The sequence below is a fragment of the Borostomias antarcticus genome, assembly GCF_949987555.1.
Source record: "Borostomias antarcticus genome assembly, chromosome: 17".
NCBI classification, from domain to species: Eukaryota; Metazoa; Chordata; class Actinopteri; order Stomiiformes; family Stomiidae; genus Borostomias; species Borostomias antarcticus.
In genome coordinates, this window is record NC_140250.1 from 16112097 (window position 1) to 16256275 (window position 144179).

The 144179-nt window shown below is 44.4% G+C and overlaps 2 protein-coding genes across 2 annotated transcripts; both read right to left on the bottom strand.

Annotated features, from left to right (window-relative positions):
* Positions 1–1658: 1658 nt before the first annotated feature.
* Positions 1659–118738, bottom strand: LOC311320293 (inactive dipeptidyl peptidase 10-like; the record flags this gene model as incomplete). The annotated part of the gene is made up of 28 exons (XM_084452025.1): positions 1659–1793; positions 2357–2430; positions 3841–3913; positions 4789–4847; positions 5408–5507; positions 5595–5649; positions 5829–6023; positions 6336–6405; positions 7644–7812; positions 7862–7950; positions 8264–8362; positions 9160–9207; positions 10010–10131; positions 11940–11987; positions 12506–12597; positions 12817–12924; positions 13123–13161; positions 13272–13395; positions 13576–13673; positions 15064–15218; positions 16081–16201; positions 20232–20313; positions 20813–20865; positions 42895–42969; positions 45153–45247; positions 61112–61207; positions 62718–62829; positions 118679–118738. The coding sequence occupies 28 exons, from the start codon at positions 118736–118738 to the stop codon at positions 1659–1661; spliced, it is 2646 nt and encodes an 881-aa protein (XP_084308151.1).
* Positions 73462–75255, bottom strand: LOC311319892 (desmin-like; the record flags this gene model as incomplete). Its single annotated transcript, XM_084451522.1, has 1 exon — positions 73462–75255. The coding sequence occupies one exon, from the start codon at positions 75253–75255 to the stop codon at positions 73462–73464; it is 1794 nt and encodes a 597-aa protein (XP_084307648.1).
* Positions 118739–144179: the final 25441 nt, after the last annotated feature.

The following is a 144179-nucleotide window of genomic DNA, read 5'->3' on the forward strand; positions in this document are numbered from 1 at the left end:
TTCTGAGGAGCTGTACGGCCAAGCGCAGCCAACGCTGGAGACACATGGCGGCCATCTTTTGTATTCATACGCATAGTTAAAAGCAGGAACTGTAGACCGGGGGCTTAAGTGGATGTGGAAAAAGGGAAGCTGATGGCTGTTTTACTAAAACAAGATCAATAAAAAAGATCGATATTAACATCTTCTTGAGCCCCCCCACCCCAAACACACACACACACACCTTGATACTTTGTTCCACTTTTGTAAAAATAATTATGCTGCTAAACCATAATACCTATGTAGTTACACAGTAGTTAACTGAACTCTCCACTAATGTTGACACACTTGACCAAGTTCATTCTTGATATACAACTGGGGATGTGTTATTAAACAGAGTAGTATCTCCACAGCAAACAAATGGAGGCAGCCAGATGAGCTTGTAATCAGACGGAATGTTTATTTTCATGTACAAAGTTTTGCCAAGGATACAAATGCAGTTCTTAATGTGGAACTGCATGGTGAACATATCTTTTAATCTATTTCTAAGATGCGAATAATGGTATTGATTTATATAATTTGAGAAAGTATTTGCTTATCATATATTGAAGTGTTTTGGCCACTACATTTTAGATTTCCCTTTTAGACGTCCATCCTAATGGAGATCTACAGTAGATATGCACAACGAAACTTAAACCCTTTAAAAATAATTTATTGCTGTAGTAATCTTAACGCAACCCCTGACTTACACATTTTGTGAGAGCCTGTTTGGTTGCAGTATTAAAGCATAACAACCATCACAATGCAAATTTCACGTATTGCTTTCCAGTTTTGATAACTACCCTGATCTGCCCAGATGAAACCTGTCATTGTTTCTGCATGCACATCTAGTTGAACATACACTGCATTTGCTGTTCTTTTTGGAGATTAACTTGTGAAGAATAGTAAAAAGAAAGATAATCTCAATTATGTTACAAAATAAATTCAAATTGGAAGAAGCACAATTGTATCTTAGTGATAACCAACCATCAAAGGATTCTTGTACTTGTGTCCTTGTGATGCCTTACAATTCTCACGCAGTTATTACTTAATGTTTCTTAAGCACTTTATTACTACATTATACAAACCCATCTCCATCCCTTGATATGATAGATATATACATGTAGTGTCTGTCATTTGAAAACATGAGAGGAGGTAAAGGCACCTGTAGAGATTAAGCCATGAAAGTAAACAGCAGTGTAAACACAATGAGATTGAACTGAATAGATATAAATATTCAAATATGCACATAAAGTTACAGAAATAACTATACTCTAAGTAAATACATAAATATTTTGCACCCTGACTGCATTTCTCTAAACATTTACACCGAAGGTGTTCACTGTATCCAGATGTGACTGGTCTTAACATGGCACTCCTATTCAACCATGTGACTGGTCTAACATGGCACTCCTATTCAACCATGTGACTAATTTGAAACACACTGATTGGTCTCCACCTCCCAAAATATCCTCAGAAGCAATTTGTTTATAGAATCCAAGAAAACTAAACATGAATGAAAAGAAAATTATCTTCAATCTCATGTCGTCTCATTCCTGTCACTAGCTGCCACACTGAGCAACCTCTCTCGTCAGAGCTGTGAGCTGTTCTTCTTTGAGCAACACCTACAGCCCAAATTCAAGCTATTCATCCTCCTTCAACATTGGAGCGACAGGGACTTCCTCCTGAAAGCATTGCCTGAAAAAGCTGATGACTGAATTCAGCAAGTAGTGTCTACTCCTGGTGGATGCAAGGTGATGTCCTTCATCTGGGAAGATCTGGGCAGAAAAGATACACAATATTTTTATTTGGAATTGTCACTGTTTTTTCCACATTAGGTCAAACATAATATTTCATACTGTAGTCCTAAAGTTGGGCCAGTGTCAGTTTTCTTCTAAATGTGACACAAAAACTTAGAAGCGCTCACCTGCAGGGTGTAGTTGGGGGGGTGGGGGGGGGGTGGGGGGTAGAAGCGCTCACCTGCAGGGTGTAGTTGGGGGGGGTAGAAGCGCTCACCTGCAGGGTGTAGTTGGGGGGGGGGGGTAGAAGCGCTCACCTGCAGGGTGTAGTTGGGGGGGGGTAGAAGCGCTCACCTGCAGGGTGTAGTTGGGGGGGGGGGTAGAAGCGCTCACCTGCAGGGTGTAGTTGGGGGGGGGGGTAGAAGCGCTCACCTGCAGGGTGCAGTTGGGGGGGGGGGGGTAGAAGCGCTCACCTGCAGGGTGTAGTTGGGGGGGGGGTGGGTAGAAGCGCTCACCTGCAGGGTGTAGTTGGGGGGGGGGGGGGGGTAGAAGCGCTCACCTGCAGGGTGTAGTTGGGGGGGGGGGGGGGTAGAAGCGCTCACCTGCAGGGTGTACTTGATGTTAGATTCTGACAGCAGCTTCACCAGCTCTGCAGAATGCTGGAAATGAACAGTGGCTGAAACAGACGATCAATCGATTTCATCCCCAATTACAACAACATTTTACAAAATCTTGGACGAACAACAATAATTTGAGTGACTTTGCCTTATTGTCTTGATTTGACTTATTGTTGATGTGGAACATAAAATAAACAATGCCCACTACATTGGTAGTGTGGGATTATCCAAGCCTCGTCCCATAGCTGTAGGCCTACAGTTCCAGACCGAATCACAACATTCACCATATACAGTGTACCATAGTATGTCCCAGGGACTTACCCCCAATCCAACCCTTGATGCTGAGCGCCAAGCAGGGAGGCATCGGGTACCTTTTTTATAGTCTTTGGTATGACTCGGCCGGGGATCGAACTCATGACCTCCCAGTCTCAGGGCAGACACTCTAACCACAAGCCCTCTGAGCTGGTCATACTAGTGTCATGTCCAGGGGGTGTACATCAAGCTGCCTCACGCTACAGAAACAGGAGATAGGCTCCTGCCCTATGGGCCACTAGGTCCGAGAAACATTGGTTCTCAAAGGCTACTTACTTAGTTTACAGTGTACCGTACACATCCCTGGAGACCCTGGTCTATGATATCTCCAGCACAAAAGCTACAGATTGTGTCTGATCATACGTACAGGCTCTTTTAGTTCAGCACCTTGGATAGATAGTGCCAGTCTTACAAAATGAAGGCGCACAATAACAGTGACAAGTCGAATATAGTAGACTCATATAGACTCTGCTCTTTCTTTTCTGCATTACCCTTCTTGGTTTCTGTATATATTTATATATATATATATATATATATATATATACAGTTATATATAGTTTTATATATATATATATACATATAGTTATATATAGTTTTATATATATATATATATAACTATATATATATATATATATATATATATATATATATATATACATATAGTTATATATAGTTTTATATATATATATATAACTATATATATATATATATATAGGGGCGGCTGTAGCTCAGTTGGTAGAGCGGGTCGTTCAGTGATTGAAGGGTCAGTGGTTCGAATCCCAGCTCTGACTGTCCACATGTCGAAGTGTCCTTGAGCAAGACACCTAACCCCAAATTGCTCCCAATGAGCAGGTTAGCACCTTGCATGGCAGCTACCACCATTGGTGTGTGAGTGTGTGTGTGAATGGGTGAATGAGAGGCTATTGTAAAGCGCTTTGAGTGCCGCTAAGGTGGAAAAGCGCTATATAAGTGCAGTCCATTTACCATTTATATAACTGTGCACATGTTCAGACACAATCTACCCAACTGCACATGCTCAAATATTTCCAACTTCCCTCAATATGGAAACCGCTTATATTATAAATGATTTGCACATTCATACTGTATGTATTATAATGTCACAAACCAAATAAGACCAGTAAGTGGTCTTTACTCACCATCTGCTGTCCCATGAATGATCATAAACTTCATGTGTCTCTTGTCAGTAATGTTAGGAAGCAGACTGGAGATCTGTTGGAGACACATTGACAATTCTGGATCAGAGGGGGAACACAGACAAGTGTGAAATAGTCCACAAAGAGTTCCATATCTTACTATAGCTAACATTCCTAATCTTACATTTAACAACATTTAACAACATTCAACTTCACTAAAGTCCTGTGTAGACTACGGCTTTTTGTAGCTCACATTTGTTTAGACGGCCAATGTCAAGATTAAAGACCTTTTTCAAAGAGATGCTTCTCTGACCTAGCCTGGCATCGCCATCCTGATCACGTGAGCTCACATTCTGTTTACCTCCACGGATCCGTCTGGTAACCCACCCGTTCAAACCGATTTCCACCCGACCAGATGTTGGTCGGGCCAATCACAACCTTTTATCTAATATGGGGTGGGTTTGTTACAATGATTGTACAGAGGGGCTACGTCACGTTCCTTTGCTCTGATTGGTTATACTGCAGGTCTATCCAATTGCATTGATCTACGCCTGTTGATAATGCGCCTTGGAAATCGAAAATGAACTGAGGGTGGAATATCGAAAGACCTTAAGGGATGAGAGTCTGCACTCAAAACTACTTTAATATGCTCTTTATTTCACACACGTGACAGACTTCAACAGACGCCTTTCTGGTCGGCCTTCAGTGTTTTGAGTGCGGACTTTGAGTATGTGTGGAGTCCGGACTTTGAGAGTCAAACACTGGAGAAGGCCGAGCCAAAAGACGTCTGTTGAGGTCTGTCATGTGTGTATGAAATAAAGAGCATACTAAAGTAGTTCTGAGTGCGGACCCTCATCCGTTATTCTGATCAGATTTTGGTTGTGCACCGGCTCGGAGTGCAGTGACTCCCTCATATACTGAATATTGAAAGATCTTGGAAGTCGGTCATACTTGATATTTGCGTTCCTCCTTTGCTGGGAATCCAAAGTAGCGCTCAGTGAAGGCGGAACCTTCAGAAGAGAACGCAGAACAAAACAAGGAAATGGGACCAATCTCACATCAAAAGCGCCAGGGGCAACATCACATCCATCAGTCAAAAACTGTACCACTGCCAGACTCAAAAGTAGACATGGAGACATAAATGATCCAGAAAATGTAACAACGCTCAGGTATAATATTTTTGTTTTTATCCTATCACTCATTATCTCAAGAGGATCCATGCCACTGTATTTATTTGAGATAATATTCAAAGACAAAGTTGAAGCTCTGAATGTGACATGTTGTTGCATATTAAACACAGTTGAGTACTATTATAGACAGGACACAGTAACCGTTAGATAGATATCGGTGTAAATATGCAGCATTCATCAACGTTATTGGACAGGAGGGCAGCATCAGCATGACAGGGCCATCTACATACATAGCTCCTCATCCATACTAAGCACCAGCATAGACTACAGATAGAGCCCCTCCACCCCTACCGCCAGCCCTGGCCGTACTGGACAGGACCGGATGTGGAAGGTTGAAAGGTCGCTGACAGGATTAACCGCCATTTTGGACCTTGTCTTACTGTAGAGCCTCCAGTCGGTCACAGGAGAGACTGCGACGCCACATCTGAACACGGAGCCAGAGGAGAGGAGCAGCAGAGAGCTCAGGAAGCCTCCGTAGGCCTGGGGGAATAAGACGAGGGAGGTCAAAACAATGACCATATCGGCTGAAATCTATCAAAGATCCGGCAGGAGAAATATTGCTCTTACCTGTCCGTAAACTCCAACTTTGTCCCCATCAACATAGGGAAGCCTGGCGAGGTATCTAATGATGTAAGAATATTGATTGTCATTTCTGTACATGTTGATACCGCAGCAATTCTGAATATTTCTGCAGACATGCAGATTATCGATTTCAAAATCAAATGGAGGAGAGTTGGAGAACAAAAGTGTGTTTTCATCTATTGTCTACGGGTCAACGCTCATCATTCTCTGGTTACGTACTCAAGAGCTGCAGCCTGGTCCTGAAGGTCCACTGTTCCCAAGCCCTGGTGGACCTCGTGTAGAACCCTCTGGCCCCGGAACCCACTGCCCCGCCCGTCCAGACGAGCTACGATGACGTCATCAGAGCTGACCAAAACCGAGTCCCAATCCAAAACGAACTGGTCACTCACCATCTGACCACCAGGGGCACTGTCGCTGTGGAACATGTTCAGAGTTAATACAAGGAAAAGAAAGAAAAAAAAAGACACACATTCCACTATACCTGCTAGGCTGGGTGCCGGATCAAAATATTAGATGGAGAGTAAAAGTCCACACACCAGGAAGCACCCTTAAAAGGATTGACTATTTGCAGCGACGTTTCGAGCTATCCAGATGAATTCAGGTACTGTACAATTACAAAACAACACATCACTGCTCTCATAGCCTTAACCCATGTATAAAGGAGGGGTTCAGGGAACAGACTTGGGCAGACTAGAAGATAAGGAGGGGTTTGTGAATGATACTTACAGGATAAGCAAGAGTGGGTGCCCAGTGGCCTCGTCAAAATCAACAGGCAGAGTTAATTCCAAACGGAGGGCTGTAAAACAGAGTGCATGTTATTATGTTGTACATAAGTATTTCCACTAACTGAACAAGAGTATGAATCATACACTTGAACATGTTTTGTTGTTGACAAGTCCTAATCGCAATATGCATATTTTCTACACATACCGGTACATAATTTGTACTGTATATGTGGTGTATGTGTTCATTAAATGTGCATTATCATCTTACACATTTATACTATATATACTACAGTCTATTATAGTATACTATATTATAGTACATTAAAACCTTGAGGTAACTAAATGTGTAAGATGATAATGCACATCATAGCTGTACAGTGGCCTGTAAATAAAGAATAAAAAGAGTTCAAACATTGTAAAGAACTGACAAACAGGATACATTGAATTTGAGGTGCAGTCTCTTTTCTAAGGTCTTAATGAAATGTAGCACATTGTGTCTAATTGCATACACAGATCAGAGCAAAGAGACCATATGGTGAACTTTTCCTCCTCATTGAATCAGTGGGTTGGAGTGATTCTCATTCCAGAGCTGATTCACAATCACCTTGCAAAGCTGCGCACCTGTTCTTTTAATGGCGCTTACGTCTGAATCTGTCTATTACATTCTGAATCTGTTTATTATGTTCACACCATCCCTGCAATTTCCATCTTAGTACACGGCTAAAACCCTGCTTTGGAGCGATTCCCAAATGCATGTTGCCCATGCTATTTAATCACAAGTAATGCAATAAATTCTGCATTCCAATATTGCTCTTCATACAGTAAGAATAGACATTCATGTGACTGCCTACAGTAGCATGGTTTAGTTACAGTACCTGTCCATTGTGTGTAATCAAAAAAGTGATAATGAGTGGTGATGATAATGATTGTGAAACCTGCATTAACGACAGACTGTTGCGGGTGCAGCCACTCCGCCTCGACCACGCCCCCTCTAGACCTCGACCACACCCCCTATCTACCTCTACCACGCCCCCTCTCTACCTCGACCACGCCCCCTCTCCACCTCGACACGCCCCCTCTCCGCCTTGACCACGCCCCTCTCTACCTCGACCACGCCCCCTCTCTACTTCGGCCACGCCTCCTCTGGACCTCGGCCACACCCCCTCTCTACCTCTACTACGCCCCCTCTCTACCTCTACCACACCCCCTCTCTGCCTCGACCACGCCCCCTCTCTACCTCAACCATGTCCCCTCTCTACCTTGACCACGCCTCCTCTCTACCTCAGCTACGCCCCCTCTCCACCTCGACCACGCCCCCTCTCTACCTCCGCCAGGTACCCTGCGCCCCCCTCTGTGCGTCCCAGACGTGCGCTGAGGCGCTCTGACCCCCCGGATTGCCCCTCGCTCAGCTTCCGTCCTGTGGCCGGGGTGCGTTCATGCTCCCCCTCTCTCGTGGTGCACGGCCCCCTCCGGGGATTCTGGGTATTCAGACTCTGGACGCGCTCACGGCTCAGCTCCGCGCCACACCTGTTTCCCAGCCCTCTTCACCACACCTGCTGCCCCGCTTCCAATCACCACCGACCCTACGAGAACCTGGTCAGCGCTCAACACGTCGCCTGATCACGCCATGAGCTCACGTGACCCTGGACCTCTGGGGTCGCGCAGAGCCGTGCTCGCCTGCTGCACCCCTCCAACACCCCATCTTCACCTTTAATACTTTTGTCCACTAACCAGCCCGCTGGGGACTAACCCTTTCCCCCTGCCCCCCGAAACCTGCCCCCCAAAACAAACACGGACATGATGCAGATAGCGATGGTGGTGGTGCTGATGATGATGATGATGAAGATGATAATGATAGCAACAAGAAGAGGGAGATGGAGGGGGTGATGACAGTTAGATAATCATTTAGAAGACTTTGGATTGCCGTACCCAGATTGTTGATCTGTAGAATTCTGCTCTCTTTCATGGGAACATTCCGGAACATCAGAGCATCTCTTAATGGTTTGTTCAACTCCAAAGTGCCACATTCTGTTGGGGGAAAAATATCAAAAAGCATCATGTATAATCAGGGTAAAGAAAAAGAAAGCATACGGCTTCTGTATATTTTCACAGATAATGCTGTGTAGATGTATTTGTCTGGTTTTAAGCACACATACACAATTGAAACACCTCACTGAAGAAGCATCATCATGGAATCTTTGTGTAGAGATATTTAATAGGCATGTTTATTAAGCACATTAACATGATTCTTCATTGTGTCCAAGCACTCCCACTCTATCGACACAAACACAAACTATGTATCCTGCTAAATCACGGTCAATTTAGATGGAAACTGATTCAGCGATATACATTTGTTGTAGACCCATAGAGGGTATAATGATCCAACTTTAATGAGTGAATTCATCAACATCACTCATACTGTTCAGCACTCTGCTAGCAGACGAGGTATTGTAATAGCTGATCATTTATCTACTGCTGTATCCCTAGACTCTGCTCCTCCAGGCCGTGGTGTACACTGTAGTTCATTTCAATTACATTACACTACCTTAATTGGTTCATTTGTGTACTTACCTTCTGTTGTACGGTGTATGTGGTTACCGCTGTGCATGTGAAATGTTTAACTGGTGTACTAAAGAAATGTGCATCTTGATCAAGGAGGTTTAAAGTTTATAGTGTACATTTTCATTGCTTTACCATATTTCTTCTTCCATTCTTTGTAATCATGGATTGGAACAAGTACTACTATTAGTATAGGGTAGTATAGGGTTCTAGCTACATGTTCAAGATGATTGTCAGTCATATTTTGGACTTACTACAGTACTTACCTGACATGTCATTCAATTTGTGAAGAGTGGTTTGGGGAATTCCAGGGCCTGAACAGAGTATAATAAGTATCTTGAACAACGTACAGTTGGTATGAGTACATTAGATTATTTTTCATCATAGTGAAGATCAGAAAAGTTCAAGTTAGTTAGTGATACAGGTAGCTTGGATAGATTATTAGCATTACAGAAGAATTTCTCAATTACGTTGCACAGTAAATTACTAAGTCATTATTAATGTAAAAAATGTTGAATACAGAACATGAGTGCTATTCAAATTGTCAATCAATCAATCAATCAAAGCTTTATTTGTATAGCGCATTTGTATAGCCTTATCAGCATGTGGATTGGACACAACTGGTAGAAAGCCTTCCTCCAGGATCTACCCCACTACACCTCTGTGAGCGAGACATGCCCATCACCAGGCTCGGGTCTCAGGGCTTGTTAACTTTGGATGTATGCCCTGCAGCTACGGCTCTGTTCTAGGGTGAACAGCGTTTGCTGTCCGTGTTCCATTCGCTTGGAATGGCCTTCAGGGCAACCTGAAACTGCAGTCCTGGGTTCCCGTGGGCCACTTCCAGAGAACGGTGTTCCAAACACCTACTGTATCTGAAGACTGTAGCAGTTTTAGCTCCCTTGTGATGTGCTTGTTTGTTTTCTATTATTTTCTCTGTGTTTTAGGTTGTGTTTATTTTTATTTTGTTTATTTTGTTTCAGAGCAGTATATGTGTTGTATGTTTCTATTGCTGCATTTGTATTCTTTTGCTTCTGTTCATTGGGCGTTTTCTAAAAAGATAGGTCACTGCCCTGTATAAATAAAGGATGAAAAAATAACGTTGAACTAATACTCTACCTCTGCAGTTCAACAGGATGTGCTGATGGTCTGGGCTGAACACTACACTGTAGTAGGAGCACTGCGGTTTCAACAGGGAGCAGGTGAGACAGTCACGCTGAAAAGGATCCACAGTCGACACTCTGGATAGATGAGGGACAGAAAATGGCAACAGGTATAAGAGATAATAATAATAATAATAATAACTTTATTTTATATAGCGCCTTACATGGGACCCAAGGTCGCTTTACAAACATATCAGGAAATCATCAACAATTGACAAAGAAAGCACAGACAACAAATCAGACAGAGCAGTAAGAAGGGACAATAACAATCACAATAATAACAATAAACTAATGGAGAAATGTCTATAGATCATGACCAACTTGCATTTGACATGGCTTACTGTACAGGGCATATTGTATGTACTCTGACGATGCTAGAGGCAGCCAGGTAGTGATGGACACCTGAGCATGTGCAGATCAGATACCTGTATATAAACCGTCTAGCTATACCAGGGGTCGGGAATCTGTGGCTTCGGAGCCACGTTGACTAAGCCTACTAATCTTTGGCTCCCATGCAAATTTAGAATTGGTTACAATAGGAACCCTTATACAAAATGACTGATAATATGGCATTGAATATAGTTATACTGTAGGCTACTGAAACCAACCACCCGGTAATATCGTTATTCTGTCAGTAGCCAAGCCGCAGCAGAGATTTTCTCCACATGACGCTGTTCTCATTTCAGTCCCAGCCACAGCTAGAAGCGAACAGGTTTTGACAGCAAGTTAGAAAAAATAAGTGGTACGAATCAGTAATTAAATGGCCACAAGGAAAATAAATCTGCAGACATTTCAGAGGATCGACCGTCTGTCACACATGGTCAGAGCCCAACTAGATTGCTATGTTTGAACTGCAGTGGGAAATTCTCCAACAATAAGAAAAGCAATATTGAGTGAATCTAGGTTTGAAACTGTTTTTCATCCTTCAAACTCTTTTTTCCTTTTCATTCATTCATCCCAGGGTTAGGGTTAGGTACCCTACATGATCTTTCTCTCAAATGTGAAAAAATGGCTCTTGTGGTCATAAATGTTCCCAACCCCTGAATCCTACTATACATTCAAACCCAGCTACAGTACCTGTACAGATGTCTTTGTGTGGAGAACCCAGATACAGTAGAACCCAGATACAGTACCTGTATAGTTGTCTTTGTGTAGAGAACCCAGATACAGTAGAACCCAAATACAGTACCTGTATAGTTGTATTTGTGTACAAAACCCAGATAGAGTAGAACCCAGATACAGTACCTGTATAGTTGTCTTTGTGTAGAGAACCCAGATACAGTAGAACCCAGATATAGTACAACCCATATACAGTACCTGTACAGATGTCTTTGTGTAGAGAACCCAGATACAGTAGAACCCAGATACAGTAGAACCTAGATACAGTAGAACCTAGATACAGTAGAACCCAGATACAGTACCTGTATAGTTGTCTTTGTGTAGAGAACCCAGATACAGTAGAACCCAGATAGAGTAGATATAGTACCTGTATAGTTGTCTTTGTGTAGAGAACCCAGATACAGTAGAACCCAGATACAGTAGAACCCAGATATAGTACCTGTATAGTTGTCTTTGTGTAGAGAACCCAGATACAGTAGAACCCAGATACAGTACCTGTATAGTTGTCTTTGTGTAGAGAACCCAGATACAGTAGAACCCAGATACAGTAGAACCCAGATATAGTACCTGTATAGTTGTATTTGTGTAGAGAACCCAGATACAGTAGAACCCATATATAGTACCTGTATAGTTGTCTTTGTGTAGAGAACCCAGATACAGTAGAACCCAGATACAGTAGAACCCAGATATAGTAAATGTATAGTTGTCTTTGTGTAGAGAACCCAGATACAGTAGAACCCAGATACAGTAGAACCCAGATATAGTACCTGTATAGTTGTCTTTGTGTAGAGCCATCTTCTGTGCTGAGGAAGTAACTGGACAGGACAGGAGAAGCCGTTGTGTAAAGGTCATAAAACGGGTTCAAAACAATACTTTCCACTGCTCCGTTATTTTCCATAATTTAATTCAAAAAGTGAAACTTTCATATATTATAGATTCATTCCACATGCAGTGAAATATTTCAAGGCTGATTGCTTCCATGCCACGCTCCACGTTTATGCAGTAATTTGTGCAAATGGAGCCCCGACCAAGTATTGAGTGTATAAATGAACATACTGAACATACTGTACAATCATAAAGATTCAAACAATAAAGGCTTGAAATATTTCAATTAGTGTAATGGATCTAGAATACATGAACGTTTCACTGTTTGATTAATTGATAAATTGATAAATTATGGAAAACAATGGACTTTATAACAATATTCACATTTTTGGGGGATGCACCTGCACTTTATAAGACAGCATATAGGGAGACAAAATGGAATATTTCTGCTCTCAATCCTGATTATAATACATGCATATTGTGGTAAGACTGATTATTTCTTACTCACACTGTGTTGGTGGTCTCCTCATATGCTAAGATCTGAGACACCTCCCAGCTCCCAGAGGTCAGGTGTCGCGTGTTGACCTCCTCACCTCTGACCTGGGAGAGCAACAGACAAAACAAATAACTAAGAGACATAACATAATAATCAAACAAACAACCGGGAGCTTCACAGGAAGCCTCCATAGACATGACCTCTTGTAACCCATTCCAGACAAAACACAACTTTAAAGAACATAACAAAACAAAAAACATTTCCATGATCAATTAATTATTTGGCTTTGGAGTTGCCGATTTTAAGTCCCTCACATGACATACCTGGTCAGACATCATGGCGATATGGTTGAAACCCCCACGGCCGCCATGTTTTATTGGCATAGTCAGGAGGAATGTTGTCCCATCTTTGGAGAAAACTGGCTCTTCATTCTAAAGGACAAGAAAATGGAACCAGCCAAGTGTGAAACCCAACCAGGTATGAAACATCCCTCATAGTCATATCCAGAGTTTGTTTAATGTAATCAGTGTAGTCTACTTAGTTAAATATTCAAATTAAGTTTCACTAAAAGTTCTCTGAAAATGACAATGACTGTGTAAAAAGACAATAACCATATCATGTGTGCTTACCTGACGGTCTAGCCACTTCTCAGATGTCATCAGATGTTTCTTAGAGCAAAAGAGAGGGCTGTGCTTATTATTGCATAAATGTACACACTACACACGAATAACCAGCTCTCCGTATTCACTTTTCCCAGGGAATCTGTCCAGCTGCTCACCTTGACGCACTCCCCCATGGTGACGTAGCACAGGGACAGGATGGAGATGTTCTGGGCTCGGTTCACCCAGCGCACCGCCATCTTCTCCTCCGTCACCCATTTCACCATCGTGATGTAGTATTCACTACGGCAGGGTGGAAGCACAATTTAGCCAATGGACGTGGTGTTTGTCTAAAGGCCAATTTGTCAACATTTTGTCTCTTATGAGAGAAGGAAATAAGGACCCCCTCAAAAACGTGATTGAACATGATTCATCTCAAGGGGTTTATCCTTTAATAAAATGTCGATATAAACAGACTGATACCTTTTCTCAAAACTGTTGGGAGGCCGCAGCTCAGTGGTCTGGGACCCTCCATCCATAGTCACAATGAAGAGCTTTACTGTGGGGTTGACCTGTCCCATCTAAAACATGAAGTATTACAGCGTTTTTATACACATTACATGTATGCTACTGGCATTCCAGTTGAAGATTACTGTCATCTCAGACAAAGCAGTGAAATATCACGATACATACTACAGCATCAAGTCCGCAAGGCATGTGTGCCATCGTGTAAAGCTGGAAAGGACTGTAATTTACAATAAATGACGTTTCAGTCTCATCATATTTTGTATGTACTCATCCATAGTGCCTCAGCAAAGAATATAATGACCATAAAATAAACTGATCGAGCTGAGCAGCCCCTGAGGTTCGTCTTAACTAGGCATGTTTTCTCCCAGTTGAGCTCAAACCTCCCTTAAAACACAGCTCGTTAGTGCACTAGGCCAGAGAGCTCCCATATCATATCCCGCTCTTACAGTAGTCAAGCTTGCGTCTTTCCCTTCGTTGATTACTCCTTCTCTTTTCCTATCTATTATACAGTAGTACTTCCTTAGCTATTCTCTCTATTATCGCGGGCATAACCGTGTCTCTGAACGGCAATGTTCTAATTATGGAGGGCTGCTTCATATAAGATCCTGGAAGGGATGCTGTAACTACGGTTGACTGGATGTGGTAGAATACCACAGAAGAAGAAGAAGTGCACAGTGAACTTGTCCTAAACCCCACCTATGATGCATGTCGTCAGCATACACAGCTGTTGAATAAGTGGAGTGGGCTTTCACACCACCACTACAGCGTTCTTCAAAGGGAGCCAGTCAGCGTCAATATGAATAAAACAGTAAAACGAATCTCGTACAAAAACACCTAGAGCCTGCACTGTGTGCATAATTCACAACACCTGTGATATGGTACAATATTTTCTGATGCCCCCTGCCAGCCTTTCGAATTTGTTTGGTCATACCAGAAGGCTTCCCAGATAGCAAACGGATCTGGGCCATATACAGGCCAGATCTGGCCCTTGTGGCTTAGTTCCGGCCCATATATGGCCCAGAATTATTACACATCCACTTGCTCTCTGGGTTCGGGAACAGTGCAACTCTAGTCTACAGGATGTCTAATAGAATAGCCTTTGAATGTTACTGTAAGTCCAGGCTGTTTGTACATCCCATCTCTACGAACTGCCTAGATATGGACAGATACCAGATCAATTTGCTACCTCTGGAACTGGCATTAATGGTGTCACAAGATATTACACAAGATATACAGCATGTCCCCTTAACGTAGTCCCCTTGATTTAGTAAGCTGCTACCATGGGCTATGAGCTACTGAGTTCTTGTTAAACTCTCACCCAGCTGTAAAGAAATTGCTGGAATATTCAACCTTAGGATAAGGGCACCGCTGAAGTTAACTGTAGGGCATCGTTAGTTGGAGTAGCCTAACTGTAGGGCATTGTTAGTCGTGGTAACCTTTTACCTTGGGGTAAGGGTACTGTTGGCCCCTGGGGTAGAGGGAGCCGGTAAAGCGAGGAAGGAGCATGTTGGGAACCAGTGTGTCGTTGATGCTGAGGTAGGCCATCCTGGATCCGTCCGGGGACCACCAGTGGGCGACCTGGGAGTGGAGCACTTCCTCTGTGAAGCCAAGAGCGGGGAAATCAATTACCCCACCACCTAGCTTATTCTTTGTGATCCCTTCAAAGCTTTCTTGTTGTATGACACAAGATTTTATGTGATCCACACTCCATACACAACTCAGCACCTGTATTACTACATGTTGGTTGCTTTTATTGGGTACTGTTGAATATATATCGAATAGGCTGTAGTTGGAGGTGTCAAGCAGACTAAAACCACAAGGGAGATGACAAAATTATCAGTTATCAAATTATCAAAGAAAAAAAAACTGTTTTTCACTCGATTGTCACACAAAATAGTGTGCAAAATTAGCTAATTATAGTTCCACATGAGGATTTTTTTTTCTAAATATGAGAGCGACAACCAACCATAGGACCATCAACAGGAACCTCATAGTCCTAGCCAACGCTATTGAAGTCTAATTGTGTGTCATGTCAGTGATGGATACTCATTACAGTAATCCTACAAAGCATTCTTCAAGAAAGCATTCAGGGAGAGGAACACGGAGAATGCATTCCTTTCAAAGAAAGGGAACAATTGATTAAATGGATAGCACACCCACGTCAATACTCATTCCTTAATAAATACTTTCAGTGTAGCACAGACATATTCCGGCGTTGCACCGTCCTCAGCATTCAGGATGAAATAAGGAAATATCAGCTGTGATTATAAGGTGTGTGTAATTCCCCTCCAGCCTACTCTGTACGTGACTGTACTGTTGCTGCATAGTGACCAGTAACACTGTAGTAACACTGTAATAACACTGTAAGCAGGAGTAATTCAGCTAGACTTGTATTTGTACTGTCCATGGTTTGGCTACTGCAGTCATGATTAGTAATAATATCACTGTGGTTTGTCTTACCCTCATATAACCAGTCAGTGATGCCATTGAAGATAACCCCTTCTTGGCCTGAGGACGTGAGTCTCCAAGAGCTGCTTTTGACGTCCGTCTGGTAGTAGATGTTGTTTTCAAAGACATACACCTGAGGAAAGATACACATGTTCACTGCTGGATAGACAACTGCTGGTCTCAGCTCCATATAGGAGTCTATAATAGATCCGGCCATTTCATTTAATGTATATCCATTTCAAACAGATGATGGCACATTTTCTGCTCTGTATCTGATTATGTTGACTTTCCTGTATAAATTAAGGTTAATACATGCCATTTTCAGCTATTGTTTTGATCCACTAGGCCTCTCCATAAATGATGTCATAGAGGAGGCCATGGAATGTAGAGCCTGGGGTCAATTATGACACAATAACATGTAGTGTTCTTTTTTTACAACTGAACCATCTCAAGTTAAGTTGACAAGCAGCATAAATCATCAGAACATACAGACTGCAGGCGCCATGCGAGCCCTGGTAACTATGTCGGGAGAGACCAATGAGGTGAGTGGCAAATAATAGTCTCTTATATGCTTCCCAAGTGGCAGTCTATTTCAAAAGATGAGCTGTCACAAGCAATTTATTTTTGTGTTCTTATACTGCAATGCATTTCTCTGTGCAGTAGCATAAATTTCAGAACTGTAGCAGGCAATTTGGCTGGTGTCTGGCATACATTTCTAACCCTAAACCCTGCCTACGTTACTACAATGACTGAAAGAGAACAGCACAATTTAAATGAAAGTTAAATGCTCATGACAGCTGTGGAAACCACTGGAACTTCCTGTAAATAGTCTGAAAGTCTGAACCACCCAAAAACATTTTCACTCTAGAAACTAACCGAACCATGGTTCAATTTGATCCAATACTACCTCTTTGTGTTGGACCAAATTTTGTCTTTTTGGTCCAGACCATGGTCAAGGGGAGGTTTCACAGTTTGACACTCTAAGGCTAAACTGAGAGAAAGAGCTGAGGTGTGTGTGTGTGTGTGTGTGTGTGTGTGTGTGTGTGTGTGTGTTTACAGTAGACTAGTGGAAAGTAGGAATGGTGGTAGCAGGGATATTGTTTGCCTGTAGTCTGGATATGTCTGGATTCTATCTGCCCTGTTTGGTCCACTGAGCAAGATAAAATATGGATGGAGTAGAAAATGCCACTCTGCCATAAAAAACTCACAGCTGCCTCACACTCAAATAATGCATTCTTCACATAACGTAACAGTGAGTTATCTTGCAAAGTCAACTTTAAAAGAAAATAGTAAATTGACTGCCGTGGGGAGGCTATGGAAAATAAACAAGTGGTCATTTTTAAACATCTCAGTTTAACAAATAGAGAAAATGTATTTACAGTATAGTAGCCTACACTGAGGAAGTGTTCATTTGATGAGTGAACAGAAATGAATATGTTACGGGTGCTCATGAATAATGAGCTCATCTGAAGTGATAACATAGACAAATATGCAAAGGAAGCTCATGAATAATGAAGACCACTCTGTCATTACCGGAGCCTAGCATACTACTGCAGGGCTTTTTGAATAACATATTACACTGGGGGTGCAGGTATAAAACTGCAGAGAGTAGATAAATATGCCATCAAACGGTTAATTACTTTCCTTGTCTACTCTTTGAAAAATTGAACTGATTATTCCATGCTTAAAACTCTTTGGGTGGCACATTAGTCATGAAGAAATATGTTTCCAAACAACGTCTTCGAGCAACAATGTGATTAGTAGTACTGTTTTCCGTTTTTCTTCACAATAATTGGTTCCTATTGGGGGGGTATTAGGCCTTTCTTCCATGTCAAAAACAAACGTTGATCAACGTTCCCCTTTGAGCAGAGGGGATAATGTATATGCAGTACATATTATAACATTATGTAAGAGATGTAATTAGGGCCCGAGCACTGGCGGTGCGAGGCCCTATTGAAATTCGAAGGATTATTAGGGTCCGAGCACTGCCGGTGCGAGGCCCTTTTGAATTTCGAAGGATTATTAGGGCCCGAGCACTGGCGGTGCGAGGCCCTATTGAAACTCGAAGGATTATTAGGGCCCGAGCACTGGCGGTGCGAGGCCCTATTGAAACTTCAAGGATTGTTATTATTCTCCTACCTTCTTCTCCCCAAACAAATGCCTTTTTGGCGGCCTAAACATCGATGAAAGCGGATGAAACTTTGCTGATACGTCAGTCCCGGTGAAAAATTTGATAATTCATGGGTGACGGAAATGGGCGTGGCAAAACGGCTCAAGAGCGCCCCCTGGAAAATTTTAAATGGCGAGCCCCACCTTTCAGTTTGATGTAGGCGAACGAAATTCGGTGGGCAACAGGAAGTCCGCCATTTTGCTCTTAATGTGCCATTTTGTCCTTGTTTTTACCATTTCCATGCCTCGTACTTTAACGAACTCCTCCTACAGATTTCATCCGATCAACTTCCTATTCGGTCAGCTTCATCTTAAGACCTTTGTGATCAAAAGTTATCAAAAAATTAAGTTTTCACCAAACACCCTTGCCGTGGCGCCCCGCCAAAGTTTGACATTTCGCCATAAAACACGAAGTCCTCATAACTCCTCCATACATTATCCAATTTGTCCGATATATCTCACGCTTCATGACGGTTCAGTCCTGAACACATCTATGTGTCAGTATTGCGTCATACTTATAGCGCCACCTATTGGTGAAACAGGAAGTCCTCATAACTCCTGCATACATCATCCGATTTGCACCAAATTGCTGACGCTTCATGAAGGTCACCTTCTGAACACATCTATGCGTCGGTATTGAGTCACACTTACAGCGCCACCTACTGGTGAAACAAAGTACTCATAACTCCTACATATGTAATCCGATTTACTCCAAATTGCTCATGCTTGATGAAGGTCGCATCTTGAACACTTCTGTAAGTCAGTATTGCGTCATACCTACAGCGCCACCTACTGGTGAAACAGGAAGTCCTCATAACTCCTCCATACGTTATCCGATTTACTCAACATTTCTCACGCTTCATCAAGGTACCGTCCTGAACACATCTATGCTTCGGTATTGAGTCACGCTTAGAGCGCCACCTACTGGTGACAGGAAGTTTCTCTCAGTACTGCACACCGAAATAGCACACCCATTAACGGCGCCACACCCCGACACGCGTGGGGTGCGAGGGCCCGCTCACTGCTGCTCGCAGCCCTAGTTAAACATTGATTTTCAGGCACACAAATCTCTCCATTGATGAATAGTTGAAAATTATAAGTCAGGGAAGGGGTTTGTGCAACACAGTACTGGTATACAGTACAGTATATGCCTTGCGATTTGTAATTTGTGATGGTTTTCATTTTATGCTATAAACTTAAAATAGTTCATTTTAATCTTTAGCAACCTCCAGGAAAATGGCAATGTTTAATCTAATTTTCTGCACTGAACACTACACAGCATGTGTTTATCCTTTGTATTTATATATTTGTCATTAGCTTAAGGAGAGTCATTCAAAGGAATTCATCTCATACTTACGGTGGCCCTGAAGTGCAAAACAACAAAATTTCACAAAACAAAATTAAATTTCAGAAAACACGACATTTTGCACAACACAACATTTCAGAAAACACACATTTTGCAAAATATGACATTTCACATAAAAACTTGATGACATTTCACAGAACACGACATATTACGGAAAGGGTAGGAACAACACTTCTTGTTTGTGATTGAACAGAACCCAAGTCAGTTCAATCTCCTGTTTCTATAGCAATAGCAGTAATATAGCAATATCTCAGGACAGGAGTGTTGTTGTGTTTAGCGAAATGTGTTTTGTGAATGTTGGGTTTTACGAAATGTTGTGTTTTGCGAAATGTTGTCGTATTTCGCAAAATGTGTTTTCTGAAATGTCTTTTGCAAAATTCGTTGCAAAATGTCATTGTGTTTTGCGATACTGTATGTTGTTTTCTGAAATGTTGTTGTCTTTGCACTGTCGAACAGTATTCAGGTGAAAGAAATGTGTTTTCAATCATGGCTATAACATTCAAATAAAATGAGGCTGGAAGTGCAATTCTGTTTTGGAATTAAGTGACTTGGAACAGCTTTGGCTTACAGGGTCTATAAAAGCAGAATATTATTAAAAATGTTAATATTTTTGGAAAATGCCACTCACCAGCTGTTGACCTTGAATGCCCCAGGAAGCAAACTGCAGGACTGAGTCCGATACCTCTGGTGGGTTCAGCTCCCGCACCTCCCTTGTTCAAAGCCAAACATCGTCAGGTTAACGCAAGCAAACAAACAAACAAACAAACAAACAAACAAACATGGTTTATTGGTCATACGATATATCAACACACACAATACAATGGGCAGCTACACCTTGAAGACACACATGCAGTAGGGTCGCTGATGAAATGTCCCTCTGCTCTTAATCCATCTGTCGTCCTACTCCCAAGGGCAGCCAGGAGCAGACAGTAGGGGCATGCATGAGCCACGCCCGGGGACCAATCCAAGGGCTCTTCGTCAGGGACAGACAGCTTTAGCGATCTGTTCTTCTGCATGTTTTTCGTATTGGGTTCTTTATGGCGGAAACCCTTGCGAATGCAGGAGAATATGCAAACTCCACACAGAAAGGCCCGGGAGATACCCCACCTGGGTACCTGACAACTCGCCCCCCAGTGCTAACAGAGTCCCAAATAAGAATCCAACCCTCTAGTCTGATATGATTGTATTGTGATGCATTACATGCTGTACCTTGTATGCAGGTTGTAGATCAAGTATGATGCCAGGAAAGAGTGTCGGTACACCTATAAAATAAATCAACAAAAGATATTATGAAGGTGCATTACTTTTGAAATTACATTATTTAAACATTGCGTACCATACAGTAAAATATAAATACATTTAATTTAACCTTTATTGAACCAGATTTGTCTCATCAAGATCTTTTTCAAGATAAACCTGGTCAAATAATGTTATAATATTAATAAAAACTATATATATATTTATATATATATGGTAACACTTTATAATAATGATCAGTTATAAGGCATTTATAAAACATTTGTTAATAATGAACTAATCATTAACAGAATTTATAAACATGTGTAAATGATTCATAAATGATTTGTTAATATACTAGTTAAACATTCACAAATGATCTGTAGATGATTTATAAAACATTTAATTATAATGAACTAATAATTAACAGATCATTTATAAACATGTGTAAATGATTCATAAATGATTTATAAATATACTAGTTAAAGATTCACAAATGATCTGTAGATGATTTATTACACATTATCAACATTATGTAAGGGGGCTGGTTGGCTAGCTGACCCAAACGCAGGACCACGGACACAGACGGACAGTTCCAAGCCCAGAGGGCGGTTTAATACAATAGCGGCGGTACAGAGGGCAAGGCAAAGGGTAGTCAAGTTCAGGCAGGGGTCAATCGATCAACAAACAATGTCCAGAAAACGTTATCCAAGCCGTGGTCGAGGTCCGGGAAGAATGGGTCGGGGAAGCCGTGTGTCAGTCCAGGGAAAGAGCAGCAAACAAACCGGAATCACAAGGAATCTTAGGGAAGAACTGGCGACGAACGTTGGGAAGACCGGGTTCTTATAGGGGAGGTGATTGGATGAGTAGTGGCAGCATGTGAGCCGCGCCCTCGGAGCTCGTTAGCGGAACCGTGTTCAGGTGTGCGGGGGTGATTACGTCGGAGGGCGCGCAGAGCGCACGCTGAAGTGGAAGGCCGTGGCGTGCGCGCTGCGGGAACGGTGGTGGGAGCTGGAGAGCGCCCAGGCGGAGGCGGAGCCGTAACACATTACTTGTAAATGATGTGTTCAACATTAATTAATGTTAGTTAATATGTAGTAAAACATTTGTAAATGATTTTAAGAATGCCTTATTTATTTGTTTTTCATATCAAATTATTTGTTAAACATTTACTAAAAGTCTACAAATCATTTTCAAGACATTATTGCAGCCCCAAAGACCATTATAAACTACTAGTTTATAATGAACTAATCATTAACAAATAATTTATACATGTTTATAAATGAGTCATATATTATTTATAAATACACTAGTTTAACATTCAAAAATGATCTGTAGATGATTTATAACACACCATCAAGAGTACTTGTAAATGATTTGTTCAACATTAAATAACATTAGTTCATGTGTAGTAACTCATTTTTAATTGCTTTTAAGAATAACATTTTACAGAATTACTAGACGTCTTTGTTTTTCATGTTTAACAAATGATTTGTAAAGGTTTTTGCATGCGCTAATCTAAAGTGTAAACTATTAATGTCTATAAAACATCTATAAATCATTTGTAGAGGTTTTTGCATGCGCTTATCTAAAGTTGAAACTATTAATGTCTATAAAACATCTATAAATCATTTGTAGAGGTTTTTGCATGCGTCAATCTAAAGTTGAAACTATTTATAACTTACAAATGTCTTATGGACTTTTTATTCGCCTGTTATAAATGATGTGTAAATGTTGTAGACAGCTTTGTTCCTTTGTGACATCAAAAAATAACTACAGAATGATGAAAATATAATTTTTACAAATGTCCATAAGACATTTGTAAATGATGAATAGTTTCAACTTTAGATTGACGCATGCAAAAACCTTATATATACAGCATGGTCCTGTACAGTACTGTATATATACAGTACTTCTACTCAAGTGTGTCTATAGAGAAGCGCACCCAGTTCTAATTTCTCTTAACCTACTGCGTGGGCTGGGTGTGCATTTTCCATTCATATTTATGTACATGTAGTAAGAAATCAATGTGCAGATGTAATTTGTATGGCTCCTAATACCAGATGAAATAAAACTATAGGGTACTTTTAAAAAAATATCTCGCCTACCTTACAAAATAAGCATTTTCAAGAAGTAACTGAAATAAATAATAATAATAATAATAATAATAGTAATAATATGTATTATTATTATTATTATTATGAATAATACACATTTAAGGTTATAACATAGCCTACCTATTGGAAATATATAAGAATATAACATCCAGAGGAGGACTGCTCTGAAACCAACTACCATCTTGTTCTTGCTGTAATGTTCTAAGCTTAATTCTTGTTAATTTTGTGTTATTAATTAGATCATTGTTCTTTTTTTTATTATTGTATTGCAGTAGGCCTTATTTTTTGCTCCCATGTTGCACTAATACTCATCCCATGTGTAATTTCAGATTTCTGCTGTTCCAGTGTTCATTTTGACAGCAAATTTTTATTTAGTTATAGTCAGTCTTTTCACAAAAATGCTATTAAGTTTTAGTCATATTTTAGTCATCTGAATAGTTTTAGTTTTAGTCAAGTTTTAGTTGACTTAATAGTATTACAATTTTAGTCGACTAAATCTACAATAGATTTAGTTGACTTAAAATCAAATGGGTTTAGCTAAAGTGTAATGCATTATTTTACCATTTCTCTAGAATTTCCAAACTCATACTCCTGGAGGAAACAATTATTAGACTGAAGGACAAAGCTACTGAATTACATTTCTATGCACTCTCCCTGCCTGTGTTCAACTTTTTTCAGTGTGAGCCACGACTTTCACGGAAATCTCAGCATTCTGATTGGATCACTTCCCAAATTCTCCCTCCCTAACATTTTTGTCTAGTTTTTATTTCTTAACAAAAATGTCAATAGATTTCATCATAGTTTTTGTCATCATGAATTTGTTTTATTTAGCTGTCTCATGATGATAACTAAATAACGGTCGTTGACGAATAATTGCCGAATAATTTTCAGCAGTTTTCATTGACGAAATTAACACATCATTTAAATGTATCTGTAATCTGAAAAGCCTGATTGTTAATTGCTTGTGTCAATTATGTTTTTATCACCAATCAGTTATGATTTGAAATGATTTGAAATGTAAGTATTTGATTTTCACTAGTTTTGCTCTGCAGTCCTTGCAAGAGGAAGTAGGCCTATAGGCCTAACGGTACTACAGCATTACAAGAGTGCCACCCAGTCATGGAACTACACAGCCTCATCCACAGACACATTAATTGCATAGGCTAATTTTGCCCACCATTTCATAGTTTTACTTGTACTATGAACAAGAATGTAAAATTAAATAACATTAAAAATAACCCACCTTTGGGACAGTTCTAGCGTTATAGAAAAGGACAAGTGAAACTATGAAATTGTGCAGAAATAGGCTACGTAGTTAGTGTGTGCGTGGATGAGGCTGTGAGATCCAGACAGTCCCGGGGTATAGCCCTGTAAATCATATAACTGTCCCACTGGCCAAAAAAACACTTGTCACTTCTTTTGAAGAAAGCTTGTTGAAAAAACGTAAATAACTTGTCATTTTTGTCATTTGATGTCTTTCCTCTTGATGGAAAATGCATATTTTGATAGGCTATAGATAGGCTATAGAGAATTTTGAATGTAGTAAAATGCATGCTCAGCCCACGCAATAGTTCTGATTTAGAGTTCATTAAAGCAGCCCAACGTAGGATGTGGTATTTTTGTGATTTGGTGCCCCCTACAGGTTCACTTTTGCACAACCGTCGTAAAATTGTTCAGTACCGCTGCACGCCTGCATTTGTGAAACCAGTCCCCAAAAACCCACATGAGACAACAGAAAACAGTTGATAGCTGGAATAAAACGGCCTAGTTAGTATATATTCCTAGATATAATGTATGTGATAGTCACAACTAATGTCGGTCTATTGACAGCCTTGTTGGCCCAACTTGCAACAGTACACACACACGTGCATGCACCAACTCCAAATGCGATAACTACAAATCATACAATGCTGCACTTCATGGTTCCTGACAATCCATGTGGCCTGCCAACTAGTCATAAAATGCTGCACAATGTTTCTGACAATCCTATTGTGTAGCTAGCCAACTAGTGCTGCATTACGTTACCTAACAAAACTAACTCAATTCCACATACATACCACACACTTTGTCAGATCGCCAACTCTAACTCAACTGTTACACTAGCAAGCAAACATCAGCAATGCTGATGCATCAGCAACAACACTCGCAATGTTGTCAGCATGCATCCTCAGACATTCACGGCTAACACAGTCAAACGTCAAGCAATTCTAACAACATAAGAGTCAGACTCATAGCCAGACTCATAGCCTTTCATTACACTTCGTCAGCACGCTTACTCGCTAGCAAACAGTCTAAAAAGTTACTACACTACCAGATTGAAGTTTAGCTAGGGAACATGGTGCCCCAAGCTAGCTAGATTATATGCATCCTCATACATTCACAGCTACTGTAGCACAGCCAAACATCAAGCGATTTCAACATAAGACATAGCAAGCTAGCTAGCCTATATTAGGCTAGCTAACAATAGTACAGTACTTACAGTACAAGTTCAACAGCAAAGAGGCCAGCTCTGTGTCAGTCTTGCAGCCTTTCACTGTGAAGCTCCCGCCAGCAAGTAAAAGTTAGCTAGTTTGGCTTCTGGCTTGGTCTCTTTCTCTTTTTTGGGTCTGTCTCTTTCTGTGATGTTCCTCTTTGGTCTTTTCGCCTCCACCATGATGTGTATAATACTGTGATTTGAGAATTTCTACTATTATTTTAGCAATAGCCAGCGGAGGTTGGTGTGTGAAGTAATGCCGTAAAGCGTTACAGATTTTCCGTGAAAATAGCGGCCCACTACACCAAACGTATTATTTCAAGAAGAAGCATTTTAGGGGAGGAGTGGGAACAAAAGAGGCAACTTTCTACCTATTACCAGACAGTGTACCATCAAAATGACTTTGAAGCTGTTATTTTAAGGTTAAAAAACTACATTGAGCCGCTTCAATGAAATGAACGCCTCACTGCAATACACACTCGCAGCAATACACACTCGCAGCAGTACACACTCGCTGCAATACACACACGCTGCAGTCGGCACAGTGGTGGGGAGCCTCAAAGTATTTGGTGCAGATGACCCCCTTCTTATCTGCCAGTGATATAAAAATGGAATGATTTCAGAATATTTGCTGTTACAGTACACCCACTTCTTCAGCCACCGCTACACCACTGGTCAAAGCACAACACACTAGCAAATATCAACATAGTTCCACAATAGCATGAATGGGGAAGTGGGCGGACCACCTTGCACTGCCTACATTGCCAACTGTGGCACATGCTAAAAGGAAATTATCATAAAATTCCCATTCACCATGATTTGATTTTATCATTTGCAGAGTTAATAATAGTTGAATAGCTGAGTGTCAGCACGGTAATCAGCGACATCATTTGCATAACAATGTTCCAGTAAGCTGCTCACCCTGGAGCTCTGTGATAGACGGTGGAGGCGCACTCCACTAGCTTCAACCAAAGCTCAATTGCCCATGGAAATGGAGTCTGCTTGGATGATATACAAGCCTTCGAGACTTCACTCTTAATTTGTGCCTCCAATTCTCCCATTTGAGTCGCCAAACGAGTACACAAAAAGGGACGGGTCACCTGTCAACGAACTGTCTAGATTATTTGACTGACACTCTGAGAAGTGTCATTTTAGAGATGATTTATTGATTGCTGTCAACACAGCGACACGAGCGCGATACTTATTGTGGAACTATATACTGTACACAGTCTCTGAACAGCTTTGGTGTGTTTTATGAGTGAAGGGAACGAGGACAGAGGAGGGTTGGGATATTGCACGGTGTATATTTAAACAAAGGTATCTGGTGGGTAAGATGGATGGGGGCGATTGCAGGGCTGTGAGAAGCTGAATATGAACTTTAGGCTTGAAGAATTACAGTCAGATGTGTTTCTAACCTGAAAAATACATCCCCAAGAAACATTTGACGTGATGATTTTTCATGTTCTAAATGTTAGTTTTCACAGATGGAGGGACTGTGTAATGACATTTTCTTGGAATGAATGTGTGTTAATGAAAATTTGGCTCTATTCATCTTAGGCTGAAAGAGCTAGCCAATGGATAGCCATATTTTATTGCTATTGCACTGTCACCTCAGATTTCACTTAAATTATACTCATGCAAAATTATTTTTCCCAAAGTCTGTACAAAAGGTTAGATATATAAGTTCACCATGGGCATGAAAAGTACAAGGTATGCCTCATGTCCACTATATGGAGACATGAAGGCCAGGTTTACAGCCCTAGACTACAATTCAACACACAGCTCTCCAGTAGCTATGTACCTGTAGTAACTGCAAAATTCCGACGAGACATCCTTACAAAGATAATGCAAAGAACCACTGTCCTAATACCTCCGACAATTCAATACTGATTAAACAGGAGCAATTACCAGCCAAGGCTACATGTGCCTATGCACTGCGACTGTATTATACTGCATAGCGACAGCACTATTATGATGAATTCATAATGCGAGGGCAGGCGATGGTTGAAGGACAGGCCATTAGTCACCATAGACTGGGCCTGTCGTTGTCATGATGAACACATCAGCTCAGACCATCTCTGAGGAGATCAGCCCCGGAACCTTTCAAGCTTTGCTGTCTCCATCCCCTGATCCCCCCCCCCCCCAATCCCCGCCCCGCCCCCAAGCCCTGCTGGGGCACTGCTATGATAATGACAGTCATCAGAACTGTCAACCATTCAGTCATGGAAACATTATAGGAAATCTTTCAAATAAGTTCATCTTGTGTCTTGTAAAAATGTGTGCCTTCATTAGACCGCATTTGTTCTAGTCTCAGTGGACCCCTCTTTTTCCTTTCCAAGACAGTCGATCGATCACATGTATCTTCTTAAAAGATAACTTTCTGTGGTACGACAACACCACAGTTTCTGTGGTACAATTCATGCTAAGTATGAAGTCAGAGATGTGGCTGTTTTCTTCTATGAGTTTTCTCATAGGACAGCGGTGGATGCCACTAGAATATGAATATTTAATATCAGTGCAGCAAACTTGAGTGTTGGGGGAGTTCTTGCAGTGCCATCAGTAGCGTGTAATGAGGTATGCATGGTGACTTCAAAGAGAGAGTCCTGCCTAGTGACGTCCTTTCTTCTGTGTGACAATGACATCTGAGGCTCAGAGGGTAGCATCCAGACATGGTAGCATTTAGTTAACTTTACATTACTGTAGTTGTGTAGACCTACAGTAACAGGGATTTTGAATGACAGCACTGCGAGTTCAGTTCAGTAAGGGTTGAGGAGTGAAAATAAACATGAAAGACGAAACTGTCTTAGATATTTCAATTAAAATCATTCAACTTTTGAAATGCACCTGGAACAAGATCGCAAGGCTGCAGTAGAAGACACTCACTTGAAGGTTAGAAGTGTATACAATGTTCTCAAGCTTGTCACACAAAGATACATCCATGCCACACTTTTACTCTCTCCCCCAAACAGAAAATCTACTTCTCGTGGTTTGTCTAATAAAGTATGAAGTAAAAGAGGGAGGGGAGAGGAAGATGTGAAAAAGAGAGATGTAATTTCAGATGAAGATAAGAAGGGGAAAATAATTATTCCTCTCATCATAATCTTCCCTCACAAACAGTACAAGCAGAGCCTCTCTGCAATGAGTTTTTCAGGTTTCTTCTAGCAGATATCTACTGACTATGTGGTGATGTCAGCAAATATATCAATATGACATCATTCCACCACCTTAAAAACATTGCAAAACTCCGTCCCAATGCCATCTTGTCAGATACCGAGAAGCTTGTCCATGCCTTTGTCTCCTCAAGGCTGGACTACTGCAATGCACTGTTCATTGGGATCCCTGGCAAGTGCACTTTGAGATTGTTTCCACAGTGAAAAGTGCTTTATTAATTAAACAATGTATTATTATTATTATTATTATTATTATTATTATTATGTCAACTTTATGCTTAATCTTTCTGTCTGTTGGGTAAGGTTGTTGTCCTTTTCAGACAGCATATATAACAAATATCCTTCTCTATGCTGCAATGATAATGAGTTTTCCATGAGTGTGCGCACAGCCCGATTCTATCTTTAGATCCACACCTGAGACACCCTTATCTCAGCAGCACGGAAGAATCACGCATCTCCGTGATTACAACACCACCTACCACAAGAGAAAACCACAGAGAGGCTTGATGTACGCGTTAAGGGCACTACTCTGACTCTTTGTGTTGCCATGCAATAGAGAAGGGTTGATGCAATATGACAAAGCCCGTCCAACCTACAAAATGAGTTTCATGATAGAGGGGACAGGCTTTCAGGGTCATTCGAAATTATGTGGATATGATGGAGCGTCCATGACAGACTGCTTTACAAAATGTATCATTGTAGCAAACTCATAATATCAAGTGATTTGATTGGTCCAAATAGATAAGACACATAGCCTGACCAATAGAAAGGAAGACTGACCCACTGGCTGACACAGATTACAATGATGTGTTCTAAAATGACATTTTAGAAAAAATAAATCACTAGTAAAAAATTAACATGCTGAATAATAAACAGTGTCAGTGTCAAGCTGTTTCGAGGTGGTAGAGGCAGTGTGCATAAACAACAACAACAACAAAAAACAGCAATCTTTATTCATCACACTACACACTCTAACACACGTGTAGTGGGCAACACAATGGAACACACACACACATACATTTTCTGTATGATCGCCGAGTATTGTTCTCTGCGCTTAACCCATCCTGTTGTCCTTCCCCCAAGGGCAGCTGGGAGCAGACAGTAGGCAGCGTGCAGGGGACGCACCCGGGGACCAACCAAGTGCTCCTGTCCATCTTCGTCAGGGACAGACAGCGTTAACGATCTGTTCTTCTGCATGTTTTTCATATTGGGTTCTATAGGAGTAAACCCTTGAGAACACAGGGAGAACATTGAAACTCCACACAGAACGGCCCGGAGACATTCTTGCTGTGAGGTGACAGTACTAGGTACTGCGTCACTGTGCCGCACGTGAGCGATTTTGAGGTTCAGTGTCTTGCTCAAGGACACTCCAGAAGCTGAGATCGAACTGGGGACCTTGCAATAGTAGTCACATATTGACAGGGAAGTACTGTACAAAAATCTTCCTATTATCATGCGAAAAACATTATCTATTTCTATAAAAGAACCCACACTTCACTGTAAACCTTTCATTTACCTCAACAACATTCGTTTTGAAGGACCAATTTTCATTTTTCAACCCAAGGTACTTGTAGGAGGTCACTCCCTCATTTGCAAAACCATCCAAATGATCTAGAGAATTAATATACAAAGTGAAGAGCAAAGGCCTTAAAGGGGACAACAAACTTTTTCATTGTTTTTGTTCATTTGAGTCTCTGATGGGTCTACTAACACACAAAGTATGAAGTGAAACAACCCAGTCATTTTGTTGTGGTCAGCCGAAATGAAAACGGAAAAAAGTGAGTCCCTGCAAGCCGTTCAAATGTCCCGTGTCACTCTACGTCACGTTCGGGGACCCCGCTAGCTGGCATAATGTCTATGCACAGAAAATGCTCGTCTCCCAAGCTCAAAGGACCGAGGAGCCGAGTGGATACATTTTATTTTTGATGGCAGCGTTCCTGCTGAAATTGGCAAAACACTGGCAGTGCGTGCTAGACATTTTTTGCCAGATTGCTTTTCCAACCTGTGTCAGTACCATGCAGGATTTTCAGATAAACTCTTTCTGAATGATCAAGCAATACCAACTGTCCGTGGAAATTATGCATAAACTGTAAGTAATTAGGGGCGGCTGTAGCTCAGTTGGTAGAGCGGGTCGTTCAATGATCGAAGGGTCAGTGGTTCGAATCCCAGCTCAGAATGTTGAAGTGTCCTTGAGCAAGACACCTAACCCCAAATTGCTCCCAATGAGCAGGTTAGCACCTTGCCTGGCAGCTGCCATCATTGGTGTGTGAATGTGTGTGTGAATGGGTGAATGAGAGGTTATTGTAAAGCGCTTTGAGTGCCGCTAAGGTGGAAAAAGCGCTATATAAGTGCAGTCCATTTACCATTTATGCTGTGTGTTTGTTTGCATATAGTACTAATGCTAGCTAGCTAACACGAACAACCTCCTCTTTTGCCTCAAACCGGATGCTCGTCTTATCATATGTTAGAGTAACGTTAGTGGAATGAAATTGGTAGACTTCTAGTTCATCGAGCAGTCATTAAAAATGATCAAATGTTAAGAAGTGGACATCATTGGATTCCCCTCGTCCTACAGAATCGTCCTTTTATTGTTTGTAGTCAAATGGTGTCATATAGCCTGGTGGTGTTTAGCTAGCGAATTAAATTTGTCACAGTAGCATCGAGTGTGGATGGTCCAGGCTAACTAGCTATATTTGAGGTAGAATAGCGCCGTCAACAGCCCTCGTTCTCTAGCCTGCCGACTTCCTCTTAGCTGAGCTCATTTGCATATGAAAAAGCGCTCAATCCGCTCAATCTGATCTCGTGGTCAACAGAGGGGTATTGAGGCATGCTAGAACATTTATTCCGAGTGGTATTTTCAGCAAAAATACTCAAAGACATGTTTTGGAGACCCCAAAGATTTATATTAAATTGTTGAAAATTAGCATAATAGGAGACCTTTAAATTGAGCCCTGCAGTATACATTTAGTGAAGTGGATTGAATAAAGTCAGCAACAATACTGTACATCAGGCTCTACTTGAGGGGTAGCTGGCCAACCACTGGCAAGTGGTCTGATGTAGGCCAACAGAGGCTATTCTATCTAATAATAGAGAATGGTCCCCTGTATCAAAGGCCAGGACAGGTCAATGAACAGAGCAGCACTGTGCTGTCCATTGTCAAGAGCACAGACAACATAATTTAAGGGATGCAGCTGAGCTGATACTGTGACCAGTTCCTTAAACCATACTGAAACCAGGATTTACAATGCAATTTCTACTCCGGAACCAATTAGGCTGACAGTTAACCTAAGATTCAAGGGTCTTGGCTGAACAAGATCGCTTGGAAAAAAAACATGCATGACTATAAACATTTAAAAAGGGTTTTATGAAGCCTTATAACTGCATTTTAATGTGTTATGAATGTGCTAATGATGCATTATAAAATGAACTTTGTAGAAAATATGTGTTAGGGGCCCAACTAGCAGTGGTGTTTTCTCCAGGGGAAGAAATCATCCTAATATTGCAAGCTCACATTCTGTTTCTCTTTCCTCTGATTAGTCTGGACACTCTCCATAGAGATCTGTTTTTCTTAGATCAGAAAATGATCTAGCCAATCAACGTTCTTTGAGGAAATACTAGCCGCTACGCTGGGCGTGGTTTAGGTGTGACAACAGCGAGAAGCAACTGTTTGATCTAAAACAACGTTGGCTCATTAAGAGGTTAGAATAATGTTGCTACCAACAACGTGCCATCAGTTACAGTACTGTATATCTGAACTGGAGAGTACAGAAGAGCAAAGAAAGACACTGAAGGCTTTTCTCAGTGGAAAAGATGTCTGCACCCTTCTCCAAACTGGCTACAGCAAGAGTTTAATTTACCCATGATTAGGGCTGTCCCTAACGACTATTTTTCTAACGATTAATCTAGCGATTATTTTTTCGATTAGTCGATTAATCTAACGACTAATTTAACGATTATTCTAACGATTATTTTTTTACTGTTCGATTAATATATCACTTAATTTTCCCCAAATAAATGTCAAAAACGTCTCTTATTAACATTTCAGTATTTTATTCAATTATTCCTGTACAAATATATAAATCATGCTTCTGCACTGCAGGGCAATATTCCACAACAAAAAAAAATCCTCTCTGTCTTACAGTCCAACATAAAATATAATATTATAAAATATAAAAGTTAACTTCAAATAAAAGGAAAAGTGCAAGTAATGCAGTAGGCAAGTTCAAGTCATTTTCAGGACGAATACCAAAATAAATACCAACATAAAATCCTCTAATTAGTGCAATTCGAGTGCAATTCTAACCGGAATACCGTAACTATAACTCTCAGTAACAATAACGATCTCAGTAACAATATAACATTCTCCCCCTCTCTCTGCTCTCCCCCTCCTCTCTCTCCCCCTCCCACGCTCCTCTCTCTCCCCCCCTCCTCTTCTCTCTCTCCTCCTGCCTCCTCTTCTCTCTCCTGCGCTCCTCTCTCCCCCTCCCCCTCACTCCTCTCCCCCTCTCTCTCTCCTCCTGCCTCCTCTTCTCTCTCCCCCTCCCCCGCGCACCTCTCTCCCACACGCTCCTCTCTCCCCCGTCTCCTCCCCTTCTCTCTCCTCCTGCGCTCCTCTCTCCCTCGCTCCCTCTCCCCCTTCTCTCCTGCGCTCCTCTCTCCCCCTCCCCCTCTCGTGCGCTCCCCTCTCTCCCCCTGCCCCCTTCTCTCTCTCGCCCTCCCCCCTTCGCTCTCTCCCCCTCTCTCCCTTCTCCCCCCTCCACCTTAGGCATTACTGTGGAGGAATGTGAGCATGTCCACATCTCTTTCTTTCTTTCTTCTCCATCAAATTTGTGAAGTGGTGCCTGGAGGGAAGTGTATACCCTGGGTGAAATGTGTTGATCATCTCACGGAAGCCTTGACCCTCCACAATAGCAACAGGTCTCATGTCCTTGACGATCATCTGTAAGATGCAGTTAGAAAGCTGAGCAGCCATCTGGGGTGTGCATGGAGTTGTGTTCTTTTTGTGGAAAAAGTCCTCCACACTGCTTTGCCTCCTGAAAATATTAAGCACATTAGTTAATTAAATAGCTAATGCTAATAGTGGCATATTTAAAAATAAGACTAGTTTTAATGTTTTCTCAGGCGAGAAAGTAACCATGTAGATTACCAATATGTGGTCAGTTTATCCAAATAACCTCTGTTTTCGGAGATTTTAGCACCGTTCTACAAAAGCTCCGGTAGCTTCCCTGTTGCCTAGCAACATTTGCTTGTAAACAAAACGCTCTGCGCCCTACCTCGCGCACAGCACACATTTCTTATCACGTGAGGGCCCCTTAATCTCCACCTCACTGCTATGTTTAGCCAACTTGAATGCCAACATGGCCATTTAGAAGTCTGTCCATCACCACAACACATAGCTAGCTAGTAGCTACATGGCTAGCTAACGTTACTCTCGCTGCTATGTTATGATTTGCTAAATTGATGCTAACGTAGCCATTTAGGTGCGAGCACCACAATGACAATAGGCTACCGTAGCTAGCCAGCTACAAAGCTAACGTTACTAACACCAGAAGACATACAAACTGTGGTGAGCTACATTGCTTGTGTAACATTAGCTAGTAGCTATCCATTTTCACTCATACACGGCCAGAAAAGTGAACAGAAATACAACGGTGACTTACGGTGCTATCTTGCGGCTGTCTTCACAAAGAGCTCCGCTGGTCGCAGCCATGTTGTTTATTTGCGACGCATCGACGCACATTACGCAAGTCGACGTATTGGCGTAGTCGATTACGTCGACTAAGTCGACGCGTCGTCCCAGCCCTACCCATGATAGATAGTGATAGACGGATGGCTCATTGGAGCTCATCCAATCACCTGCCTGTATTTTTTGAAAAGTCCCAGCCGTTTTCCATTTTCTGCTGCAAGAAGGCATAGATCCTGCTTGCACTAAGACAGAGTATGACGTTATAACTCTTGTATGAACTAGCACACTGTAGGTATTCATTTATTCTCCCAGAGCCAGCATCTGACAGACCTAAAGCTGATATTGTTCCTCAAAGGATGATGGAGGTCGAGATCGATGTACAGTAAGCAATCAATGCACAAACATCAACACAGAGATATGCTCCACACTAAACTGTATGATTGCTGTTTTAATTAACTTGTTTTTGTTGCAAATCGTGCCCTTTTTCCCTCAAGACTTTTACTCATGGTATAGGGTATAAAAATGTTGTACGGTTCATGTTAAGCTCCTTAGATAAGAACTTTGGAAGTACTAATGAAATGATAAAGATCTGTTAGTTATTGTGCTGCTATAGCTAACAGTCACGGACGGTACCTTCCATTCTGTTTACTTGGAAGGGTGACTACATTACACTACATTCCACTACATCACACTACATTCCACTACATTCCACTACATCACACTACAGATGTGGGAACATTAGAATGTAACTTGACCCGCGGTATTCTAACAGGCGCTTTACGGCATTCCGCACCACCGCTCGCCTGCCCATAGGGGCGCAGTAATACCACTCATTGACCCATTGCTGTAGCTCATCTCGCACATTAGATGAGCCTACCGTTCTCAAACTCCTTGTTCTCTGTCTGGTTGTAATTTAATTATTACGAACAAAGCCTATCTATTTATAGTTTCTATCTCTGTAACTGTCGCCGGGTCTATATCTGTTAACTGTCGGGACAAGTAGAAGTTTAATACATTAGGCTGAGTGTTCTCATATGGAACATGGCATCAGGACGAGTAAGATGGCTAACGGAGATGACCAGAGATGTGTTTGAAATGGTTCACTCACTCCCTCCCTATTACCATGGATGTATTGAGTGCGACTCATAGTGAACTACATGGGGAATGATTTAACAGTTTTGGGACACTACATGGAATGTAACTGCGTAAGATATTCATGACTCAAACAAGCAGACGCGCCGATCACTGATGGCAGCAGGTTGAAATATCAGGTAGTATTCAGGTTCCATGTTTAGTTGAATGATAAATCCCATATAAATGGTTGGAATTCTAATGATGTGCAAGTGTGATTTTGTCAACTTTAGTGCTGTCTGCTAGCTACCGTCTTCTTCACTTCTCCTTCGGTAAAACATGACACCGTTGTGTTGTGGTATTGTGGAGGGCTTAGGCAGAAGCAGGAAGAGAAACTACTTTTGCCCCATATAACTAAAATAATGGTCTCATAAGCATTTTTTTCGATTGTAAAATTGTGTTCACTTGTTTTAGTTTGCAAACATATGCAATTTTCTTAGCATATCTACTGGCTACATGATAACATAGGTTTCAAGTTTCGTGCGAGCAAGTCGTGCCTGCAAGCCAGGGAGAAATGACAGGAGACCGTGGCGGGGCTTAGAACCAGAGGGGTGCGCGAGGGACATTTGGGCAGAATGAACAGGTGAAATGAAAGCTCTCGAAGAGATCTTTCTAATGCTATTGGTCAGCTTTGTATGTAGTTTTAATGTGAAAGATACATCTTGAATGCAGTCAAGACAAATTATTTTGCCTCTTAACTTTTGTCAAACCCCCTGGTTCCAGTCAATTGGATTATAGGCTATAGGTAGCCTACAATGACGTTACCTTATGAACACAAATAGCTTAACCTATAGGCCTACATAAAAACAAAAGCCTAAAACCATGTTTATTTACAATGTATTTTTCTTTCATTGATAGCATGCCAATAGTTAGGGTGAGGAACGACGCGCGGTCTCTTTAGCCCTGAGACCATCAGGCAGGCAGCTCAGGAGGTTGTTGAAGGCTATATATATTATTATGATATTATGTCTAATAATACATTCGTTGAAAGTACACAGGCGGATCTACTATACGGAATTGGACCGAGGAGTGTTCTCATATGGAACTAGGCTGCGCGCCCGCCCGCGACAAGAGCTGAATTGTAGTCAGTTTTCCCCGCTGCGCGCAGGACGCGTGCGTCCCCCGCTGATCCGAGCGAGAACGCAGGCGGAATGTCGCTCCCCGTCTGAAACGGCCTTGACTCCTGGAATCCCAAGGTCTTTCATATTGAAATTCTCTTGATGGTCTGGGGATGCGAGACGTGTTAAGGGAGTGCATCAGTCGTGATCCTTGACAGTAGGCTACCAGCCTGCGCTGCGCTCAGAACAAAGTTGGATGAATGGATGGACTTATTGGAATCGTGGAAAATGTTTATTGCGCTCTAAAATCATGAAAGCATAAATGTAAAAATGCAGCAACAGAAGTAGTCTAGATGAGATGGTGGTTTAAATGAATGGCAACACATAAATTGAGACATAAATTGAGACTGGTGATAATGCTGATAATCTACAGTAGGGCCTACCTCTGGCTGAGTTCATGGTTACAGCCATTCATCTCTTACACATGGGCCTATACAATACTTGCACAATCTACTTTGGACGTTAAATCCATCTATCAATCAAACTAGCGAATTCAATGGCCGGTCATGGCAAAGCACCCGCTAACGCAGGCTACCCCCCTCCCCACGATCCAGGGCTAGGAAACCGGTTCATCCAGTTTATTTGAATATAAAAGAATTTGGGGGGGGGGTGTTACAATAGTCTAGTCCAGGTTCGCTGGCGATTGACGAGCTAGTCAGATGGCGCATGCATGTGTGGACATTGTAGGCCGATTCTGTGAAACCTAAAGAATAAAAGTATGCTACGTTCAACATTCATTGGAGTGGTCCAGTTGGAGAGGCTGAAGATTTGAAGATGTAATTGGTCATTTTAAATGGGCCTACTTTATCTTTTGATGCCTATTTGAACGGACTGCATCGATCAATGCAATGACTCTCCATGTTTTTAAGTTTTACCCTTTTCATCAATAAAACATCATTTTTACAACCATGTCTCATTGATTGGGAAGGCATTTAGAGCTGCCGGTCTATTAGCCTACATTCGGACTCAGAGGATGACATAACTGTTTATTGAGAAACAATTGCAGGCTGGCCTATATAAAGAAATACCACAATGCATGTAGTCTAGATATATTACATTATGTTTAGGCTATAGCCTACACTTTATGGTAGACTGCCCTCTCGCTCGCAGGCTACATTGTGGCTGTTTTGTTCATCGCAGAAGCCTATAGCCTAGGCTACACATTAAAAAAATGTTTTTTTTTATATAGACCTAGAAGGAATCAGAATATGTGGAAATTTAATTTTAGCCTATTTTAATACAATTCAAATTCTGCATAGAGGGAATTATTTTCAACGGACATTATGACCTGAGCATAATTAATAATTATCTAAGTTAATATAGGCCTATGAGAACGCTTTTTACGATAGGCTAGGCCTATGCGTCTTGTGATTGTTCTGTAGCCTAGGCTACAACTTAAGGCTTATTTGGCCCTATTGAATTAATTTATGCCTACTAGGCTACTCATTATTATCGAATTATCTAGTTGATATATGAATAAAACAATAAGCCGTTTTAATGGCTATGGGCTACTAGTTGTAGCTATACACGAGTTGATGCGCTCTGCTCTTACGCACGGTTGAGGCGGCAGCTCAAATACACTTCGCACATATCCTCTGCTATAGCCTCTCACAGACAGCTAGGTGCACTTCATGCATTGGTAGACAGTTCGGCAGCTTGTCTTCACCATGCAGGTATTTTGGTGGGGGTATTCTTCTGTGGACACTGCGAGGGGCGCCGCCGGAGCGCGCAGCTCTTCAGCCAACTGGAGATGTCGCGTCTGGGGAGGCTCTGTGTCTCTCCACCCGTCCCCAGCGAGTCCAAGCTCCCTCAATGAATAATACTTATTTATAGTAGCCTACGTAGTGCGAACCTGTGCATATAATAGGCTGTAGCTAGCGCGAAACTGCGCATTCCCTATAGCCGTTCATGGAACGACTGGCGGCCGGTATAAATAAATTAAAACATACACGATATTTTCTTATTTGAATGATCTTGAATATATATATATTCAAGATCATTCAAATAACAAAATATTGTGTATATTGTGCATGTGAAGGCACTCACTGTCAAACCTGCCGCTATCTATGCACAAGATAGTTAATGTCCGGATATGATTGGCAATGAGTGATCTTTACTCATGGCGACTATGTCAATTTTGTATGGATCAACACCTCCGATCAAGCTTATTTTATCGTGCTGAAGCCATAAAGCCTACTGCGCTCAGACTTGGCTACATTAGCTGGTGCCCCGTCTTCAAATTTACTTCCGGGGTTTACGAGTAGCCTACCAGTTGAATGCGTTCCAGAAACAAAACGCAAAACCCCCACGTTCACCACATCTTTACTAACAAAAATATTTACAATACTGTTATTTTGCGCATTTGACCTAACAGCCACCACGTCTTGACCCGACGTCAGTTACCGAGATAGATAGGCTACTGTAGGCCTAGATATAGGTGTTCGTAATAATTAAATTACATCCAGATGGCGAAAACATGTGTTTGAGAACAAGGTAATAATAACAATTAAACGTTATTTGTATAGCACCTTTCATACAGATAAATTCAGCTCAAAGTGCTTTACAACAGAGCATTTAAATTAAAGAATGTGAAACTTAATGATGCTTCATTCGTAGACTATAGGAGAAAAACACTGAGCCCAGCCTGCTAAATCTACTCAAAGACGCCACCTGGCGGTGGTGCATCACTAAAACGAAATAACACCCGTCTGAAATCCCACGAGATTTCCAACGGGATTTCCCTGCCAAATACCGCGACGTGAAATGCTGCAGCATGTGACATTTCTAACTTCCCACATCTGTACATTACACTACATCACACTACATTACACTACATTAGACTACATCACACTACATTACACTACATTACACTACATTACACTACATTAACCTACATCACACTACATCACACTACATTAGACTACATTACACTACATCACACTACATCACACTACATTACACTACATTACATTACACTACATCACACTACATTACACTACATCACACTACATTACACTACATTAGACTACATTACACTACATCACACTACATCACACTACATAACACTACATCACACTACATCACACTACATTACACTACATTACATTACACTACATCACACTACATTACACTACATCACACTACATTACACTACATTACACTACATTACACTACATCACACTACATTAGACTACATTACACTACATCACACTACATTACATTATACTACATCACACTACATTACACTACATCACACTACATCATACTACATTACACTACATCACACTACTGTACATTACACTACATCACACTACATCACACTACATTACACTACATCACACTACATTACACTACATCACACTACTGTACATTACACTACATTACATAAACAGTAACCTCTGCATACAATGGGTACTCAGGGAACGGACAGGCTTAACCATTTTCAATAATCTTCTCTTGATAAATGTACTTTCCCAACCCAAAGGCAATCTATTCACTACATAACTTAAAAAGGTAATCATTGTAATCATTGTGAAAGGGGTTTTAAAGCATAATGTTAGTGGTGCAGAGGATCATTATGAACTGGTAGTATGTTCTTACAGTCACTAAGCTTTTGTAGTTTTGGCTTAAAGCTTCGACTCTCATCCTACGATGATAATACATTAGAGACTGACAGTTTTGAAGATTAAAGTGATTATAATTACCATCACTCTCATTCTTTGCTCTCATACTGTGCTTTATTTGTTGGGGAAAAGTTACTATGCACTGAGAGCATTGCCTCATTTCAGTATAGATTTGCCAAAAGTATTTCAAAATCATAAGGGACTTTGCCCATTGTCCTGTTTTGTGGGGTTCAGGAGTAGTTATCTCAGTATCTTTTTAAACAATCTTCTTAAGGGAATTTTCTGAAATGTCTAGCTTGTCTGTCCAAAAATGCCACCGTAGATGCCAATTGTTTCCCACTGTCTTTTTTTTTAATACCCTCTGCCTGAAAAGGGTAAATCAGAAATGAATTTTGTTTGGGGAGAAAATAAATCACCACGACAAGATTGACAATGTTAAAACAGTCTGAATCTTGAGCTCCCAAGCTGCTACTCTGTAGTTCAAACCTGAGCCTGCACCAGCAGCGATAGCTTGGTTTATCATTTCTATACACCCTTCCTCAAGACAAACACTAACATCCCCCTCCAGCACTCTGGAAATACAATTTTAAACAGAGGTGCTGGACTGTCTGGTTAAGACCTAGAGCTTTCTGTTTGTTTTGAGACATTGCCATGTTGGCGTTGGTTGCGATGGGAAGGCGGGAGAGCCCTGACAGCTGATCCCCTGCTGCCTCTGGCCCTCCGTCGTGACTGAGGCCTTCTATAAGCCGGGGCTGTTACCAAAACAGGAAACCCATTTCGAAAATGTCATCTCTACAACACGCATGGTTAAATACTGGTGCCATCACTCATTGCAGGTGATTAAATAAATAAAAAGTTTTTGGCTTTAATGTATATTTAGGAAAGATTGAGGTATATCATGACTTGACATTTTGGTACACATTTTTGTAATAGATTTTGTACATTTACATAATTATGATACATAGGATGGCAACAGTCTTGGCCCTCAGGAATGAAAGTATGCTTTTGACAAAAGCTAGCCAACTCTTTCAATGATATGATGTCAGGTGTTAACATTGTCTAATGACAAAACTCAGATTGTTTCGTTTGGTTTAATTCGGGCCACTGTTTAATCTGTGGCTGTGAGTTAATATGTCATGTGACCAATTTTGTAGGTTTTGTAGGTAGGTTTTTTTGGAGTGTCTGAGTTCAGGGAGAGTTGTGAATTTTGAGTAGACTTCAATAAATGCAAAGGACAAAAAAGGACAAGGCCATGCCTCCATCTCTCAACTGTCTTTTCTTGGTTTCTTGGTGATATTTATTTGAGGTCCTTTGCCCATAGAGATCCTTTCTTTGAGGGAATTTGCCTTCTCCCAACTGTCTTTGTAAAATCAACACACACTTAGTACACAGCTGTCTAGACCACAGACAGTGACATGGCCAAGAGAGTGCTGATCACAAAGCGATGGAATTACGAAACAGCTACTTGACCCAAGGACAGTGAACACAAAGACACTGTACTGTTACAAAGTAAATAGAAACCAGAACATCTTGGATACGATCTTATTGCTAATAAACACATCTGTGAGCCAGACCAGACCCGCCCTCAACCGCATTTCCCATTGTGTGAAGAAGACTGTTGTCTGGTCGCAGAATGACTTTACCAATTCATAAAGTCAAACAACAAAGCAAAATATGGTCATGAGACTTTCTCTGTATTCACTATTCTCTGTATACACTACATTCTGTCTTTATATCCTATTTACTGTGAGATGGGACGGACTACGGAAGAGCATTAGGGCCAACAACTGAATTTATTATTTTTTTAAGCTTCTGAGTTTAAAGTCAGAATTTCTGACTTTAAAGTCAGAATTTCTGAGAAAAAAACTCACAATTTCTGACTTTAAAGTCAGAATTTCTGAGAAAAAAAGTCAGAAATAATTTATGAGATTAAAGTCAGAATTTCTGAGATTTAAGTCAGAATTTCTGAGAAAAAAACTCAGAATTTCTGACTTTAAAGTCAGAATTTCTGAGAAAAAAGTCAGAAATAACTTCTGAGAAAAAAGTCAGAATTTCTGACTTTAAAGGACAATGCTCGTTTTTGACAACCTGGACCTTATTTACGACATATTATAAGACGTTTGACTCACCGAGATCACTGGTGTAGTTCGGAGGCATGTAGAAGAAATTTAAAATCCAGCGCGAGCCAGTATATCCATGTAATGGCGGTGGTCGGGGCACTTAGAATGCAGTTTCTAAAAATCTATTTTCTGCCGCGAAACAGTTGTTTTCATCAATCTGTCTTGATGAATCGCTAGTTGTGCTTACATAGAGCATAGGCCTGTTGTGGTTTTCACATGCCATGATCTTTAGAAACGTCTTTCGAAACGAAATAGCTTCCTCACTTGCTCCAGCACGCAAGGGCACAGCGCGCAATCGTTGCTCCAGCATGCTGTGCGCATTTGAATGAATAAGAGAAAAGTAATACTAAGCATTTGCCATATTTTCCCCCCAAAAAAAGAAATGCTTTCAAACTAAAGGCCAATAAATATGGAATCTACAGTATGGATGCAATCTATGCACGCAATGAACAAATTAACTTTGTTGGGGGTTTCGCTTAGATTCAAAACTTTTTGTAGTCCAGACTCAGACCTGATTCAGACACACTAACACCAAATGTGTTCAAATAATGGTGTAGGGCCAGCATGGGAAGTGTGTTGATATCTTTATAAGATCTTCCATATAAAGAGTCACTGACCTGCTTCACATCATACCCCAGAAGAACAAAGTTCAGATCAGGAGACACTGCAAACTTAGAGGCTTTAAATGTCGCCTGTGGAAAGAGAAGAAAATAATTTTAATGGATGTGAATGGAGGTGTAAGTGCATAGAATAATTGCATTTACAATATATGCTTTTTAATGTCAACACATTATGGGCCCTATGAAGGCACTAGTATAGTGTTTCGTCCATCGCAAACTCCCCTCCGCTGAGCTTGGCCATTTCGTGGTGTCCAATGAAGGCGCCTCAGTGGCTTGGCCAGTGCAATAGGAGGTGTGATTATTGAAATGCAATGACAACCGTCAGCACTATTTAAGTTTGGTGTCAAATAATGAGTTTGCGTTAAGACGCAACCAGACCGCCTCTTAACACAAACACTGTCTCTCTGTGCAATTTGGTGACTTCATTGGCACACACTGCACACACATGAACATAGGGTTAGTGTCTTAAACCTGTACCAATATCTCCACTGGGATAGGTAGCGTGTAGCACTGAACCTTATGTGTGATAAAACCAAGAGTATTTTATTTTCAGACTCATTAAGCCAGCAAATACATTTACAGTGTACAGTACATGAGATTTCTGAACACAGTTGCGGTATCATTTATATCAATTGGGGGTCCACTCCATTAATATCCAGGTGGTATGTGATGCTTCAGGGTGACATACTGTATGTGTTTGCCAATTATCCTGATTACGCCATAGCTTACATTAAGCCTATATTATGCCAACAACACCTACACAACATGCTTTGTCTCTTTTCTAGGGCCAGACCAGTGATCAAGAGAACCTTTGGAATGCTAAAAATGTGTCAGAAGTTTGGACCGATCGAGTGGTACAGTGCAATACAGCCCTCAGTAAGTCAGTGCATTCTTCTTTTTTTTTTTTGCACTCCTGGCTTATCCGTGCAGAACTATCACCAGGAACTTCTATAGCAGGGGTGTCAAACTCAAATACACAGTGGGCCAAAATGTAAAACTTGAACAAAGTCGCGGGCCAACGTTGAACAAATGAAAATGTTAGTATGGACCCAAACAAGTTTTGCTTTAACATTGAATATGCACTTATCACTTTCGCTTTTGGTGCGCATCAATGGTGTGCACTAACATATGTGAATACGCCCTCAGACACAAGTGTTGGTGCTCCATCTGCTCAGTAGAGAAGCTTGTAAAACCCTGACTGTCCTACAGCCAGGCAGACAGACAGACAGCCGGCATGCGACCGACAGACAGGCAGGCAGACAGGCCGGCAAGAAGGCAGACATGATTGAATGAACAGGAACAGAGCAAACACAGCGGCCGGCTAAGTCAACACAGGTGTCTCTATCACAGTGAGACGTTACATAACGTAAAGCTTCTGTTTTCTGCCTTTCTTTTCGCCATTTTTAAGAAGGGGTAACACGGTTACAGTTGTAGTATGAGATTGCTATGACTACTGTCACAGAAGAGAGGGCGTTTCTGGGTCCTGTCTTGATTGACGTGCCAAAACAACAGCAGAGCATTATGGGATTTGTAGTATTAGCGGTGAATGCGCTGTATAATACTGGCGGGCCAGCTCTAGTAGTCATTTGGTATTGCCTCACGGGCCAAATATAATTACACTGCGGGCCAAATTTGGCCCGCAGGCCAGAGTTTGACACCCCTGTTCTATAGCATTGGCGCACTGGAAACAGTTGTTGTGATTGGCCATTATGAAACAGGTGTTGTGATTGGCCATTATGAAACAGGTGTTGTGGTTGGCTATTATGATACCCCACCCCCACGTGTGTTTTGTTAGCTTAATCCAGCCTCTTTTACGACTGGGCCTGGAGTGCGCTATCACCCACAGTCACGGAATTAATTAAAATGTGTTGGCACACCTTAAAGCGCCACCTTTCACACTTGCATCTGTGTTACCGACTGGGTCGGATTCATCAACATAGAGCCCTACACCTTTTACACTCTATCACTTCTATCACTCACTTCTATCTTTAAAAGCATTTTTAGAATCTCACACTTTCTGCACAGGTCCATAGGTTTTATAGAGTGTAGTGTTTTTCTTCAGAGCATTCTCTTAGATCATTTTACTGCAATAAAAAGGCAACTTGAAGACGACAACTTGGCGCAGTCGCCTCCTGATGAGAGCCCCGGGGTGATCATGCTGCCCGAGGGATATGTACAGTAAGCCATGTAAGGTAGTGAGTTAATATGCACTCCAGGGCATCCCTGTGTCTCAGGCAGTGAGTAGGCCTACTCACGAAGGTGGTGTTTTTCAGCAGGAGGTCGGTCTTGTTGCTCTGCGTGTTTGCTTTCAAGATGTCACCGTCCCAGTTTCTAAAAATGATCTCCTCATCTACCAGAGAGAGAGAGAGAGAGAGAGAGAGAGAGAGAGAGAGAGAGAGAGATCTGTTGGTGTTGGGGCTTTATGTGTTTGATTTGATGGGAGAGCAAGGTTAGGTTAGCATCTCTGTATACTGTACAGTACATTATTTTCTTGGACTTGAAGTGCTTTAAACATGCTTAAACCATTTAAGTTTTACTGAATTATTGTCACAGATATTGCTACTTGGCCTTCAAAGAGGATATCAGAGTTCTTCCAGAAGTGTGGGCTGTTGGTCTTTTCGTTGCACAAAGACAATCATCAAATTAAAGGGGTCCATGTTTGCAAAACTAACTTTTTCATTGTTTTTGCATATACATTTGAGTCTCTGATGGGCCTACTAAGAATAAAGTATGAAGTGAAACAACCCAGTCATTTAGTTGTGGTCAGCCAAAATGAAAACATTAGAAAAAAGTGAGTCCCAGCAAGCCATTCAAATATCCTGTGTCAAATTACGTCGCAGTCGGGGACCTATTATAATAACCCCGCCCCCATCTGAATACCTCCAATCACCTGTGTTTGTTTACCTGTCTATAAAGGCTGACATTATGTGCAGGTCCTGCTAGCTAGCAAAATGTCTTCGCATGGAAAATGCTCTGTTCTTGGATGTACTAAGTAGCACAGATCGTCTTCCAAGCTCAAAGGACTGCAGAGCTGAGTGGATAAATTGACAAAACACTGGCAATGTGTGCTAGCCATTTTTTCCCAATTGCTTTTCCAACCTGGTTCAGTACAATTAAGGATTTTCAGATCTTTAAACTCTTTCTGAATGATCAAGCAATACCAACTGTCAGTGGAAATTATGCACAAACTGTAAGTAATTATGCTCTGTGTTTGTTTGCATATATTACTAACGCTAGCTAGCTTACACGAACAAACTCCCCTTTTGCCTCAACCCAGATGCTCGTCTCATCATATGTTAGAGCAACGTTAGTGGAATGAAATTGGTAGACTTCTAGTTCATCGAGCAGGCATTAAAAATGATCAAATGTTAAGTGGACATCATTGGATTCCCCTCGGCCTACAGAATATATCTTTTATTGTTTGTAGTCAAATGGTGTCATATAGCCTGGTGGTGTCTAGCTAGTGAATGTAGCTAGAGGTAAGCATGCAACTGAGGAGATAACATGGGCACTATCATGTTTAGTCAGGGAGAGAGGACAATGCAATTTGTCACAGTGGCATCGAGTGTGGATGGTCTAGGCTAGCCAGTTATATTTGAGGTAGCATTTCTGCGTCAACAGCCCTCGTTCTCTAGCCTGCCGACTTGCTCTTAGCTGAGCTCATTTGCATATGAAAAAGCGCTCAATCCGCTCAATCTTGTGGTCAATGGAGGGGTACAGAGGCATGCTAGAACACTTATTCTGAGTGGTATTTTCAGCAAAAATACACAACGACATGTTTTGGGGACCCCAAAGACTCATATTAAATTGTTGAAAATTAGCATAATAGGACACCTTTAATATCTATACAGATCAGCAGTTCATAAGGACAGAATGTTACAAACCTCCCTCAGATGTAGTCTAGGGGAGGGAGGGAGAAAATGCAACAGAGCCTATATGCTCACACCGCTGGAAGATGTAACCTAGCCTACAAGTGGGGTGCTCAAAATACTGCCACACTGACAACCAAACTGTTCCTTTTAAAAGAAAAGGATTTTATTTACATGGTGACGTGACAATTTACAATATTCCAGAATATATAAACAAAGACAAGACAGGGGGAAAAATATATATAACCAAATACACAGTAATACAAAAGAAAACTAACCGGAACAGGACCAACAGAGGGTGGGAGAAGGGCTGCGAGCGGTGTCACTACACCAAACAAAGCCCTACCTGACCTACACCTCTAAACGCCTAGCCTAAAACACAAACAGCTAGCTAACTAACCTGCCGGGAACCTTACCTATCTGCTACATACACCAGGTGACCCGCTCGCTCTAACCTAGTGTGTTTAGACAAAAGTTACCTACGTGATGAAAGATGTAAACCCCAGGGTCTTTTACCTAGCCCTTCTCCTGTTGGAGAGACAGGGGGACCCAGGACCCAAACACGCAGCAGTAACCCAAAACCACAACTAAGGCAAACAGAGTGTAGAAACAGACTAACAAAACTAACCAAACATAAATCACACAGACAGCATCCTAAGCAAACTATCCCCCCCTTCTCTCCCAAACATCACAAGACAGGGTATATATATAGGGGACAGGGAGCCAGATGAGTGGACGACAGGAAACACACAGGTGGACTGGATGAGGGTAACGAGCACTCTGGGTAATGGACAGATCACGAACACCTGGGAAGGGAGACAGACAGACAACAGGGCAGGGAGAGCACAACATACCCACGGACGTAACACTCCCCCCTATAAAGAGCAAACCCAAATGTTTGTGATACCGTACCACCTCCTATCAACAATCCACAACTCAGGAATAATATAATAACAAAATATCAAGCGAAAATTGGACATATCAAGTGCACAATGATATTCAGAAATCAAACCAATAATATAATAAGCAATAAAGAATGTAGGAAAATAAAACTCCAAATAACATTAACTCAGAAAGCTACATATGGACAATATGTATGGTCAACCAAAACCAAGGGGCGCCAGAAACAAATTATGCACGAGAGAGTGCATCAGCCAGGACGTTTTCAGAGCCCTTCTTATGGCGGACAACCAAATTAAAACCCTGAACCAGCAGTGCCCAACGCATAAGACGATGATTCTGGTTATACATGCGGCTCAGGAAAACGAGGGGGTTGTGATCTGTAAACACCTCTACTGGACGAGAACTAGAACCCACATAGACTTCGAAATGCTGCAAGGCCAACAGTAAGGCTAGGGTTTCTTGCTCGATGGTCGAGTACCGTGTCTAAGCTGGATTAAATTTATGTGAGAAGTAGCAAATGGGATGATCAACTCCATCACTACCCTCCTGTAACAGCACGGCACCCGCACCAACGGCGCTGGCATCCACCTCTAGCTTAAAGGGCTTCTCGAAGTCTGGAGCAGACAGAACAGGGGCACTGGACAGTAGAGCTTTGGCTGATTCAAAAGCATTCTGGCAGTCAGGAGTCCAAATGAATGGCACCTTTGGACTAAGCAAATGGGTTAGCGGAGAAATGACAGTAGAAAAATTTCGGCAAAACCCTCTATAATAGCCTGTCATACCAAGAAAACGACGCAATTCACGGCGAGTGGTAGGGGCCGGAAAAGAGGTGATTGCGGACACCTTACTAGCTACGGGGCGCACCACACCACAGCCAACCTCCTTACCCAGGTAGGTAACAGTAGCTTTTCCAAACTCGCATTTGGCCAGGTTTAGGGTTAGATGAGCGGTGGCCAGACGCTCAAACACCGCCTTTAGCGACCTCAGGTGATCAGCCCAACTGGAAGAATGGATCACCAGATCATCCAGATAGGCTGTACAGGTGGGGATTCCATCTAAAACCTGGTTGACGAGGCGCTGAAAGGTGGCAGGGGCGTTCCGTAACCCAAACGGCATAACAGTGTATTGGAGAAAGCTATCGGGGGTAACGAAGGAAATCTCAGATGCACGGGGCGTGAGTGGCACTTGCCAATACCCCTTTAGTAGGTCGAGTTTGGTCACAAACTGGGCAGCACCTATGGTGTCAACACAGTCATCGATACGAGGAAGTGGAAACGAATCAGGTACAGTCACAGCATTCACTCGCCGATAATCTGTGCAAAATCGAAAAGTGGCATCAGGCTTGGGAATAAGCAGACAGGGTGAACTCCACGGACTAGCACTACGGGTAGCAAGGTTATTCTCCAATAGATAAGTGACTTCCTCCTTCATCACCTGCCGCTTAGTCATATTAACACGGTAGGCATGCTGCTTGATGGGAGCAGCCTCTCTAACATCTATGTCATGATGTAGCACAGAGGTACAAGAAGGCACATCGGAAAATAGACTAGGGAAGTCACGCACTAACCTCACAACATCAGATTGTTGGACAGGATCTAGATGGGTCAGATGAGATGGCAGTGTACCCAGCATCTCTGAGTTACGGAGCCTGGGGCATTGCTGGGGTAGATTTCGCAACAGAAAACCATCATCATCAGCCTCGTCATTGACCTGAGATGGCAGTGTACCCAGCATCTCTGAGTTACGGAGCCTGGGGCATTGCTGGGGTAGATTTCGCAACAGAAAACCATCATCATCAGCCTCGTCATTGACCTGAGAAGTAAAGTTAACCACAGGAACCACTGGGACAGTAGCGGGAACAGTCTCTCTGGGATGGTACAGCTTTAACATGTTTACATGACAGACACGAGACTGTCGCCTATGGTCGGGAGTCTGAACCACATAATCTGTATCACTTAATTTCTTCTCAATGACATAAGGACCAGAAAAACGAGCCGAGAGAGAAGAACCTGGAATGGGTAGTAAAACTAAGACTGTCACCCGGCTGGAGAGTCCTCCGAACTGCCTTTTTGTCAAAATGAGATTTCATAGCTTTTTGAGAAGAAACCAGGGCTTCTCTGGCTAAGGCACAGGCATCATGCAGGCGCTGTCTCACCCTACTCGTATAGTCTAGCACATTACTAGGACTAGAGCTACCACACATCTGGTCTTTAAGGATCTTTAACGGACCACGCACAGTGTGGCCGAACACCAACTCTGCAGGGCTGAACCTCAGGGACTCTTGAACGGTCTCACGGATAGCAAACAAAACAAAAGGTACCCCCTCATCCCAATCCTTGCTAGTATCCCTACAGTATTTACGGAGCATGGATTTGAGAGTCTGGTGCCACCGTTCCAGTGCACCCTGACTCTCAGGATGGTATGCACTAGAGACCTTGTGTTCTATGTTCAGAGTCTGAAGAACCTGAGCAAACAGCCTGAAAAAAAATTTTGAACCTTGGTCCGTTTGGACCACTCGGAGCAGACCGAAAGTTGAAAAGAATTTGGTCAGAGCTGACAGAACGGTTTTTGCAGTGATTTTCCTCAGAGGAATAGCCTCTGGATACCTGGTAGCAGGGCACATTATAGTGAGTAGGAACTGATATCCTGACCTTGTTTTTGGAAGTGGACCAACACAGTCAACAATGACACGGTCAAAAGGCTCCCCCATCACAGGAATCGGGTACAGAGGAGCTGGCGGGATGATCTGATTGGGCTTCCCAGTGACCTGACAGGTATGGCAAGTTCGACAGTACTCACACATCACTCTTCAATCCGGGCCAAAAGAAATGTTGGAGGACACGGTCATAGGTTTTTGTGATACCCAAATGACCTGCCCACGGAATGTCATGAGCCAAGGTCAGCACTTGGGTTCGGAACGGCTTGGGGACTACAATTTGGAACACAGCAGCCCAAACTTCATCCGACCCACTAGGCCTACGGGACCTCCACTGGCGCATCAACAAGCCATCCTCAAGAAAATATGCAGTGGGATGTTTGGTAGCTTCCCCACGAGCTACCACACCCTCAAAATACTTGGCTAAACTCAGATCTTCCTTTTGAGCGACAATCAACTTGTCACGGGTAACTGGCCAGACAAACTCACTTGGGGGACTAGCAACAGTTACTTTCTCACCACCTGGGGTGGGAGTCACATGGGGGAGACAAGATGCATCACTACTGTTAAACACTGGGGCCAGAACTGTATCAGACAAACTGACAACATCACCCAACCGACGAGATTGAGCACGTGTCACTGCACAGGCAGGGAACACAGGCAAATGTTTCTCAACCTCTTCTTCATCAGGAGGAAGCGCAGGGACATTGAGGACCTCCAACACTGGCCTCACTAATCCTCCAGCAATATCATTCCCCAGGATTGGAGTAACACCATGCACAGGCAGGAAGGGCTGGAGAGCAACACTGAAGCGACCAGTGAACAAATCAGAGCGCAGGTAAACGGAATGTAAGGGCACAGACACATGTCCCATTTCAATTCCTTGCAGTAGGACATTATAACCACAGTATGAGTTCTCAGACCAAGGCAGCACACCAGAAAGAATCACAGACTGTGCTGCTCCAGTGTCTCTCAGGATACGGACTGGTACCTGTCCTTCATCGCTGTCCACCAGAGAAACAGAACCAGAGAAAAGAAAAGGAGCATAACTGGGATCTGGCGACAGACAAGAAGTATTCGAGGGCGGATCAAAAGCAACAGGCGCAGTATTTACTAACCCCACTGATTTAGGGTTGGGAGGAGAGGGGCCAGAATGATCATTTCGACTTTTTAGCTTCCTGCAGTCGGCTATCACGTGACCAGGGCGATGACAATAGAAACATTCGCGCTCCTCCTTACCCTTAGAGCTAGGCATAAGCGAGGGGCGAGTAGGCGCTGAGTCATGCCCTGACGAACTTCTCCGTGTCTCCACACGGGGCACTGTGAATGTGGTCTTGTGAGTGAGCACAAACTCATCTGCAAGGACTGCTGCATAAGACAGAGTTGCTACCTTCTGCTCATTGAGGTAAACAACCATTCTCTCTGAGAGACTATTTTTGAACTCCTCTAACACTAGTTCACGTAAAGTCTCAAAATCCTTGCACTTACTGGCAACGCACCATCGGTCGAACATAACCTCCTTCTCACGGGCAAACTCAACAAATTACTTGTGGGAACTCTTCTTATGAGTCCGAAACTTTTGCCTGTAAGCTTCTGGCACTAGCTCGTACGCCCGGAGCACGGCGGCCTTCACAGAGTCCTATTTCAAACCATCTTCTAAAGATAAGGCAGATACAACTTCCTGGGCTTTCCCAACTAATTTACATTGTAGCAATAAGGCCCACATATCTCTAGGCCATTTAAGAGAGGCGGCTATGCGCTCAAACACACCGAAATATGAATCTACCTCAGATTCTCTAAAGCAGGGGTGGCCAACCCGCGGCTCGCGAGCCGCATGCGGCTCTTTGCCCGTCAATGTGCGGCTCCTCCATTCATTGATTAAAAAAAAGTTGGCTTTTGGCTCTTCCATCCTTTCATTAAAAAAATAAATTCATTAATTCCTTAAGAACGTTTCTCTCTCTCTAGTTTCGCTGTGCATTTCTTACTGCCCATTTTAGTTTATTGCAGATTTGTCATAAAATCATGATTCGTTTCGCTAGGTCGCGAGGAAGTCGCGTGAGAACCACTTCAAACCAATCATATAGCTAGCAAATCACCTTGGTAACAAAATAATTGTAAACAAAATAATTAGCTTTGCGTGGGTCATTCTCTTTTACGACAAAAGCTAACGTAGCCTAGGCTACTGTACACAACCAAAGAATAGCTGGAAAGAAATGCGCAGCGAAAAGAAAATATGAAGACGAACACATGACATTTTTTACCCGAGTGGGAGTCATTTTTTCTTCATAGAACGTAATGGTAAGCCATACATCTATATGATATGCCAGACATCATTGGGACATTTCAAAGCCTCAAATCTCCAGTCCAGCCCAACCCAGCCCAGTCCAGTCCAGTCCAGCCTAGCCTAACCCAGCCCAGTCCAGCCCAGCCTAACCCAGCCCAGTCCAGCCTAAACCAGCCCAGCCTAACCCAGTCCAGTCCAGCTTAACCCAGTCCAGTTCAGCCTAACCCAGTCCAGCCCAGCCTAACCCAGCCCAGTCCAAAATATATGATGTCAGAAAATATCTTGTTGTATGTATTAATTTTAAATAAATTAACTTTAAATGTATATTTAATGGACAATAACATTTTTCTTCTTATTTTAGACTGGGGTGCCTTGGGATTTTAAGTACTTATGAAGGGTGCAGTGACTGAAAAAAAGGTTGAGAAACGCTATATGGTGTGGCTCTGGGTGGTACCAGTCATTTTTGTGGCTCTTAGTCTCTGACTGGTTGGCCACCCCTGCTCTAAAGGGTTGAACTAATGAGACATTCTTCCGCACATCTAATGTGTCAAACTGATCAGATGAGCGTGGAGGCTGCATGGGGACAGGAGTTACGGGGGCAGACAACTGGTGAACCTTTTCCAAAGCCAGTTTCTCCTCCATCTCCAAACGCCGCAGCTGAAGTTCGACCTCGAGCCCCATTCTTCGAATCTCTATTCTGCAGTTGGACTCTGCCTGTCGCGCTCTCGCTCTCTCTCTCCTGTTTTTCGGCCTCGAGACGAGCCATACGGAGGCGCACCCGAGTTTCTTTGCTCGCACCAGGCGAGGGCGAAGAAGTAACAGACTGGGGATCAAACCGAGGTAGGGTATATGGAGGTTTCTCTGACTCCTCAGTGTGGGCCTCCGCCTTCACTGGGGTGACAGATCCACTCTCCACTACCACCTCAGGCCCTTGGGCATGCTCGGCCTCTGGCAGCTCAGGCAAATCAGACATAGTAGGAGGAGCGAGTAACACAGGCACAGCGAGCAATACTTGCTGTTCCACCAGCGCTTCCCAAATGATGCGTCTCAACTCTGCTTTCACTACGTTCCGAGGAACCGTAATAGAGAAGTGCTCTGCTATTACACTTAAATCAGCTACACGACACTGATATAACAGGTCAATAGAAGGAGTCTCAATAAACAAATCAACCAATGATGCAGCCATCTCCAGAACCTAACACTATAGCCAAACCAAACCAAAAAAAACACAAAACTGCAAGCACCCCACTCAAGACAGTTAACCAACTAATGCAAAAACATACAAACTCAAGGATCAAAGGATCCCAGACAAGCCCCCATTTGTTACAAACCTCCCTCAGATGTAGTCTAGGGGAGGGAGGGAGAAAATGCAACAGAGCCTATATGCTCACACCGCTGGTAGATGTAACCTAGCCTACAAGTGGGGTGCTCAAAATACTGCCACACTGACAACCAAACTGTTCCTTTTAAAAGAAAAGGATTTTATTTACATGGTGACGTGACACTTTACAATATTCCAGAATATATAAACAAAGACAAGACAGGGGGAAAAATATATATAACCAAATACACAGTAATACAAAAGAAAACTAACCGGAACAGGACCAACAGAGGGTGGGAGAAGGGCTGCGAGCGGTGTCACTACACCAAACAAAGCCCTACCTGACCTACACCCATAAACGCCTAGCCTAAAACACAAACGGCTAGCTAACTAACCTGCCGGGAATCTTACCTATCTGCTACATACACCAGGTGACCCGCTCGCTCTAACCTAGTGTGTTTAGACAAAAGTTACCTACGTGATGAAAGATGTAAACCCCAGGGTATCTTACCTAGCCCTTCTCCTGTTGGAGAGACAGGGGGACCCAGGACCCAAACACGCAGCAGTAACCCAAAACCACAACTAAGGCAAACAGTGTAGAAACAGAGTGTAGAAACAGACTAACAAAACTAACCAAACATAAATCACACAGACAGCATCCTAAGCAAACTATCCCCCCCCTTCTCTCTCCCAAACATCACAAGACAGGGTATATATATAGGGGACAGGGAGCCAGATGATTGGACGACAGGAAACACACAGGTGGACTGGATGAGGGTAACGAGCACTCTGGGTAATGGACAGATCACGAACACCTGGGAAGGGAGACAGACAGACACAACAAGGCAGGGAGAGCACAACATACCCATGGAAGTAACACAGAAGCACTGTCATAATGAGATATTGCAACTGCACACAGATGCCTGTGTCGCATAGTCAACACGTACACACACACACACACACACACACACACACACACACACACACACACACACACACACGGTCAGATGAATGGACTGCAGCCAACATTACCCCTGTGGAGTACTGTTTTGACAAGCAGGAGAATATATTGTCTTGCTCAGGGAATATCCATGACAACTTGCTTCAGTGAGATTACACTTCAACGGAAGAAAATGCAAAGAGTTCCTGCCATAACTTTAATCTAATCCCAGCCATAACTCTAATCTAATCCCAAACCCACTTTACAATCTGGAGAGGCTGTCATTTCCTGAATGCCTCTGATGAGTCTAAATCATTTCAAAGCCTCACGCCTCATGTCCATGTCAATGAATGAGTCCTGAGGCATCAGCCTTGGGCCAGACGGCCACAAAACAGACTGCTCACAATATATTAGAGCACAATTACAGGCAAACAAGCATGGAAGACTGACAACACTGCAAATTGCTCTGTGCTTGCCAAGATTTAAAATCTTAGATTTTGAAATAGAGATTAATTATCTTGTTTTAAAGTTGTTTTTTATTAGTTTCAATCTTATTTCTATACTCAAAACATCTTATTTTAAGACTTCTTATCAAGTAAAATTATCTTGCTGCATGGACAGATAATTTCACTAGTATTAATTAATCTCTCCTCAAATTCAGTATTTATTTCTTGTATTTTAACTAATGTTTTTTTGCAGTGAACTGGCTTTTGACTGATCTGAACAAAGGGTAGACAGCCAGCATGTTATTCAGGTAATACTGCAGATACTACTGGTGATCTATGTCTGATTTGCATTTGGTTTACATCCAATACAATATTTGCAGCCATTAAGTCATTTAATGCAAAGTTATCGACGTACTGATGCATGCATAAAAGCATAGCACCTTTTCACCTACACAATGCAAATTATAGGCAATGTGCTAAAAATATGTCTCTATTTTGCCCAACAACCAATAAAGAATGGATTCCATCTACATTTTGTGCAACTATCGATGGAGCAGACTCTAATGAACCAGCACTTCCATTCCTTCATAATGGCACCCACTTCCAAGGTTGAGTCAGATGTTTTAAGCACAATCTGTCACCATAGCATCTGCTGGATTGGACCAGCTGTTCATCACTGGCATAATTGGCACTACCACAGCTTTCAGGGTTTTCTGTTGATGGCAGTAAAACAGGTGTCCTAAGAAATACCAGGTCTCATTCTGGCGAGTCCGTTGAAAACAGTACATCTTGAGCTCAGCAGTAACAAAGATGCACCTGGATATCCACTAATTAAGCAGGGACATCTGGTCTGTCAAGTAATGGACATCAATTTACATATCTCAGTCTTATCACTCCATCAGGGTTTTTTCTCCACTTTCAAAGTTTCAAACAATCAATAGAGTTTTTAATATTCATCTGGCCAAAGGTTATTGTGAGGGTTTGGTTAGGGACCCAGGCGCAACAGGAAAGGAGGAGGCAAGGGACGGTAAAGCCCGGAGGGGCGATTTAATGAGATAACACAAAGGGGGACGTGGTAGTCGTACAGCCGATGGTCAGGCAGGAGCGTGGTAGTCGTACAGGCGATGGTCAGGCAGGAGCGGGGTTGTCGTACAGGCGATGGTCAGGCAGGAGCGTGGTTGTCGTACAGGCGTGGGTCAGGCAGGAGCAGGGTTGTCGTACAGGCGTGGGTCAGGCAGGAACTGGAGAGACGAGGAGGAGAGGTAGGGTGAGTGATAGTAATCACAAACGGGGAACGGGAAAAAACACTACAAAATACGGGTAAGGAGATTGTAGGCTAGGCTATACTTTACCACATGTGGGTTATGGTAAGATCTGGCGATGAGTGGAGTGTAGACCAGGTTCTTGTAGAGGTTGAAGGTGATTGCAGAACGAGGGACAGGTGTGGTGATGATAAATGGAAACCGGTGAGTAGAGCCGCGCCCGCGTCATCGTCGGAGACGAGCGCGCCGTTCTTGTCTTTGCGCACGGGCCGATGTGCTGGGCATGTCGGGATCCGACTCTTCGTCACCGGAGAGGGAGGAGACTGCCGAGTCCGCGGAGCTGGCCGGAGACGGGGAACGCCCGGCAGTGGGGGGAAACTCCGGAGAGTCAGAGCGTTGTATGCCCGGGCCGATGCGACGTGCGGTAGAGCGCGTAGGACGCCCCGAGCGCGCAGCGGGCCCAGAGGGGAGAGAGGGAGGCGGTTGTGGAGGCGAGGGCATGCGAGCCGTAACAGTTATGTCGTCCAGTTGTGCAATATGGCTTTGAAAAAAGATACTTTGTTAATAATACATGTATTTTGTAAGTACAGATATGCTTTAATGTGTGTGTTTTGGACATTAAGAAGTTGTGCAATGATACCTTTGGTTATGTAGCACTCAGTCTAAAAATATTAATGATTGTGAATTCTAATTAGGCATAGAATAGCCACAAGTAAAGGTTTGCAGAATTTGGTTCTTGGGTAGAATATGAAGACCCAGAGAGGACTTCTCTCTCTCTGGCCAGAACATTTGCACCCCCATTTTAACCTCCCCCCAGCGCTGAGCAGAGAGTAATGTTTTTGGTGTGGGTGATTCTGTTTTCTAGTGTGTTTGTTTGTTACTTTGTTAGTTAATAAGTAGGATTATGCAAAAACGACAAGACCAATGTTCATGAAACTGTGTGGAGGAGTGTAGCAGGGATCAAGGAAGAACCCATTCAATTATGGAGCGGATCCAAATCACGGGGCGGATCCACAAATGAATACAAAACTTTGAGAGAAGCCAGCTCCCAATGAGGGGGCGCTAGAGACACAGGGTTTGGACTGGGGGGGAGAGCCTGGAGTGCACCAAACTGCCTCCTGCTGGCTATGACCCGAAGGGGACGCCACAGAGCCAACTTCACACAGGTTTTGATAGGAAACAATATCTCTTGTGCATTTAGTAAAGGTATATACTATACCTATACACATTTCACATGTTGTTTGAGTAGCAGTGGCTGTATGACACCCATCTAGAATCAAGATTTCTGCAGAGAGGTTTTAGAGCAGTCGAAAACTAGAAAAACCCACTCCACTGCCTTTTAACAACTAAACATACTGACAACATGAATCATGTTTAATTTAGAAGTATTTACCCATACATACTCTGGCTGGCCTTGGCGTGGGCTTTTCCTGCAGAGGCAGTTGTAGTTGTAATCAGTAATCCCCATGGGAACTTCCAACTGCTTATCAATGAAAACAGGAAGTAGCAACTGCTTATCAATGAAAACCTGATTTGAGCTGTACGACATTCATCTTGGGCAGAGGTACAGCATGCGCTATCCGAGCAACCTTTTCTAGTTTAATGATGTAATGCCAGTCTTTTGTACTTGTACAACGGGCACAGTGAACATTTACTTTATTTTTAAGAAGCAGACTTTCAGCCTATTCTTCTATAAAAATATCTGGATTGGCGAAGAATGCTATGGAGGTATGGTTTCTGGGAAATGTTGCATAGCATTAGCTACTTCAGGGATTTGAGCTCACGTGGTCAGAAGAAGGCTTTGCCATACGACTTGACACTCCAACACACACACACACACACACACACTCACAGTAGGCTGCTGCGGATGTTCTTTGTGCCTGTCCCATTCCTTCGCAGACAGCATGAGCTGCGCCCGTCTTAATCAGGGACAGAGAACGTAAGCGCTCTGTGCTTCTGCGTGCTTTTCATATTGGGTTCTTTATGGAGGAAACCCTTGCGAACACGGGGAGAACATGCAAACTGCACAGAAAGGCCCAGAGACCTTCTTGCTGTGAGGTGGCAGTGCTAAGGACTGTGCCAATGTGCCACAGATGAACGATTTTGGGGTCAGTGTCTTGCTCAAGGACACTTTAGCATAGGGATGTGAACAATTAATCGATAAGCGATTCATGGTCGTTAAGGATTTGCTCGAGCATGTGACATTTACTTGATCTACTATCAAACATGTTGCCTGATAGTAGACCACATTGTTTGAGAGCAGAGCGAGTAAATTTCACGTGCTCAAGCAATTCTTTAACGACCATTATCGATTAATTGCTAACACTTGGCCCACTGCCCAGGAGCTGGGATCGAACTGGGGACCTTCTGACCCCCAGCCAGCCCCTCTACCGCCCAAACTACATGTGGTCATGAGAGGAGCTCTTCTTGGAAGGGAAAGGTGAATGGCAAGACCGATCTCTCAGGAGCTGGAAACAGCACTAGCATGCCGGTTAGAAGAGTGAGAGGTAAGAACTCTAGACAAAAAGAAGGACAAGACGGTACATGGGAAATTCTGGAATTCTAAAACATTACCAAGATCATGCTCCAGTAAATAATGAATTAATTCCCTATTTTATATAAAATATGTAGGAATATGAATGATTGCATTGCATGAGGCCTATTTACCTTAAAAATATATATTGATTTTTAACCTAAATAAAGATTAATTTCAATGGGGAAAAAAAGACTAGAGATGATGTTAATATTCAGTACCTCATAAATAAGGTCAATGGAGAACCAAGAATTCTGTTTTTACTGATCTAATCAAAAGAGAAAAAAAAGAAAAAAAAAGAGTGAGGGGTAAGTAGTGACAGATCTATAGGACCGATACAGATAATCTGATTCAGACTCTTCTACAGTGAGCCTTGCCGTGTCATGGAAGCTGCTATCCCATGATGAGTTATTCAGGACGTTTCTGGGTGGAAAGTCTCCTTTCGACAATACGGAAGGAAAAAATAGAAGCCCCGAAATACAATACTACTACTAATCTAGCATGGTCCGCATCAAACAAATGCAACATAATTACAAAGCAATAATTTTCCAACTTTAACATAATGCATGAAATGAAGAAATTCCTTTCTGACTTTCCAGTTATTCACTGTGATAGATGGTGTCTCTATGCACTTTAGGTTTATATACTGTACTGCATGAGTAGGAAACGATCTAAAACAACGATTCCTAGTTCCCTGTAGGCCACATATTCCCAGTGGCTACAATTAGGTATTCTACATTGTTTTCTGCTGGGTTTTGAATTCATATTGGTAGGTCAACTAAGGTTAGCTTGATGGATCACGTCAGCGTGCATCAATGATGATTGATAGCCATCGATGATCCTTCAGTCAGGGAACAGGTACCGCTCACACATGGTGAACACGGAGAGACTCAGGAAGAACTTCTTCCCCCAAGACAGATGACCATATATTTTACCCCTGGGATTATTTATTATAGCTATAGAATGTGTATAACACACCCCTGCCCCATCCCCTCACGTTGGCAAATTGGTAAACCGGATGCACCCTCTGGAACATGTAGGGGTGGGACCTATGCCTCCCCCCCCCCACCCCCATTTCTCTCTGTAGTGCCGCTGTGTATGAAATGCACTATCTCAAATGAAGTTTGATTTGATTTGAAACCGATGTCTATTAGCTAAAAAAACACTCTAATCTGTGTAGTGTGTACGGTAAATGATTAACACATTTTGAGTTGCTAGGTTATGTGTCTTGAAACTACAGATTACATTTTATCTAAAGCTAAGTGTCAACAATGACTGTCTCAATACACATTTCATCTCTCAAAGTTATGTTTAATTTAATATTTAATGTTTAAAATAGAGTATAAGTACAAAGGAGAAGAGAGAAGAATTCTTTATTTGTCATACAGCATGCTAGTGCACATGCGCTACCACAAACACACATGTGGTAATGGGCAACACAGGGAACACGCACACACACACACACACACACACACACAGTGTCAATGATGAAAAGCTTCTTCTGCTCTTAACCCATCTCGTTGTCCTTGCCCCAGGGTTGGCTGGGAGCAGACAGTGGGCACGTGCATGAGCCATGCCCAGGGACCGACCCGCATGAGCCATGCCCAGGGACCGACCCAAGTGCTCCTGTCAGCGTCAGCGATCCTCTTCTGCATGTTTTTTGTGTTGGGTTGTATTGTATCACTTTCACAGCTTTTCGGGTTTACTTTCGGGCTTTGCAATCTTCTATGTCATTACGGGAGCAGATGGACGATGTTTATGATTCTTCAATAGGCAAGAAGCAGTGCATCATCACAGGACACCATGCAAATGTTAGGAGAACGTTGCTTGATGGAGGAGACTGCAGGGAAAATCTTTAACTTCAAGGAGCAGCCTGGGTCTTTCGGTTGATGATTTACACTCATAGGTAGAGAATACATTAGTGCTATTCATGCATAAGGAATGACTATAAAATACTTGAGACATACTGTATTTGGTGCTGGCGTACTGCTCAGACTTACCATTAATCCATCTCGCATCAGTGTCGTGCAGCTGGAAGGCTCTTTGAAACAAATCATCCAGTGTCAATTGAGTGCCCAGGAATTTGGAACCATCATCTGGGGGGGAAAAGTTTTTAAATCCCATCATATAGCAATCTACATAAATTATAATAATGAAGCGTTAGTGGTCTTTAAAGATGAACTTTATCCAGATGCCCTTTGAAACAGTTAAATAAGCTAAAAGAGAAACGACTATGCTTATTGCAAGGTGGTTTCATGCTCTCACTAAAAGGTATAAGACTCTAAATGCAGATGTAATCAACTGTACCTCAAAACAAGACCTTAATCTGCATCTCAGTTTTAAGAAACCGACAAAACAAACAGGATAATTATACAACTTGGTCATTTACCAGACGCTCTAACCACTGGGCTACCGGCCACCCACACAATGAATGCAGAAAACTTGACCTTAATCAAGTCAAGGATCTACAAGCAGAGACTGAGGTCATGTTTACCCTGCATTAGCTATGCAAATACTGAATATGCATAAATTACATTACATTTACATTTTAGTCATTTAGCAAAGATATTTGTCAAGAGTAGGTGAGCTAACTGTACATCCCAGTCATTGTCAGCAAAGCCTTCTATAAGAACAGATAACACCATCACAAGTGACACAGCTGCTTAGCAAATAACTCACTCATCCTACTCATAATAAAGCTAAAACCAACACTCCTTTGCTGGTTAAAAGGTCATTGATTAGAGACCCTTCAGTTATAGCACATTTTTCTGTTACACCATTTCACAAACAATTAAATGAAATAATGATTGATAATCCAGACTGAATTCTGATCAACCAGGCTGACATTAATCAAGAAGGACAACCAAACTCCTCTAGTTCTACTGTTACTGTTCTAAGTTCTAAGTTCTACTGTTACTGTTAATGGACAATGCTCGTTTTTGACAACCTGGACCTTATTTACGACATATTATAAGACGTTTGACTCACCGAGATCACTTTGGTGTAGTTCGGAGGCATGTAGAAGAAATGTAAAATCCAATCGCTAGTTGTGCTTACATAGAGCGTAGGCCTGTTGTGGTTTTTCACATGCCTCTGTAATATGATCTTTAGAAACATCTTTAGACACGAAATAGCTTCCTCACTTGCTCCAGCAGGCATGCGCACAGCGTGCTGGAGCAACGATTGTGCGCTGTGCGCATGCGTGCTGGAGCAAGTGGGGAAGCTATTTCGTTTCGAAAGACGTTTCTAAAGATCATATTACAGAGGCATGTGAACAACCACAACAGGCCTACGCTCTATTTAAGCACAACTAGCGATTCATAAAGACAGATTGATGAAAACAACCGTTTTGCAGCAGAAAATAGATTTTTAGAAACTGCATTCTCGGTGCCCCCACCACCGCCATTACATGGATATACTGGCTCGCGCTGGATTTTACATTTCTTCTACATGCCTCCGTACTACACCAAAGTGATCTCGGTGAGTCAAACGTCTTATAATATGTCGTAAATAAGGTCCAGGTTATTAAAAACGAGCATTGTCCTTTAATGGTGAAAATATTGAATAGACACAAACAGCATGTGAATAGTCCAGCCCCCACCTCACCTTTTGACAGAAGAAAGATGGCAAGTCCAATGAACGACAGCACAACCACAATGACCAGTAGAGAAATCACTATGCCCTTCCAATTCCTCTCAGCAACTACATCGCCTAGGTCCTGTGGGAAAACGAGAGCAGGTAATTAGATCAATAGCTTTACAATATCTATTGAACAGGTGGTGCCCATCAATACCTTTGACCTGTAAAAATATTGGGAAAAGATTTTGTGAGTCATTCTTAAAATATTATTACAGTGCCCTTTGTTATTATGTTTGTGAAATAGAAAGAACGTTGCCTTAACAAATCCATTTTGCGCATTATGGATGAAACGCACATATGAGAGAAGGTTGAAAAGAATGATAGAAGCGAACATCAAGACCTGTTCCCAGAACGGGATGAACCGGCTTCTCATTCAGCCTTGTTCTGTAGGTGATTGGCTGGTTCGTCTCACTAAGGCCTTCTCCAGGGGCTCTGGAGTCTGATGGTTATAGTGTTATCATTTCAGGTGATAATGAAGTTTATATTCCGCCCTGTCTCCACAGAACCTTTTACAGATCAGCCACATATCAGCAGACACAAGGACAGCTACTTGATAGTTCAATAGGATCAATACACACCCTGCCTTCCCTAACCAGCCAGCTCAACGACCCAAGACTATCTTATTCTCCATCTGAACTAAACTGGAATTTGCATTGATAAAAAAACTACCAGATAATCAAATTGATGTTACTGTAGAATCTACAGTAACATCAATTTGATTGTAGAAGGTGCTGTTGTAGTTTGTAATCAATGCAAGATCATCTCTATAGATGACAGAGGTGATTCTTGACAATGCAGAAGCCAAGCTACAAGAGAAAGAGTTGTGATTACAAAACAAAGCTGGAAAAACACAATATGGAGCCCATACTGTACTAGATGATGAGACCAAACCAGACCATCCAGAGCTGGTAAATGATATCTCCCTGGTACCAGAGGATGAGGGAAAGGGAACTGCTACCAGATGACGCAGGGCTGATGCCCTAAGCTGATACCAGATGAGTTCACACATGATCACAAATGATAGCTAAGTTGATATAGAGTTGGGCCCAAGAGAAAACCGACATTTGCTCACAGAACACTGAAATGTCAGGCCTTCTGTGTTCCAGGAATCCATTACGAGGGTGTGATTTGATTTCAGCTGACATACTGGAATCACCAATCATCCATCTTGTACATGGATCAACCAGCCCTGAGCAACCAGGAAACCATTTGCTTATTAGTGGCAGTATTTGTCTTTCAAGTCCTTTAATTGGGAATGTAATTTAAAGACAAATATCCTTGAGGCTAGTCTCCTTCCTCTCCTCCTCCTCCTCCTCCTCCCTCCCCCCCCCCCCCCGCCCCCCCAAGGCCGTGCAGCAGTCAGGTTATTAATAGGCTGGATCCGTCACAAGGGGGCAGAACGACTCCTCAGGGAACACTGCGTTCCCTCCTGTGTAAAATCAACATCATTTTGTGCGTCTGTTTGTGTTTCCTGATCTCTCTGTAGCCCCATTAACCAGGCCAGCCCGCATCACACCACTGGGAACGCTGTTTGCGGTTTGGCTTTTTCAGGCAGGTCATTATTCAGAGACGTCCGGAACTTCGTGCAGTTGCCGGGTTTGTTCATGTTGCGTTAATGTCGGTTTCCTTGTCCTGGAGTGGAGTTCAACCAATAGCGTAACGCTGTACATGTACAAATGCTGCATACAAACGCTGTTTGCACATGTCTATGCACTAATGTTTGTTTTGTCCTTGTTATGGCACCTTTGCACTGTAGCAGCCTGTATGTCCGAGACAAATTTCCCTCAGGACAAATAAATTAATCTTGAATCTTGAACATGACTGTTTGGCGTTCCCTAGCTCCCAAGCTGGCTGCTGTTATGTCTACGGGCTGCTTCGTCTGACGCACCTGCTGTAGCCTAGTTCGTCAACAGACACCTGCAGATGTTTTGGCTGAAGGTCGCACGCCCCTGCAGGCTGTCTAAATGATGCAATTGGTCAACTGAAGGGTGTAGAGACCCTAGTTGACAGTCTAGTCGTTCCCAGTCAATAGATAAGTACTGCACATCACGCTGGCACCTCACCATGAAGATTAGAAACGGTCAGGGTAACGTTAGGTAATCATCTGGAAAGTTAACATAGTGATCGAGGGGAAAGAAGAAAAAATGATTTTTAGGTGAAATCTTAATCACTTTTAGGGGAGAAATGTAATCTCCTTATCCTATTGTCTACACCTGCTAAGCTGTATGCCCCTGCTCCTTAATGCAAGGGTGCAAGAGCGAGTCAGAGAGAAAGTGTGTGTGTATGTGTGTGTGCGTGTGTGTGTGTGTGTGTGTGTGTGTTTGCGTGTGTGTGCGTGCGTGCGTGTGTGTGTGCGTGTGTGCATGGACATGTTTGTATGCGCAGGCCTGTGAGCACGTGTGAGACGGACTGATGGAGACAGAGTGAGAGAGGAAAGAGAGACTCTACAGATGTCTTTGCCTGCGTCTCCTCCTGGTCTCCTGTAACCGATAAAAAGGTTCAAGTCCCCCTTTTTCAACCCCGCCTCCAGCACACCCCTGTCTCATTGAGGGATGACTCTCTCTGTCTCCCAAAATATTACGCTGAGTCCTGCTCTCGGTGTTTGTCAGAGGTGGACCGGAGAGAGCTCCTCACACAGAGGGCAACGCCATAAAGCCAACACCCTCTAAATATAGTCCCCCCCTCTCGCTCTGGTAGGCAGGGGTGTCGTGGAAATATTTATGAACATAAAAAAGAAGTCGCCTTGCTTCTCAGTTGCATAAGACTTTAGTTTTAATCGTACCATTGCCGTGGAGAAAGGTTTTACAAGCAGGACGCGAAGTCAAGGAAAAGTTCCCTGAAAAGGTAATGTTCAGACGTTCTTATACTATGAATGACGTACTGTACCCCCCTAAACATTCATTTATCCAACGGGCTTCTTGGGCTCAGGGCTTTGGCGACGGCCGCCGCCAGGCTCTGGAGGAGCCCCTTTATATCAGATCCTCCCAGAATCTTGACATTTTTAAATCCTCCTTTAAAACCCACTTCTTCTCCCTGGTGTTTCACTCAGTCTGAGCACAAGCCCAGTCTATAGCTGTGTTCGGAATCGCTCCCTATTCACTATATAGTGCACTATAAAGGGCGTCAGCCATTTTGTTTGTAGTGTCCGAATTCTCCACAGAATTTTCATTCCCTATATAGTCCACTATTTATTACCCACAATTCACCTTGATTTCCAGGGAACAGTGCATGTACCCTACATTTTCTCCGTTCCCTAGGTAGTTCACTACATGGTGAACCCCATATAGGGAATAGGGAGTGAGGGAACGAGGGAGCGATTCCGAACACAGCTGTTTCATGCTTGTGTTGTCTGTTGAAATTCCCTGTTTTTCAGGGCCCACCTCTGTTCAGCACTTTGGTTGACTGCTGTCATTTCAAATGTGCTTTATAAATAAAGTTGGCCTTGCCTTGCTAATAACAGGACCATCCTCCTGCAGTCTCATGCTGAGAGAGAGAGGTTGTTGGAATCACACTTACACCAACCACTCAATCATTTAATCAAACCCTCCTTTCCGAACCTTCCTGACAGAGGTAGTATCAACGCCTTGGTATTGCTGAGCTCTGTTCAGACTGAGAGGAGCCTTTTTGACTGGTTATTGTTCAGGAGTCATACATTTTGAGACAGACTTGTTGTAATTAACTCTCCCAGATATTCTGGCATTTCCTTTGCTCCTTCAATATGTAGGCTGGAGGAGAAATTAACTTCTAACCACGCCATCTTGACCAGACCCCGGGTGCGTTCAAATTCAGCGAACATAGCGAACGTTTGCGAACTATTTTCCGTTAGCTTTGTGTTCGCCGCAAACGTTTGCTAACAGAAGCTAACAGTCTGGAGAGGTAGTTCGCCAGTAACGGAACGAGACAATGGACCCAGGCCTACTGGAGATGTGCTTCCATGGGGATTGTTGCTTATGCGAACTATTTGGAACGTTCATTAAAAACTGTTCAAATGTGACCGTTTGGAGAAAACGTTTGCAACGAACATTCGCCTCTGTTAGCTGAATTTGAACGCAGCCCTCGTCTGGCCAACCGGGGGAACGCAAACCTTGTGCACTTGTGACAGGCGAGGTAGGGATGCACAGTGTGTGAACACCACATCTGAGACCGCATTATTCGCTTTTTTTTCCTAGTTTGTAAATTGCTTGAATGATGCGGCAGTATTTAGCTACTTCAGTGAACACATGCTGGTCCATGGCCAGCTGATTCTAACTAGGCTATTACAAGATTCAATAGTTTCTTTTTCTCTTTTTTTTATATACATGTATTTCTGATTTGGTCCCATTTTCACCTGTTGTGGTAGCCAATCACTCCAGACCTCTTGTCCAATAATTGTCCCCTTGTAATAATTGTCCGCTTGTCCAATACTTGCCCCTCTGGGAATCCGGCCATTCTTGAATCTACCGAGACCAGTGTGCGAAAAGCGCTCCCCAAAATTCAAGAGTTTGATTGTCCTGTATTGATACAGGATGTGCAGTGTGGTGAAATACATCCTTGTGGGCTCCCTTGTCATTGGTCTGTTTGGAATAAAATATCTATACTCTATCTGAAAGTGAAAAAGGGTATTGTACTCAGTCATACGTGGGCCTAAAAACATCATCCTCATCATCTTACTTCACCTTATTGCCACTGGGTGACAACTCTAACCTGAGGTACTGGAACAGTGAGCTGGGTGATTTGTTGCGCTACAGTGTAAATACAGCATTGCAGCACTCCAATCTATCACTGTCACACTCCATTACCCAGCAGGCTGTGCAACCGCCCACCTTGAACTCTTCTCACTGGCTGGATCTGCAGAGGAGAAAACTCTTTTCTTTTTCCTACTGTGCAGAGCTAATGGTTGTCAGCGGAGTGAAGTGATCGTCGTAGACTGAACAGGACTGGGATTCAATCAGAGCCGCACTGTGGTATTTAAGTCTTTCGCAATATGTGAATTGTTTAGCGGTAAAATGAAAACCCACTACCACTTCCATAAAGCCTCCGCATGTACTATAGCAGCCCAGATAGCAAGTGGATGTGTAATAATTCTGTGCCATATATGGGCCGTAGCTAAGCCACAAGGGCCAGATCTGGGCTGAGTTTCCCAGAGTCATCGTAGCGCTACGTTCATCGTAGCGCTATGATGAACGCCATAGCTTACGATGAACGTAGCGCTACGATGCCTTTGGGAAACTTAGCCCTGGCCTGTATATGGCCCAGATCCGCTTGCTATCTGGGAGGTAAATACAATTACATGATGTCTCCTGTCTACTGCTTCTTAGATATCATATCAACATATTGGTTTTATTACTATGAGAGTGGGAGTGCAAGCAACATTGGGAAAGCAAGCGCTATTTGCTACCTTGCTTATACAATTTGCAAGGGAACTGGGCGGAAGGCTATGAGAGGGGATGTTGAATTGGCAGATTGCAATATGCTAATAAACATCCCAGGCTCTGAATTTGAAGGACAAGAAATCAACCAAGCTAAATCAGAACCACTTAACATTTCCATAAAAGTAGAGGGGATTGCTTGGCTTCACTGCCTATTCAAGACACGGGATATTCAACAGAAAAAGCAGTAGGAGAGAGTCTTTTGTTGCATAAAGGGGCACCTAAGTTTTGCTTGAGAAAATTGTAATTTTTTCTACTGAACTCAAAGGTAGAACATGTGGTGCTATGGGCTCATTATTCATTCTAAGCAAGAATGGAGTCATGCATGATATTAATATGAGTACCCAGAAGCTGTCGCTGCAGCAAGAACTTCTAGGAACAAGCTATGGTATTTCTGGACACCAATGAAAATCCGGTCAGATTCTGAACAAGGAGGATGATTGGCTTGCACAGACAGAGGCCTGGGCGGGGAGGCTGATTGGCCTCTGATTGGTCACATGACCATAGCTTCCAGTCCTGCACTCATGCAAGCTGTTGGTAGATCTGGCACACAACGTGTGATTTGCTTTGACTTTCTTCCACGTTAACTCTCACTTTTTATACCCAAATGGCAACGTGTATTACCTAATGAGTTTTTCATGTAGTCCCGACTATATGCTCCTGATAAAATAATGTTTCAAATACAGCTGTATTTGAAAGAAAATGCACTGGCTCCGCCCCACTGCCCAAGTTTTGTGGCGCTTGATTTCAGACTAGCATACTATAGGCCTACCACTGCCTGGAAGTTTTATCACCATCCAGGATAACACATTACCAATTCAGGAAGGGGTACAGAACAAGTCCTTCATGAACCATATTTCAGATTCATATATTCCATGAATATCCCTCGCTTACTGTATTTTGAGAGGTTCTTACATTCATCTCAATATGCGGTTTTAGCGACCCTGCTACAAGGTATGCTCTGTAGGCTCTGACACTTGCTCAGTCAGACTGAGTTTAACTCCACTCTCCCGCCTTTCGCAAAGTTTGGAAAATGTTCTCACTCTTGGCTTGACCTGATGAACTAGCCCAGACGCTCAGAAGACCCAGGCTTTCCTACTGCAGTAATGAGCATGGTGGAAACTGTAAAATGAGAGAGGAGCCAAGGTGAGAAGCAGAGGTGTACGATAACCCAGAGATGTATTCTATCAATGCTACTCTAACTAGGCCCAGCTGTGTGCATGGCTGATGTGCTACTGGCTTGGTACTGAAGGCTGTATGTTTTGAGGCCCTTATCGGAGAAGCACAGCTTGCCTTCAGCATAAAGATTGTGGACGGGTTTGACAGGAGGGTGAAACCAGCCTGCACATCAGGATGTTCAGAGGGGTGCAGATGGGCACCGATGTGTTACCCACATTGCAATCCACACAAATGTGAAATATTGCTCTCTTTGAAATATGGCCCTGCTCCATCTGCACCTGATTGGGTATTATCCTCATGCATGCCTGCAGTAAATGATCCTCGCAGTATTCACACCCTTGATAAAGATGAACAGAAAAACTGTATAAAATAAAGTATACAAGTACTGGGGTATGTTTTACTCCAAAAATACAGGAAATTCAAAACCTACAATATTAACACTGTTGAAATACATATTTAGTTTTATTATTAATATGTTTGTTCCAGAAAACACCTGAATCACAATTAATCACATTCCTAACTACTTTAGGCACAAATTCCAAAATGCCTATTGCCTTAATAATAATTCATTCAATTGGGGTTATCAAAAGTGAGATGAACACAACTAAGAGAGGTGAACAAATTGAGTTCAGCAATGAAGCAGTGATGTTATCTCATATCAATTAATCATCTTTAAATCTAGTTTTATAAATGTTTTATGTTTTAATTAAAATAAACAATAAAAAGGGATGGAAGATGTTTGTTTCACACAAAGAAAATGGCCAAACTGGTCTCCCCCGAGTGAAAATGGGCAGCGGCCTTGCGTGATGCATCAGGTTGATGCCTCAGCACCAAGAGTGTTTGAGAACACATTTCTCTCATTACCATACTGACATTCAGGACTTGACTTTGAAAATGTCACCCATGGCAGACACCAATTTATCAAAGTTGCCAACATCTGAACAACCGGCCCATTTTAACCTTGAGCTGTGGACATTAGAGCAGGGATGTGACATTTCAGGACAGGAAATTATATTCAGATGTCTTTGAAAATGTATGATGATGGTACAGTAGCATCTCTCTCCACACATAGATCAGACGCCCAGCAATCAGACTTCGCCATGGTTAAATGTCCTCTTCCTGCTACGTGGATCACTGACATTAGACAGCTTGCCAAAAAGCTCTGCAGACTCAGCTAAAGTTCAGCTTGTGTAAATTATATGTTAGACTACTCTAATAAAAATCTAATACCTGATTATTACTTTATGCTCAATAAAATCTGCACTACACACATAGCTACTGCACTATCCTTACAGTAGCACATACTGTGCTCCCTCCCTTTATATGGTTTTGAATTGCTTATTTTTCAGCAAGCTTTTTATGATTCTAGTACCCATTTATCTCAAACACAAGTATCATACACCTACTCCCAGTGTCCAGTATTTGAAGCAGTGGATGTTCATTCTGATATTTCTCTTCAAAGAGAAACACATGGACAGGCTTCATTGAGGCCGCAATGCATCATGTCCAATGCTTTACAATTACTGTACAAGCACACATACAGTAACGACGGTGCACACCTTAATACAGCTTCATGCAGTCCTATAATGACAGGAAATGAGATCATTACAGACCAGATGTCCCAGCTATCTGTGTGGAGGTAAAACAATTTTCCTTTTCAATGTTGCCAGAACATTCTATTTCCATTCATCACATCTCCTCCCTCCTCAGCATCTGTTGTCCTGAGGGACGGTAGGTGAGGGTGTAGCAGACATGCTCCGGAGTGGCAGTTAAAGACGTGACGGGGAATATGACAGGGAGGGACAGCGCGTCGGCTTGCCAGGTGGCTCATCTCATTACTTCAGCCACCCTGACAACAGCGGGATCATAATTAATCTTCACTGAGCCACGTGGCCGTCTTTCTGACAGGCTAAATGATCGGGCGGCAGAGGAGCGGAGAACAATGTTTACCGAAGCGGCTCTACAATGGAATTCGGTGGCGTTTAACGGCAGCACTGCAGAGAAGAGCTCACTGTGGACTGACAGCTAACCTCACGTTACCAGGCTTTCCTCGAGGGTGGAAGGCCTGGTTTCCAATCACCATCAGATTCAGATCCTGTCTAGAGCCCGCCTCTCCAAAACTGTCATCCGGTACTGTCTGGCTACTATCATCCGGTTTTATATCAGATTGCATCCGGTTATTATGTCAGCCATAACATTGTGTAATAGTCAGGTTCATACTTAGATGACATGGAGCTGTGAGGTCATCACATACTGCATAATTGCATAGTTATGCAATAGCATAATTGTTGGTTAATTCACAGAATATTAACCGTCAAACATAAACTACAGTACTGTATGTACAAGTGGGAAACATTGCTAATTAAATGTTTATTTTGGGCTTTTCACTGTTTGGGATGTAAAGGTGGAATTTGTGCTGAACCTACTGTACAATAACAAAATAACACCTTTCTGCTCACGTTTTGTGCTATGAATCATTGTAAAGAGCATAAGTGCAATAATGGGCCAGGATTGGATGCTGCTGATATCTTTCTGAAATTCTTAAATCTTCCCCATTAAATTGAATGGAGAGGCTTCATGTTGTCTGAGGTACAGTGGGGACGGATGGACACAAACCGACCAGGAGATGAATTATCATCCATGAGGTCAGTTATGAAGGTACTGTATGTTCTAGGCTTTCCATTACTGCTTTCAACCATGGATGTGAAACAGGACATGGTGGTGCATAACCGCTTGGCTCCACCGCGTCCGTGACGGTCAACTGTCAGCGTCCATCAAAAATCGAGAAATGAACCTCGTCGATTCTCTAACGCCGGGCGCAGGCGTCGAACTCGACGCAATGGCTGCAGTGGAGCTGCTGTCATTAATTACAATGGATTAATTTCCTGAGCGTCTGATGGTCGAAGGTTGACGCAGACGCTGATGGACGCAGTGGAGCCAAGCCGTAAGTAGCCATTAAAACCATTGCTTGTAAGCTATAGTAGGTTAAAGGTTAAAGCCTGCAGCACATACTGTACCTACTGTAGCCAACCTAGCCAGTCAGCAATACAGCTCTAATCTGTAAAAACTCTTGTTATGCGTTGAGGGAGTTGAAAACCAAGCAAGCCCTTTCCGAAGGCTTCATGAATTCCAAAAAGACAAGAAGATGGATGGGTAGAGGTTCCAGCACACAGTGCAGTCATAAACCACAAATCGTTCACAAACATACTGTATTTATCTTTTGTTGTTTACTTTTATTCCCCAAATGGATGTTAAATCGTAAAAATCGTGCCAGTTGTTAATTTACAGACCATCAAGCTCACATCAAAATCACAGCCCACAGATGGGCAGGTCCATCATAGTCCAGCTGGTACATTTTGAATACTGTAGGTGTGCACTATTCTGATATAGCATCCTTCCACCTCTTAGATTTCCATATGGAACTGAACATACTCTAGATGTCATTGGTCAGTGGTCAACAAAAGTCTATCTTTAGTTCAAGTGACGTTGTAGTCTCTCTGATGTAACTCAAGTCAGTAGTAATTTACAGAGCCAATCAATTGTTACAAAGTTACAAAGACTATGTATGAACACTATTGTTTTGAGCCGTAATTAAGACCAGTCTGTGTTTACTTACATTATCACAGAAAAACTTTTTTTTTCAAACAATGAGTCACCCAGAAGCCCCACACTCTAACAAGATTTCTGCCTTTCTGCTTCTCAGAGATTATAGTGCTTTAGTAGTCATATGCACATCACCATAATCATATCTGTCACTCTAAACATATGTTAATAGCTCCTGTCTCCATTATCTCTAATTATTAGAGAGAGAGACTCTATGAAGATGGTTCCATCAAACACACACACACACACATACACACAGATACACACACTGAAATGAAATCATGGAAAGTCATTGTGTTTTTCATTGCTGAGAAGTTTATTCGATGCTTGTGGATAGCACAACACACATAGCGTAGGTTTGGAAAAGTGCTGAAAGGTCAAAAGGCAATGCACAAGGTTAAGAGAGGCTTTACTCAATGTCATGTGTAGGGTAAAAGGTCAGAAATAGGTTGTCATTATAAAGCTGTGGGAGCAGGTTGGGGGAAGTTGAAGCGTGAGCAGAGGTCACAGGTCCTTCGGGCCTAGTCGGACTCTGCGTCATCGGCCGCACCAGTGATGGTGAAGGTTTGCTCCAACATGTCTCGCTCCAGAATATCCTCTTCAGTTCTGATGGTTCTGATGAGCATGGTCTTCCTCTCGGTCACCTCCACCGCCTGCTCCTCATACTCAGTGACGATGGCACCACCGTTTGTTACGCCATTGCTACCTGTTGTGTCGCTTCCATCAGCTCCGTTGCTAAAACCTGCACCATTGCTTCCCGCTGTGCCCTTGCTACCTCCACCATTTCCATCTACCATAAGGCTACCCCCACCATTACCAGAGGCACCCTTACAACCCACCCCATTGCTACCTACCTGTACTCCATTGCTACCTACTCCATTGCTACCAACTCCATTGCTACCTGCACAACTTGCACTTATACTACTACCCATACCTCCACTCAGGCCTCCATCCAAGCCCCTAGCCCTACCTCCAGCACTTCCTACAGCTGTGCTCACACTCACACTAGTACTAACGGCACTCATGCTGCTGCTCATCAGTGACAAGCTTTGCACCATGCCGGTGAGCCTGGAGTCCTCGCCCTCAATCAGCTTCCTGTAGGTTGTGATTTCTATCTCGAGAGACATCTTGACATTCAGAAGCTCCTGGTACTCACGCATAAGTAGAGCAATTTTTGTCTTAGTGGTCTGCAGCTCAAGCTTCAGAGCCTCAATTCTAGCCTCAAGCTCTTCCAGTTCTCTCTTGTGCCTTTCTTGGAGCTCGCGGATCTGGGCATTGAGGGCGTCATTTTTGGTCCTCTGAGCCTCCAGTTCACGCTCCTTGTTCTGGATATCCCTTTTGGCGCTAGTAATTTCTTCTCTCACGCTTCGAACCTTCTCCACGCTTTTTGATGACTTGTTGGTTAGGTCTTCAAACTTTGAACTATACCAGGTGTCCATCTCCTGTAAATTTTTGGCTGCGATGTCATCATACTGAGCTTGGATTTGTTTGAGAGCTGCGGAGAGGTCAGGGAGAGAAAAGGCACTCTGGGTAGTAACCTGGGCAGAGTAGATCTGCCTCATCAACTCTTCGATTTCCTGTTTCTGGACCCTCTGCAGGAACTCGATCTCCGCCTCCAACTGCTCCAGCTGTTTCTCCAAAGCGATGCGCGCAGAGGTGGCCGCATCCACATCCGGACGGAATGCTTCTAGGTCCATTTCGGCCTGCTTTCTCTGCTCCAGTGCTTCCTCGTATTTGACCTTTAACATCTCTAGTTGCCCAGCCATGGCATCCTTACCAGCTACGGCTAAGTCTCTCTGGACCTTCATTTGATCTGCAATCCTGGTCAGTTCCTTCAGCTGCTCTTCGTACAGCCTGCGCAGGCCAGAGGGCTTCAGGAACCTGCTCTTCAAGGCCTCAATCTCGGACTCCAGCAGGCTATTGCGCTGCTCCAGGGACCTGACCTTCTCAATGTAAGCAGCCAGTCTGTCATTGAGCAAAACCATCTCCTTGCGCTCGCTGCTTCGTGTGCTCAGGAACTCTTGGTTTTCGGCAGAAGCAGCGTCCAGGTCAATTTGAGCCCCCATTCCGTAACCAACACACAGAGCACCAGAATTTCCGCCGGCCATGGTGAGTTTGCGGGTAGATGAGATGGTCCTCCGGCCTCTGCTCCCAGCACGCACACCACTGGCTGCAGTGGCAGAGTAGCTGGAAGATCGGAGGTGAACACCTCTTCGAATGGGCGATGGGCTGGACACCCTGATCTGTACAGCCATGCTGCTGGCGCCCTCAAAGTGGCGGCGGTAAGAGGAAATTCGCTCCGGACTGTGACTCATGATGCCGACGACTCTGGTCTAAGCTCTGGTAAAATCTTTACTTTCGGACCTGTGGCTGGCTTTGCACTATTGCTCTCCAACGTCCATCCCCAGGCTTTTATACCCAGGCAGTGTGAGGCCGGCTCACTCCTACACATGACAAAACACCCCTGGAATCTTTAACCTCTTCATCACAAAGGGCGAGTCCTGCCATGCAGACATCTGGCAGGAACCTGTGAAAAGTTGCGATAGCACTACTGTATGAAAGTGTAATCCTGTAAGACCACAGAAGGTAACACATACTGCAAATGCACTGTACTTAATGAGCATGGGTCAATGTGCCGTACTTAATGAGCATGGATTCCCCTTGGCAAACAATGGGTCAATCATTTCATGTTCCCTCTTGAAAAGTAAAAACCATAGAAGTGAGGTCTTCAGATAAATAATGCACAGCTGACCTTGATGTCATGAATATTATATGTCTCATGCAGAGGCATATTTTAGGGTGTTTCTTTCATCTCTGTAGACATTGATTGATAGAATGGAAGATTATGTCAATTTCCTTAAGACTGTAGATATGTGGAATGTAGGATCTGTAGGATATCTTAGTGATGTGAAGTATGCAAACTGCATTCATCTCCTAATGAAATTGCATTACGTCACTCACATATGACAGACACATGTTTATGCAGGAAGGATACTTGTTAAATGATGAGGGAAAGAATCATATCCATGTATTCATTCTTATACTTGCATTCTACATGGCAGAGTTGAAATAATCATACTGAGCCATGAATATGTGGAATCCTCCATGTCTGCATTTAACTTGGATGTACCTGCATTTAGATTTTGGATTGGGTGAACCGCAATCAGACAAGTCATGTGACTGTGCTCATGTGTACCGTAGTACATAAGCGTAATATTGTTCCGTGTTCACATACTGCTGTGAAGGCTGCTCATTTGGCAGGGCATTAGACACGTCTGTCTTAGATGACATCGGAACCTGCTTAGAAACTCTAGAGTCTACGTGACAAACTCATATAGAGATGTAGTGATTATTGGATAGCCTATGGTTATTAGATACGCTACCTCACTCCCATACATCAAGTTTCTGCATGGTGGAGACTTGTTTCTTTCTGAAATTGAACTTCAGCTGCTAATTTTTCTATTTTTACTCAATCCAGTCACCAAAGAAAAACATGCACAGTATGTATATGCCTTTACTTCTACTGTGAATAGAAAACACATTGTGTTCACAAGGCAGTGATTAAGTCCACCCTGACCTTGCAAGCTCACATTCAGTTTGGCAACTCTCAAGAGAAATTGTGCCTGTCTAATCAGCATCCTGTTTAGTTGATTATGAAATCAAAATCATAACAATGGCACTGCCCTTGAGGAGGCTGGTGTATATGTTGAAAAGCAGCACTTGAATGGTAAATGGGATTCCGATCAAATTTTATACGATTTTTTATTTTGAATTTTATACGATTTTTGATTACATAAAAGATCCCATTCTTGCATGTTTCAATTATTCATTTGAGATTGGTGAAGTGACTGGAACCCAGCAGGAGATTTAAAACAAGGGGCAAATGGTCAAAACAAAGACCCAATTGAATTAAAAAATTGGAGACCTCTAACTTTACTGTGCTGTGATAATATAATTCTATCTAAATGTATTGCCTCTAGAATTTAAAAAGTCCTTCATGATATTGTTGATAAAGACCAAAATGTATTTATTGAGGGTAGATTCATTGGCGATAGCATAAGACATCTTTTGGAAATTATTGAAATATATGAGAAAAACAAAAAAACAGGTTTAATCTTTGTAGCTGATTTTGAAAGTTTTTTGACTGTGAAATGGAAGTACATCTATAAATGTTTGGAATTTGTAAATGTTGGTAGGTCTTTGATAAGCTGGGTCAAAGTGCTATATTACAATCCACTAAGTAAAACCATTAACAGTGGACATGTATCTCAGGGGGAGTTAGACAGGGTTGTCCCCTATCCCCATATTTAATAATATGAATGCAGGCCTGTAGCCAGCCTTGTGGAGGGTGGGGGGGGGTGTCGTTTTTTCTCAAAAGTGGACCGTATCGTTTTGATTTGTTGACGGGGGGACGGGGCACGGGGGGTTTAAAACAGGTTATTTTGATTCTTGGGCGATTTGTTTACAGGGGGGGGGGGGGTAGTGCGGACCTTTTGTCTTAAATTCTGGACCCTTGGTCTTAAATTCTGGACCTTTGTTCGTGAGGGGGGGGTCGTTCGATCCACCCGATCCCCCCCCCCTCGCTTTATGCAGATGATAAAGAAGAAAAAAGCTTGCACACTGCAGGGCTCCTTTTTCAATATTTATTGCAACACAAAAAGTGCTGGTGACGTTTCGAGCTCTGCTTTATGCAGATGACACAATTTTCTTTCTGTCTCCTAAAGAAAATATTTGAATGCCCTCCTTAATGATTAAGATTTTTTTGCTATGTCTGGTTTGAAGCCAAATTATGACAAATGTATTACTTTGGGATTAGGTTCTCTACATGATTCTACTTTCATGCAAGTCGACACTCATATGGGCAGGTGGACCAATATAAGTACTGAGAATTCATATTCCAAAACAGATTGATGAACTAGTAAAAACAAACTTTGAACGGAAGCTTAAAAAATGGAGAAGGTCTTATGTCCATGGAAATCAACAGCATTACAGTATCTCTGTTTGGCAAAGTCACCCTTGTTAATTCATTGTAATGGTAAATGGTAAATGGACTGCACTTATATAGTGCTTTTCCACCTTAGCGGCACTGGCCTCTCATTCACCCATACGGTAGCTGCCATGCAAGGTGCTAACCTGCTCATTGGGAGCAATTTGAGGTTAGGTGTCTTGCTCAAGGACACTTCGACAGGTGGACAGTCGGAGCTGGGATTCGAACCACCGACCCTTCGATCACTGAACGACCCGCTCTACCAACTGAGCTACAGCCGCCCCCATTGTGTACCTCTCAGTTCACATACTTGTTAATGTCTCTTGCATCACCTGATGAAGCCTTTTATAAAAGATATAATCATGTGGTCTTTACCTTTATATGGAATAACAAGCCAGAAAAAATCAAGCGGAAATATGTTCACAAGATATTAGGATTAAGGACTATTAAAAGATGGCTAGCATTACATTCAGTTTTGCTAACCATGAATTACTCACTAGTGTCCTTGTTTGTCCTTTTTGTAAAAATAAATAAATAAATAAATAAAATAAAAAGCAGCACTTGAATTAGAACTCCGTGGAGGGAAACAGAATGTGAGCTCATGAAATCAGGACTGCCTCACAAGGCCAGTGATTAGTGGATAACATTTACTCATGGTCTTTTTTGGCAGGCCCTCTGATATATTTATGCAGTTACTACTACGACATCCGTACATAATGTGTGATAGATGGTTCAAGGGTTCTCTCTTCAACTAGCATATAGACAAAGATGAGGATATGAATTATGTTCCATGACCGTGCTCCGAGCTGACCTCAAATGGACAGTGGTGCTGTGAGTAAAGCACCAGTGGCCCCTAACTGATCTATTACTGCCCTGCATGAACAGATGGGCACCACAACAAGCTCGTTAGTACCCACAACCCACAGGGGCGCCTGCAGCATCGTTGGGTCCTGATTGAGCTACGATCATGAATATTCATCCCCTTCTTTCTCTTTCACAGTGTGATGAAGGTTAGGACCATGGTGCTATCAAACATGTGGTTGAATATGGATCACACCTTCACTTTCTCCCTCATTCATCAATGGTTGTTTTTAAGCAGTGCAGCCACTTCTATTCATGACATGTGTCCACCCGTCCGTCCATCCGGACTATCTGTGTGTAAAGTAAGTAAGTACATTTTTATTTATATAGCACCCTTCGTAGCACAAGTGCACAGAGTGCTATACATTAGGAACATTTAAAAACATCAGAGTCCAATCCGGTACATACAAGTACATTGAATACATTAAAGAAAAAGAGTACAAATAAACACAGTGACATAAAAGAGGTCATGTCAGGGGAAAATAGGCAAGCTGAAAGGAGAGAGTGTGGCAGATAGAGACGGCCTTGCACTCGAAGGCTTGTCTGTATGTATGTGTCTTGTCTGTAAGTGAGTCTTTAGCTGCTCTTTAAAACTGTCCACAGACGCAGCAGCTCTCAAGTCCTGTGGGAGCGCGTTCCACAGTCTAGGAGCCACAGCCCCAAAAGTCCGATCTCCCTTCGTCTTTAGCCGCGTCCGAGGCACTGTCAGGAGCCCCTGGTCAGACGATCTCAAGTTCCAGCTGGAGGTGTGGTGGTGGATGAGGTCACAGTCTGTTCATAGCTTGAGATTTGCACCAAATAGGCCTACCATTGCACACCAGCAGAGGGCAGTAGAGACTGCTCATACAACTGCACTGCTTACTTCACCACTTGGGTGTTCTTTTTTAGTGTATCTTTCTGAGATCCAACTTAGGTGTACAGTACTTGTATGTTACAGAATGATTTTGAGGTTTTTCACTGGGGGTTAAGATTGAAAGCTACTGAAGTGTACTTTATAAATGCTTGGCATTACAAGACATCGTCTTGAATTTGGTCAAATATCAACACATTATCAGTTTCATCGATAGTAGCGGATTGAGGCTGCAGTGCAGAGAAACTCTTGGAATTCCTGAACCAGGTGTCACTTTTGCGATAGCCAATCAGCAATGAGGGTGGGACAATGAGGTGAATGTCCATTAGCCAGCCTGTCGCTCACTGTCCTCGGACCCGTTCTCAGAGACACAGGTGACCACGATGGGCTCAGTGTTGTGTCAGTCCACAGCTTCCCTATTTTGTTTGCTGTCCGGCATTTTAATCTGCTCTGCTGATTGCTTCTTGCCTTCCCTGACTGCCAGCTCCAAAGAACCCAATCGCAGAGCGGAGTTTTATGTCAGTGCAGCTAGAGACAGCTAGACAATCAACTGGACAGATTACACTAACACTGTCACATCAGAAGAGCAGTGGAAGCCTCCTGTGCAGAGATAGAGACACTGAACTACTTATTTCTGCTCCGGATTGACTGTCACTCATCCTCCATATTTCTTAGTGTATGTAGATAAATATGTTTTTACCAGAAACCTTATGTCCACTTCTAGGAGGTTTAGGTCACAGGATAAAATAAGACAATTCCTGCCTGACAAATGACTCCAAATAAATATTGTGTACTCAATCTCCACTACCATTTTAAATATGATTCCCAACAGTTTTTAGATATTAACCTTTTTTTCTTTATTTTTTCCTCGTGCCCTTATCAGTATATCAGAATAAAATTATTGCTTTAACAACCACCAGGGTGTTTTCTTTCATCTCTGGAGACATTGATTGATAGAATGGAAGATTATGTCCATTTCCTTAAGACTGTAGACATGTTGAATGTGGGATTTGTAGGATATCTCAGTGATGTGAAGGGTCACACTTTACAATAAGGGTCACAAAAAACATTAGTTAACTGTTAACTAATGCTTATTTAGGGTTACGTTAGGTTACTAATGTTAATTAATACCTTAGTTAAGGTTATGGTTAGGGTTAGGTGAGTTAACCTTAGTTAACATAAATAACATTAGTAAATGGTTAATAGAGACATTAGTTAACTGTTACTTAATGCTTAATAATGCATTAACTAATGCTTATTAATGTCCCTTATTGTAAAGTGTTACCATGTGAAGTATGCAAACTACATTCATCACCTAATGAAATTGCATTACGTCACTCACATATGACAGACACTTGTTTATGCAGGAAGGATACTAGTTAAATGATGAGGGAAAGAATCATATCCATGTATTCAATCTTATACTTGCATTCTACATGGCAGAGTTGAAATAATCATACTGAGCCATGAATATGTGGAATCCTCCATGTCTGCATTTAACTTGGATGTACCTGCATTTAGATTTTGGATTGGGTGAACCGCTACGGTAAAAATATACTCTTATTGGCTACTAAATGTTACAAAATAAAAAGCTATACCAACCCACTCCGATCTACACTACCTCAGGCTGTGCCTGCATGCATTTGAAAGAGCTCAAACTCACCAGTGCACTAAACCTGGTTCAGAGCACACTAAGCCTGGTTCAGAGCACACTAAGCCTGGTTCAGAGCACACTAAGCCTGGTTCAGAGCACACTAAGCCTGGTTCAGAGCAAGACAACCATGCTACAGCAGGAGAGGGAGAGAGGTCACCAGGCAACTGTGAATAAACCACTGCTCTCAATTACTGATGTTGACTTGATCAAAATGTTCACTTTAAGGATTCAAACAATATTTACAATGTAAGGCAAGGCTAATTTATTTGTATAGCACATTTCAGCAAGGCAATTCAAAGTGCTTTATATGAGACATTAAAAACATCAAGACAAAGTGAAAGAAAGACCTAAAAAGTCATATATAAAATGAAATGCAAAAGAAGACATTTAATACAAAATGCAGGAAAAATAAAACATGCATGTGCATACATGAATAAAAGTTACAGTGCAGTGTATGAATGAATAATTATTTGAATTAATAAAAAGCAGCGGCAAAAAGCAAAGTCTTCAGTCTTGATTTAAAAGAACTGAGAGTTGCAGCAGGCCTGCAGTTTTCTTGAATTGTGTTCCAGATATGTGGAGCATAAAAACTGAACGCTGCTTCTCCATGTTTTGTTTTAACTCTGGGGACAGAAAGCAGGCCTGTGCCAGACGACCTGAGAGGTCTGGATGTAAAAACATCGATAACATCACAGCTAAACTTGTTTATGTTTGGAGCTGTATCACTAAATATCCATGGAATGTACTAGTACTTTTTTTGCGCTGTACCTTTATTGTATTTTACTGTGTGTTGCTATGTTAGACAGGCTTTTATTTGACCCTCTTTTATTTGTGTTTTTACCTTTTATATTTTGGCGTGTTGTTCTACTATTCTCTTGCACTGTCACTTTTACTGTATTTTACTGTGTGTTGCTATGTGTGTGAAGCACTTTGTGATCCCTATCTGTGAAAGGTGCTATACAAATAAACTTATTATTATTATTATTATTATTATTACTTAATACAGTAAGTTGAAGGCCTTTGTTTTAGGTCTTGTTAGCTCTTGCTGTTTACTACAGTGTGTCTCCAAGTTTAGAAAGCCTTAGAGAGTTAGCTATGCTCAATATTTCATCACACAGCAATAACAGCACACACACTCACAGACGCACACACAAAATCTTATTGCAAAAAGCCAAACCTATTGTATGTATTAATAAATCAATAAAACTCCCTGCTCCCAGCTCACCTCACACAAACACTTAAAAACATTGATGTTCGACCGCCAAGAGAGCCCATTGTGAGTCATGGGTCCAAATAAATCAGCACTACAGTAATTACAGCGCAACGTCTGCGCCAGAATCAACCATCCTTAATGTTGTGGTAGTGATATGTTAGTTATCCTCCGTGGACTGAAGAGCCTGGCGCGGCGTCTGAATTAGTACCCAGCCTGTGTGCACAGAGACCGGGAGGAGGGCGTGAGGAGGCCTGGAGGAAGGAGACTACACAGCGAGACCCTGGTACCCAGGCTCAGTCTGAACACAAGGGAGGGAGGAGGGACAAAGCACACATGCTGTCTCTACTTCCCTCTCTGTACCACCCACTATCCACATCTCCTCACCCTCTCTCACCCCTGCGCTCTCTCCCTCTCTCTCTCCCTCTCTCTCCTTCTCTTTCTGCCACGCTCGCTCTCTCTCCCTCCCTCCCTCTCTCCCTCCCTCTCCCTCTCTCTCCTTCTCTTTCTACCACTCTCTCTATCCCTCCCTCACTCTCACACACACGACCATTGAGATGAATAATGTGTCTTCACTTCAAAGGGAGACTCTCTCTGCAGGAGCTGTTAATGCCAAAGGCTTGAGGAGTCCAGCCCTGCACATTTTCATTTCCTTCTCTTCCTCTCTCTCTCCCTCTCTCTCTCTCCCTCTCTCTCTCTATAGCAAGGATCTTGACCCCTCTGGCCTATGTGAGCTCATCAGTACAGATTGCCCGTGAGTCAGAGAGAGTGTGTCCCTATGAATGTTTGATGAGCACGGGAGACGGAGGATCTCAAGCATGCATGTACGTAAGCTGCTGAACAGCGAGACAGAGAAACATGCATGTGCGTGCCTGTGTGTGCAGTAGGGTTATAAGCGAGTGTGTTTCTTTCAACTTATGAATACATGCATTCAAACATGTTTGGGTACAGAGCAACACACACTGAATGTGTACACTGGTACAGACGCATACACACACTTAAATACACATATTGCACTGTGAGAAGTCTTTAGGGGCCGGGCAGCCTCAGATGTGGGTCCCTCTTGTATTTCCCAATATTCTTCTTCTTCTTCTTCTTCTTCTTCCTCCTCTTCTTCTTCTGCTTCTTCTTCTTCCTCTTCTTCTTCTTCTTCTTCCTCTTCTTCTTCTTCTTCTTCTTTAGGGGCTGGGCAGCCTCAGCTGCCAATCCCTCTTATTTCCCAATATTCTGAATCTTCCTAGGAAGTCTGACTTCTCATGCTTGAAAAATCATCAAACTTTGCACATAGGTCCAGTCCTGTACCAAAAGTCCTCAACTGGCATTGTAGGCCAGTAGTCCTGATGATGGCGGTACAGCAACTGTGTAAAGTTTAAAAATCATAACAAATCAACCGTACATGCTATCACTTGGCAAGGGCAACCAAAATGTAACTTTAATATGCTTTGAGCGGACAGGAATTATGAAGTCCATCACTCGTTTCTCAAAAACGGTTAAATCTATCAAGCCCTACTCCTCCCCCATGTTTTGGTCAATGGACACCCCAATTGTGACACAACGACTGTCATCCACAAACAATCTTCATAGATTTTTGAAATATAAAAAATTGAGCCCACAGCGTATCAAACTGTTTTACTGTAAACAGTACTGTATGCAGCTTCTGCAAATATTCGCTCAATAAATGTCCAATGTTGATAAATCTCCAATGTTTTATCTCAAAAACTGAATTTTTGACAGTATTTTGAAGTCTGTTCTCATTTTGTCCCCTCAAACTATTGCTGTTCACACATGAAAAAATACACACAATCCTATACTGCAACAGCAATGTCTCCACACATCAGAGATGTTGTTGTTGGCAACCCCGCCCCAATAGCAGACCCTAGGACTACAACTGGCTAAATTGACTGATTGAGAGGACTCCTGTGCCACTGATTGTTTGATTGGTTTCCACCCATCTTGTTAGTCTGTGTGTATATATAGTCTATGTACCTCCCCTCTTGTTCTTTGTCTGTTCATTATTTGCTGTAGCTGTCTGTTGTCCTTGGGGTTTCCTGTGCCATCTTGTAAGTTTGTAAGTTTTGTCTTTTTCTTCTCCACTTGTTGAGTGTGTACCTTAGTTTTAATGTTTAGTTTTTTATCCCTCATGGTGCCTTTAACATTTTGTGGAAACTTGTTAGACCTGCCCTTGGTGTACCTTTGTGAGTTCATACCTAGGGTGATGCAGAATGAAAATGTGAATCCATACTCATTGTGCTGCGTGACATGATTTTAAAGATATTTTACAGTTTTAAATTATGGTCAGGGCAGTTCTGCTGACAAGACTCATGTATTGATCATTTGTCTCCTCTTCTACCTCATGCACACTTACCCATAGTTTCATTTAGCTTAGCTATTAGCCTTTATGCACAGTTTGTCCTTAGGGGAGTAGCATGTTTTAAATATTTTGTTTTGTGTTAGTTTGTCACTAGTCTCTAGTAGTTAAGAAATGCTTTGTACAGCTAGATCAGGCCAGCCGGTTCCTAATCTGTAGCAGGTACTGTTACTGTTCATCTGGTTTGTGTCTCTTCATCTGACCAGTCTTGTCTGCTAATCAGTCCCACCTGTGTTCAATTCAGTCAAAGAATCTATGCTCAGTACAGGCAGTCCCAGGAACCATTCCAAAACGGTATGTAGGCCTACTAAAATGTTTATTCAGGATTCCTATGGTGTAAATAAGCTGTGACATGTATCCCTTTTTTAGTCAGAGCTATCCGAGGCCAGCCATGCTCTCATTCAATACAAACTCTCCAATGCTCATGAAAAAAATGACTTTTCGGTAACATGGTAGATTGTGTGACTTTTTCAGAATTATACAATATCTCAAATACAATTTGACAGTTTTGAATTCTGACCTCATTCCATCCCCCTCAAACTATTGCTCTCATATGGAAAAGAATACACTACCCACAATCCTATAGTGCAATACCGCGAGCTCCACCAATTTGAATTCTGACCTCATTCCATCCCCCTCAAACTATTGCTCTCATATGGAAAAGAATACACTACCCACAATCCTATAGTGCAATACCGCGAGCTCCACCAATCCAAGACGTTGCTGTTGGCAACCCCACCCAACCCCTACCTAGGACTACTTCCAGCCAAATTGATTGGTTGGCCACTGATTGAGCACCGCCTCAGTTAGGGTACGGTCTCACACAGGCGAAATGCATATTCGCCTCCTATTCACTTCCATTCTATGCGAGGGAAGAGGTGAAAAAAACCTTCGCTTCCGGTGGCGAAATGAATTCTCCTTGTTCGGAGTTAAACTTTGAACTGGTCAACTTTGACCGGCGAATTCACAGCCTCAACCAATAGCAAAGACGTTGGTGTGGTTGACCCCATCCTTGGCTGTAGTTTTTCTATGCTAGTGAGCCTGGCTAGCGAGCTACAGTATGCCATGTTGTTGCAGACATGGAAGCATGCATTATTTTGATGAGCTGACCAAATAGTTTGTCTGCTGGTTTACTTTCTCACATGAAAACATATCAAAACTTAATAAAGTGACATACAATATCAGTCGTGAGAACCACATTTACAACAATGGCTGCAGACTCAAATCCAAACGGACGACAAACCAACTGGTTTTGCGTGCGTCACATCCAGCACTGCCCACAGAACACACATTTCGCTAGGCAGGCGATGGTCCTTCGCCTAGCAAATGACTTTCTGCATGTGTGACCATACCCTCACTCTGCAATTAAGACAAGCCAAAAAACATTTCAAACCCCAGCCAGTTTGTCACTCATGAAGATACATACATACATGCATGCATACATATATACATACAGGTGTAAAACACATGCCTTGTGTGTTTGTTTGAGAATGTTTTTGTAGAGCTTAAGATGTTTTATTAGGAGATCAAGCGAAGGGCAAACTGCCAGCCTCACTTGGCTCAACAAGAACATGACCTTCCCTTGGTGTCTGGTTGTGAGTCGGAGGATGCAGAATAAACATGCTAATGCCTACCCGGGCATTGTACTGTTTGCATTTCAGACATGATTTTAAAGATTTATTTTATTTATTAAAGGAGTTAAATAATTAGGGTCTGGGCAGAGACCCTCATGCATTTGTCATTTGTCTTCTTCCTCCTCAAAACATCCGGCCCCAATCCAGTGCTGCTCAGCATCTCATTTTGAAAATTGTAGCCCTGTCCATCCTTTTACCATCTGGATTCACTGGAAAAGCAGGGTTGCTGCTCTTCTATCTCTGTGATAAAACGCATCATGTTTGGATATTATATTGATTGAGAGAAGATATCTGATATTGAACAGGAAGATACTGTATGTTTGTATCAATTTGGACAGTTTTGACCAACTGACTGGCTGTCAAGGAAATTCTTCCTCTGACATGACATGGTATCCTGGTTATCTCAACAGAGTACTGATTGTCTACATATGGAGATCACACCAATAGCATTGGCCACATAACAGTCTCTGAACAGATGGCGGGTGTCTTAAACAATCTCTGCTTTGTAGGGTTTATTGTATTGTACAGCATTTTCACACTTATGAGTGCTTCTCTCTCTCCCTCCTATCTTCTAACCAGGTCCAGTGGATGCCCCACTGTCACCAGCAGACCACCCTGAGTCCGATAGATACCCCTGTGTCTGCTGTGGATGTCGTAGCATTTAGTTAACACACACACACACGTACACACAGACATACACCAGCCCACTTCTGGCTTTAGGCCTGGGCCATGGCAAACACACACCAGTATTTGCCATGTCTCTCCGATGACGTTTTTAGCCTCTTACTCTGAAAATGTAATTTATTGCTTTATTAATGTTCTTAGCCGGTAGACAAACATACTCCAGGAGCTTGCTCGATCGCCTTGTTGAGAGGGGTCAGGGAATATTTTTTTACAGCTCACTTATCTGGCCCCCGGGTGATACTGTTTTTTTGCTTCCCTCTGGAATATGTAGAGGTGGGTCGTATGCCCACCTCCCTTGTTCTCTGTAAAGCGCATTGTGTTGCCTCTGGGTATGAAATGCGCTATACAAATGAAGCTTTGATTGATTGACTTATGTAATACAGTTTAATGTATTAAGGAGTAATACAGTTTAATGTATTAAGGAGTATCACCTTTTCCGAGACATGAGCATGGATATGAGCTGCAATGATTTAGCTACTGTAGTTCACACTTTCTTTTATATACTTTAGAAAGCTTTGAGATTATAGGCCTTAGGCCTGCTTGTACAACAGATGACATCAACAACAAATTCAACAGGCTTTTATTTTAAGCATCTGATCTGTATTATCTCTTAGTTATTTTTTTCTCCCACAATCCATCCCTTTGATGCCGAGCAGTGGCCTTGCACAGCTAAGCCTTATGGGAGGTGTCAGGGAGGGGGGGTGGAGGAGGAGGCCTCGTTTAGGGTTCTATTTTGCCTTTTATTAATCATCACCCTCCTGCCAAGGTGGCTTCAGATGCCGCTAATCTTGAAGGGAAGAAGGCAGAAAGGGAGAGGGAGAAGAAAGAGAGAGACCCCACAGAGGAGCCTTGACGCTGTGCTTCTCTGGTAGTTTTAATGGGCTAGTCCATAAACTCAGACCACCAGTCAGGCCTGTAATCAGCTAGTCTGCCTCAGAGCTTTCACATCCTGTGAAGCCCCACGGTCTTCAACCAGCGTCATGTTCAACAAACTTGAATATGAAGTAGACTCAACAAGCCTTACGAGAAGTCTGGAATTGAAAATTAAGGATTAACTATACAGTTCATACAGTTGTTGTGGACGACTTTTAGGGATTTTTCTGTCTCTTGAATACTATTAAAAAATAATTCATTTAAGTCATAAATACATCTATTTTCCTAATATAATCCATTTCTGAATGTTGAACTACTGGTTTTGATTGAACCAAATAACCAAAGAAAGTATTCCGCTTCCATACAGAACAGAGGCTACGATTTCAGTCAGTGTATTTCTGCATTATCCAATTCGCCTTATTCACCTGGCAGCCATATTGGTCAGTCTGGGGTGCGGATGCGGAAGTGCCCTTTGACTTCAATGTTAAAAGTTCGCTGTAAAAACACCACTTCAAGAACCGAAATAGTCAAAATAACAGGCTGAATACACTATCGGGGTTACAAACTCATCATTACCAGACTCACTGCCATTGTTTTCGCGTTTGGAAATACATGGAGGTGAATGAGCCATAGTTGGCCGTCAGCTGCATTCACTCCGATGTATTTCCCAACGCGAAAACAACTGCAGTAACATTGAATGCAACGGGCACTTCCGCATCCACACCCCTCATTACGTCAGACTGACCAATATGGCAGCTGAGGCGAATAAGACGAATAGTAAAGAGGCATGTGAATTTGTGTTGAGTCTCTAAGGACTGTGCAGACTCATTCCACCAGAGGCATTTCACAGCATGTTTTTACTCAGTTTATCAACGCCTGAGGTCTAAACTGTACAACAGGATCTCAAAGGCAGAAAAAACTAAGGCATTCTACAGAATGGCTGTTAAATCAAGTATTTACTGTTTCACACTCTTCAACAATGTATGTTGAATATTGAATGTCTGTAAATAATGTATGATTAAAGATACTCAGAATACAAAGAAAACAAGAATATCTAATTTAACCGGAAGACAAAAGCTCCTAGACCTCATGATTGACTGGCATTAGTGGTGGTGTGATAAATATAGGATTGCAAAGGGGAAGAGAATTTCCAGTAAATTTCCTGAAATTTACCAAGTTAGGCTTGGGAATTTTGACCTTTTTTGTAATCTATAACAGCCTTTTTTCAATAACTTTTTATTTTATAAATGTAAATGTAATTTTTAATGTTTGCCTGCATGTCTGCCTATGACAAAACAAAATGTTTATATTTATGTCTGTATATGACTTGGTTAATACAGTTGGTATAAATAACCCCCAAATTCCCAGTTTATTCCTGTTAATTCCAATAAATTCCTGTTAACTCCCATGGAAAATTTCCAACTTGAAATATTCCCGTAATGTTGCAACCCTAGATAGATGGCAACTATGTAATGTAGTCATTTCAATTATTGGTGTTCTCCTCATGGCAATACTTTCTGACACAACAGGCAGTAATGTACCTACATTAGTTTGTGATGAACTACAAGAAGCACAACTCTAATGAACAAGATGAACTTAAATGAACAAATTGTAAATGAGAGCTTGCTCTCAATTGACTCTTGAGGTTAAATAAAGATTGAATGAAAAGAGACAACATATAAAGATATAGGTGGGATGAATGAATGAATGCTTTTTCTAAACTCACCCCTCACAGAACTGTGGTGACCTGTCACAGATGAAGATAATCGAGATAAAAAGAAGCATCCATCAGACTGAATCCTTCACCAAACTAAAACCACATACATTTCCATAGAAATGAGCCAAATAATCTCTGTCCTACATTCGATATTTCATATAGCTTTTCTTCCCCCATTTGGTTTTGATAAGGTTATGGATGGAGAGGCCAGATGGGGTATCAACCTGAATAAATACGCCACTGCTTTCCTCAGCCAGGGATTCAATTATGGCAGGCAGGTGAATACTCATACTGTCTGCAATTCAAAAATAAATAGGTCAGGGACCGTCCAGAAGAGGTCAGAATAATACAGCGACGGCCAAAGAGAAGTGGAATAATCACCACAAAGAAGGAGGCAGTTGAAGGGATTTGGCTGCTGTGGTTTCCTCCTTAGGTTGATACAGGTGCGGCTGCTGCATTATGGTTTTAAATGTCGACTTGATGGTATCAAGAAACAACCGTCTCATTCCGCGCCTTGGTATAGAGTGGTGAGATGTCATTTTGTAGGCTTTAAGTTAGCATTTCCGCCATTGGTGTGTAGTCCAAAATACCTATGGGAAAAATGAATGGTATTTGCGAAAAAACTAATGTCCGCTCACTATGCAATAAAATGGTTCTCCAGCTACTAGTAGCGAAAAACAGACTTGTTATCATCCTCTATCCTGGCATCATTTGATGTCTCTAGTTTGTGTAGTTTTTATAATGAAACCCAGTTTAATGACTTATCTGAACATAAGTCTTTCTAGTAACTATGACAAATTCATTCATAATTTATCTTAACTCAAACATGATTTTTCAGTTAATGCTTTATCCGAAACATGGCTTACAGAAGACTATAAAGAAATGTTTAAATTACCAAATTACAATTCGGTACACCACGTAAGAGAGAACTGGCCTGGCCAGACTGTCTCTCTGGCAAGAGAACCTAATAAGTTCCCGAGGTTGGGGGCATAGAAACTGAAAGCTGCCTCCATGTCTCTAGGTACTGGTTTTTCGAACTGTTTGGAGTTCAGTACCTGAGGACATGAATCTAATAGGTATGTACCTAACAAGCATGTCTGAAATGTATTCATGTGCATGACTGTGGAGAGATTTAAAGACTAGTAAAATAATTTTGAAGTCTATTCCAAAACTGACAGGTAACCAGTGTAGTGATTTTAAGACTGGTGTGATGTGTGACCTCTGTCTAGTCTTAGTGAGGACTCATGCTGCAGCATTCTGTATCATTTGTAGTCACATTGAATGACACCCCAGTGACCACTGTTGACTCCTTCTGCTTCCTGGGCACAACCATCTCCTCGGACCTAAAATGGGAACCATCTCCCTCTCGAAGAAGGCACAGCAGAGGATTTACTTCTTGAGGCAGCCGAAGAAATTTGGCCTACCAAAGAAAATGATGGTACTCTTCTACACCTCCATCATCGAGTCCATCCTCACCTCCTCCATCACCATCTGGTTCTCCACCGCTACAGCCAAGGACAGGGCCAGACTGCAGCGTGTCATCAGATCCGCCGAGAAGGTGATTGGCTGCAACTTGCCCCTCCCTCCTGGTCCTGCACAACTCCAGGACCCTGGAGAGGGCCAGGAAGATTGTGGCCGACCCCTCCCACCCCGGCCATAATCTCTTCGTGCCGCTCCCCTCAGGCAGGAGGCTGGGGTCCATCAGGACCACGTCTGCACCCCACAGACAGCTTCTTCCCCACAGCCATCAGCCTCATCAACAAGGCTTGTGTCCCCCTCTGACCATCATGAGATTTCCCAAACTGAATAAATACCACACATATAAACACAAACTGTTTTGCTAGCTCAATCTTGTTGTACACCAGATATTGTCTAGAAATGTTTTTAATCCATTGAGAGATTGAGCTACTATGGTGCGGCTGTGGCTCAGGAGATAAAGCGGATCATCCAATGATCACAGGGTCAGCGGTTCGAATCTCACCTCCGCCTGTCCACATGTTGAAGTGTCCTTGGGCAGAGACACTGAACCCCAAATTGCTCCCAATGAGCAGGCTAAACTTGCATGGCAGCTGCCCCTATTGGTGTGTGAATGGGTGAATGACAGGCCATTGTAAAGCACTTTGGATGAAAGCGCATTAGGTGCAGTCAATTTACCATTTACTACAAAAGCGAATTTCACATGCATTCTTATAGATAGCCCAGTAATAATGGCGGCATGTCAGAAAGACATTCGACACATGTATTCCAGTTTCAATAATGGTTAGCATAGCATATCAGTATCAATTGTCCTTGCACCTTGTCTATTGTTGTCAATTTAGTGTTATGCATCGTCCAAAGCAAATTCCTCATATGTAGGAAAACCTATCTGGCTAAATAAATCTGATTCTGAAAAGACAGAAATGGTAACTTTTCACCCTACAAAGTGACATCAGATCTCATCACTCTAATAAAAATTATGTAATGAGTCTTTAGAAGTACATAGCATGTACTTTAGATTACCGCAAGGGCATAAAATTTAAGCCAGAGCCCTAACCATGCATGTGACCTTTAGGCCATACCCTAACCATTCCCGTGACCTTAAGGCCATACTCTAACCATGCACGTGACCTTTAGGCCATACCCTAACCATGCACGTAACCTTTAGGCCATACCCTAACTATGCACGTGACCTTTAGACCATACCCTAACCATGCACGTGACCTTTAGGCCATACCCTAACCATGCACGTGACCTTTAGGCCATACCCTAATCATGCACGTGACCTTTAGGCCATACCAAAACCATGCCCGATTGTTCCTGCCAAGCTTGTGGCCTGCCAGGGATGAAAAAAAAACATGAATTGCTTTGTAATATTGTGAAATTCTTTACAGTTTGAAGCCGAGAATACACTCTTCAGCTCATCATCATTGTGATAGCTACTATGGCCATGGATGGACAAACCTGTCTGGAGAGGAAGCAGATAAATAAACAGAGCATGGACAGAGAGGCCCAGAGTGTCAGGGCCGAGTTCAGAAAAACACTGGTCCGTGAATGGTGATGCCAACTTGCTCAGGCAGCCCATCGCTACAGTGTGCTTGCTGCAGAGTGATAGTTTTTATGAGATATGGTGGTCCTTATGCATACATGGCTGAATCAGGGTCCTTTGGAGAGAAGTGCATATTTCATCTGGCAGCTAAGGAAAGCATGGTAGTCGAACAAAAGATCTATCTGTGAACATGGGATGAGAGATTGGTCTGTAATTATATTATTTTAATACTGGAAGATATGCCTGAACCATAGATCTAGGCCTACAATCAGACTTTTTAAATATTTGTAAAGGAGTCCCTCAGGGGTCAGTTTTAGGTCCTATTTTATTTACTATTTTTATTAGTGATTTTAGTTTGGGTGTTAGAAACAGCTTAGTTCATGTCTATGCGGATGATACGGTCATCTACTCTGCCGCCCCCTCTGTTGAGCTGGCCATACAATACGTACAGTCAGATTTTGATATAATTCAGGGTGTTCTTTCTGACCTCAAATTGGTTTTAAATCCTAATAAAACAAAGTATGTGATTTTCACTAGGAAATCATTAACAGAACGACTCATCACTACTATTGATGAGACCCCTATTGAAAGAGTCCCCAGCTATAAGTATCTGGGTGGATGACAAGCTGACCTTTAAATCTCCCATTTCTGAGCTTTTAAGGAAAGTGAAACCGAAGTTGGCATTTTTCTATAGAAATAAATCATGCCTTACTGGAAATTGTAGAAAACAGATTGTGCACGCTACTTTTTTAGCACTTCTACATTATGGTGATGTTATCTATATGCATGCTGTTCCTTCTACACTCAGACCACTTAATGCGGCCTACACTCTGCAATACGGTTTATTACAGGTGATGGGTACAGAACTCACCATTGCCACTTGTACCAGAATGTAGGCTGGACTTCTCTGGCACAAAGACTAGAGCAGCATTGCATTCTTTTTATATACAAAGCTACTAAACTTATTGCCTGTCTATTTAACGAGCTTACTTAGTTATAAAGTGTGTAGCTATAGCACTCGTGCCCAAGACCACCTGATATTACATATCCCTCATGTCAGGACTGAAATGGGAAAAATTGCGTTTGGATATTCTGCACCATCTAAGTGGAATAACCTACAAACCATGCTGAAACTTGATACTCTTATTCCTTATCAGCTCAAACGCCTTCTTCCTGACTGCCTACAGTCTCTATGTGTATGTGCTTTTTAACATTTGTACTTTATTTTTATATTTGCATTGTATTATATGATAATGTATTGTACTGTAATTGTATTGTATTTATTATTTATGTAATCAAGGCGTCATTGAAAAAGAGAGCTTGCTCTCAACTCGCCTCTTTGACTAAATAAAGGGGATATATATACACATTTTTGTGATGTTGCTTACAGCGTACATAATCCCCTAATTAACATTGTTCAATCACACTGTAGGCCTGTTGGCACGGCATGACGCAGCCCTGTTCCACATGAACACCAGACTTCTGAACACTGGTCCCCTCCTCCGGTGAGTTCTCCCTCTCTCTCACTCCTCCCTCACGATTCTTGTTCAATCTGTGTGTTTCTGTATTCCCACCAGATGCTGGAGGGGTAATGTGATATGCACTGGGCATGTGTGATTCAGCTAGAGCGCCCTGGCCCTCTGGGTGAATTGATGGATTTATAGATACAGCACTCTATCTCCAGAGTGCAGCTTCCCATTTCTCTGCTCATCATCTTAAGCTCTTCAGCAAGCGAGGGGGGGGGGGCGGCACTAAGACCCTGGGTCCTACTTTGTGATCCACTACTTCACCCCTTGTGCTCCACAACTCTGATGTATATTTCCATTCTACAGTATGTCTGTCAGTCTATGTACAATCAATTATCAGTCATGGAGATAAGGAGGCCACGTGAGGAAGCTGTTCAGAACTACTGGAGCAGAAAATGGCAGAAACCCATTACTCAAAGCGTGACTTTCTACACTCACAGATAAGGATTGAGTGTGATAGGTGATGAATTCGATCTTACTGTGTGACTCGGCCCTCAACTCAGCTTGAGGCTGTTTCCAGCCTTAGATGGGTTGGGTATTTATTTATACCAATGGAGTTACAACTCCATTGGTTTCATTGCATCAGGCCTCTTAACCAAACATAAAAATTAAATTAAATTATTTCATAATATAAACTGGTGGCCTGGACTCTTGCTTAAATCCTACAGTAGCTGCTGTGTCGGATAAGATAAAACTTATCTCTGCCTCTGTACAGAGTTACAGATCTATTCTTAAACCCCATGGGTCTTTTCACAAAACTGTTTTTCTAGGGAGAGAAAGGATAGGCTAGACATTGCAAGTTTTGTATTTCTCTAGTTTGTGGCTTTAGCCGGCCCTAGCGTACAGTACCCTAGATATGTGCTTAAATGTTATCACAACACAGAACAACCGACAAACAATGTCAGAGTGCCTCCTAGTGGTGAAGATGCTCATTCACACCTCAATGTCCATACTGTAAATCTACCTAACAGCAGTTGAGCTCATCCCAGTAGGTAAAGTCGAGAATGATTCATGAGGAGCACTTAGGACTCTGACAAACGCATAAATCTCATCACATTTCCCAGAATTTAAGCAACAAAGTGGCACATATATTTGCACTGGAGTGCACATTACAAACCGATGGGATCGGCTTCATCACACTTAGAAATGGCAACTAGAGAATCAGTGTGATTAGTATGTCTGCTGTATTGTAGGATTTGCCAATTGACCCTGCAGGTGAAATATTGTATGTCAGGTCCAAATATAGATGACTTTGTGGTACAGGGTAAAAATATCACATATTTAATGAACAGATGTACTGTACATTAAATGAATTGATGTCACAAATGTATGCTCAAAGTGAAAAGACAATAAGTGGCATTAGAAGCGAGTCAAGCATTTTAGTTATCATTTTGCTTCAACTGTCTTCTGAATTTCAAATGCTCCTTCCCCAGAAATCTGATTGCAGAGACCACATGAGGGCAGTGTTTTTGTAAAAATGATATCCATTTCCATTGTTATAGTTATCACAGCACCTCTGTGTGTGTGTGTGTGTGTGTGTGTGTGTGTGTGTGTGTGTGTGGGTGTGTGGGTGTGTGGGTGTGTGGGTGTGTGTGTGGGTGTGTATACAGAATAAGGGAGGAATATGGGCAGGTATACTGTAAGGAATAGTGCACGGTGCTTTGTTGCATGCTTGGTTTGTGTGTATTTCTGAGTTTGTCAGACTGTGCTTGAGGACATGACTTTGCATGCAAATTGTTCATTCCAGATGTGTACTTATTGGTATAGCATGTTAAATGGACTGCACTTATATGGCGCTTTTATCCAAAGCACTTTACATACATTCACACAGCAATGGTGGCAGCAGGGTGCTAGCCTGCTCATTGGGAGTAAGTTGGGGTTCAGTGTCTTGCCCAAGGACACTTCGACATGTGGACAGGAGGAACCGGAATTCGAACCGCCGACCCTACGATCATTGGACGACCCGCTCTACCACTGAGCCACAGCCGCAGAATATGTTTTGTCATGTTTTAAAACATGCTAATGTGCTAACCACAAACAATAACAAAAATAACTCCTCAAAGACGAGGCAAGTCTCTCTCTCTCTCTCTCCCCCTCTCCCCCTCCTCTCTCTCTCTCCCTCTCTCCCCCTCTCTGCCTCCACTCCCCCCCTTCTCTCTCTCTCTCTCCCCCTCCTCTCTCTCTCTCTCTCCCCCTCCGCCTCCTCTCTCTCTCTCCCTCTCCCCCTCTCTGCCTCCTCCCTCCCTCCCTCTCTCCCCCTCTCTGCCTCTTCTCTCTCTCTCCCTCTCTTCCCCTCTCCACCTCCTCTCTCTTTCTCTCTCTCCCCCTCTCCGCCTCCTCTCTCTCTCTCTCTCTCTGTCTCTCTCTCTCTCTCTCTCTCTCCTCTCCCCCCCTTCTCGCTCTCTATCTCTCTGTCTCTAAACTTTAAACTTCTGATGAAACTCCATTCACAGTTGGTCTAAACCCACATCTGCTCTACTAAGTGACGGAAATGTCTAGGCTCTGCTTTTATGAGACACTTGGCAAATGACACCATAGATCTTCCAGATAGGCAATGGACCTTTCCTCATATGCCACGTGTGATATATAATACACTGTTATACATACATATACACTGTGGACCCACTGCCTGGCCAATACCCTAATGGTGTTTTCCCCTGATAATCTATTTAAGGCAACAGCATGCATGTTCTGCATGTGGTTAGATATTTTGATAATGACAGGTTTCTATAGTGCATACAAGAGGCTGTGGAAATGTAATGGCAGATTTGATGCATTTCTTTGAAGGAATAATTCACCTAAGAAAGATACATGTCTAGTTTTGCAATCATTCAGTCAAATGTTTAAATCCACATGATGGTTCTTGAGAAACCATCATCATATTTGGACACTGTCCCTTTAAGGGCTGTAGTCAGTTGACGCAATAGAATACTCTCATAAACATCTTTAGCTTTGCAAACTACGGTCTCTCAGGACTGTTACCAGTGATGAAAGAAAGCATGTTGTGGAATGTGAGTAGAGAGGGATGGAGATACAGACCAACTGTAACACAGATAAAGCCAAGAGGCTGGATAGCAAAGTGGGTTACTTTACAATGACATTAAGATCAGTTGTAAAATAATTCATCCAAAGACAGTTACATAAAATGTACAATGAATTAAATATTAACTATGAATGGTACACAGGGAAATGTGATAGATGGAGATGAGAGGATTTTATGATGTGTTGGTTTGACTTGACTAGTACTATTATATTCCAACTTTACAATCGATGAAATGTAGATAACGTAATAAAGTATATTGCAATATGTGATGTGTGTGTGTGTGTGTGTGTGTGTGTGTGTGTGTGTGTGTGTGTGTGAGAGAGAGGGAGTGTGTGTGTAGGTGTGTAGGTGTGTAGGTGTGTGTGTGGGACGTGTTTGTATACGTGTGTGTGTGTGTGTGTGAGAGAGACAGAGAGAGATAGTATAGATATAGTATATAGATAGACTATAACATATAGAGTAGGCCTATAGTATGTGTCATTTTCTAAGGTCTAATATGATGCTAGCATATTACATGTGACAAATTACATGTACATCTATTTCCCTAGAAATTAAATCTATTCACCCCACTCAAATGTGTTGCATTTGAACCAACAGTACCAGTTCTCTCAATGTAATGTGCCCCTATGAATTAATAGCTAAATGTATCTTTCTCCAGTGATGGATGAGGGGGCATGACTTGAATAATGACATCAATGATTTAGCATTAAACCTGTCAAATGAAATCCAGATTATATTAGATTATAGGTACTGTATGAGCAGATTATGTATTACACAACATGAAAAGACAAAAGAACGAAAGTTCTCATTTCACTCCTCCACTCCAAGGCATCAATGAATACATTCATCAGGATGAAGCAGTTGCAGTGGGACCTACTTTTGAATCAAAGATCTGGGAGTATAATTAGGAAATTGCAGCATCAGTCCCTGACATTTGTGGATTCAAAGTATGTTACTGACCCCATCTATACCCAGCAGTGAGGCCAGTCCCAGGCCAGGGCAGAATTCTGTCATCTGGACTTGTGTCATGCTTGTAGGGCGCAATCCCAGCAGGGTGGCGCCCATGAGCGGGGTACAAGGCACAGAGAGTCAAGTTCATATTTCACTGGAATGTCTTTTCCATCAACAACTTCTCATCTTTTAAAGCTTCTGTCTTTTATGCGGCAGTGAGACCGGATGCTAATCGGAATATTTAGGACGAAGACGCGCTCTGTAACTCACTCAAACACAACAGGAAACAGCATGATAGATGGCTCAATATTCACATGCATCGTGATGGAGGTCTACAGCTCATTCAGAGTTGAGATGGAGCAACATTCTCCCGTAATAATTCATAGTCGTTCTTCCCACTCTCTGGCTGTCATTGATTCTTCTCCCACAGTTCGCAGTGGCCCAGGTCTCCTGGCCTGATTTGTGTGTCTAATTACAACGTCAGTGTGTGATTGATCATCTAATCGGGGACTGGTTAGAGAGACTCATCGCTCACACACCTGAACAGGCCAGTCAGAGGACTGCATACACAGCCTAGATCCTGTTGGAAAACTGCTTCAGGTCTGTGGCGGCCAATCAAAAACCAAGAGCCTGGAGAAAGAGTTGCAGTAGTGGAATAATGTAAAGAACACTGAAAAATACCAAACACAGAATCAAAACATTGTGATGGACAAACTAAACAACAAAGACTTAATTTGTGTGTGTGTGTGTGTGTGTGTGTGTGTGTGTGTGTGTGTGTGTGTGTGTGTGTGTGTGTGTGTGTGTGTGTGTGTGTGTGTGTGTGTGTGTGTGTGTGTGTGTGAGAAGACACACCAAAAGTTCTCATTTCACTCCTCCACTCCAAGGCATCAATGAATACATTCATCAGGATGAAGCAGTTGCAGTGGGACCTACTTTTGAATCAAAGATCTGGGAGTATAATTAGGAAATTGCAGCATCAGTCCCTGACATTTGTGGATTCAAAGTATGTTACTGACCCCATCTATACCCAGCAGTGAGGCCAGTCCCAGGCCAGGGCAGAATTCTGTCATCTGGACTCATGTTGTGCTTGTAGGGCGCAATCCCAGCAGGGCGGCGCCCATGAGCGGGGTACAAGGCACAGAGAGTCAAGTTCATATTTCACTGGAATGTCTTTTCCATCAACAACTTCTCATCTTTTAAAGTATTTTATGCGGCAGTGAGACCGGATGCTAATGCTTACCTTAACCGTAACCCTAACCCTAACCATATAAAGAACACTGAAAAATACCAAACACAGAATCAAAACATTGTGATTGACAAACTAAACAACAAAAACTTAATTAGTCCAATCGAAACAGTTGTGGAGGATCAAACTCTCAACCAAAAGGTTGACATCTTTGCACTTGGAAAAAATGCCTTAGGAGCATAGAAAGTCTTGAGTCTTATTTTCAAATGATATAAGATAATGATCAAATATATCATACTTCTCAGCACAACTCACATCCCTCTCACTGAAGCAAGCCCAAAATAGTCATTAGGATTTTAATCAACCTGCATTTGGCTGGTAGTGTGACACACTGAGAGATGAATCCATTTTAAAAGGGAAACCAGATGTCTCTGAAACATGGTTCACATCCTAATTCAAGCAAGAACGCTAACACCCTCTGGCCGAACACTGCCTGTTTAAAATGCACAAAAAAATAGAGTTAAAAAAAAATCCAGACATGCACACATCCCTACGGATTTCTTCCGGTGTGTGTGTGTGTGTGTGTGTGTGTGTGTGTGTGTGCGCGTGCCTGTGCGTGTGAATGTATGTGTGTGTGTTTGTGTGTGTGTGTGTGTGTGTGTGCGTGTGCGTGCGCATGTGCATGTGTGCCTGCACGCATATGTGTGTGTATATGGCGTCTTTGAAGACATTATTGTAATGAGGAAGATAGCTGTGTGACATTACCTCTAGCTCTCCTCTACAGGATCTTAGATCTCTGAGGAGCTTTGACTTACATTAAGGACAACCACCACCATCCCACTCTGCTGGGGGTCCTGTGGGCGACCGAGATAAGCAGGGAAGGATGAGATCGAAGAGAGGGGATGTGGATAGAAGGTGGATTAAGATTGTCTGTTGTCACATGGTTGGATTAATGCACCAAGCATGTAGGTGTATTAATGTACCGGGCCTGGAGGTGTATTAATGTACCGGGCCTGGAGGTGTATTAATGTACCGGGCCTGTAGGTGTATTAATGTACCAGGCCTGTAGGTGTATTAATGCAGGGGCCTGTAGGTGTATTAATGTACCGGGCCTGTAGGTGTATTAATGTACCGGGCCTGTAGGTGTATTAATGTACCAGGCCTGGAGTTGTATTAATGCAGGGGCCTGTAGGTGTATTAATGTACCGGCCCTGTAGGTGTATTAATGTACCAGGCCTGTAGGTGTATTAATGTACCAGGCCTGGAGGTATATTAATGCAGGGGCCTGTAGGTGTATTAATGTACCGGGCCTGTAGGTGTATTAATGCAGGGGCCTGTAGGTATATTAATGCAGGGGCCTGTAGGGACCCTTATTCATTAGGGGCATGTGATTGGTCATTTCTATGCTGTATGTCCCGTGACAATAAAACACCTTGGTTTGCATTTCGCTGCCCGCTCTATTTCTATTATATCCTTCATGAGAAATGTGAAAGTCAGGTGTTTAAATATGGGGGGTTAGGGGATAGCCTAGGGGCCATGACCACCTTGTTCCACCCTGCTGGTGCAATGAAGGACAAACTACTCAAAGACAGGATGGAGTGGAGGATCAGTGAAGAGAGTTGTTAGTACCGTATGTGGGGCAGGGCACAGGCGTTACTGTGAGGCTAGCTGGATCAATGGTATTTGGGAGAAGGTGTGTGTGTGTGTGTGTGTGTGTGTGTGTGTGTGTGTGTGTGTGTGTGTGTGTGTGTGTGTGTGTGTGTGTGCTAGCGTGACAGATAAGCAGAGTGTGAATAGCAATTCAATCACACAGAACATTGTAGCCCATTTATTGCGATGTAAGCCAACTGCAATGAGGTCAGAAAGAGACAAATCACTTTGGAACACCATCCATCCATCCATCTTCATCCGCTTATCCGGGTTCTGGTCGCGGAGGCAGCAGCTCCAGCAGGGGGCCCCAGACATCCCTTTCCCTAGCAGCATCAACCAGCTCTGCCTGGAGAATCTTTAGCCGCTCACAGGCCAGTGTGGAGATGTAGTCCCGCCACCTAGCCCTGGGTCTACCCCGCGGCCTCCTCCCAGCCGGACATGCCTGGAACACCTCCCTAGGGAGGCGCCCAGGAGGCATCCTCACTAGATGCCTGAACCACCTCAACTGGCTCCTTTCAATGCAAAGGAGCAGCGGCTCTACTCCAAGTCTCTCCCGGATGACTGAACTTCTCACCCGATCTCTCAGGGAGACCCCAGCCACCCTCCGGAGAACTCATTTCGGCCGCTTGTATACGTGATCTCGTTCTTTCGGTCATGACCCATCCTTCATGACCATAGGTGAGGGTGGGGACGAAGATAGACCGGTAGATCGAGAGCTTTGCCTTTTGGCTCAGCTCTCTTTTCGTCACAACAGTGCGGTAAAGCGACTGCAGAACCGCACCAGCTGCTCCGATTCTCCGGCCAAACTCCCTCTCCATGGTTCCCTCACTCGTGAACAAGACCCCCAGATACTTGAACTCCTTCACTTGGGGTAAGGACTCATTTCCTACTCGGAGCAGACAGGCCGGTTTCCTGCTGAGAATCATGGCCTCAGATTTAGAAGTGCTGATTCTTATCCCAGCCGCTTCACACTCTGTTGCGAACCTATCCAGAGAGTGCTGGAGGTCGCAGGCAGATGATGCCATCAGGACCACATCATCTGAAAATAGCAGCGATGTGATCCCCAGCTCGCCGAACTGCAAACCTACCTCCGCACGGCTACGCCTCGATATCCTGTCCATGAAAATCACAAACAGGATTGGTGACAAAGCGCAGCCCTGGCGGAGGCCAACCCCAACCGGAAAGGAAGACGACTTACTGCCGAGGACCCGGACACAGCTCTTGCTCTGGGTGTACAGGGATTGGATGGCCCTAAGTAGGGACCCCCTCACCCCATACTCCCGCATAACCCTCCACAAGACCTCTCGAGGGACCCAGTCGTAAGCCTTCTCCAAGTCCACAAAACACAGACAGGTTGGGCAAACTCCCAAGCCCCCTCCAAGATCCTCGCAAGAGTGAAGAGCTGGTCAGTGGTTCCACGACCAGGACGAAATCCGCATTCTTCCTCTTCGATCTGTGGTTCAACTATCGGCCGGACCCTCCTTTCCAGCACCTTGGAGTACACTTTCCCTGGGAGGCTGAGTAATGTGATGCCTCTATAATTGGCACACACCCTCTGGTCCCCTTTTTGAATATTGGGACCACCACCCCAGTCTGCCACTCCTTTGGCACTGACCCAGACTTCCACGCAATGTTAAAGAGGCGTGTCAACCAAGACAACCCCTCAACACCCAGCGCCTTCAGCATTTCTGGACGGATCTCATCAGTCCCTGGGGCTTTGTCACCGTGGAGTTATTTGACTACCTCAGTGACCTCCTCCAAGGAAATTGATCACCCCCCATCATCTTCCGGCTCTGCCTCGATCGTAGAGTGTGGATTAGTTGGGTTCAGGAGTTCCTCAAAGTGCTCCTTCCAACGCTCAACAACCTCCTCAGTTGAGGTCAGCAGTGTCCCCTCCTTGCTGTATACAGCTTGGATGGTCCCCCGCTTTCCCTTCCTCAGGTGTCTGATGGTCTTCCAGAAACACTTTGGTGCCGACGGAAAGTCCTTCTCCATGGTTTCTCCGAACTCCTCCCACACCCGCTGCTTTGCCTTGGTCACGGCCGAAGCCGCAGCCCTCCGGGCCAGTCGATACCCTGCAACTGCTTCTGGGGTCTCCCGGGCTAACATATCCCGGAAGGCCTCCTTCTTCAGTCGGACAGCTTCCCTGACCACCGCTGTCCACCAAGGTGTCCGAGGGTTACCGCCCCTTGAGGTACCTATGGCCCTCAGGCCACAGCTCCCAGCCGCAGCTTCAGCAATGGAGGCTTTGAACACCGACGACTCATGCTTGATGTCCCCAACCTCCACAGGGATGCCTGAGAAACTCCTCCCCAAATAGGACTCCACTTAGGGTCTGCAGGAAGGCCGAGTACTCTGAACTGCTGTTCGGTGCATAAGCACAAACCACAGTCAAGAGTCCCCCCCCCCCCCCCCACAGTCCTAAGGCGCAGGGAGGCGACCCTCTCGTCCACTGGGGTGCACTCCAGCACAGAGGCGCTCAGCTGGGGGCTAGCTAGTATAGCCACACCTGCCTTACGCCTCATACCGTGAGCAACTCCGGAGAAGAACAGGGTCCAACCCCTATCCAGGAGTTTGGTTCCGGCACCGGTGCTGTGCGTGAGGTTAGCCCCACCAGGTGTAATTGGTATCGCTCCACCTCCCTCACAAGCTCCGGCTCCTTCTCCCCCAGCGAGGTCACGTTCCATGTCCCCAGAGCCAGCCTTTGCCGCCCCTGTCCGGTCCGTCGGTGCCCCCCGCCTTCACCGCCACCTAGTTGGCAGCGCACCCGACCCCGACAATTCCTCCCGCGGGTGGTGGGTCCACGGGACGATGGAGGATGAGATGGTGTTGCCACATTGCTTGTTAGGGCTGGGCCCGGCCGGGCTCCGTGATAAGCCTGGCCACCAGGCGCTCGCAGGCGGGCCCTCCGTCTGGGCCTGGCTCCAGACGAGGGCCCCGGGCTTCCTCCGGGCCGGGTCTCTCTTCCTTTTAGTTGTTCTGTCATCAGGTTTTTTTTTTACCTGTAACTCCAGGTAGGGGGGCTAGGGGGTACTACCACTTGCCCAAGGTGGACCCCCAGACTAGTGGAGGGAAGGAGGCGTCTTACTTCTCCATTCTAGTTTTGCACTGAAAACTAGCCACTGCCCATTGACTTTGGAACACATCTACAGATATAGTTAGAATTCACTGACTGGACTAAGCTCAAAGCCAAGTCCCATTCAGCTCTGTCCAGAACATCTACTTCTAACTCAGACCACCCATGCAGAGAATGAAATCCACACACCTGTGCTCTCTGCTGAGAGCAGCGTGAAAACACTTTCCACGCCACAGAGAAACGAGAAAGAACAATATCAAAGGAAAATCCCTCTCTACGTCTTTAGAAAGAATACATTAGCTCGCTATAGGAGGGATAGTGAAAACTGAGGGAAGATGTTGTCCTCCCATTCTTTCTCTCCCATCTTTCTCTCTCTCTCTCTCTCCCTCTCTCTCTCTATCTCTCTTTCTAACCCTAACCCATGCCATACAGATGTAATTTGTTAAATGTAATAGGCTAGCGTCATCTTGGACCTTTGTGTCTGAAATGGACACATACTGTAGGCCTATTCTATATTCTATAGTCACTCTGTCTATATATGTTTTCTCTCTCTCTCTCTCTCTCTCTCTCTCTCTTAGTCTTCCTTTAAGTTGTAAAAACGTTTTGTATGTACTCCCGAGAGAGGTGTTAGGGCTAAAAATGTTTAAAACACCAGTGAGGAAATGTAGGCCATGCTCATCTTTTTACTGTGTTTTTCACAGCGGTTTACCCATTTTGTTTACTTTGTTTGTTGGACTTGTTTGTTATTTGTCACATTTCACAGGCCACAACACAACAGCACAACACAGTTCCATTATCGATCCAGTTGCTATGGGAGCAGAACACTTTCCCTCAGAAGTACACAAAAGGGGCATTGTCTGGACAACTATCAATGGGTCTGATAATCACCGTTCACAGGTGTTGAGAAGGCGCACAATCTGTTACTTAATCAAATCTATCCTTCACCGAACAAAGAGAGGAATGCATCCCTAACATGTGACTTCAGACGACAATGTCCTTTACTAAATTGGATTATATTTCCTTGTTGTCTGTGCATTTCAAAAGCTCAGACGAAACACTGAAAAACACCAAACAGAATAAAAGCATTGTGATGTACAAAATAAACAACAAAGACTTAAAGATTACAATCAAAGCAGTTGGGAGGATGGAAATCTCAACCAAAAGTTTGAAACTTGAAAGAACACCTTAGGACTCATAAATAAGGAGCATAGAAAAGTATTGACAAAAGACACCAATATTTTCTTAAAATGATAAGATAAAATAATGATAAAGTAGAAATGGCGCTCCTTCTCACCACAACACACATCCCTCTCATTGAAGCAGGCCCAACATTGTGACTAGGATTTGAACTAACCTGCATTTGGTTTTTAGTGTGACACACTGAGAGATAAATAGATTTTAAACGGGGAACCAGATGTTTCTGAAACATCTCGATTCTAGCAAGAATGCTAACACCCTCTTGCCTTTTGACTGGTTTCTACTTCTCCAAATAAATACAGTATGTCTTATTATCACAATCGTTCCCGATCCAAAACCCTGTCTGGCGTTGTACACTAATAGGTGACATATCTCAAAGTAGGAATTAGGAATAATCTTCCTCTGCCCATTATTCAGAGGGTGCTATAGCCTGTAGTTGGGAGGCTGGTGCTGTAGTCTAGATTGGATAACCTCTGTCTCTGGCACACCATCACCCACAGAGTTATGGTCTTTTCTGGGGCCCTGAGGCTTTCTGCTCTAGCCTTTCCTTGCATGCCAGGGTATCTTCTGGATATCATCTCGATCTCAGCCTCCTAGAGCTCACAGCTTAGCCGGCTCCAAGCCGTCTCTGTATCAGTTCGGGCCATTTTTACTGCTCACAGACAGAGTTTTTGTTCTATTTTAATGCAAGCCATAGCAAGCTCTCCATACCTCAACTTGACAAGCCCACTTTAATCTTTCATCTGGTTTCTCCCTCATTTTCGAAGAGTTCAATATCCTGTTACGTTTTTTCGTCACCTTTTAAGTTATGATAATGATCTTGGCTCTTGGTGCTTTCAGAGCTCATCCACTATCTATGGTTGCCAGGTTTTTGGAGAGGATCAGGATGGAGGAAGGTGAAGAAACAGGAAGGTTACAGAACAATACTAAAATAACAAGATGTAACAACAAGCATGTTGTCCCCCACCCATGATGCATGTTCCTTCGTGATAATGAAGGAGCGAAAACGTGATATTTTCATCAGGAATATTGATATTACATTTTTTTAAGTGTTATTAATTGTATGTGCATAGTATTTAACTACCAGAGCTCTAAACTCAGTGTGAAAAGTAGCAGGGCCCCTGAGAACTTTCTTTCAATTCGGGAAATCCGAGAACAGCACAAATTACTCTCCTCCTCATGGCAAAGACACAATAAGCACCAGTCAGTTTCTTGCCTGCCTTATGGCAATGCAAATCAGATGCATCCGGAGGTGCATCTAAGAATTAATATCCCATATCAAGTATTCACTCCCTTTGCTATGACACTCAAAATTGAGCTCAGGTGCATCCTGTTTCCACTGATCATCCTTGAGACATTTCCACAACTTCATTGGAGTCCACCTGTGGTAAATTCAATTGATTGGACATGATTTGGAAAGCCACACACCTGTCTATATACAAGGTCCCACAGTTGACAGTGCATGTCAGAGCACAAGCCAAGCCATGAAGTCAAAGGAACTGACTGCAGACCTCCAAGATAGGATTGTATCGAGGCACAGATCTGGGGAAGAGTAACAAAACATTTTCTGCAGCATTGAAGGTCCCAATGAACACAGTGGTCTCCATCATTCATAAATGGAAGAGGTTTGGAACCACCAGGACTCTTCCTAGAGCTGGCCGCCTGGCCAAACTGCATAATCAGGGGAGAAGAGCCTTGGTCAGGGAGGTGACCAAGAACCCGATGGTCACTCTGACAGAGCTCCAGAGTTCCTCTGTGGAGATGGAAGTACCTTCCAGAAGGACAACCAGCTCTGCAGCACTCCACCAATCAGGCCTTTATGATCTTTTCTCGACCAGTGAATATTGAGCACCGGTGTGGTGTCGCAGCGCTCACACCCCCCTCATCGATCCGCCTATCAACGAAGCCTTGCACATTGTGACAGAATGCTTGCATCCCACTCCTGTGGACAATCTTCCCATCCTTGCAGGCCTCCAGCCCACTGGCCTCTGCCACACAGGAACCACAGCACATCTCGCCTGCCGGGCCGTGGAGCCTAACCACCTGCTCCACAACAGGCTCACTGCAACAACGGAGCCTAACCGGTCGAGACACCCTTTTGTGCCAGCCGCACGGGATCTCCTGCAGCAATGCAGAGATCTTGAGGCAGGATCGGCGGACCACACCTGGCGTGCGTGGGAGTGGGAGGCGAGCACCAGACTCCATGATTTCATCCCGGTCGCCGGCCCTTCCCCTCTCGGGATGGACTTACCCAGACCAGCGTGGGTGAGGCTTAATTGCCTCCAGACCGGCGTCGGACGCTTCCGCTCATTGATGCACAGATGAGAGTTGGCATCCTGTGTGTCGTGCGAGTGTGGCACTGAGGAACAAACCGCAGAACATGGCATCCTGTCCGATATACCGGACACCCAACGGAATGCGTGACCTGACGGTCGTGGATGACAAAACGGTGACATGGCTCCTGGAGGTGTGCCCGGATATATAGCCCGGGTGACCCCTAACCCAGACTCGGGGTGGAAAAACGATAGCCCCTCGGCCCCAAGCCTGGGGGGAAGCAACAACCGATCCATATGAAGAACAAGGCCTTTATGGTAGAGTGGCCAGACGGAAGCCTCTCAGTAGAAGGCACATGACAGCCTGCTTGGAGTTTGCCAAAAGGCACCTAAAGGACTCTCAGACCACGAGAAAATAAATTCTCTGGTCTGATGAAACCAAGATTGAACTCTTTGGCCTGAATGCCAAGCGTTATGTCTGTAGAAAACCAGGCACTGCTCATCACCTGGCTAATACCATCCCTACAGTGAAGCATGGTGGTATCATCACCGGGCCAATACCATCCCTACAGTGAAGCATGGAGATATCATCACCGGGTTAATACCATCCCTACAGTGAAGCATGGAGGTATCATCACCTGGCCAATACCATCCTTACAGTGAAGCATGGTGGTATCATCACCGGGTTAATACCATCCCTACAGTGAAGCATGGAGGTATCATCACCAGGTTAATACCATCCCTACAGTGAAGCATGGTGGTATCATCACCGGGTTAATACCATCCCTACAGTGAAGCATGGTGGTATCATCACCAGGCCAATACCATCCCTACAGTGAAGCATGGTAGTGACAGCATCATGCTGTGGGAATGTTTTTCAGCAACAGGAACTGGGAGACTAGTCAAGATCGAGGGAAAGACGAATGCAGCAATGCACAGAGAGATCCTTCATGAAAACCTCCTCCAGAACACTGGGTACCTCTGACTGGGGAGAAGGTTCACCTAGAGGTTCAGCCCAGACTTGAACCTGATTGAACATCTTTGGAGAGATCTGAAAATGGCTGTGCACCGACGCTCCCCATCCAACCTGATGGAGCTAGAGAGGATCTGCAAAGAAGAATGGGAGAAACTGCCCAAAATTGGTGAGCCAAGCTTGTAGCATCATATTCAAGAAAACTTGAGGCTGTAATTGCTGCCAAAGATGCTTCAACAAAGTATTGAGTAAAGTGTGTGAATACACATGCACGTGTGATATATGAATTTTATTTGGAATACATTTGCAAAAATTGTCATTATAGGTTGTGTGTAGAGTTTTGAGGAAAAAAAAAAAGTTTGGGCATAAGGCTGTAACATAAACCGTGGAAAAAGTGAAGGGATACGAATACTTCCCAGATGCACTGCTCATGCATTTGTGAAATGTCCCAAAATGATTCAGTGTAGTATGATGCACATGTCACTACTGTCCATTGGTTTTCATTCTGAGGAGCTTGTTCTATCCACAGTGTGTTATTCACAGCACATGGCCGGCTACCGAACGATGATTTCCACAGTACTGCTGTGTAACATCACTAGCAACAGGCAAAGTCTTGTTTGAGTTTGAACCTTGAACAGCCTAGCTCTCCTGTCAACAACACACACTGCTAGCTCCCTGTCCCTCTGAATAGAAAATAAACACCAGGATTGTTGAAAATCCACTCAGCATGCTTTTTAGACTTGGCTGCAACAACAACCCATGAAGTCCTTGGGCAGCCTCCCAGCACCCCTTTTTGTTGTGAGTCTTTAGTCCCCAGAGGGACAACCATACGCCACTACGATGCCCACATTATGTGAGACTGCCAGATGATCCATCAACTATCCCCATGAACGTTTACCTCAGTTATTACGCTACTTTGGATTAATGATTTGATTGCTTTAAGCTACTGTACAGGCTACACTGTGAAACATATCAGAACATAAAGACAAGAACATTTTTGGGAATGTACCGTATAGGTCCAGAGAACCAGTGCATTGATGTCAAGGTAATAGTTCAACAAAAAATACTATTATGATTTTCAAATGCTTTCAAATATCGGGGATGATCAGGATTTAACTTCATGATGAACAAGTGACATGCCTGGTGGACATTCACTGTCAATGCCATCCACTGTCATATCATCCATGTCATCCATGTCATCCATGTTAGTGCCATTAGAGTCAAGCCTGGTCTTGTATATCCATAGTACACTAAGAGGCTACAGATTTGTGATCCATTGAGATATGAAGATATCCCAAAGTAGAAGACAGGCCTGGGTCAAATACAATTTGCAAATACTGACAAATACTTGCAGACTTGATTTAGGTAGCCCAGTACAAATGAGACTAGTCGAGCAGCCCCAAAAGGGAAAATTCTAAATTGAACATTGCCTACCCAAAGTATTTTCAAATATATTAGTATTTGATTGATGTATTTAAAGCAATACATTGCGATATTTGGACCTTTACAAACATGTCTGGTGCTAATTCTCCAATTAGATTTACTAAAAGTAAGCTGAATCATCCAAACAGTCTACTCAGAAAGATAATACATTGACATTTATTACCTTTTAAAACTCTCGCCCCCGGGACGCAGCATTCAGTCAAAGTGCGCATGCGCAACGTTGTGCTTAAACAACACAGTAGTAGCTAACTATTCCGGCGCCTATGGATATCATGCATGGATGTATTAATAAAACATGCAATGATATCATGGCTGGAGGTGAGAAAACCGAAAACGGAGGAAGCCAGAAAAAGAAAAAGACAATCTGATAACTTAAAGACAGTACGACAGTGCACTTACTCGCAGAGCCTGTGGGGGCGCAGTTTCGAGAAAACTCATATGTATTGCTTTAACCCAGATCTGGTGGGCGGTATGTGATTGGTGCTCTCTGCTTCCTCTGCAGTCTGCACATCATCATGTATGGATCTAAACTGGGATCTTCCAGGCATAGGTTGGGATTCTGTAGTTAATTAATTCAAGTTTAGATTGAGGTGCAGGTGTAGGTGTTCTTTATAGTTCTCCATAGATAGATTAGTCCCTTAATGGTGAATGACTCTGCAGGCTTGAGTTGAATTACTGATGTCACTGTTGATTTTACTGTATGCATTATTGTTTTTACTTACTTTTACTTACTTTATTCTATGTCCCACACTTGTATGTTATGCTATGTTTTTTTTTTATGGCTGACTGCTGCCTTTCTTGGACAGGTCACCCTTGTGAAAGAGACAGTGTCTCAATGGGTTCTTTCCTGGTTAAATAAAGCTAAAATAAAAAAAATAAAAAATTATGGAGTAAAGAAAGGTTTGCAGAGGTCCGGATAAGTTATCTTAATTTCAGACGAGATCACTTTTGTCAAATTTGAACATTTATTATACAAGCGGCATAATACATGCATATGAATTTTTTGGCGGTGTGCTCTGTCCGGGGGGGCCCCCTGCCTTCCACCGCGTGGAGCGCGTTAGCAGGGGGAGGCAATCTAGGTGTTCCCCCCCTCTGGGCCAAGCCCTTGGCCCAGAGAGCCAGGAAGGGGGAACGGCATCTAGCCCCCTGCCTCAATGACGATCAGAGTGGGCTGCGATCGGGAAGACGCTCGGAGGTAACTCAGCCCACTAAGACCGTCAAAGAGTGCCACAGGAGGACTGCTGTACATTATAGTCCCTGGTCCCCACGGGCCGACGCCCGTGGGTTCCGCGGGAGATACAGCCTCGTGTCTCTGCTTCCATGGCGCCCGCCACGGAAAGCCACAGAGACCAGCTAGCGGCTACTCTGGCATCCACCGGCCGACGCTGGTGGAATACCTGCAAACTACCCCGGACAGAGAGCGACGATGACAACAGACGACATCGACATACGCAGGAGGAGCAGGGGAGGAGGTGGGGCGAGCATGCAATGCACAACAGCAGTAAAGCAAGCGCGAACAATGACATGTTTTGACAGCTTAAATACATGCGCTCTAGTGAGCTGACCAATGCTATGACAGCTACAGTCAGCTGGTGCTGCGTCATGCGTGACTGATTAACCTCTGCTGACCCCCCGGCCCTGACGTACGTTCCTCGGCTGAATTTGCGTCGTTGACTTCATTTCAGACGAGATCACTTTTGTCAAATTTGAACATTTATTATACAAGCGGCATAATACATGCATATGAATTTTTTGGCGGTGTGCTCTGTCCGGGGGGGCCCCCTGCCTTCCACCGCGTGGAGCGCGTTAGCAGGGGGAGGCAATCTAGGTGTTCCCCCCCTCTGGGCCAAGCCCTTGGCCCAGAGAGCCAGAAAGGGGGAACGGCATCTAGCCCCCTGCCTCAATGACGATCAGAGTGGGCTGCGATCGGGAAGACGCTCGGAGGTAACTCAGCCCACTAAGACCGTCAAAGAGTGCCACAGGAGGACTGCTGTACATTATAGTCCCTGGTCCCCACGGGCCGACGCCCGTGGGTTCCGCGGGAGATACAGCCTCGTGTCTCTGCTTCCATGGCGCCCGCCACGGAAAGCCACAGAGACCAGCTAGCGGCTACTCTGGCATCCACCGGCCGACGCTGGTGGAATACCTGCAAACTACCCCCCAAAGAACACACCAGCAACTCCGCGGCCCGCATGCGCAGAAGGGTTGACGGAGAGCACTCTGACATGAGCCAGACAACATTTAATTGTGCACCAACCACATGACCACCTGAATACGCAGTAACCCCCCAACCCAATGTCACAGTCCACTCATAGCTCTCTGGGCATCCAGAATGTCCTGGACTCCAGGCCGTAGGTAGCGTTCATAAGCGGATGAGGACCATCGGCCCATGGACTTCAGGGTAGACACCGGGGCGATGGCGGCGGCGGTGGTTGCCGCTCCTATACGGAGGGAGTGTGCAGTGTACCGGTCCGGTGGGAGCCCGCACGCCTGGCAGAGGGTGCGGAGTCTGGCGGCAAACCAGGCTCCGGTCATGGGCTTTGCCTCTCTTGTTACGAAGAGGGGCTCCTCCTCACCGGCCTGGGGTCTGCTCGTCAGGTAGGAGCTCATGGAGGACAGAGGACAAAACAAGGTGTTATTGCCTGATAAATAAACGGTCACGCCGGCACCAGCTCTGTCCGCCTTCGAATGCTTCAGGTGCAGGACGAAATAGCGCGCGTGCAACGTGACATCTGCCCGAGTGAGGTCGTGCGCCGGGTTGAATGACGATGTGCGTGAAGAATATTCACCGACCCTCAGAACCCATAGAAAGCCGTGAGAATGACTGTTTCCAACATTAAATCCGAGTGACTATCAAAACACCCCTGCCTCAACCGTGCGATTAACCTATGAACGAGTGAAGGAGTGAAGGGAAGACGTTTATCTTTGCCTTGGGGATGCTCTTTCGCGATGCCATTAAGAAGGAGCCGGATGGATGGGTTCCCCAGCAGAGAAACGGTGGAGGGGTCCAGGCATCGCATGTGAAATTGAACACCTGCAACAACACTCTTAACCGACTGAGGCCGCAGCCGCCTAGACTCGACATAATGAACTATAAATGCAGATATTATAGAAATATTCACAGGCATGACTTTTGCATTGAATGTGGAGCAGAACGTAGTGAAGTGAGACCATGCAGAGTCGTATTGTTTTAATGTGGTCTTGGCTAGACCGGCCCTCATGTAACGGGAGGCGGATGACAGGAGGGGCATCAGGGCAGCATTCAGACCAGGCCGGACGGGGCCGCATCCGGGCATAAACTGCGGAACTTCTGTAAATCAAACCGGGACAGCGAGTCAGCGATTTGATTGTCGAGGCCGGGGATGTGCACGGCGCGGAAAACGAAGTTCCCCTGCACAGACAGCCCTGTGAGGCGGCGTATGAATTTATTGATGAACGGAACGTCGAACGACCATTGTTAATTATGGTTACTGTGGCCTCGTTGTCGCAGAAGAATAAAATTCGTTTCCTAGACCACTGAGGTCCCCACAATATTGTCGCGACTACTATGGGATACAGCTCCATGAGCGCCGTGGAGCTGGCTTGGTTAGTTTGTGAGGTCAGTTCGGCAGGCCAAGCGCTAGAAAACCAGTTAATTCCGAATATGTCCCCAAAACCCACCGAAGGCGCAGCGTCAGTAAACAGCCGGAGGGATGCCGAAGAGCCATAGCCGTCGTTATAGAAAAATGAAACGCCGTTCCAACCGTCGCATAACTGGGACCAAAACCGGAGGTCCGAACGACAGCCCTCGTCTAAGCAGACCGGGTCCTGCAACCGCACGACGGACCGGGCCAGCTCGAGCAGCCGGGAAACGAATGAGCGGCCCTGCGGGATGACGCGCATCGCGAAGTTCAGATGCCCGAGCAGTGAGAGCAACTCCCGCTTAGTGATAATAAAACGCTCGCGCGCTTCACGCATGACGCACCGAACCCGATCCAGCTTATCGAGGGGCAGAGAGGCTTGCATTTTCACGCTATCCAGTAGGATGCCGAGAAACTCGAGCTGCGTGAGCGGGCCGATAGTCTTCTCGTCGGACAGAGGGACGCCCAGCTGGGAGAAAACGCCACGCAGGGCCGTGATACCGTGGCCCGGGCCGGCAGAGGGATAATCGACAAGCAAAAAATCGTCCAGCAGGTGGACAACGAACGGTAGACGGCAGTTATTCAGTAGGATCCAGCACAACGCCTCAGCGAGCGAGTCGAAAATCTTGGGGCTGCTCCGACAGCCAAAAGCCAGCCGAACCGAAAAATACATCAGGCCGCGCCACCGGACGCCGAACAAATGCCACTGCGACGGATGGAGGGGCATCACATTGACGCGTCCGTGATGTCTGCTTTAGACAGCCACGCACCCCGACCGGCCGCTGTAATTAGCTTAATCGCGTGATCGACCGATGCGTAGCAGAGGGAAAAAGAAGCAGGGGTATTAGGCTGTTAATGCTGGGAACTACGTCGTCGTGGGGGGCAGAAAGGTCGATAATCAACCGCTTTTTTTTTTTTCCCGAGTACTTACGAGTCGCAACGCCGATTGGACTAAAGCGCGCGATAGAAAACGGAGACGAGCTATACGGACCGATATGAAGCCCTTCCTGACCTCCTTCTCCAGCAGCGCGTCCACCACCTCTGGCTCCTGAACAGCAGACAACAGATTGTTACATGTGTGGGAAACAACAGCAGCCAGGCTAACCCCGCCAGGAAACCATGCACCAGACCAGACAGCAAATAACCGACAAAACAACGATTTGGATGCTTGGACAACGCCCTCCCCAGCTCGGGGACGTTGATGGGAGTGGAAGGTTTTATTCCCGTTTCGGCCGCGTCGGAGCAACCTGCCCGGGACGAGCCCGCCGCGGGCACACGGACTTCGGATGCCCGTCCCCGCAGTAACTGCAACAATGCATGTACCGACAATTCGGATAGGAGCACACATTCTCATTAAAATTGTGGCACAACGGTGTCACTGCCGTGCGAGACACTACCTGCGCCGACGCCTTCACAGCGGACGCGGGCACGGACCTGGGGCACATCGAGGGGGCATGCGAAAAAGATCCGCAAACAGCGCACGAGAGGGCCGGGCGGCTAGTGAAATGGCGGCTAACTAGCGCCAAGTCCAGCACGGACCAGTCCAGTCGCTGGTTGAAGCGCTGAAGGAACATCGCAGCCTTAGATGAGAACGAGCGATGGTACTCGTAAAACAGCGTGCCCCCGTAACACATGCATAAATCGGCCAAAACAGAAATATATGTGTCGAGCTCCGCCCGCCGATCAGGGTACACCTCGCACAAAATATCCCTGTAAACCCCGAAAGCGACGACGAACTCGGGGAACGTGAGGGACCGAGACAACCGGGGGTCACTGTCCTTCAGAGTCACGGACACGTCCCCGCAATCGACCACCCGCCTGTCGACAGTCTCAGAGATGAGAAGGATCCTTACTAAATTAACGTCGCTACCTGCGAGGATCTGGCTGTGCAGCGAGGGAGACACGGCGGCAGCCGGAGGGAAGAACGGGACTCCCACGGCAACGGGAACAGCAGTTCCCAGCGATCTCATGGGAAGGAAGAAACCCTGATCGGCCACGGGACCGGCACCCGCCGAGGCAGCAGACACGGGCAGCGGAGGCTCGGGCGGGGCAGCAACAGCAGCAACAGGCAGCGCGGGACGAGCCGCCGGCAACGGGCGGGATTCCAGGGCCAGGATCCGAGAATCCATCGAAGTCAGCGAAGACTGGATAGCCAGCAAAGCCGACAGCACCGGATCGGCCGCGGGCCCAGCCGGGCCAGCGGGAACAGCGGTCGGCGGCACCGGCGCGGACCCTCTCGAAGGCGCAGGCGGAGAATCCGAGGACAACACGGGATAATCCTCCGGATCCCGGGAGTTCTTCCTCTTTTGAGTGGCCTTCCTGGGCACGGAGGCGGGGGCGGGGTCATCGACCGTAAACAAAAGCGCGAGCAGCTGCTCCCTGGAAGCACCCCCGGGAACGGAGACACCATTGCGAAATAGTACCTCCAGCACGGTAGTCAGAGGCCAGCCCTCCGCGCCGGGAAAGAGCGAGGGCCGGCCGGCTAGCCGACGGCTCCGGCGGACGCCTGCGGACGCGCCCCCGGACGGGCCCACGTCCGGGAGGGACTCAACGTCGGAATCCGGTCGAACACCGACCCCGCCGAACGAATCCCCAAAACCACGGACCGGAGAAGACATCGCGGGCAGAAAGGTAAGCAAGCACAAAATACCGAAACACAGCCGAACAACAAAGAACGAGCGAAGAGCTTAGAGCAGAAACAGCGAGCATGCAATGCACAACAGCAGTAAAGCAAGCGCGAACAATGACATGTTTTGACAGCTTAAATACATGCGCTCTAGTGAGCTGACCAATGCTATGACAGCTACAGTCAGCTGGTGCTGCGTCATGCGTGACTGATTAACCTCTGCTGACCCCCCGGCCCTGACGTACGTTCCTCGGCTGAATTTGCGTCGTTGACTTCATATTCTTTTATTAATCAACACACATGGATATTATTCTGCTGCAGCAGAAGGAGCAACCCCAGGCCAGATCAGGATAGACTCTGGCTTACAATTCAACCCCACAATATGTTCTACCCCATAACAGCTGGAATCCTGTTGGCTAATCCAATATGTATACACAATTCATATGTCTCTCCTCATATGGGCATAACTAGTCTCTACATTTTATAGTTTAAGAAACCTAAGGCACTTCCTGACATCCTGTTCAAGTCCATTGTAATCCACATTCCTATTAAAGTGATATTAGACAGTTAAGACACATGTTTAGCCCAAGGTAAGGCTATTCCTAACACATTCCTATCAAAGTGATATTAGGCAGTTGAGAAATTTAAATGTTTACCCCAAAGTGCAAACTAATCTAAACACAGCTGGCTTCTACTATTGAAGTTATTGTTAAAATATACTACAATTCCATGGCCCAATGTCTAATCTTAGCTCAGAATATATATTTGCTATTCAAATTTTCATTTAAGAGTCAGAGTTGTCAGCATCCCAAAAATACAGAAAATCCTGCTTGAGTTTTAGTCAAGCAATACACTCTCGGGCTAGGTTAGGGGTTGGCATGATCGTCACAATCATGATAGCCCTGGAAAGGTATGATGTCATTCTAATCTACATTGGTCCCCACAGCCGACACCCATCCATGATATTACAAACAACTGTAGTTCACTCATTTCTGATGCACGGCCAAAGAAAGCCTACTGTAACACACACCCACAGCATATTTGGGTTAGGAGGGAGACAGAAAATAAACGAACAATTCAATAGCTTTGGGCGATGTATGCTCTTTATTCTCTCTGTTAGACTCTAGGGAGAAAATGTCCTAATTGTTTTCCTGCAGTATACTGTAGTTATTTTGCATAGATTATACACACTCAGACTGATAGCCCTTACTCTTAGAGCAGGTGTGAAAAAAAGCCGTGATTATTTTGAATGCAAAGGTGAACTATAGGGATGTGCCTGAGCTCTAGCTTTTGCGGTTTGAAAGGCTGACAAAAAAGCATGTTTTATGTGGTGTATCCTTCCCCCAGAACTCCCTCACCAAGAGTAACCCTAACTCTAACCCTAACCCCCCCCCCCCCCACACACACACACACACACACACACACACACCATTCAAGCTCACTCTTTATTTTGTCCACTGTCATCTGTCATGTTTTAAAACATGCTAATGTGCTAACCACAAACAAAAACAAAAATAACTCCTCAAAGGCAAGTCTCTCTCTCTCTCTCTCCCTCTCTCTCTCTCTCTCTCTCTCTCTGTCTTTCTTTCTCTCTCTATCTTTCTCTCTCTTTCTCTATCTTTCTCTCTATATCTTTCTCTCTCTCTTTCTCTCTCTCTTTCTCTCTTTCTTTCTCTCTCTTTCTCTCTCTCTCTCTCTCTCTCATGCAGACATACATACAGTGGGAGAAACAGAGATACTAAGAGGGAAAAAGGTTAAATGAACTAAGGGGTCAGGCCCCCTACAGCACGTAAGTCGATTCAAATGTTTCACACCAGACTAAAGAAGGCATTCTGAGGTCAATATAAAATGTTAACGTGAGCCTACATTCAATCATGTTACATCATGTGCCTTGGTCGTCTCAAAAGTCCCATTAATCATTTAATCAACTCCCCTTGTGGAGGCACTTAAAGACCGTCTTAAGAGAAGGAATCATTCATCCAGTTAAATAATGTATCCAATGCTATGTCTGTGTACAGGCAATGTAATACAACCGATATCATCACAATTAGTGTATGGCATGGTGATAAGAAAACGCTTATGGACACAAGTAATTTCGCAAGACGTCCGATGCCACATATTCGTGTATGCTGTGTTTACTCGAGTCTTAAAGTTTGATGTCGAGAAACAAAAACTTCTCATCGTTTCATCACCATGAACCATATGGGGTAAAAACGCCCCATAAACTTGTGAAAACATGCGACATTTGGACTGTGCAGGACACCAGTCATTGTAAACAACACTGTTAACTTCGACAAGCATCACTCCTTACCTTAATATCATCAGAAGAACGTCGCCTACAGGTCTGTGCAACACCGGCGCTTTGATTCATGTTTCAGAACCTTGGACAGCTCCGATATGCGAAAGCAGAAGAACCGGGTGGAAATGCACCTTTGCAATCCGCGCTGTTTTGGTGTAGCGCAAGTGAGCAGCGTGTGTGGAGCGACCGGGCAACAGGGGGACTCGTTGAAGCCAGTTGTGACTAATCCGTCATCTATATGCATGGGTTCTCATCCAATGATGTCTTGTGCGTAAGATTCACTCTTACGATGTTCCAGGTGTAAGAGGGCTATATTCACTCATTGATGCGAGATAAATGCCAGGAATGGTGACGTTCTAGCCCAGAGCCCCCTAAAAAGTTGATATTTGCAGCACAATAGGCCTAATGGAATTTTTTCCTTATCTTAGTACTATTTTACACGCAACGAACACCCCTCATTCTCTTTTGTGACTTACAACTTAATTTGTATCAGGGAATGATGTCTCAAATGTTGGAACATATTAAAGCGACGTGTTTTATGTGAGAATAAAAACTTCAGAGAAAAGCAGCGGGAGCGAGGTCATATAACCACTGTGTCAAAAAGTTTCATTAGACAGTGCGAGTAAAGCATAGTTCATGAAGCACATGGAGACAGACCATAACCACGGAGTCTCTCTCTCTCTCTCTCTCTCTCTCTCTCTCTCTCTCTCTCTCTCTCTCTTTGTGGATCCAATTTGCAGGGGAAAACTGGATTTAATCAGTTTCTCTGAACATTGTCTCGCCAGCTGGAGATTGTCTTCGTCATTAAATCTCGAGTTTGAAAGCAAGTTGCATAAGCGCCTGGAAGACCACATCAAACAGACAAGTTTCTGTCAACCTTTTCCATCATTTGGCGAACCCCATTGAGTGAGTGTTTTCCTCATGCTAATGAGCTCTCAATGGGAAATAACTCTCTTATCCGTCAGCATGCAGGGACAAAAACAATTCCGTTTGGCAAGTCAAACTGTGTGCGAAATGAAACGTACTGTTGTTTTGGAAACGCGTAACGGTAGCCTACTGTGTTGCACCGTTCAACTGGCTCATAGACTGATTAATTGTTTTCCTTTCCATGTCCGAGACGAGTGGTGGGGCCAAGACAGCTCCGACTCCTCAGGCTAAATGCAAGGGAAGTGACTTGGTGTCCTTTTAAAAAAGAGGTTCTACAGACAACGTCACCTTCATACAGTGCCCAGTTCTCGAGATGATTGTGAGACAGACAGACCGACAGACAGACCGACAGACCGACAGACCGACCGACCGACCGACCGACCGACCGACAGACAGACAGACAGACAGACAGACAGACAGACAGACAGACAGACAGACAGAGACAGAGATTAGTGCCTTTATTCGATTTTATTTTCATCTTTCTACCGGGTATAAAGCCATAAGGCACACTCAGAAAATAGCAACATTTCACATCGCACATCTCTCTGTGCTGATCACCACAGAAACCTGATCCCCAGGGACCATGGGATTTCATGGCCCAGTGTCTAATCCGGAGGCTTTGGTTTTGGGGGTATCTAGAGGAGCAGACGCAGGCAGTCTGTAGGATGGAGTCTGAGGTTTCGTCAACCTGCTTGACAGATTAGTCTCTGGGAACTATAAGGATCACTCTGCAAATAGAGGGGCTCTCCCAGGGCACTCTGGCAATTCCTATGGCTGATAAACAGATTCAAATCAATCAATCAATCAATCAATCAAATTGTATTTGTATAGCACACTTCATACAAAAGTAATCGCAATGCGCTTTACATACAGAAATAAGAAGATAAAAGAAATGTATAAATATGGCACACTAGTAGACAATACATATATAATAAACAATACATCCTTTTCCCACCCACACCCAAATACATAGAAGAAGAGAGAGAGGAGAGAAGAGAGAGAGGCAGACAAATAAATGAGAGAACATTGCCTGTGTCTCATTCAACCAGTAGAGTACTGTTGTTTTATGATTTTCCCCTGGTAGAGTAATCCTTCACCTACATATTCCAACTATGAGAATGATTATCAACTAACATTTTGTTTAATTTCTAGATGTTTCATCATTATAGTGAAATGTAGTTTGTAGCAAATTCGTCCTGGAAATCTGGAAAGGTTAGCATTTACAGGTAGAAGGTATCTAAAAGGTAAGATAATGTTAGACTCGACTGAGATGGCCCTGTGTGTCCTTATTGAGAAGGTCAAGGGTCAGTTAGACGGGAATGCTTGTGTCGGTGTTGTCTTTTTAGAGCTGAAGAGAGCCTTCAACACTGTAGATCACCAAGTCCTTCTGTCCAGGGTAACACACTTTCATTTTTCCACCCATGCTCTTCAATGGTTCAAATCGTACTTATCCAATAGAAAACATGTCACTGGTGCTAGGTCTCCGGGTCTTGAATGTCCTGTAGGTGTTCCTCAGGGGTCGGTCCCTGGGCCGCTCTTATTTTCCCTGTTTATCAACACCTTACCCGATTCCTGTCAAAACGTTCACACACAGCTGTGATTTCTACATCCACTAAAAAACATCCAAGAAGCCTCATGCATCCTTTTATCCACCATGTCTGATGTCCAGGACCGGCTTTCTAAATCCTGCCTCCTGCTGAACGACAAAAAAACGGTTTGTATGATGTTCACCAAACATGCCCAAAAAATAACTCACTCAAATGTAGTTTTAGATGGCGCAGAGCTAAAATCTGCACTCACAGAGAGTCTAACCAGGGTAAACAGTATTTATCTATTTTGCAGCATGTATAAATGAAGCATATGTTGTTGCCTCCTGTATTTTTGTGTGCAATATAGTTGATGCCCTCAATGTGCAATATATAATGTGTAATTAATTTAATTAAATAAATGCCTTTTTTACACATTGCACTGTGGTTCTATACGGTATTTTATTATACACTTGGGACCATGATTCTTTACTGTACTGCACTGTAGAATAATCTTTCTCCATTAGGACTTGCAGCCCTGCACCATCTGGCAAAGGGAAAATCAGCCTTCTGGCTGTCATTGGGTGCATTTAAATTTTTATTAAATGTTCATGAATATACATTGTCTCTCTTGAGCAAATAAAAGTAAAGTGAAGACTCACTAGTTCAGTGAGTCCTGCAGTACAGAGACAAGCGTGTGGCATCAGTCTGGAGACTGTGGGCTCCTTACCACAGTCTGGGACAACTGAAACTGACTTCCCCCGAGGTTTGATTCCAGTGACATTTGGTGATTATGAGATCACGTCATGGATCCAGGAGCTCATACTCACTACGTTGAGCCGGAGGAAAAAGGCAGCATAACACATCCCACTCGTCCACACTCCCTCCGGTCTGGGTCTTACCATCGCCACAGTTCCATCTTGTACCGATATGAAAGAAACATGGCTCTCTACAGGAGTTTTGCTGTAGCTGTCCACTAAGATTGTACCTGACGTCGGTGTTTACATCACAAGCCTGAGTTTGCCAACCCTGGACCTTTCTGCATGCGAGGCTCCACATCAATAAGTAAAGATGTCATCTCTTTGGTTATCACAGAGCTCTTTGAAGAACTGGGCAGCTCTCTTCCGCTTGAAAAGGGTTTTAGAGAGAGAGAGAGAGCTGCCTTTAAGTTTGGAAAGGTCGAGGAGTGAGAGGAAGGGATATGCCATCCATTGATTTGCCTCCAAAATGTCACTAGGACCTGTATGGACTTGTATGGACAGGATCAGGCTCTTTGTGCTAGGATCCTCATTCAAAGACTCTCCAAGTCTTCTCAAATGAGTGAAATAGATGCCATTCAAAGTATCATTTTGTGGTACTCATTATAAGCATCTCGATCTCTATATTGTAACAAACTTGATAAGCCACTTGCTCCTGAAATGAGATATCCCTGTTTGTAGGAGTGGCTAGTGTTCTGCCATCCTAAGGAAAGCACAACAACAACAACAACAACAACAACCACCACCACCACCACCTACTTTCTGAGGTGCCTGTGGAGATGTGGAATGAGCACACAAACACTTGAGAACTTCTACGGCAGCATCATGGAGAGAATCCTGACTGTAGGCATCACAGCCTGGTAGGACAACACCACCGCCCACTACAGGCACGCTATCCAGAGGGTGGTGAAGACAGCGCAGAAGATCATCGGTGTGGAGCTCCCAGCCATCGAGGATCTCTACAACCAACGCTGCTGCAGGAAGGCCATCTTCATCACAAAAGACACCAACCACCACAGCTAACACCTGTTCACACCACCGGAGAGACGGAACATGGTTGAGCATCAGGACCTTGAAGGAGAGGTTGCAGATTCCTTCCTGATACGGTCCGCAAGTTCAACAGCAGCAGTAGACTGCCCTAGGACCGATCCCATACACCCTTTACACCCCCCCCCCCCCTCCACCCCCCTCCCCACCCCCACCCCCACCCCTCTGCCTGGACAGTTAACCCCCCCCCCCCACCCACCCCTGCGACTGTTCTGTTCTATTCTGATGGACCAGTCTCTCAATCCCACTCCCCTGCCCTCGAAGACCCCCCCCCAATCCAGACACACACACACACACACACTAATCCCCCCCACAAAAGGGAGCAGTGGTTAGTGTGTTAATGTGTTAGTGTGTATGTGTGTGTGTGTGTGTGTGTGTGTGTGTGTGTGTGTGTGTGTGGCGTTATGACTGGAGAGGACTCATTATGTACCGTCAATCTCATTCTTCTCACTTCTCAGCTCATCCCAACCATAATCTGTGTGCATTTAATCCCAAAACATTTCCCACCCTGCCAAAATATAATCGTTCTCACTCTCGTACTAATCTACGGCTCAAATGTACATGCCAGATCCTACTGTATATATCCAAGATTGTTTCTGTTTTAAACTCTGGCGATTTGGATCCCTGAGCATACAGTACATCATCTTCAATCCAAGCAGGCTCAGGTGATGGTAATGAACCGTTGTCTAGGAGAATGAGGCCGCCTCTCTGGTAAAATACTGTATGTTTTAATGCACAGCAACACGCCATGTTGATGACAGCACCACTGGCGCAGCAGAACGCTGACTTTATCTGCTCAAGTGTTCTGTTTAATCTGTGTTAAAGCCTAGTTGTGCTCTATTCTAATTCACACAGTGTTTGCGTTCCATTTAATATTCCAGTCATTCTCTCTCGTCTTTGGTCGTCATGTGAGATAACAGCACCTGAAACACGAGATGACGTGAGAGGAGGAGAGAGATATAACGTCTGAATTTCTTTGCACATTAGCTGGACACGTACGCGTGTGTGTGTGTGTGTGTCCGTGTGCGTGCGTGCGTGTGTGTGACATCTGTCCCCTCTCATCTAGTGTCAGGGCTGGTCAATCTGCCAATCGATCAACGCATCACCTGCGTCTATCGGAGACCATTCTCACATCCCCAGAACCGTATCCAGTACAGGACGACGGCTTGCTCTTTTCCTCCACTAGCTCGTCAGTCACTCTCCCCTCCCTCTTCCCCCAGCGAGATGTCTGTCTCTGTCTCTGTCTGTGTCTGTGTGTGTTATAATGGTCCCCTCCTGTCTGAGCTCTAGCCAAGGCTATCTCTAAAGTTTCACTCACTTGTTAGGGAGATCTCCGCTGCTGACGTGTTTTTCACACCAGCCTGACAGCAAATTCTCTTTCATGGTGTAAAACCTGTCGCTCTGCTTCCACTTCCCAATCCTGCCAGGAAGTTGTTTGTATTCAGCTCCCTCATTAATAATGACCACAGCTGATGTGCTTCCTCTTTCCTTCCAGAATGTAAAGTTAATGGTGAAATTAAAATGGTAGGAAATATAATTGTCCTAGTAGAAGAGTTGTGCCATTTTCGCTCTCTGATGAATCATAGACTTTTTGACGCTCATAGAGCTCGGCTGTCGGAAGTTAATTCGCAGACTCTCATTTATTTCCTTGATGGAAAATGATTATGTCCATTATCATCCCCATATAAAATAGGGACAATGTTGACCAAACCCACTTTGTAGCAGGCCCACGTCCGTTGAACTCATGTGCACCTCCCTCTAATTTAATAGAGCTTTAAATTAATAACAATAAAATTGATAAGGAAATTGTAATATCAGAGGTTATGAATGTGTCCCCAATTCGTGGGGCTTTATTTAATTTAACTTAGCTGTCTTTATGTAGGTTTATGTCTAAATGAAATTTGTAATAAAACCATAACTTGCTCTGACACAAACTTGTTGGCCAATTTCATGCTCATCACCGTAATCAAATTAGCTCTATTGGAAATCCAGTTCAGCCCTGCAGAGAACGCTTCTGCGAAACTCAACCGCAAGACTGATCAAACAAGAGAGCTTCCATTCAATTTAGGACGCCAAATTCCCCCCACGTGACTGAGATCCAATTCCAGAACCATAATTTAAAAGAATGGTGTAATTGCTTGGTGTAGGACCAGAGAGAGAGGCCAAGCAGTCATAATTCTCTTCCTCAGTGCCTTTCATCTTTGAGAAAGGATAAAAGTGGACCTCCATCTCCTTCCGCCTCTGCACCCACTCCAGCAGAGTGGAGGTGAAGTGGGCGTGTTGACCTTCTGGCCTCCTATGATTACCTCTCTAGTTTCTATCAAAGGCGGCGGAGAGAGCGTCCAATCCAGACCCAGGACATGTGCTGTAGCATGTAGCGCCACAGTAGGATTTTTTCTTATTTTTCCTCCTACCTTCTCTACCTCCCTCTTTACTCCACTCCTCTACTCCTCCTACCTTCTCTACCTCCCTCTTTACTCCACTCCTCTACTCCTCCGGTCTCAGCGCGCTCTCCTCCCTGCGTGTGCTAGAGCATGTGTTCCAGGAGCCCCTCACCCCCTTCTGTTTGTTGGCTATTAATTATAAATGAAAGGCAGTGTGTGTGTGTGTGTGTGTGTGTGTGTGTGTGTGTGTGTGTGTGTGTGTGTGTGTGTGTGTGTGAGGGGAGGGGGGGTTGATGGTATGAGGGCTAAGGTGAGGGTAGCCTGGGGACTACTTCTCTACCTCCATAAAGAAAATAATGTCACTCAGAGAGAGTGAGGAGAGGTGTTGTACACAACACCCTCATACAGAGAGTGGCTTGCGACCTGAGTGCATGTACGGTGTCCTCCAGGGGCCATTCTAGGATCAAACCTCCAGGGGTGCTCAGCCCCGAGCTCAAACTGATTTGCCAATATGTCCTTAGAATGGCACTGATATATGTTTTAAGTGTACTTCTGGAAAGCATTTAATGTGGGAAAAACTACATAGCATCCACCGATTTTGACTTCACTATCTCTCTTGCTCTCCCTATCCTCTCTCTGTCCATCCTCCTCCTCTCTCCATCTTTGCACTGACAAACATTTTATATTCAACTATAAAATGACATAATCTGATAATAAATAAAGCAAACAGAGTATTTGTGATGTAAATAAATGTAAGAGGAGGTTCCACGTTTGAACAGTATATCAATACACTGCTTAGTTATGTGAAATCATTGTGGAGGTCACTGCAATGATTCGAATGTGGGTAAAAAGAAGCTGCAGTGCATTGACCACTTTCTCACCTGGTCCTCCCTCCCTCTCTCTCTCTCTCTCTCTCTCTCTCTCTCTCTCTCTCTCTCTCTCTCTCTCAGCTCTCTCTCTCCTTCTATCCCTCTCTATCCCTCTCTCTCCCGTATTTATAATCTCATGAGAGGAATCTCATATGGAAAAACAGACCAATGAATGAGTGAGGGTGCAATGTACTATATACCATGAAGCCTAACTCTATCAGAATAATAAGTGCATCAACTCGCTGGCAAGTGTGCAAGGAGGCTAGCTCAGAGCGCTAATAATCTCTAAATTAGCAAGCTAGCTACAGTAGCTATCAAACAACAGCTAACCTTCTTTGACGCACCCCATGCATCTATAAACAGACAGTTTCTCTTAGTCAGTCACGACACATTTGACCAAACATTATCTGTCAGAACATTCAACAATATATATAAAATATATATATATTTGCTACCATTTCAACTTACGAAATGGTACGTTTAATCTAGCTACGCCATGGAATTCATCACTAGTTTACCTCAGTAGCTTCCCCTTACTGATTTTACTGGTGGACGTTACCAGCGAGGGGCACATTGGCTTCAGCAAACTGTAAACAAATATTACACTTGTTTACATAAAGCCCCTATCCACCATTATTTGTTTGTCCCCTGTCTCTGTGCTAAAATGATTTCAGAAAATAATAATAAAACATAATAATGATTAAAATGTTTTAGGGGTGCTGAGATTAAATTTAGGGGTGCTTGAGCACCACTAAAAAGGGCCTGTGGTTTCCACCATCACGTCATATGAAAGTGTCATGAACCTCAAACGGCTTTGCGAGACGAACGACCTGAGACGATGGAACAAGTCTGTGCATCCAAAAAGCAGGCAGTATTGACTTCAGCTTCCCCGTTTAAAACATGATCATACTGTATAAAAAGCAGGCAGTATTGACTTCAGCTTCCCCGTTTAAAACATGATCATACTGTATAAAAAGCAGGCAGTATTGACTTCAGCTTCCCCGTTTAAAACATGATCATACTGTATAAAAAGCAGGCAGTATTGACGTCAGCTTCCCCATTTAAAACATGATCATACTGTATAAAAAGCAGGCAGTATTGACTTCAGCTTCCCCGTTTAAAACATGATCATACTGTATAAAAAGCAGGCAGTATTGACTTCAGCTTCCCCGTTTAAAACATGATCATACTGTATATAAAGCAGGCAGTATTGACTTCAGCTTCCCCGTTTAAAACATGATCATACTGTATAAAAAGCAGGCAGTATTGACGTCAGCTTCCCCATTTAAAACATGATCATACTGTATAAAAAGCAGGCAGTACTGACTTCAGCTTTCCCGTTTAAAACATGATCATACTGTATAAAAAGCAGGCAGTACTGACTTCAGCTTTCCCGTTTAAAACATGATCATACTGTATGTTTTCTCTGGACGTGTGTCTTGGCAAGTGTGGATTCCCTTTGAACTTCCCTTTGCTGGGAGATAAGATGTGAACCCATACGGTGTGACACAGCCACTGTGGGCTTCTTTCCTGGAGCAGGATTATCCCATGCTTTTGGGACTTGCCGGCACACATTGCAGTATGGGTTTAAACCTTAACTGAAAAATGATTAATGGACTGAGCTATTTAAGACTTTCTGTAATTAAGAGGAGACAAGAAGCAGAGAATTACCACACAGGGACCCTGAAGCTGTAAAGTTTCTGCGATGAATTGAGAGAATAACATTGCAAAGGATATATTTAGTGTTGTGAGGCTATTGTAATATGTAATGCTTTGGACAATATTTACTTTCAAGAGGGTAAACGATAAACAGCTTAAAAAACAGTTTTATTTTTATTTTTCTCCTTTCCTTTCGTCTCTCTCTTTTGAATATATCTTTCAAATATTTTCCTGAGACTTTGTCTTTTGCTCAGTGGAATTACTAAAGAATCCAATTTAGCTTGGTTCCAAAGCAGTGTGTCCCACCTGTCCTTGACACACAAGTCCATCAGCTACTGGAAGGCTTTCAGAGAAGACATGATACCGGGCGTACAGGAGAGTGAATATCTGGTTTGGTGAGCCATGCTGGTGTGAAGAGAAACCCACGTCTAAGCTCAGCCATTAATGACAGGGCTCGTAGCACCTAAATCTCCTGCTACCCTTCCCCCATATGGTCTTGGAGGAGAGACTCATTACAATTCCTTCACACAAGGGAGAACAGAGGGTGCATTATTTAATGATCGCCCTAGGCGGTATTTAAGCACCTATGATTGTCAGAGGGACACATCATAGCAGGATCAAGGGAACAGGATCGCTCTACAGGGCACTTGGGAAACATTTCTACACCATGTGCTCCTGCTAAGGAACTGGGGCAGCTGCATGCTAGACACTGACATGAGAAGAGAATAATTGATTCAGGCGATGCATGTCCTCAATGGACCAGGGGAGTAAATACAGGGAGAAGACAGGAGAAGGGAAATTAGAAGTAGAGCTGGTGTCACTAACTGGGTCAGAAGCTCTTTCACGCAGGGTTTAATGTCAAAAATATTGGTCCTTACTATTTTGGTCAAAGCCAGATTCAAATACGTATATCAGCTTCATAATTTTTGTAGCTTAACAGCATGCAGCGTGTCCTGGCGTTGTAGGACATGTAGAGTAGGTCAGTTAGCTAACTTATTACAGGCCACACGTGAATATAAAGCAAGGGTTTTAGGGAGTGTGAATCATCCAATGAGAATGTATGGGCATAAGGGCAAGGAAGGAGCATCTTGGCCCCAGTGAAGCAGTTTTATCTGGTTTGATCCAATTCCTTTATTAACAAAACAAGATGAATTGCTAATTACATCGGAAATAACTGGTGGCCCTGAAGTGTGCAAAACGAACACGAACGATTTCGCAAAACAAAACAAAAGCACAACATTTCCAAAACCCGACATTTCACAAAACAACATTTTGCAAAAACACTACGACATATTTGGAAAAAAACACAACATTTTGTGAAAACAATATTTCGCAAAAACACAGCATTTCACCAAAACACAACATTTTGCAAAAACACAATGACGTTTTGCAAAAACACGATTTTGTGCAAAAATAACGTTGCACGAAAGCACATTTTGCGAAAACACAATATTTTGCGTAAACACACTTTTTCACACATTTCACAGAAACACAACATTTCGCCAAAACACAACATTTCACCAAAACACATTTCATGAAAATACGACATTTCGCAAAAACACATTTCAGATATTACAGAAAGGCTACAGTAGGAACAACACTTCTTGTTTGTGATTATTCAAAACCCGTCATTTCCTGTTTCACAATGGCTATCTTATCATCGCTGCAAGGACTTACACACATCTGTTTGATTACAGAACTATGTGGAAGCAGAAACAGCCCCTGTTCAAAGGGAGACGGTAAGGAGAAGGTTTTGTGAACTGAATCCATGTGGAACCTCTTCACGTCGCGCGGACACGTTGTGGGTTTATTAGATGCAGCTATGTGGCTCCTCTCCACAGGAGTTAGTCAGTTAGCCAGTTAGCAGTTGTCCTCAATTTTAAACATTGCTCTTTATTTTACTGCTAGCTAAAGCAACGTCTGTAAGTACAGCTCCTCTGCCAACATATATTAATATAAACAGTAGGTTAATTTGTGACAAAGCAAATTAAAAAAGCAAAGCAATTTATGTGCTATCTGTAATGCAATCAGTGTAGTATTATGCATGCTTATTGTTTAGCATCAGATAGCACAGAAAGAGCTTAGCCTAGCCATATAGAGAACCGGATGCTTAGCTGACGTTATGCTTCACATTTGAACAGACACAAATTAACCTGTTGGTTAATATTTGTTGACAGGTAATCTGTACAGTACTTATAGTTGCAAATGTGGCCCACGCATACCAAACAGAGACGATCTGGTGGCTTAGTGGGGACTGGGCCAAAAACCTGACAGCACATGAGCACAGCCTGTCCCCTGAGCACACAACACCTTCATCTAAGCGCTGTCCGGACCTTTTATCCGGATTTGAATTGGGATGTGCGTGTATGTGTGTGTGTGTGTGTGTGTGTGTGTGTGTGTGTGTGTGTGTGTGTGTGTGTGTGTGCGTGTGTGTGTCACTAATGTAAACATATTTTATGAGGATGTTGTAATCATGGGGCAATTGAAGGCAACAACTTGCAATAACAACACACTGTGTGTGTGTGTGTGTGTGTGTGTGTGTGTGTGTGTGTGTGTGTGTAGGTGTGTGTGTGTGTGTGTGTGCAGAGAGAGTGTGTCTTTGTAGAGTATGTGTGTGTGGGGGGGGGGGGGAGGCAGGTCTGTGTCTGCAGGTCATGATCATAATCACACACCATCTGGCTACTGGAGGCCGAGCTCCTATGAGGACTGAGAGGCAAGACCAGACCACAGCTGCACCACACACACACACACACACACACACAAGCATGTACATTACATTCAAAAATACACCTGCAGATGTACTAGTGAGCTTAGATCATAGGCATCACTAACAACTATATGTTTTTTCAGAATTACCGAGTGCATGAAACGGAACCTGTTTTTACACGGTTCTCCAAAATACTCGCAGCAGCATTAAAATGTTGCCATTACCGGGGCTGTGTGCGAACTGTGCTGAAGCATCAAAAACAGAGAACAGCGGCGAAAAGAAAGAGTGAAAACAAGATGGCCTCTATTGTTTTAGCTTCCCCAGCCGTGGCAAACAAAGGAGATTCAGCTCCTTCTGGGTGCAGCGGAGTCTGCAGCAGAACAGACTTCTGAAAGGGCAGGGAGGAAAAATGTTTCTTTGAGTTCCAAGGATCCATTCACATACTGTAGGTTGTGGTGGTCAAAGTGAATTCATTCAAACCTTTATTTATACTCTCAAGGCACTGAGGTTTCCCTTATTTACAGTGCCGACGAGTTCACACAGATACATAAATAACAGAACAAATACAATATACAATAATAATAATAATAATAATAATAATAGTACGACTACTACTACTACTACTACTAATAATAATAATAATAATCAAAAACAGTTACAGGTTGAATGAACTTTGGCCATCGTAACAAGTTGTGTCCACATGTCCTCTACATGTCCTCATTACTTTAACTAGTCTTCAGTATCACAAAAGACCTAAGACAGAGAAAGTTATTGGGGATGCTAAGAGTTTCCTGTCATTAGACAGATACAAACACTACACAGTTTGAGACGTACAGTACCCAGCCAAGGTAGGGTGTGATTTCGACCTGTGCCAGGTATTCAGACGACCTTGTGAAATATTCATACAGTAGCTGCTTTCCAACTATAGCGATCTCTCCGCCCACTCACTCACTGCTCAGCAGGATTACAGCTGAGAGACAGAGGTGGAGGAGGTGACATTTTAGGGCATCCATCAAGTCGGGGTGCCTCACTTAATGTCACTCCCTCCCAGCATACATCACTGAACACAAGGAAGTTAGACTGGACAGGGTCTGTCTGGCCAATGAGAGGTGTCGATTTGACAAGGACCAAGACCCCTTGTTACAGTATGTGGTTCTAATCTGATTCTGTAGGTATATGCAGAATAAGATTATAACTATGTTACAATTCAGTAAACTTGTTCACTTTCACGTTGAATTACTGTAAGATGCAGCCAGTGTGCCTGCAGCCAGTATTTCAAATCAGGTACTGGTACCTGTTAAATTGTGTTAATACTCCGATGTACGAACACACCCTGTATCTAATTACACTCACGTACGCTTTGTACGACTGCCTTTATAGGCACAAGTAAAACTGGGCGTCGTGCCGGTAACGCAGAGAATGTTGTTTGGAACCCCTGGCTGTATAATTACTCATGTTCAATGTCATCATTGAATATGTTATTGGAGCTCACTGCACCACTTCACACCCAGCACTATCCCTGCCTTCGTCGCCCAGCGGACAGAGCTCTGCTGCTGCAGGTTTGGGTGAAGCACAGCTCATGAATAATTCATCTGCTCAAACATAATGTGTGCATATTCCCCTCACTGAGCTACGGAGGGAGACGTGAGAGATGAACGCAGTGTAGGCAGGTTTTGGAGTGGTGGGAGAGTGGGAGAGTGGTTTCCTGGATGTCCGCATGCCTATCCATCCAGATACGGATGGATATAAATGTGTAGAAGGTGGGTGTGAAGATGTAGTTCAAGTGGTCTCTTACTCCAAATGTCACACCTCGCGGACGTTTTGGTGTCTTTCCATTTGTGTGATACACAGAATCGTACGATTTGTTTTTGATACAGAGGTGTGCTTTGAATTATCATGGAGAATCATTGTGAAACCATCCTGATAATTCACATCATTAAATAATACTGGATAGGATAACTCTAGAAAATAGAAAACGTACAATGTTCAAATGGACAAGAAGTAGCCTACAGTATGAATCAATGTTTTTTTCTGTCGGGACACAACGGCTGCATAACAACTAATACCAATGTCGTAAAAAAGCCAAATAATGGCTGATATATCATCCAAAAACAATATATCGGTTGGGCTATAAACGAAACATCAAGTAAATTCCATCTCTAAGTGGCTTCTAAAAAAATTGTCCCAATGATTTAAAACTTGATCATTCAAAGAGTCATTTTTGACTGAGTAATACCTCGATTTTTTTTCTTTCCCCATGTATGTCTATGGGAATGGGACACTTGCTTTTTGGGCCCAAATGCTTCACGTGACTTGCAATACCGAGCAAGGTTGGAGACGGCGTTGAGGCCGCTGCAACGGCAGGGCATCGGGATCTGTTATGACTGGGTTGGATTTGGACCAAAACGCACGACACAGGAGGCAGAGAAAAAATGCAAAGCCCAAAGGGCGGTTTAATAATAAATGAATAAGTCCAGCAGGCAAGGTCAAAAACGATAAACAGGCAGGGGTCAGGCGATCAACAAACAATGTCCAATATCCGTAATCCGTAATCAAAGTCCATATCCAGAAGGGGGGTCAGGGAATCCGTGTTTCAGTCCAGGGGTGGTGATAGCAGGCAAGCCGAGCACTGCACACTGGGTCTGGAGGGAAAATAAAACGGAACGAGAAAAAAATGGATAAGCAAAACTGAAAACACAAAAAGGTAAAAAAAACACAACAGAGATACGGACAGCAATCAAATACGTAGGCTAAACTGGCTAGGGTACTTGCCACAGGTATTCTATGGGAAGATCTGGCGATGAGCATGGAGAAAACCAGGGTTCTTGTAGGCAGGCGATGATGATGATTGGGACCCGGTGCGCAGCACTCAGCCGTAAGCGCGTTCACTAATCACCACGATTGCCTTCACCTGTGGCGTTGGAGCGCGCGCCGTGCGTGTGCTGAGGTGCTGGGCGTCTCAGGATTACTCTCCGGGGATGAGGAGCGCGAATGCGTCGGGCCACCGGCAAGTTCGGAGGAGCGGAGGGGAATGCGCGCGGAGGTGCCGCCGTAACAGGACCCCCCCCCAAGCGGGAGCCACCTGGCGACCGACCGGGGGCATCAGGATGGGCCCGGTAGAAGTCGCGGAGGAGAACAGGGGTCATGATCTGGGACCGAGGAACCCAGCTCCGTTCCTCCGGGCCATACCCCACCCAGTCGACCAGGTATTGGAACCCGCGGCCCTGGCGGCGGACCTTCAGCAGCCGCCTCACCGCCCACTAAGGGTGGCCATCCACCACCTGCGGAGGGGCGGCGCGGGAGCCAGTGGCACGAGGGTGCTGGTGACGACGGGCTTGACCCGAGACACATGGAAAACCGGATGGACCCAGCGAAGGGAGGCGGGGAGAATCAACCGGACAGCGGCGGGGTTGATGACCCGGTCGATGGGGTAGGGCCCGATGAACCTCGACGCCAGCTTCCTGGAGGAGACGTGGAGGGGCAGGTCAGCAGTGGAGAGGTAAACCCGTTGACCGACCTGGTACACCGGGGCCGGGACACGCCGCCGACTGGCACCGCGGGAGGCGCGTGCTGTAGCGCAGAGCAGGGCGGACCGCACTGCGGACCAGACCCTCTGGCACCGGCGGAGATGAGCCTGGACTGACGGCACCGACGCCTCGGCCTCCTGGAGCAGGAACAGGGGTGGCTGGTACCCCAGGGAGCACTCGAAGGGTGACTTGCCGGTGGAATTGCTGACCATGGCGTTCAGTGAGTACTCGACCCAGGGCAGGTCCTGACTCCAGGAGGATGTGTGAAGGGAGGACATGCACCGGAGGGCTGACTCCAGGCTCTGGTTGGCTCTCTCCGCCTGGCCGTTGGTCTGTGGATGGTAACCAGAAGAGAGACTGACCGTGGCCCCAATCCCCGCACAGAATGCCCTCCATACCTGAGACGTGAACTGGGGTCCACGGTCAGACACCACATCCTGGGGCAGACAGTAGAGCCGAAAGACGTGCTCAGTCAGCAGCTCCGCCGTCTCCATCGAGGTGGGGAGCTTGGGTAGGGCCACGAGGCGCACAGACTTCGAAAACCGGTCCACAATGGTCAGGATGGTGGTGTTTCCCCGGGAGGGAGGGAGACCGGTCACGAAGTCCAGTGCGATGTGTGACCACGGACGACTGGGCACAGGAAGGGGTCGCAACAGGCCAGCCGGCGGCTGGTGGGATGCCTTGCTGCGGACACAGGTGGTGCAGGCGGAGACGAACTCTCTGACGTCCGCTGCCATGGTGGGCCACCAGAACCGCCGGCGTAGGAATGACAGCGTACGGTGGGAACCCGGGTGGCAGGCAAACCGGCTCGCATGTCCCCACTGGAGTACTCGGGTCCGGACGGCAGCCGGGACGAACAGCCGGTTGGGCGGGCCAGTCCGGGGGTCGGGTTGGGTGTGCTGGGCCCTCCTGACCACTGCCTCGACGTTCATGGTGACCACTCCGATCACCCGGGAGGCGGGAAGAATAGTGTCCGGAGTGGTAAGATCCTCCCCTGCCGCATAAAGCCGAGACAGTGCGTCAGCCTTGGTGTTCTTGGATCCCAGACGGTAAGTGATGTGGAAATTCAACCGTCCGAGGAACAGGGCCCAGCGCGCCTGACGGGAGGTCAGCCGCCTGGCCGACCTGAGGTAGGTCAGGTTCTTGTGATCCGACCAGACGGTGACGGGGTGCTCTGCGCCCTCTAGCCAGTGCCGCCACTCCTGGAAGGCCTCCACAACAGCCAGCAGCTCCCTGTTGCCGATGTCGTAGTTCTCCTCTGCAGGTGTGAAGCGGCGGGAGAAGAAGGCGCATGGATGCATCTTCAGGTCGGCCGCTGACTGTTGTGAGAGAACCCCGCCGAGACCCGTGTCTGAAGCGTCCACCTCCACGGTGAAGGGCCTCGAGGGGTCGGGATGAAGCAGGACCGGCGCGGAGGTGATCCGCCTCTTGAGGTCGGTGAAGGCGGCACTGGCTGCAGGTGTCCAGGTAAAAGGACGCAGAGAGGAGGTGAGGGCAGTGAGGGGAGCGGCCACCCGGCTGTAGTCCCGTATGAATCGCCGGTAGAAGTTGGCGAAGCTAAGGAAGGACTGCAGCTGCTTACGGGTGGTGGGTTGGCTCCACTCGACGACAGCCTGGATCTTCTTGGGATCAGGCCGAGTTTGTCCACCTTCCACAATAAGTCCCAGGAACTCCACAGAGGGAGTGTGGAAGGTGCACTTCTCGGCCTTGATGAAGAGGCGGTTCTCCAGGAGACGCTGGATGACAAGGCGGACGTGCTGGACGTGTTCCTCAGCGCTCCTGGAGAACACCAGGATGTCGTCGAGGTAGAGCACAACAAAGATATCCAGCATGTCCCGGAGGATGTCATTCATCATAGCCTGGAACACGGAGGGGGCGTTGGTGAGGCCAAACGGCATGACTAGGTATTCGTAATGGCCTTGGGGAGTCTTGAACGCGGTCTTCCACTCATCCCCCTCACGGATTCGAACCAGGTGATAGGCGTTCCGGAGGTCCAACTTCGTGAAGATGGTGGCCTCCAGGAGGGGTTCGAAGTTGGAACTCATGAGGGGGAGAGGGTACGTGTTCCTGATGGTGATGGCGTTCAGCTCCCGGTAGTCAATGCATGGCCTGAGGTCCCCACCCTTCTTCTTCACGAAGAAGAACCCCGCCGCCACCGGGGAGAGAGTGGGTCGGATGAGGCCCTCAGCCAGACACTCAGAGATGTAGCTGTCCATAGCCGCCTTCTCAGGGAGGGAGAGGTTGTACAGGCGACTGACTGGGAGCTGGGCGCCGGGGCGGAGCTCAATGGCGCAGTCGTAGGGCCGGTGCGGGGGAAGGGTGCGGGCGCGCTCCTTGCTGAAGGCCTCTCCCAGGTCGTGGTAAACCTCTGGCACGGTGGAGAGGTCGGGGGGAGCAGGGGGCGGCCGAGACGACAGGGAGGGAGTCTGAGCAGCACGGAGGCACCGCGCGTAACAGGCCGTGCTCCAGCTCAGAATGCGGCCGGGGCCGTAGCTGACATGCGGCACATGGAGCTCCAGCCAGGGTCGGCCCAGAATGAGAGGAGCCCGGGGGGTCTCAAGAATGTAGAACCGGATCTACTCCACGTGATTTCCGGAAATTGTCATGGTCAGAGGCTCGGTCCGGTGTGTGAGGGGACCTAGGTCGTGTCCATCCAAGGCCGAGACGGTGAGAGGGGTTTCCAGGGCGGCGAGGGGGAAAGCCGCTGAGGCGGCAAGGTGCGCATCAACAAAGTTGTCATCAGCCCCAGAGTCAATGAGCGCACCGATGGTAAGCGTCTGCCCGTGCCAGGCGAGGGTAACTTCGAACCAGGCAGGGCTGACAGATGGTGGGGAATGGGTAACACGGCTCACCAGAAATCCCCTCCTGGCTGGTGAGCCTACTCTTTTGGCAGAGTGGGACAGTTGTCCCTCAGATGGCCCTTAGCTCCACAGTAGAGACACAATCCCAGTGCCCTCCTTCGGTCCTTCTCAACAGCCGTGAGGCGAGCCCTACCCACTTGCATGGGCTCTTCGCCGGTGAGAGCAGGCATGGTCAGGGTGAGTGGAACGGTGGAGGAGTTGGTACCGAACATGCCCGGAGAGCGACCAGAGGGGGCGGGATGACGCAGCGCTTTCTCACGCTTCCTCTCCTGGTTGCGTTCGTCGATCTCCATTGCGAGAAAGATGAGTTGGTTAAGGGAGGTGGGGCGGTCCCTGACCAGCGCGTCCTTGAGAGTCTCACTCAGGCCTCGTCGGAACTCGCTGCGCAGACCGACGTCGTTCCACCCGCTACCCATAGCCAGGGTGCGGAACTCGGTAGCGTAGGCAGCCACGGAGCGGCCACCCTGCTGGATGGTGGTGAGACGGGCATTAACATCCTGACCATCAGCAGCATGATCAAAAACTAGCCTAAACTCGGCCTCAAAAGCAGCATAGTCATCGCGGAGGTGACTGCCCAGACCCAGGGCTGCCTGGACCCACTTCAGAGCCTCCCCAGTGGTGAGTGTAGCGATGTAGCCCACCCGTGCAGCGTCAGACCAATACATGCTGGGTTGATGTTGGAAAATGTATCCACACTGCATGAGGAAGCCCCTACACTCAGAGAAAGTCCCATCGTATGGCTTGGGGTTAGCTAGGTGAGGTTCACGCTGGGGCTGGGGGCCCATAGGAACAGGCTGGGGCGACGGCACGGGGACGGGAGCGGGAATGGGTGCTGATGCCACAGGAGCTGCCGGACTTGCCTGGGACACGATGGAGGTGAGGGCAGCGATCTGGGTGGACATCGCCTGAACCATGGCAACCAGGCCCTGGATCTGCTGAGACTGAGCCTGTTGTTGGGTGTTCTGAACCTCCATCCGTGTGTGTAGATCGGTCATGGCGACAGAGGCCTCCCGCAGTAGTCGGGCATGATCAGCGATCACCCGTCCTTGGAGTTGGAGAGCCGAAGGTGTCTCCGGTTGCTCTCCAGTGCCGGCTGGGTCCATACTGGCCAGATCTTCTGTTATGACTGGGTTGGATTTGGACCCAAACGCACGACACAGGAGGCAGAGAAAAAATGCAAAGCCCAAAGGGCGGTTTAATAATAAATGAATAAGTCCAGCAGGCAAGGTAAAAAACGATAAACAGGCAGGGGTCAGGTGATCAACAAACAATGTCCAATATCCGTAATCCGTAATCAAAGTCCATATCCAGAAGGGGTGTCAGGGAATCCGTGTTTCAGTCCAGGGGTGGTGATAGCAGGCAAGTTGAGCACTGCACACGGGGTCTGGAGGGAAAATAAAACGGAACGAGAAAAAAATGGATAAGCAAAACTGAAAACACGAAAAGGTAAAAAAAACACAACAGAGATACGGACAGCAATCAACAACGTAGGCTAAGCTGGCTAGGGTACTTGCCACAGGTATTCTATGGGAAGATCTGGCGATGAGCATGGAGAAAACCAGGGTTCTTGTAGGCAGGCGATGATGATGATTGGGACCCGGTGCGCAGCACTCAGCCGTAAGCGCGTTCACTAATCACCACGATTGCCTTCACCTGTGGCGTTGGAGCGCGCGCCGTGCGTGTGCTGAGGTGCTGGGCGTCTCAGGATTACTCTCCGGGGATGAGGAGCGCGAATGCGCCCCATCTCCGGAGTCAGGAGGCGGGAATTCAGGAGACCCCGAACGCCGCGGGGTAGAGCCAGACCGACGCACGTTGCGTCGGGCCACCGGCAAGCTCGGAGGAGCGGAGGGGAATGCGCGCGGAGGTGCCGCCGTAACAGGGATCCTCGCCTGGAAGAGGAACCTGCTGGTTCTGGTTCTGTCGTCTCTTCTGGCCTTGAAGCACACCGCCGTGGTGGTGATCATCTCACTGACCTGGGGTCTGCTGTCAGTTGGGAAAAGAGCTCTCTGTGGCCGGCCCGTGCCATGAGAGCGTGTCTGTCTGACCAGAGGAGGGAAACGCTGGAGAAGAGTCTCCAGCGCGTTCCGTCCTTCTATAGCCTAAAGGTCTGGGTTCTGGGTCTCATGGTGGCAGCTCACGTGGTGGTATCACTGGGTCTCATGGCTCAGCTCACGTGGTGGTATCACTGGGTCTCATGGCGGCAGCTCACGTGGTGGTATCACTGGGTCTCATGGCTCAGCTCACGTGGTGGTATCACTGGGTCTCATGGCTCAGCTCACGTGGTGGTATCACTGGGTCTCATGGTGGCAGCTCACGTGGTGGTATCACTGGGTCTCATGGCTCAGCTCACGTGGTGGTATCACTGGGTCTCATGGCTCAGCTCACGTGGTGGTATCACTGGGTCTCATGGCGGCAGCTCACGTGGTGGTATCACTGGGTCTCATGGCTCAGCTCACGTGGTGGTATCACTGGGTCTAATGGCTCAGCTCACTTGGTGGTATCACTGGGTCTCATGGTGGCAGCTCACGTGGTGGTATCACTGGGTCTCATGGCTCAGCTCACGTGGTGGTATCACTGGGTCTCATGGCTCAGCTCCCAGAGGTTGTTCGCACGGCTCCATCTAGATCCTAGACGCAGACGGCGCCTTGTACTGGTACCGAGGCCGTTGGAAGCTGACCTTAGCAATCGGAGAGACCGGCGCATAATAGCGCACAGCGTTCCAATGGGCAGGGTGTCGGCTCACGTGGTGGTTTTCACGAACAGCGCCACATCAACCTCCTGGAACTAGAGACGGTGTCGCTGGTGTTGCGCCACTTCACCGACCTGGTACGGGGGCGCGATGTGATGGTGCGGTCAGACAACCAGACCACAGCGGCTCACTTCACCCACCTGGTACGGGGGCGCGATGTGATGGTGCGGTCAGACAACCAGACCACAGCGGCTCACTTCACCCACCTGGTACGGGGGCGCGATGTGATGGTGCGGTCAGACCACCAGACCACAGCGGCTCACTTCAACCGGCAGGGAGGAGTCTGGTTGCCGGCGCTTCACAGCTTGGAGGTGGAGCTGTGGTGATGGGCTCATGTCAAACACATTGCCGGCCGCCTGAACGTCAGGGCAGACTTTATGACCCGGGGCGGGCCTCATTCGGGCGAGCGGCGCCTACATCCATCTGATCTTCGGAGCTGGATCGCTTCAAGAGAGAATTTGAAGTGTCCCCTCTGTTTCTCTCTGAGTCAGCGGGATCAGCCTCCACTAGGGGTGGACGCGTTCGGGCATGTCCACTGGCCGAAGGCTGTATGTGTTCCCGCCACTGGGATTAATCCTACCGCTGTAAGCCAGAGTGCGGTCCGAGGATCTATCAGTGATTCTGATAGCGCTGGACCGGCACTGGGCGAGATGGTATGCGGAGATGATGGCCATGACGTCTGTGGAACAGTGGTTCATCCCTCAGTGGCCGAACGCGCTGTCTCAGGCGGAGGGCTCTATTTGCGAGCCTTCGGTTCTGGGGCGGCCACTGATGGCCTGGCTATTGAACGGTGGAAATTGTCCTGTAGAGGACTTTCTCCAGCAGTGATCAATACTAAGGTGTATGCGTTATTTCTGTGTGCCATGAGGGGTTCGCCAAAACGATGGTTTATGGGCATCCCCTGGTCAAATGTTTTCTGACCCTGTGCGCAAAGCTACGGCGCCGCCTTGTGATTTGCTTTTGGTTGTGAACGTGCTATGTAGAGCGCCGTTTGAACCAATGGAGCAAGTTTCAATCAATGGGAGGGGTCGGCCGCGATCTTATTGGCCCATTTTAGGGTCCTGGAGGCATGGAGGTCCTGTAGGGATGGCAGTCTACAGTCGATCACCCTCTCAGCAAAGCGGATGATGCTCTGCTGCCTCAGGAAGTACATCTTCTGCTGTGCTTTTTTGGTGAAGGAGCTGATGTTCAGCTCCCACTTGAGGTCCCGGGAGATGGTGGTGCCCAGGAAGCAGAAGTAGTCAACAGTGGTCACTGGGGTGTCATTCAGTGTGATGGAGGGAGGGAGGCTGGATTCTTCCTGAAGTCTACAACCATCTGTCTTGAGAGCGTTGAGATCCAGGTTGTTTTGGCCTCACCAGGACAGCAGCTGGTCCATCTCCCACCTGAAGGAGGACTTGTTGCATACACCTCCTTCTACCTGCTCCACAGCCTGCTCTCCTCCCCCCCCCTCTACCATGACATTACATTACAGTCATTTAGCAGACGCTTTTATCCAAAGCGACAAACAATAATTGCATTTCATGTAGGAAAAGCCAATGTGTGCGTATATGTCTGTGGTTCAAAACTCAGTCTAACCCAGAGAGTATTTATCTTGAGAAAATCCAACTCAGAACCTTCAATACACACATCTGTATGCCTTACTGTATGTGTGAAGCATGTCATTTTGTTGTCATATCATTATATCATTCCTTTTTCCTTTTTAAAACATGAATTATTACTTTACAGTCATTTAGGAGACGCTTTTATCCAAAGCGACTAACAATAATTGCATTTAACGTGGGAAAAGCCAATGTGCTACTACTTGCCAGAACTCAAAAGTGCATCTCCTTTCTAAAACAAGTGACTAAGAGCATAATCTAGTGCTGAAGGCAAAGTGCAAGAATAGCAATCTAAAATACAATACCATCTGCTCCTTTTTCACCAAAGAAAATGCTCTTTCAGAGGAGACATCTAGTGTTTTCATCCCAAAAGCAAAAGTGTTTGTCGGTGGAAAGTGATGATGGAGTGAGAAAGAAAGAGAGAGAGAGAGAGAGAGAGAAAGAGAGAGAGAGAAAGAGAGAGAGAGAGAGAGAGAGAGAGAGAGAGAGAGAGAGAAAAGGATACGCTCAAATTGCTTTCCATGTCCCAGAGCCTCTTGAGTGTTCAGTAAAAATGATTCAGTCAAATATTTATGTTAGCGGAGGTGAAAAGCTACAGATGGCATTGATTTGTGAGTCAGTCTCTCGCCCTCTGGGCTCTGGCGGTTACAGCCCTCTTGACCCAAGCTTGAGGGATTTCCGCCTGCTAGTCCTGCTTGTCTATGACAAAACTGGTACACATATCAAGGTATCAGGTCTAAAATGTTAGGCCTACATTTCTCATGTTGCAGTGCAGGTTATATGGCAAATTCTAACTTTGGGTAATAGAGCTATTGAGCTGAACAATATAGTGTTCCACAAAGATTTTTTTTTTTTTTACAGAGCAGCAGCACAGATAAACTAGCTTGAGCACCTGGACACTTTGAGAGATGGACTATAATGATATGGGGGTTGTGGGTGTATGATGTGGATGACAGTCTCCTCATCCTGAGAAAGATATTGATCAATTACCCAAAGCAGATGTTAAAGAGGGACTGAAGAGAGTATTGTACGATGTCCAGGCCTATTGATGATCCTCTGAAGTAAATGCCAAATTGAGCGCAATCTCTCTTGCTTTTCAAAGCACTTTCGTTGCATCCCAGTCTAATCAAATGCTTTGTTCTTATTGGCATGGCACTAAGTGGAGCAATACAGATGCCCCGTTACAGAATCAAAAACAACTTAGCTTATACATTCATACTGGCACAATCCTTAGATCACTTGAATCTACCATTTTGTAAGGCTTGAGTTTACGGTATAGGACATTACTATTCTGTTTCAGTCTAGAGCAACTTAAACAAGGAGCAGGGTGAATGTCAAGATCTCCATGATGCTCCCGTACAAATTAATTCATCCACTCTTCATGTCTAGTAATATCCCCCCATCAGTACAACTGCATACAGAAGTAGCTGTAGCTCAGTTGGTAGAGCGGGTCGTTCAGTGATCGAAGGGTCAGTGGTTCGAATCCCAGCTCCGACTGTCCACATGTCGAAGTGTCCTTGAGCAAGACACCTAACCCCAAATTGCTCCCAATGAGCAGGTTAGCACCTTGCATGGCAGTTACCGCCATTGGTGTGTGAATGGGTGTGAATGGGTGAATGAGAGGCCATTGTAAAGCGCTTTGAGTGCCGCTAAGGTGGAAAAGCGCTATATAAGTGCAGTCCATTTACTATGTACATTGTTCATGATAGATAAACCGGTTTGTCCTGCATTGGCAGTTTCTGTGCATTTAGAGCATATGTACTAACCCTAACCCTGACCTTGCATCCAGAAAGTACTCATACCCCTGTACTTTTCACACATTTTGTTATCTTACAGCCGTATTCCAAAATAGATTACATTCTTTTTTTTCTCCTCAATCTACACACAATACCCCATAATGACAAAGTGAAAAAGAGCAATTGAAATATCACATGTACAGGTATTCACACCCTTTACTCAGGTCTTTGTTGAGGCACTGATGATGATGATTCATAATTTATAAACATAGGCCTATATACAGTTCTTTTTAGGCTATAACTTTTTGTATAATTTGGCATATATTTGCCTGCAATTTCAGTCATTTTCCCTAATATTCCGGAAATAACGTTTTTTCCCCATCTTTGTATTTTATGAGAGAAATGCCAAAACAAGTTATGACATGAAATGTCATTATTCACTTATTAATCACTATAACTATTTTAACCTATTTCCTAGATGGCACTCACAACCAAAGAAAACCATGTTGGCCACATGCAGCACGTTAACTCTGACCCTGCAGAAAGAGCTGTGTATCTGGCTGGAAGAAAAGAAAGAACGATGAGTCATGTAACATGAAGTACATTTCTCTAGCGTCTCTGTCATGTCATGAGAATTGTATCTTTTCTGTAACACGTTTAACTGTTGTCATATATCAATATTAGTCTCAAATAAAAATGGACTATGTACAAACTTAGATTTATGGCATGACATTATGCACTACTGTTTCAACTACCCGAGAAGAAAACAGCATGAAAGATGAAATATTGAAAGTCAGGTGAGCTGTCAGAGAGTGAGTAGAGGAAACAGAGAGCCTAATGGAGGTCTGCTTCCAGAAGGTACAGTACAGGGAGAGAAGGATTAACCTGACACACCGTCTATAGACAACACTCTGCCAGGTCTGTCTGATCGTAATCTCATCAATTCTTTTCAGCACTAGTACCTTTATGCTGATAACATGATATGCACAATATGAAAGATGAATGATATGGAATGAATGTGTGTGTGTGTGTGTGTGTGTGTGTGTGTGTGTGTGTGTGTGTGTGTGTGTGTGTGTGTGTGTGTGTGAGAGAGAGAGAGAGAGAGAGAGTGTGTGTGTTAATGAAGTCCACTAATTCCATTTATGAATTTACATAATTATTC